The 121896-nt window shown below is 26.4% G+C and overlaps 17 protein-coding genes across 21 annotated transcripts; 12 read left to right on the top strand and 5 right to left on the bottom strand.

The window, feature by feature from the left end:
• Window positions 1–846: 846 nt before the first annotated feature.
• Window positions 847–5637, bottom strand: LOC113552075 (ubiquilin-1). Its single transcript, XM_026954746.1, has 7 exons — window positions 5536–5637; window positions 3686–3902; window positions 3382–3623; window positions 3062–3314; window positions 2517–2845; window positions 2165–2449; window positions 847–1815 (listed from the first exon to the last, which is right to left on the bottom strand). Exons 1-7 carry the CDS (start codon window positions 5635–5637, stop codon window positions 1618–1620), a joined length of 1626 nt encoding a protein of 541 aa, XP_026810547.1. The 3' UTR covers window positions 847–1617.
• Window positions 5638–5958: 321 nt separating this feature from the next.
• Window positions 5959–10275, top strand: LOC113551540 (ruvB-like helicase 1). The gene is made up of 8 exons (XM_026953832.1): window positions 5959–6276; window positions 6440–6568; window positions 6674–6848; window positions 7256–7458; window positions 8034–8202; window positions 8269–8467; window positions 8536–8730; window positions 9807–10275. Exons 1-8 carry the CDS (start codon window positions 6136–6138, stop codon window positions 9964–9966), a joined length of 1371 nt encoding a protein of 456 aa, XP_026809633.1. The 5' UTR covers window positions 5959–6135; the 3' UTR covers window positions 9967–10275.
• Window positions 10276–10821: 546 nt separating this feature from the next.
• LOC113551852 (traB domain-containing protein) lies at window positions 10822–17312 on the top strand. Of its 2 annotated transcripts, none has more exons than XM_026954386.1 (8): window positions 10822–11261; window positions 11331–11442; window positions 13493–13629; window positions 13701–13840; window positions 13915–14105; window positions 14181–14280; window positions 15551–15766; window positions 17181–17312. In XM_026954386.1, exons 1-7 carry the CDS (start codon window positions 11142–11144, stop codon window positions 15723–15725), a joined length of 975 nt encoding a protein of 324 aa, XP_026810187.1. In that variant the 5' UTR covers window positions 10822–11141; the 3' UTR covers window positions 15726–15766; window positions 17181–17312. The 2 variants fall into 2 exon arrangements, with proteins under 2 accessions (XP_026810187.1, XP_026810186.1); XM_026954385.1 differs by having other exon boundaries at window positions 17060–17198.
• On the top strand, window positions 17102–17863 carry LOC113550875 (probable histone-lysine N-methyltransferase set-23). Its single transcript, XM_026952815.1, has one exon. It carries the CDS (start codon window positions 17102–17104, stop codon window positions 17861–17863), a length of 762 nt encoding a protein of 253 aa, XP_026808616.1.
• A 798-nt stretch (window positions 17864–18661) lies between these two features.
• LOC113552156 (nucleolar GTP-binding protein 2) lies at window positions 18662–21517 on the bottom strand. Its single transcript, XM_026954878.1, has 2 exons — window positions 21352–21517; window positions 18662–20460 (listed from the first exon to the last, which is right to left on the bottom strand). Exon 2 carries the CDS (start codon window positions 20452–20454, stop codon window positions 18697–18699), a length of 1758 nt encoding a protein of 585 aa, XP_026810679.1. The 5' UTR covers window positions 20455–20460; window positions 21352–21517; the 3' UTR covers window positions 18662–18696.
• A 560-nt stretch (window positions 21518–22077) lies between these two features.
• Window positions 22078–25372, top strand: LOC113551897. The gene is made up of 2 exons (XM_026954463.1): window positions 22078–22580; window positions 24013–25372. The coding sequence occupies exons 1-2, from the start codon at window positions 22157–22159 to the stop codon at window positions 25266–25268; spliced, it is 1680 nt and encodes a 559-aa protein (XP_026810264.1). The 5' UTR covers window positions 22078–22156; the 3' UTR covers window positions 25269–25372.
• Window positions 25373–25473: 101 nt separating this feature from the next.
• Window positions 25474–26295, bottom strand: LOC113551898 (probable small nuclear ribonucleoprotein G). Its single transcript, XM_026954464.1, has 4 exons — window positions 26082–26295; window positions 25899–25921; window positions 25698–25822; window positions 25474–25625 (listed from the first exon to the last, which is right to left on the bottom strand). The coding sequence occupies exons 1-4, from the start codon at window positions 26111–26113 to the stop codon at window positions 25566–25568; spliced, it is 240 nt and encodes a 79-aa protein (XP_026810265.1). The 5' UTR covers window positions 26114–26295; the 3' UTR covers window positions 25474–25565.
• Window positions 26296–27103: 808 nt separating this feature from the next.
• Window positions 27104–30062, top strand: LOC113551791 (nucleolar GTP-binding protein 1). The gene is made up of 12 exons (XM_026954276.1): window positions 27104–27271; window positions 27369–27539; window positions 27623–27726; window positions 27791–27874; window positions 27950–28103; window positions 28169–28453; window positions 28633–28788; window positions 28851–28983; window positions 29047–29252; window positions 29328–29606; window positions 29670–29831; window positions 29907–30062. Exons 1-12 carry the CDS (start codon window positions 27224–27226, stop codon window positions 30060–30062), a joined length of 1938 nt encoding a protein of 645 aa, XP_026810077.1. The 5' UTR covers window positions 27104–27223.
• A 2044-nt stretch (window positions 30063–32106) lies between these two features.
• Window positions 32107–36735, top strand: LOC113551578 (zinc finger matrin-type protein 5-like). Its single transcript, XM_026953891.1, has 3 exons — window positions 32107–32364; window positions 32427–32564; window positions 36433–36735. The coding sequence occupies exons 1-3, from the start codon at window positions 32238–32240 to the stop codon at window positions 36654–36656; spliced, it is 489 nt and encodes a 162-aa protein (XP_026809692.1). The 5' UTR covers window positions 32107–32237; the 3' UTR covers window positions 36657–36735.
• Window positions 36511–38331, top strand: LOC113551577 (TATA box-binding protein-like protein 1). The gene is made up of 2 exons (XM_026953890.1): window positions 36511–36652; window positions 36726–38331. Exon 2 carries the CDS (start codon window positions 36738–36740, stop codon window positions 37638–37640), a length of 903 nt encoding a protein of 300 aa, XP_026809691.1. The 5' UTR covers window positions 36511–36652; window positions 36726–36737; the 3' UTR covers window positions 37641–38331.
• Window positions 38332–63822: 25491 nt separating this feature from the next.
• Window positions 63823–64345, top strand: LOC113554604. Its single transcript, XM_026958520.1, has one exon. It carries the CDS (start codon window positions 63971–63973, stop codon window positions 64298–64300), a length of 330 nt encoding a protein of 109 aa, XP_026814321.1. The 5' UTR covers window positions 63823–63970; the 3' UTR covers window positions 64301–64345.
• Window positions 64346–65177: 832 nt separating this feature from the next.
• Window positions 65178–67409, bottom strand: LOC113551277 (transcription initiation factor TFIID subunit 3-like). Its single transcript, XM_026953434.1, has one exon. The coding sequence runs from the start codon at window positions 67180–67182 to the stop codon at window positions 65425–65427; it is 1758 nt and encodes a 585-aa protein (XP_026809235.1). The 5' UTR covers window positions 67183–67409; the 3' UTR covers window positions 65178–65424.
• A 316-nt stretch (window positions 67410–67725) lies between these two features.
• LOC113551279 (28S ribosomal protein S22, mitochondrial) lies at window positions 67726–69683 on the top strand. The gene is made up of 7 exons (XM_026953436.1): window positions 67726–68114; window positions 68311–68477; window positions 68564–68728; window positions 68811–68954; window positions 69011–69240; window positions 69317–69416; window positions 69499–69683. The coding sequence occupies exons 1-7, from the start codon at window positions 68000–68002 to the stop codon at window positions 69589–69591; spliced, it is 1014 nt and encodes a 337-aa protein (XP_026809237.1). The 5' UTR covers window positions 67726–67999; the 3' UTR covers window positions 69592–69683.
• Window positions 69648–72875, bottom strand: LOC113551278 (formylglycine-generating enzyme). The gene is made up of 4 exons (XM_026953435.1): window positions 72099–72875; window positions 71840–72011; window positions 69983–70166; window positions 69648–69903 (listed from the first exon to the last, which is right to left on the bottom strand). Exons 1-4 carry the CDS (start codon window positions 72607–72609, stop codon window positions 69748–69750), a joined length of 1023 nt encoding a protein of 340 aa, XP_026809236.1. The 5' UTR covers window positions 72610–72875; the 3' UTR covers window positions 69648–69747.
• Window positions 72876–73887: 1012 nt separating this feature from the next.
• LOC113551147 (DNA replication licensing factor MCM3) lies at window positions 73888–78075 on the top strand. Its single transcript, XM_026953199.1, has 2 exons — window positions 73888–74244; window positions 75604–78075. The coding sequence occupies exon 2, from the start codon at window positions 75612–75614 to the stop codon at window positions 78000–78002; it is 2391 nt and encodes a 796-aa protein (XP_026809000.1). The 5' UTR covers window positions 73888–74244; window positions 75604–75611; the 3' UTR covers window positions 78003–78075.
• Window positions 78076–78821: 746 nt separating this feature from the next.
• LOC113551146 (glycerol-3-phosphate acyltransferase 1, mitochondrial) lies at window positions 78822–94790 on the top strand. 4 transcript variants are annotated; one of them, XM_026953197.1, is made up of 15 exons: window positions 79587–79801; window positions 79872–79954; window positions 89487–89787; window positions 90908–91069; window positions 91151–91320; window positions 91385–91618; window positions 91695–91873; window positions 91946–92181; window positions 92608–92740; window positions 93188–93372; window positions 93431–93578; window positions 93683–93897; window positions 93986–94093; window positions 94209–94401; window positions 94514–94790. In XM_026953197.1, the coding sequence occupies exons 2-15, from the start codon at window positions 79941–79943 to the stop codon at window positions 94699–94701; spliced, it is 2466 nt and encodes an 821-aa protein (XP_026808998.1). In that variant the 5' UTR covers window positions 79587–79801; window positions 79872–79940; the 3' UTR covers window positions 94702–94790. The 4 variants fall into 4 exon arrangements, with proteins under 4 accessions (XP_026808996.1, XP_026808998.1, XP_026808997.1 ...); XM_026953195.1 differs by lacking the exons at window positions 79587–79801; window positions 79872–79954 and adding an exon at window positions 78822–78929; XM_026953196.1 differs by having other exon boundaries at window positions 79587–79954.
• Window positions 94791–106313: 11523 nt separating this feature from the next.
• On the top strand, window positions 106314–112181 carry LOC113554065. The gene is made up of 2 exons (XM_026957741.1): window positions 106314–106929; window positions 111879–112181. The coding sequence occupies exons 1-2, from the start codon at window positions 106424–106426 to the stop codon at window positions 111907–111909; spliced, it is 537 nt and encodes a 178-aa protein (XP_026813542.1). The 5' UTR covers window positions 106314–106423; the 3' UTR covers window positions 111910–112181.
• The last annotated feature ends 9715 nt before the right edge of the window (window positions 112182–121896 follow it).

Here is a 121896-nt window from a genome sequence, read left to right as displayed (position 1 = left end):
TTATTCGGCATTTTCATTATTTGCCAAAATATATTTGCTAATTAAAAAATACTACTTATAATTAAATAAAAATCTTTTGCCAACATATTGAGTGTACGACTATGTATATTGTAGTGTCGTACAATATGTGACGTACTGAGCCCATACTCAAAATGTCAAAGTATTATTATTAAAAGTTATAAAGTATAAGGCCATAAAGATAAAGTGTTCATCAAAGAAAAATATTAAACTATGTCTAGATTAACTTAGTCTCGTGTAAAAACTGGCCGGTTGCAGGTAGACAGCATCCTACAGCGGCCAGTATGCTGGTAGACTGCATGCTATATGACAGCCAATACTGCCAACGTATATTTCAAGTTACAAAGGTTATTAAAAAGTGATATAAAATGTATAAATGTTTTCTTCTAACACGAATCTCTCATGTAAATTTGATAATGGGCAAGTAGTTTTATCTTTATTTTTTTAAAAAACTCCTAAATTAACTTCAAAAGTATAAAATCAGTGTCACATTTTTTATCCAGGGGTTATAAAAAGTTTTGAAGTCTTCAACCATATTATATGTGTTATTGAATGTATAAAAAACAAAACAAATCATGATGAAATTTAATACAGCAGAATCTGCTTAATTGGGACACATTGGACGGTGACCTATTTGTTCCCATTATCCTGTCCCGATTAACCGAATGACTAATAAACCGATACATTCGTTTGGGATTATGCTAATCTGTCTCCTTTATTCGGTGTCCCAAATAAGCGGATTCTACTGTATTACAAAAACCTTCTAGTTATAGAATTTTTGAATACAATTTATTCATAAAAATGTTTAAAAGAATTAATACATTTTACCATTTTATATTATGATTTATTCAAAACAAATAATACATTTGTTTAAACATAAAAAAGTTAACACAATTTCTTAAATTAATACGAAAAAACCTTTAATTAGAGTGGCTAAATGTTAAAATAATTACCTGAAAAGCTCTGAAGTTTTTAAACAATGTAATTATATTTTGTATTTCTGCTAATAAATATTATTATTTAATAATTTAACTGAGTGTTATCAGATTGAATAGTTTTACATGATAAAAAAAAATTTCATATTTAATCAACCATACCATTTGTTTTATAACCAATTGTATAATTAGTACATATATCATATTTATTTTTACATAACCAAAATTATATAATAATAATAATTTATTAAATTTTAAAACTAAAAGTTCACACCAAACAATGGATTCTATTTAATGACATCAAAGCAAACACAAGATAGCACTACTATTTTCTTCCATAAATTATAGTGAAATAGCTTCAGACTGAATAATAAAACATTTAATTACTAAATATTGTATAATACCATTCATAACAAGTAAATTGATTTTCATTAATTTAGTCAAAACATATATAAGGGTTTAGAAGGCTAAATAATTATTTATTTATTCAAGTATAACAAATCATGTGTTTTTAAAGAAATATGTCTACAAATTTGGTTATTGTGGCACCAAAACTTAAGAATTGAAATGCATAAATTCGTAGGACAGAACCAAAAACTATTTTTTTTTTTTTGGATTTACAAAAATTAAAATATGTATTATATTTATTTATTACTTTGGAATGTTAAGTAGACAATTGCCCACTAGTAAGCAGCCGTTCAACAGCGGCATTTATATCTCCAAATGTTGCAATTAATGCTTGTAAATTAGCATCTCGATTGACAAATCCCATTGCCGACAATTGTTCCAATTGTGAACTGTATCTTTCTTCCGGCGGCTGAGTATTTGCCACTGGATTACTGTTATTTGGCACTTGTGATAACTAGAAATATAAATAAAGTGAAGGAGTCATTCATTATTTTAACACAAAATAAAAAACTAATAACTAAGTATACATATTTAAATATAAAACAATAAATTATTATACAAATTGGAAAATTAACATAATATGAACTGGATAAATAAAAATATAATTGAAGTAGTCTAACATATTTTAAAAATAAATTAGGATTACTTCTACATGCTCAATTGTAATACTTTTACAAAGCTCTTTCAAGAGTCCCAATATTTACCTGCTATTATTAAAAGAAAATTTTTATCAGTAAAATTATTGCTAAACACTAATATATAATAAATACAGAAACTTAATATTTTAAAACAAATTAACTTACCATTCTTCTCATGAGTTCAGCAAAATTATTATCTTGACCTTCAGTTGATGGCATATCACTAGTTACAGTTGAATCAGCATTAGTAGTTGTATTGGCGTTTGGTGTTGGAAAAAAAGACTGGCCACCCAATGATCCACCAATATTTGGCATGTTAGTACGTAGTGCTTCAAGACCTCTTTGTATTTGATCAAGAGCAGATAACACATTTGGATTAGTGGACATATCTTGAACTGCAGGGTTTGACATCTGTTGCAGGAACGCTGGCATCATACTACGGAATTGAGACTAAAAAGAATATTTTTTTTATTAAATAATAAATATTTTTTAATAATTACTAAAATTATTTTCTTACCTGAAGTTCTGGATTATTAGCAAGTAATGGATTATTACTTAATAAGTTGTTTGCCATATTAGGATTGCTAGTCATTGCTTGCAGAGTTGATTGGAAATACGGAGTATTCATAATGCTTTGCATAACTTGTGGATTTTCAATCATTTGTTGCATCATAGAGTTCATTGTATCCCCATTAAACAAGGTACCACCAGTTCCTCCAGTTGGTATATTACCTGATGTTGGTGCTGCTCTTCCATTAGAAGGATCAGATTGGTTTGTTCCAGTAGAACCACCCCAAGGATTTGGCAAAGGATCACGATTTTCTTGTCCTTGTTGAGGATTTTGTTCTGAAATAAAACACATCATGTAAAATTAAACATAATTATTTATTATTCAAAAATAAATTTGATAATTTTTACCTACCAAGGGTAATTCACTATTTTTTTTAAACGTTATACTAATTATTATTTATCAAAAAATATTTATTATATTTTTAACTAATATAATAATAAAGTATACAAATTAATGATTAAAAGAATATTAAATAAAGTATTTATTATTACCACCACCACTTTCACTTGGAGTTGCAAATGTATTTCGGCTAAATTCTTCTGTAGCTGCATTCATAAATGGTTCTTGTACATCTCTATACATTCTTTGTAAAGCACTAAATCCACCAGGTATTGATTCCAAATTTGATAAAGCTCTATCTTGTGTACGCATCAGTTCTTGTAACATTGATGGATTCCGAGCCATCTCCATTGTTTGCCGTAACATTTCAGGATTGTTTAACATATGGTTAATTTCTGGATGTCTCTATCAAAAATATAAAATTAAATAGAAAAGTGAAATTATTGAAATTGTTTATAAATTAGATACCAACCTCAACTAGTTGTTGCATTTGTGGATTAGCCAAAATCAATTGTCTCATATGTGCAGGATCACTCATCATTTGTTGAACCATTGGACTATCGACCAAATTTCTTAACATATCAGGATTATCAAGCAATTCACGCTGCATACGCTGTTGTAACTCCATGAAATTAGCTGAAGTGAATCCCATGGATTCCATACCAGGTAAGCCACCCAGCATACCCAAATTAAACGGAGAAGCATTAATATCAGCTGAAAATTATAATTAAAGTTGTCAAAGAAAATATTTTTTAAAAAAAAGATATGAAATTTACCAGGAGGTCTTGGTGGTTGAGTCGATCCTGTATTTGTAGATGAAGAAGTAGTGGTATTGTTTTGAGGAGCATTAGTCTTGATTACTAAATGTACTGTTAGTCCATCTTTAATATTATGAGTTGCTAATGTATCTTGATCTTTCATGATTTTACCAGCAAATATCAAACATAATTGTGATGGTTGTGCATTAAACTGTTTAGCAACCACATCTTTGAACTGTAAATATATAGAATGTACAGTTAATTTACAGTAGTTTAAAAAATAAATTTTATATTTTATGTTAACATCACAAAAGTATATAAATAATTAATATACAAATTGGAATAGATTAAGTCAGGTTTAAACCAGTATACTTTTAGATTTTATTATTAATTATAAATTATAGAAAAATGAACATTTCATTATTTTTATTTGCCAAAATAGTATGTTTTAATATTGATTATTCATAATATATTCAATTCAAGTTTTAAATTTAAAACCAATAATAGTACCTTCTAGCATAGATCAGTGGCGTATATAAAGGGGATAGAGGTTTAACATGTTACACACTTTGCAAACCTGCTTTTTTTGGTTTAATTTAATTGTAATATTCTAGTTTTCATAATTTATAATATTAATTCAATATAATATATTTTTTATAATTCTCCCCCAATGGTTAGGTAAACTTGAGTATTTTTACTCAAATCTTAGAAAATAAAAATTTTAATTACATTCAGTCTGATTTATTAATAATAGTTGATGTAAGAAATAATATTATAATCACAATTAACATAAATATAGATTTTATCCACGGTTTTAGAACACTATGTAAACAGTGAACAGTAAAAATCAGACACATTAGTTAAACACTAATTGGGCAGTTAATAATTATTAACTAAAGGCTAATTTTGAGGAATTTAAAGAGAGGATAATTATATGTAGGATATAATAGTAGTAGATTAACAGCTTTTGAGGTGGAGAGGTGATATTCTTTATAGATCTGTCTATGTCTGGTAATAATCTATTGATAAACTAAATTCAAGAAATGAATAAAATAAATTTGAAATAGACCGTTTTAAATTCACAATGCAAATGAATAAAGATATGTTTAAATCTTAATATCTTCTTTTTGGTTAAAATACCTAGATTATGCTCTCATATTATATTAACAGTCAGAAAAATAGGTTTTAATGTTTTAATTTTATTTAAATCAGTTTTCATTAATCATACCTACCATTTTTTTATTAAATAATTTAATAATACTTAATATAGAATATACTAATAACTATTACTAGGAATCTTAACAATTAGAAATCATATTATACTGTATGGGTAACTATTTAATAAATCAATGTTTGTATCATTTGTGTTATTTTTTTTCAATACCAACCTATGCATAAATAGATTTTAATAAAAATTAGTTATAATATCAATAAATATTAGTTTGGTTATGTAATTCAATTATAAATTAATATCAGATTCTTTTATTTTATAATAAAATCAAAGTATTTCTTGTAAGTAGCTTAGTTGCAACTTGCAATATGTTAATTATTAATAATCATATTGGTTTTGATTATCATTAATAATAATTATTAACTATTTAGGTACCTACATTCAACCAAAAGTTTGATAGTTTAAATAATAAATATTTTAATAATTAAAAATTGTAAAATGAGTCAGCTGAAATAATTACATAACCTTAAAAACTTAAATGAATAATAATTATTTTTTGTAATACCAGAAATCAATTATAAATGACACTAATAATCATGCATATAATAATCAAATGATATTTTGGGAAATGTTTAAGCACGTACATAAAATACTAACTCTAATCACTACAATACATACGTGTATATTATATACATACTTCACTAATGGTAGCGTTTTCTTGCACTTCCACTGTTTGCTTTTCTTTGGGCGTTTTTACAGTCACTGTGATTGTCTTTGCATTTTCTTCGCTGTCTGACATTTTGCTGAACCTATAGAACCGGACGGTGCAAAAATAATTTAGCAAAAACTATTGATTAAACACACAGTCGGCGAAAATGTTTTACGAATTTTGGACGTAAGACGAACTAGAAAATAATCGTAATTCATAATGATAATGATAATGACATGTATAAAGATACTAGATCTTGGAATAAAATATTAGGAATAATGAAAAGAAAACATATGAAGCTCATGGAGAAAAAATAAAATTGAACAATGCTGTAGTTTTGTAAGCCATGAAAAACGCCGGTTCCCATGGTATTGCTGATAAACTTAACGATACGCGCTTTTTCGATAGTACGACTGCACGAGGCGAAATATTACTAAGTCTAATTGAAAATCGTAATATTATTCTTAGACCCTACTGGCTACTATAGACTATACTTTTCAGTTTCAACTTGTATTATGATATAACAATTCTTAGTTTTTCAAACTTTTTTTAAACATTTTGATATTTTGATTTTGAACATATTTCACCATGAAAATTGAAGAAGTAAAAAGTACTGTAAAAACCCAACGTATATCAAGCCACAGCCATGTAAAAGGATTGGGTCTTGATGAATGTGGTGAAGCTATTCAAATGGCTTCTGGCCTAGTTGGACAAGAAGATGCTAGACAAGTATAATTGCTATATTTTATTTTAATCTCATATGTCTCAACCACTTAGATCTATAGTTATATTGATTAATTAGTGTCCCTATTTTATTGTATATTATATTATTATATTTTTAAGCTCAAACTTTTGATTAAAAATACCTGTCTAATAATATTTTAATCTTTAGGCAGCAGGTATTGTTGTGGATATGATAAGGACAAGGAAAATGTCTGGCCGTGCTGTTTTAGTTGCTGGACCTCCAGGTACAGGCAAGACTGCAATCGCTCTTGCAATTGCTCATGAACTTGGAAACAAAGTAAATTTTGATTATCCTTATTAAATAAATTAATAAACTATATGTATTAATTATATGAAACTTTGTAACCTCTTATTTTGGAAATATTAATCATTCGATTATTAGGTTCCATTTTGTCCAATGGTGGGATCTGAAGTGTATAGTTCTGAGATTAAAAAGACAGAAGTATTAATGGAAAACTTCCGCCGTGCTATTGGTCTACGTATTAAAGAAACAAAAGAAGTATATGAAGGAGAAGTAACTGAAATGACACCAGTTGAAACCGATTCTACTGCAGGAGGTAAAATTAAAATAAATATCTTATTCAAATTCATTATTTACAGCCAGGCTTCCAAGAAAAAAAAAATATTTTTCATGTAGTCCTTCATCTATTTTTATAGACTATTAATTAAGGTTGTTTACTTTATATATTTATCTCTTTTAAAGTGTTTAGTTTATTAGAACTTTAATTTACTGTATATGTCCATGATTACATATACAGTGAACTTAATTATAACTATTATAGAAAAAATCTTCTTCATATAGCGTTAACTTCCTTGTTTATTAGTTATTTTACATTGTTTGATTTATACTTGTTATTGTATATATTTAACTGTTGTTGCAAGTCCATGTATTAATCTTATTTTATCTAAGATAGTTTTTGTGCATACAATACCAAAAGTGTGACTTGATTAATTTTACTTTCAGGTTATTCTAAGACTGTATCACATGTTATTGTTGGATTAAAGACAGCCAAAGGAACAAAACAGTTAAAATTAGATCCTACAATTTATGAATCCCTACAAAAAGAAAAAGTTGAAACTGGTGATGTTATTTATATTGAAGCTAATAGTGGAGCAGTTAAACGCCAAGGAAGAAGTGATAGTTACGCTACAGAGTATGATTTAGAGGTAATTTATAAAAAAATATTAACATGTTTGCTACCATACGGCCACAAGAATATTTATCATGGGTATGCCAAGGACATTTTTCAGTGTCATTAAAAATGTATATATATTCTATTGAAATTGAAAATAAAATGTTAAAATTATGTTTATTACATCAAAAAAATTGCAATTATTCCAGCTATGCCACAGCGCATTTTCTAGATCATTATTATAGCACCACGGAAAAGTTAATAATATAAATCTAAATTAATTTACAGCAATCTGTGGTCTAAACATTATCAATACTTAATTATTTTCATACAGACGCCGGCGACCTCATGACAATCAATGTGTTAAAAAGCTTAAAATAGTATGATTTATTTAACATAATGCTCAATTTCTCAATCAACTAAAAGACCTCAATATTATATATAAATTGTCCAAATATATTCTGGTATAAGTGGACTTTTTAGTAACAATTTTATTTATTTAGATCTAAATAAAACTAGCAATAAAATAACTTCATATTTTATCTGTGTATTAAAAAATAAATTTCCTTAATCTATACATAATAATTTTTACCTCATGTTTTTATCTAGGCAGAAGAATATGTACCTTTACCAAAAGGTGAAGTTCATAAAAAAAAAGAAGTTATTCAAGATGTAACATTACATGATTTAGATGTCGCTAACGCTCAACCAAAAGGTGGTCAAGATATTCTTTCTATGATGGGTCAATTAATGAAGTCTAAAAAGACAGAAATTACTGGTAAAGTAATATTAAAAGTATAACTAATATTCAAATTGATAACTTTTGTCTAATCTTTTATTTTAGATAAACTAAGAAAAGAAATTAATAAAGTGGTCAATAAGTATATTGATCAAGGTATTGCTGAATTGGTCCCAGGAGTATTATTTATAGATGAAGTTCACATGCTTGATTTGGAAACATTCACATACTTGCATAAGGCATTAGAAAGTACTATTGCTCCTATTGTTATTTTTGCAACCAATAGAGGCCACTGTACCGTCAGGTTTGATATTTGTTTACCTATTAATAATAAGTATTTATTTATTTATTTTTATTTATTTTTTTTTATAGAGGAACAGATGATATCATTGCTCCTCATGGAATTCCTATGGATTTACTTGATAGATTATTGATAATTAGAACTCTCCCGTATAATCGGGAAGAGATGGAAAGTATACTTAAACTTAGAGCTCAAACTGAAGGCCACTCAATTGAACCTGATGCACTGCATTATCTCGCTGAAGTTGGAACTGCTACTACTCTAAGGTAATTTTTTTTGTGCGGCCCGCACACTTTTTAATTCGTGAATATGGCTCGATAGTCCAAAATGGTTGCCAACCACTGTCTTAGTATAAGCCTTATCATGTTAAATATACATTGTATTTGAGTATATTTGTTGTTGCGTTGAAAAATTTGGGGTTTGTACGTTAGGAAAGATGTAGCTTGATACTATTTATCTTAATGATTAAGGCTAGATTAGTACATATAGTGTGTATTGCTAAAATAAAAATAAAAAAAATTCAAATATCAATGTATTTATGACATACATATAAAATAATACTTGTAGGAGACTGTTACAAGAAACTAATAGTTTAATTGTAATATTGACTAAATTGTAGTGTTTTTAATAACAAAGAAGATAACACCAATTTTTATCATTTATCAGATGCGAATAATTTTAATTGACACTGTTTGGTGTCTATAATGAATGTGTTAAAGTTTTTAGTGCAAATCAATGTTATGGCTATAATATACATATCATAGAATTGGCTATTCAGACTACATAGTTATAGAAAAAATTATATTTATGGCTTTTACACTATATTTTTATGAAAAAAAAAAAAACATGAGACAGTATCACGTTAAGATATTTATCATGTATAGTATTTTTTCAACTGAAGAATTTAACAAATGCCTAGTTGACAAGAAATCATGAGGTATGAGTCCTTTCTTGAATTGTCACAGACTTTAAATTTGCCACAGTCCTGGACCGAGTTTTTACATGTCTCCTGAGTAACGCTATATTGAATTATAATGTTTAAATATCCAGATTTAATATTTTATGGAATTATATGTAAAATATAAATTTGTTTACATTGCATGAGCTTACTACTGGTCAAAACTATTATTTTCTAAATAATTGTTACATAACAATAGGGGGTGGAGACAAAGGCTCTGGTTTAATAAAACATATTTTAATTTGTTTAAAAAGAAATTTAATATTCATTTTAGTGTTCTAGAAGCTAAAAAATTTCTTTAAATAAAAACATGAAACATTTTTGTTTTGTCTGTGAAATATTTATTAATTATTTTAAATGAAATTGGTTTTTATTTTTTATCAGATATGCCATTCAATTATTGACTCCATCGTCACAAAATGCAAAGATGAATGGTCATGGTTCAATACTAAGAAAAGATATAGAAGAAACTACATCATTATTCATGCATGCTAAAGAGTCATGTAAAATATTAAAAAAATGTGCTGATAAATTTATGAAATAACTTTTAACTTAAGTTTATATACTACTAATTATTACTTAAATTTTTTTTATAAAATAAACTGATTTTCTGTTTTTGATGAGTAATAATAAAAAATTTATATATATTGCACATATACCGCTATACTTAAATATATTTATTAATGTTTTAATATCTTATTTATTTGAGAAAGATGATGAAAAAAACAATCATGACTTCAAACATTGTATGCCCACCATGACTAGGTTTCTTTGTCTACCACTTTCAACAAACTGAATCAAAAAAATTAATCTGTTGTGTAATAACAAAAATAAAAAAATCTATTTTATTCTATTTTTTTTTTTATATTATTGTTATTTAAGGTTAATATAACAGCTATATTTTGTTTATTTAACATTTACATCAATAATTGACGAGCTGCGACATTGAAACTATGTGTCGTAATAGTATAATACTACCTAACTTTTATATATTCTATATACTTACCATGTTAACTGTTTACATGATTTAAAGTAAACTATCTTAAATTGTGGCTAATACATGTTATGATTATCAAAAATATATGTTATTTGTGTACTGTGTGCTTCATTAAGCAGCATCAATATGTAATGCAACATCAGATAATAACTACCACTGTCTACCGACTGATTATGTTATCAAATATTAAACGTTTTATTATTTAAATAATTGATATTAATATATCATATTCAAGTGGTTTACCATTATTGTCACTTACAAAATGGAATTTTTAATATTCTTAATTCCCGCCACAATTAGAAACAAGATATTTGCTTAGAAGTTCTTTGGTAATCATTGATTAGTGATTACGTGTCGTCTGATATCTGATAAGATATTAATATTCAAAAATGTAATATTTTAAAATAAAAACAATCTCTTAACTTGTATTAACGTAGACGATTAAACGATAAACATGTTTAATCTTTGTTAGTAACTACTTCAGTACTAAGTATTATTATAGTAACTTAGTAGGCTAAACTAATAAAATATCTATAAACGTCTAAACAGTGAACTCGTTATAAGAAGATTACACTAATTATAGTTAATTACCTTGTTTATACTGGAAAAAAATTCAACTGTTCTATACTTTTACAATATTATTTGTTTTTGCTATTTCATTTAAAAATTAACAATTAATTACTTAAATTGAATTTTTAATTGAGTTACTTAAAACATTTGAAATGGTAGATCAAGTTACTTTTCCAGAGACTGTTACAGTACTAAAGTCGTCAAATGGTTCTCTAGTTTATCTTGTTGGTACTGCTCATTTTAGTGAAGAAAGCCAAGAAGATGTCTCTCAAGTATATCATGATATAAAATACAAAATAAATGATATTTACTTATATGTTTTGTGTTTTTTTATGTAAAAGGTAATAAATGCAGTCAAACCAGATGTTGTTGTAATAGAATTGTGCTATAACAGGAATAGCATATTAACAATTGATGAATCTACTATTGCCAATGTTAAAGGAATTTCATTAGGTATTTATATTATTGTTTTATTTTTACTGAAATTCTGCATAACTCAGAGGTTAAGTTTAAAATACCATTCACGTTTTATAATATGAGATTATAGTATTTAATTAGTATAGTAATATATTATATTTTTACCAATTTATTAGAAACCTTGTATTAGGTTTTCAAAAATTTTTTACTCAATCATTGATTTTTTTGTCTTTTTAAAATAAAGATTAAAAAATTAAATTGTTAAAAAAAAATCAAAATATTTTGTTTTTCTCAATTATTAAATAAGTATAGGAAATTTTTTGGTTTTGACCCCTCTCCCCCCTAAGTACTGACTAGATTTAATTAAATATAAAGAGAATATTAAAAAATAACTAAGTTACTAAGTTACTTCTTTTTATAAATAATTTTAACTTAATTAAGTTATAATGTCAAAATTAATGTTATCTATAAAATGTTGCTTACATTATTTTGAATTATTAAGTGTATATTTTTGGTATTGATTCCTGGTAATTTTATTTTTATTACATAATTATAAAAAATCAATTAATATTGTGATTACAAATATCATACAAGTGTAATGACAAAAATATTATTATCGCCATAATCTCCCAAATCATCTAAACAAAATCAGTCTGTTAATTAAAAATAGAATATTAATATAAATTATAAACTAATCATTTTCCTTTCGATGAGAAAAATGTTTATAAGGATAGTTAAAGGAATTTAAAAAAAAAAGTTTTTTGATTTAGGTATATGTTATTATTTTCCTTAAAATTTATAACAGCTATTATTTTTATTTTTTTTAATATAACTTAACATGTTTAAAAAAAATTGGTTAACTTGTTTAGTTTGGCCAAAAGGTAATGTCGGACAGAATAAAACCATTATTTTAAAATCAATACATTGATCACTCTGTTCAGAAACTAAAATTGAAATTTGAATTTATTCTAAGTCATGTTTTATTAGTTTAAATTTTATTTAGTCAGTAAAAATTAATCCTTTTCTGATTCGATGATTAACTAGGTATTTTAAAGCAAGCCACTAAAAACATTAAAGTATTTGCAAATGAGTAATACCTTGACAGAAATAAAAATTATTCAATATTAAAACAATTTGTAGTCCACTTAAAATACGAAAATGAACAATTTTTTATTAACATTTTATATATAACCCCAATTATGATAATTTTAATATTTTTAAAGAACTTATAGCCATGTTTGGCGATCTCTACAGGCATTTAATTTATTTCACCCTTTTTGGGGGTTTAAAGATTAATTTTCTATTTTACATTTCCAAGAAATTTAATCTTAATATTTTAATATGAAAATCTAACTATTAATAAATTTAAATAATTAAGAGCCTTTTTATATAACAAAAAATACATATTTATATATAATAAGTACAATTTTTCTATTTTTTTAATTGATAGAAAAAACATCAATCAGATAATTTAAATTAATGATTGTGATTGGAAAATTCAATGTTTAAATAAAATTGTCACATGCTTGTTCATTTAAATTCTATTTCAAAAGAGAATTTAAATGATATGTTTTAATACTCTAAAATTTCAAATTGTAATGATTATTAATTAATAGTATCATTATTATCAACTAGTGTACATTTTTTTTTAACAAGAAGATGAAATGTTTGTTGACTGTAGAGTGCACAATATAATATATATTTTGTTTTTAACTTATGTCCTATATAATATTATTATCAGTTATTTATATTAATACTAACTAAAATTTGTCATTTGATAATGATTTTAATTGGGAAAGGGTCCAGTCTGATTCAAGATTTGTGTACTTCTTTGCTTAATTAGATATATTTAATTAATTGAACATAATCAATGTTTAGTAAATAATTATATTGTTAGTCACAAATTTAAAAAATATCTGTTTATAATAACAAGTAAATAAATAAAACTTATAATAGTTATCATTCTCTTTATTTATATAAGTATATCATACCTATCCACTTCTTGATAAATACATGATTATAACACTTATATAGTTTTAACTTGAAATAAAATAACTAATTTAAATTTATAATTTGATTTTTATAGAAGATTTGAAAGGATCAATAAAAAAATTAGGCCTTACCCAAGGTATATTTTATCAACTGATGATAAATATATCAGCAAATATATCTCGTGATCTTGGCATGATACCAGGTGGTGAATTTCGTAGAGCTGTTGTTGAAGTATTAATTTGTCACAATTTTTCTTTATATAATTTATATGTATATAAATTTATTTTTTTACTAAAATTTAGGCTAAAAAATATAACAGCCACATTTATCTTGGTGATAGACCGGTTGATATAACTATCAAAAGAGTGATTTCAATGTTGAGCTGGCCAAAAAGCATTAAATTATTGGCACACTTGTTATTTACTGCAGATTTTAAAATTACGTAAGTGTTCATACTTACTTATTAATTATTATCAAATATCATTTTTGTATATTAAATTATTTTAAAATAATTAGAAAAGAAGATGTCGAAAAATTCAAAAATAAGGACTTACTAGAAACATTAATGCATGAAATGGCTGCTGACTATCCAGAGTTAGAGAGAGTAATAGTTGACGAAAGAGATAAATTCTTAACTTACAGTTTACAAAATTGTGCTGGATTTGTAATTGATAAAACTGGAAATAAGCCAAATGTATTTAATTCAAGTTAGTAATAGAGTAAATGTAAAAATGATTTATTGTTAATTTATATATTTTTGAAATAATTATAATTTAAAATAGGACCTCAAGTTGTTGTTGGCGTAGTTGGATTAGGTCATGTTGCTGGTATTAAAAAATATTGGGAAAAAATTACTAGTGAACAAATTGCAGAACTGATTATGTAAGTTATTAATTAGTTTTACTATATACATTCAACAAAGACAAATTAATATTTATTTGTTATTGCCCCACCACCAACTAAAATTTTGAATATTCATAATTGATTTATCAGCATTTCTGAGATATCTTACAGGTAGATTAGTCTAGTATGTCATCAATTTAAGGCAGTGGTTCCCAACCTTCTTTGACTCACAGCACCCTTAGTCATTTTCTAAAAAGCCGGAGGCACCCTATGTCCTATGGCCTATAGACTAAAAATATATTTCAAATAATTTTGCGGCACCGTGGTTGGGAATCTCTAATTTAAGGAAAAAGTGAAAATACAAGAGTATTTTATATTTTTATTATATTAAATATGTTAGTATGATTTTTTAGCTTGTCACTAAAACATTGTATGTAATTCTTATTTAAAGTTAATATCTATCTTGTAAAATATATTAGCTTATTTTCAAATATTGTTAAAAATTACTTGATAACCTGCAATATTTAATACTGGCATTTAATTTTTATCACAAAAAATATTGTTGGAACAATTAATATCTGTGATATTTAAGGATTTTTAGAAAACTGTCTTATTTTTTTTTTTACATGTTACTATGCAATAATTGTTAATTCTGCAATTATTGTTAGTAAATAATTTATTATATTATCATTATTTGAAAGTTTTGTTACCCTTTATGAATCACTAATTGCAGAAAGAGGAGACATGTCCAATTTTTACAAAATTGAGTTATTATTGAATTTGTATTTCTCTACCTTAGATACATATTTTGTATAAAAATGGAACTAATCAATAACACTATAACGGAAATATTTGCCTCTGATGTTTATTTTTAATGCATAAAAGGTGTAAATATACCAGTGACCAACCCGCTAGCAGCAATTTATATAAATAAATTATGTTTCAAGTATAAGGAATTAGGTACCTATAATAGCTTAAAATAATAAAATTTTTTTTAAATTACAACCTCTGTTTATAATGCAAATAAAAAGTTAAGTGTAAAAACAGGACATGTCCACTTTTTGAATTTTGTTTTTAAAAGGCTTATAGTAACATCACTCTTTTATTTTTACTTTGACAGCTATCTTCTTCCAAGTCTTGTATAGATACTTTTTTGTGTCCTCTATAAAATTTAGTTGTATGGTCATGTCTTTTTTCTGCAATTAGTGATTTATATAAGAAATATCATAGTATATTGGACAATAACAAATAAGTATAGTCAAATTATACAAATAAAAAAAAATTAAAATGTTTACATATTTTTGTTTAGAATTCCACCTCAATCAAGAAGTAGCAAAATTATTAAAGTTGTCATCAAGGTTTCTGCATATGGTTTACTTTTATGGGGTGTTTCAAAGATCCCTGGTGTAAGACCATTATCAAAAATGGCTTATGATGCAGTTACTTCTACATATGTTCAAGGGAAATTTATAAAAGTACAATAAACTATCAACAATCATTATTCCATTATATATTATATTTTATGGTATGTATAGGTATCAATTTTAAATGTTTTTTTAACCTATATCCTTTATAAAATATGCTTGGACTCTCCAAGTTGTGTGTAATGTTAAAATGAAATAAACTATTTTATAAGTCACTATTAAGTACCTGCTCAAATAAACCATTATTAAACCACTTCAAAATGAATCTAATGGTTAGGTTCAAATTAATAGTGTGACAATCATTAATACTAAAATTTGCTCACAAATTAAAGACCAATAAATAAAATGCATTTTTTTGTGAATTTCTATTTTATACATTTCGAAAATAGCTCTACCTTGTCTGTAATCAACCTTGATGCTGCATGTCATCAAGCTTCCGAGTTCAGCAGAGCAATGAGTACGGTTAACATGTGCTACTTTACTATTCTAACAACTGGCTATCTTACATTTTATACTAAGATTAACATAGTAAAGTTATTTGTTGGCCATGGTCAATTAGCAAAAATTAAAGCTGACTAAAACTGATTTATCTATATGTATGGTCTGACTTAAATGTACAATAATTGGTTACAGCCTGCCCTGATCTAACCTAACCTAGAATTTGAAATAAAACCAAACTACACTGTTAAAAATAGTGGAGTTTAAGTATTTTCTTTTTTTTTTATATATATATAATTTGAAGTTTTTACAGAGTGATTCTTTTATCATAAAACACTCATTATTTTAAAAAGTATATATGTTTTTGAAAACATTTTTGTACATAGTTTCAAGTTGTTAAAAAAATAACGTTTTTATTATAAATTATATTTTTTGACCTTAATTTTTTTAATTTTTTTATTTTTTTGAATGACAACATAGAGTTTTAATTTCTTTTTCCAAAGCAAAATAATTTTCTGAGTATTTTGATACATGAAATTCGAATTTGGGGCCAGTAGTTTATGAGTTATAAGTACTTAAAGTTTAGACAAGCGGAGTGGAGTGGTACGGGGTTACCCCGCAAAATGTTTGTCCATTACTCCGCTAGTCTAAATTTTAAATACGTATATAACTCATAAACTACACGCCCTAAATTCAATTTTTATGTATAAAAATACTCAGAAAATTATTCTGCTTTGGAACATGTAATTAAAACTATGTTGCCATTTAAAAAAATATAATTTTTTAATAAAAACGTAGTCTTTTTAACAACTTGAAACTATGCAAAAAAATATTTTCAAAAACATGAATACTTTTTGAAATAACGAGTGTTTTATAATAAAAGAATCATCCTGTATACTAATTATTTTTTTAATTTTAATTTTTATATTTATGATATATTCTTATTATTGTTTCAGTTTTAAATAATAAATAGCAAATACAAATAAATATATTCAACAATGTTTAGTAATAATCAAAGCGAAGATAATTATGATCATATTGATAATTCACTTATATATTCTTCAACAAACATTCCAGGACCTGGCTGTAATATGAATGATTTGAATAGCTGTCCCAATCAAACGTGTAACTGTACTGATTTATGTCAAACACTAAATTGTGAATGCCTTGGTATAGCAGGCTATAATAATTATGACAATTTTGGTAAGCTAATTTCAACTAATAGGTTTATTTATGAATGTAATGATTTATGTAAGTGTACTTTGTGCCAAAATCGAATTGTTCAACTTGGTCCAAGAATTGGTTTACGCATTACTCACTGCAGCAAAGGCTATGGATTATATACCGATATTGCTATTGAAAGAGGACAATTTGTTTGTGAATATGCTGGTGAAATAATTGATTTAACTGAAGCACAGAGACGTTCAAATTCAGATAATGAAAATTATATATTTGTGATAAATGAACATTTTTCTGGTCACATAACGACAACCGTAATTGATTCCACAGTTATTGGAAATATTGGTCGATATATTAATCATAGCTGTGAACCCAATTGCATGATTGTGCCAGTGCGGGTTGATTCATTAATTCCAAGACTAGCAATTTTTGCAATGAAAGACATTCAGTGTAATGAAGAAATAACATATCATTACGGGGGTGAAGGATCTCGACCTCAAAATAATTTATCTGATGTTAAATGCTTATGTGAATCATTTAGTTGTAACAGATTTTTACCTCGTAAAACAGGGTTATTTTAATTATGTATGTATTTAATCAGTGTAAATATTATATTTTCTTAAATAATAATTAGATGTAAGAATTAAATAATGATCATTGTTATTTGAAAATTTTTGATGAAAAAAAAATAAAATTTATGTCAGATATTTTAAGTTTAAAGCATGTCAACTATTCATTGAATAATTATTTATATAGTAAAATGTATAACTTTATTATTAAATTTTGATGTTGATTTTATTATGTAAATAATATATTCTTTTAAAATTACAAAGATTTAAAAAAAAATTGATTTCTTTCCTTTTTAGTTTAAGCATGCCTAGTAAATAATAGTTTGGTTTTGAATTATTTTTAGTAACGTTAGTTTAACTGTGACAATTTTGATAGGTAATTTAAGTAGGTGGATGAATCTAGACACCTAAACTGGTAAAAACCAGGCTTTGAAATACCACATTTCAAGATATTCGAAAAGTTACTTTTAATAAGTTGTTAAAAGAGAATTAATAAACCTTTAATGGCTTGGGGTTGGTAGTAAGTAATAAGTATACTATTATATAGAAATTAATAATAGGTATTTCCGATGACGTCAGCGCTTATTTTTTTTTTAAAATTTATAAGTGCTGTAAAGTGTTCCAAATCCAAAACGTTCATACAATCCAATCAATGAGGTATAAAGTACTTACACTAATTATCTATGAATTAATTTTTAAATTTTAATGACTATTAGTTATTTTTTCCAATAGAAAAGCCCTTTGCATTAAAATGTTTATAAGGAGAACTAATTTCTATCAATATTAAATTGAAATAAAAAATACAGTACAATTAAGTATGAAAAATATATATTTTTAAGTTCATTTTATTTACTTTTTGGTATTTTACGATCTCTATTCCGATTTTTAACATTTGTAACATCATAAAAATCACTTCCAACCTTTTTCCTTTTATTTCTTAACATTAAGCTTCTTTTTTGTTTGCTAGTTAGACTACTCATATAAGCCTCATGTGCTTCTTGCAGTTTTTCTTGTTTTTCTTTCTTTCTTTCTTCTTCTTCGTCACTATCAGTTGAAGTAGCATTTTCATCTTCTTCGGCAGGTAAAGGAGTATTAACTGTTTCATCATCAGAATCATTTTCTACAGCAACATCCAAGTCAGCTCTCTTCGTTATTGGTTCTTGATCATTAGCTGAAAGAGGTTCTTCGAAACCAGGTGGTGGTTTATAATAAGGAATTTTTCCTCTTTGCCAGTCATTTAATACCATTCTAGCACATAAGGCTAAGTCCGCATCACCACCTTTTAACAATTTACCAGTTTTTATACCTAACTGTGATAGAAAATCATCACTATCCTCCCAACTTTCTATTCCATAAGTTTTAGACAGATGCTCAGCTTTTACTCGTTCCATTAAAGATGGTATATATTGTTCAGGATCTGGCACTAGCTCAACTCTTACAACACCCTTTAATACTTTTTCCGTATCTGTTTCTGTATTAGCGGCATCGTATACTACTCCTGGACAATCAATGAGAAAAATTCTTTTCATCAATGTAATGTACTGCCATACTTTAGTTTCACCAGCAATAGGAGCTACTTTACAAACTTTTTTTGATCGTAGAGCATTAATAACCGAGCTTTTACCAACATTAGGATATCCAATGAAACCAACACTAATTTGTTTACGTTCAGAATGTAATTTGGTGAACTGTCGCATTAAATTAATCACAGCACCTTTTCCAAAAGGATGAGTTAGTGAAGCATGAAATGCTACAGTTGGATATTCAGAACTAAGAATAGCAACCCATCTCTGAGTAACCCAAACAGGTACAAGATCAACTTTGTTTAATACAAATAATAAATGCTTATGAGGTTTTTCTTTTTTTAAAAAATTTTCAATATGAGGGCAACGTGTTCCAGTAGGATCCCTTACATCTAAAACCATTATAACAACATCTGATGAGTCAATCACTTTATAAAGTTCATTCCAAATTCGTCTACTTTGACCAGCAGCCATTATCCAATCGCGAGGAGCAGTTCTTTCTCCTGTATCTTCTCTTTCTAAGTCCAAATCTTTGTCATCTGAATATGATTCATTGATAGAGTTCACAGTTTCTGATAATTGTTGTTCATCCCTTACATATAAATTAGGACGCTTTCGGGTTTTTTTGGAACCAAAGACACTTTCAAAACTTTCAGTTTCAAGAATATGTACCCGTTCATGTTTTTTTTTTTCATTTAAAAGGGTAATTGGCAATCCAGTAGGTTTCATAATTATATCATATGGGTTTTTAACTGCTTTACCTAATTCTTCTTGAAATTTTTGTAAAGCATTTTGCCCAATGACTCTAGTATTATCAAACCATTTACGATTAGGTTCTACACGAGCCTGAGCACCACATGGTAACCAACCTTGAAATGGTGCTGCGTGAATGATTTTACCTTTCCTATCACGTTTAGCTTTGAAGTTTCTATACATTTGCAATCTTCGAATAGTAGCTTTTGTTCTCACCTTTGCTACACCTTTAAGATTTTCTGTTTTACGCTCAGGATTCATACTATGGGCTGACCTATTGAACCCTTGAGTTCTAGGCGCCTTAGAGGCGGAACTTGTTTTAGGCATTTTTACCTATGTAAAAAAAAACATCACACTGAATTAGAAATAATTCATAAATAATATTGACAAAAAGTATATGTAATATTATATTTTGCATGACATTTAAAAATGCATTGAGTTACCAAATATTAGTTTAGTATAATGGTCATCACTCGTCATTCATTAGTAAATTTTTGTGAAACTAACACTATTAATTATTTTATAGGTCACCTTGCTGGTCTTCACCAGCCAGTAATAGGGTAAAAGAAAATAGTAGACTCAACTTTAAAGGCAGGAATTACAAGGAGTTACACTATAAAAAAATGAAAGATATCCAAAAATCTAAAGATAAATGAATCATTAATTATTTGATTACCAATAAGTGCAATGTAACATAGGTAACTATGTTACAAACCAAAAACCGTCAGAATTAATAGGTTTAAAACACTCATAAAAAAAATACTTAGTTTAATTACAAAGGATTAGTCAAATCCTAATTCAAAAATTAGAATGAGGGAATGTTGAAGTCTTAGGATATGTTTAACTAAACCAACAAATTGTGATTTAGTTTCACCAACAAAACCATTAAATGATAAATTACAAAAGAAAAATGACGCTAAAAGACACGCTTGATTAACATACAAATTCAATAAGAAGTTAACTATAGTCTGTCAAATAGAATATTAAATTGTAAATGTAATACTATACATGTTTACATGTACACCAATGATTCTCAAGGGAAAAGAACAGTTATCTAAAATACTTTTTAGAATAGGAATAAATATAAAAAAGGTCATTATAAAATATCTTTCGACTGAGGAATGGTCAAATTTGAACGTAATATTTCATAAATCCGGTGAAGTAAATTACTTATTTATAATAATAAATTGTATTAGGTAGTGACTTTTTAAAATTATAACTTACTTTTTTTTATACTTCTTTATATTCTTGTAATCCTCTAACTAGTCAATTACTAATAAATGTTGATAACTATTAACTAATAACTACACATATATTCTACCATCGCAATTTAGTTTTTAGTAAGTAACAAGTTAATAATCATGAGCACGAGGCACGACCTGTAATCATCATAGACCTTATACTATTAGGTCTATGGTAATCATGGTACTTACAATCATTGTGTTGTGATAAGTTATCATTTATCTTTTACTTTACTTTAGTTACAGTGTTGCCTTTCTATATTTTAAATTTTTAAATTTTTTTATGAAATAAATCATTAAAGATATATTAAAAATTGAATAAAATGTGTTCATAGTCACTTAATTACTTAAATTTAAGAACTCTATAAGTTACAATTGAATAAGGAACCTTATAAGTAATACTTAAATTAGACAACCTACAAATCTGCATAGGGTAAAATATAAATAGTACATAGAAACTACGGTAAAATTTGGATTTCATTGATAATAAGAATACATAATAGATAAAATTATAAGTGGTTATAGCATTCTTATTTTTATTTTTAACTATTGTTATTGGATGACGGATGTTTGGATATTGATAAAATCTAAATCTAAATTTTAAATCCTGAAGTAATAACTAATAATTAAAAAGTACAAATTATTAATTATTTGAACAAAATTCATTAGTTAATACTTTTTATAGTTAACATGAAAGTGATATTGAAATTATAAACCAAAATTTATAATTGTTAAATTGAAATTTGCTATTATAATATACCATTAAAATTATAATATTTACATTTAAAATGTCTAAAGACAAATTTGATATAAATTATTCTTGCGTTTGTGATCACTCTTACAGCCAAAAACGTCAAGTACGCAGACATGTTAACCTTTGTGAATATGCCCAAAACCCTACCAAAAAAAATTTACAAATTTCAAAATGTGAAATTTATTCTGTAAAAGATAATTTAAACGCTAATAAGGTTCAGTCAACAGAACGATTCAAATGTGGATGTGAAAAGCGTTTTTTGTCTAAAGGTGGTTATTATAGACACATAAAAACATGTAAACTACGTCCTGCACAACAGGTTGTAACTGGCAAAACTAAATGTAACGAACCTGGATGCTTATTAACGTTCAAGTACATACGAGACTTTCGACAACATTTAAATGAGAAGCACCAAATCAAATTTGATGTTGAGGACAAACGGTTTGATAATTATGCTGGTAAATTATATGGAATAATTCAGTTTTATTTTTTTCTTGAAAACTTGATTATATTATTATTTAATAGTTAAAATATTTAATATTTTTCCATTACAAATCATAGATATAATACTATAAAAAATACAGTATCTGTTAATTAATCTTCTAATATAAAATAATATACTTAAATTAGGTATAGATATTTGATGTCATTAACTATGTTCACAGTTTTTTAGCAATACTATTAAAAATATAATTTTTTTAATTTAAATCTAATGTTTAAGTTTAGTACATTGATTAAATTGTATTCATATTACATAATATAATAATAAAAATCTAAAATCTATAATGAGCATTAATTAGAACGAGATACTGCTTAAAATATGCAAAATGCTAGGTCCCGGCACAAGCCCATTTGATAGTGCATTAAAATATACATTCAAAGTGAGTATGGTTAGATCAAGATATTGGTTACAACATGTAAAATAAAACAAAGTATAAAAACAACAGATTACTACTAGGTCGTTATCTTTTGGCCAAGATTGGCAACATGAAATATTTTTTTATATACAAACTATAAAAATGCCGACGATGAAAGGAAAGTGTAGTTTTTATTTGAAAATTTTGATCAACATATAAAAGGTATTCCGTAAAGCAAAGTTTGATTAAATATTATTTTAAGAAATTAAATTCAAGTGTAGGAGAATGTTGAATTATGTTTATTTAATTTTATGTACTATTAAATCTAATTATTAAATTAAAAATGTATAATTTTAATAATAATAAATAATACATACATTTAATTAAATACAGTATTTTTGGGTATTTATCTCAATTATAAGTTAAATAATGCTCGTTCTAATTGTATTTTCTACCGATCACAAAAAAAAAAAAACTCGTTGGCCCCTTGAGACTCATTATTAGGGCACAGATGTTATTGCATTTGCAACTTTTTTTTCTACTTTTTCAATACATTGCTAAATAATATGTTTTAAATGCGTGTCGTGTAAGTACGGATTAAAATCTTTAAGTTTTAAGTGCAATTTTTTGTAATTTTATTGAATTTACTCATTTATACAGCTATTTTAGTTATATAATTGACACTCAATCGTAATATCTATATTATTTTATAAAAATAAAACATAATTTCAAGTTGGTAGGTATTGTATTTTTTTAGTGTAATACTGCAATCAATTTTTCTAGTTTTTCTAGTTTTTTAGTATTACAACATCCGTGCTCTACTCATTATAAATGATTTCTATTGTATATATTTATAACAATTTTCTTCATTCATCTATGATCTTTTGTATTGATTTGCTTGAATTGTTACTAGTTTGTTGCATCACATTTAATTTGTTAAAATCAAATTGGAGAAAACAATATTTAGTTAAAAATTAAATAACATTTTAATATTAAATTAAAATTATTATTAATTTAATTCTGTTATTTTCAGACTTTTTAAATTGGAAAGTAAAGTATGAATCAGAAACTCGCAGTTGCTTTTATCATCGTAAAAATTTGTCACGCAGTGGACGTAGAGTAGAATATTGGTACTGCAACCGTTCAGGTAGTTACCAGAGTGCATTACAAAGTCGTAGGCGAAAGTTAAAATCTCAAGGAATTCTTAAAATAAATAATAATTGTACATCTTCAATAACATTAACTATAAATAAAATTGATGATACTGTCCAAGCTGTTATTTATCATACACATTATGGACATGAAGCTGATCTTGCACATTTACGAATTTCTAAAAGTGTTAAACTAGAAATAGCTTCCAAATTATTACAAGGTGTGAAAATTGAAGATATATTGCAATCATATAAAGAAGATGGATCATCTAAACAAACAGAACGAAAACATTTAATAAAACGAAGAGATATATTAAACATTTCTAAAAAATATAATAATATTATATTATCAAATGTGCAACCATCGAAAAAGAAAAATGAACTTGATCAAGAAACAATTAAACCTCTCCTTTTAGACTCTAAATCAAATACAATTGAGATTAACAAAAGACATTTTATTGCGTCACAACTTTCATTATCTCTTGTAAGTCAAATTCATGAAAAAGCTTGGAGGATTTCAATGGAAAATAGTTTAGTTTTAACACCTTCAAATAATCATAACCAAGATATTTATGATGTTACTAAAAATGATGTACTATTATGTTCTAGTGATGATTGTAAAACTTATTGCAATTATTGTAACATTTGTTACCATGCCTACTCTTGTAAATGCTCAGACTATATCTCAAAAAAAATTATTTGCGAACATGTTCACTTAACTGTACTTTTTCAAGCAAAGTCACAGGCTATTCAATACAAAAAACAAATAGAGAGATCTTTTTATGGGAATGAAGACCATACAAAATATACGCAACGTTACATAGAATCTTCTAATCCACAACCTATTAAAAATGTTCAATTAGGAAATCATTCAGAAATAAATAACATATTATATAAACAAAATATGAAAGCAGAAAACCTTAAAAGGGTAAAACTAAGACTGAAAAAAATGATGACAGACACATTAGTAAAAATTGATGCATGTAATAATAGTGATCTATTGGAAAAATTGGAGAAACAAATTACTAATATAACACATAATTTAGACACAGATATATTAGAAAATACTACTAAGAAAAGAAGTGAAGTACAAACAATGTTACCAGAAAAAAATATTGAAGTTTATTATGTCTTTTGAACTGTTCTTAAATTATTTATAATTACTTATTGCATCAATAAGACTTTTTCATTATGTAAATACAAAAAATTTAGTATTATCTTAAATTTTATAAAATCACAATGTATAAACCCATATTAATGTCACTTGTATATAGTGTTATTGTATAAGAAATAAAGGTTTTTTATATATATATATATATATATATATAATATGTACAAGTTAATGAACTCTTATATTTAAATCAATTTATTACATCAGAATAATTGTAAAAACATACTTCTTATTTATTAACAGAAAAATACATGAGTTTATTGTTTAATGTTGATCAATCCGATCCAATGCTTCTATAGTTAAAACACTATCTCCTCTTATAACCTGTAAATAATAAACTTATTTAAATATACATTATATTTATTTAATTTGTATTACAAGAAAATAAAAACATACCACCATTCCAATACTGTTTACAACACCATCCTTAATTTTTTCTACAGTTTCATCTAATACGAGATTCATAAATGGGTCAAAACCACGTAGTACACCTGCTACCTGTCTATTGGCATTTAATTTTACTGTAATAAAAATTAATTTTATTATTAAAAAATGTTTAATATTAATATAAATTTGATTATAATAGAATATTCATACATTGTAATTTCTTGTCCAGATATCTGAAAAAAATAAATATGTTTAATCATTTAGTAATTATGTAATACGTAAATCAATTTATGACTTAAAATAAATAAACATAATTATAAATTATGATTAAATGAATAAGACAGTACATGCTGTGAATAATATTTAAAGTAGTAGATGACTTCAGCGATTTACCTTTTCAACTCTGGAGGATGTGCTTTGCTCATGATGGAAGTTGGTGATAGTTTTCAATAAAATTAAATAATAATTGACTAGTTGGTTTTTGGGGAAGATCAGTGGGTAAAAAGTGCCTATTTGATTAATTCGTCCGGCATTCGGCGTGAAAAATGTTTATAGTTTTATACATAATAGTGTTTACACTGTTTACAGTACTTTAACGTCTTGCTTACGATTGGTCACAATATTCTTGTGCACTAATGTACCATTTGTGTTCGGTCGGTATGAACCATAAAGTGATACACAAAATTGTTTTATCTCAATCATGGAATAAAGAATAAAATCAAAATATTGATAAGACAATTTTTTATATAAGACCGTGTATGAGACGTATTTTACACTTTGAAAGTTAGGAACACGCCTTGATGGAACACGTGTAATATGATAAAGATTAAAATGTGTTTACTAAAAAAAACAAGAATGTTATTCATATTTATTTTTGTCATGTTTAAATGACGTAAACAAATTCAGTGAACGTTTAAATGTCACTTTCAATTTTAATTATTTATATCTCTATAAATTAGTTGGTCCTCGGTTAAATAGATGTTTGTATTCTACGTTCTCTGGGTTACGAAAGTGGTCATTTAGTAGCTTTCTAGCATAACCGAGTATGAAATTAATAATGAAATTATCAGGTATATTGAATTTAGGCCCAAAAGAAACTATTATGAAATAATTTAATCATAAAAAATATTTTGTTTAAAAATATAAATTAGGAATTAGAAATATTTTACCCTTTAATAAAGTTTCTTTTTAAATATTGTTTAATGTTTAATAATAAGCATTATTTTATTTTTTAAATGTTTTTTTGTCAAATTATCAAAGTGGATTGATATCCAACTTGGTTTTTTGAAAATAAGAATTGATTAAAGATAATAAATATGTTAGTGTTGGCTAAACTGTAATAAAAAACGTGTTAGGTATGTCAAATTCTCAATCACGAGTAAGGTTATGAAGTTATGATAATAAATAATTCTTTCCTTTTTTCTAAACATTGAGACGCATATGCGTATTAAGAGTAAATACCTTTTAAATTTATTCATTTACTAACTTTCATTAATATTTTATTTAGTATAATTTAAATTAATCAATCAGACAATATGGTTTTATACAACTTCAAAAAGATCACGGTTGTACCTACCGCAAAGGTAACATGAAATATTTTATATTATACAGAGATATACAATTAAAATTACAGATTTTAAATTGTTTAATTCTCTTTATTGGTTCTTTTTTTTATTTCAGGACTTTGTGAACATTATGTTATCAAAAACTCAACGTAAGACTCCAACAGTTGTGCACAAACATTACAAAATATCCAGAATACGATCATTTTATACACGTAAAGTACGATATACTCAACAGAACTTCAATGAGCGCTTGTCAATGATTATTCAAGAATTTCCAAAATTAGATGTATGAATCCATTATTTGAAATTATATGACAAAGATTTATGTATTATATTTTACATAATTAATTAATTTGGAAATTCTTACAGAATATTCATCCATTTTATGCTGATTTAATGAATATACTTTACGATAAGGACCATTACAAACTTGCTCTTGGACAACTTAATCAAGCAAGACATCTTATTGACAAGTAATTCTTACATTTTATAATTAACTATGTTGATATGAATTTTAATGTAAAATGCTGTTTGCAGTGTTGGTAAGGATTATGTTCGTCTTATGAAGTTTGGTGATTCGTTATATCGCTGTAAAATGCTAAAGAAAGCAGCTCTTGGACGGTAAATTAATTTGATCTACTTACAAAATAAAATTTAAAGTATTAATATATTTTGCATATTTTCAAAATATTAAAGGATGGCTACAATTATGAAAAGACAAGCTCCCAATTTAGTTTATTTAGAACAAGTTCGTCAGCATTTATCGCGTTTGCCATCAATTGATCCATACACTAGAACATTAATATTATGTGGTTTTCCTAATGTTGGAAAATCCAGTTTTTTAAATAAGGTAAACAATCTTATATTTATATTTAAGAGATTTATAATTTGATTTTATCCTATATATTTATAAAGATAACAAGAGCTGATGTAGAAGTTCATTCATACGCATTTACAACAAAAAGTTTGTATGTTGGACATACAGATTACAAATATTTACGTTGGCAAGTTGTAGACACTCCAGGAGTATTGGATCATCCTTTAGAAGAAAGAAATGTTATTGAAATGCAGGCTGTTACTGCTTTAGCCCATTTAAGAGCTGCTATTCTTTATTTCATAGATGTGTCTGAACAATGTGGTCACTCAATTGCAGAACAAGTTAAGCTTTATGAGTCTATAAAACCATTATTTACCAACAAGGTAAGTCACACATTTTTCTTAAAATTAATTCTAAGTTACAATTTTTTACCCTAAATAATTAAAAATTTTGATTTTGCTTTTTTATTTTAAATTAATAATTTATATTGAATAAAGGCAATAAGTTATATTTACTAAAATATTTAATATGTAGTATTACATCTTATTTGTTATTTTTATAGCCATTATTAGTTGTATGTAACAAAGTCGATGTTACACCTATGGATCAATTAAGTGAGGCTAACCGTGAAGCATTAAGTATTTTTGAAAAAAATAATGTCCCTCTATTGTCAATGTCTGCTGTAACCGATGAAGGTGTTATGGAAGTTAAACAACAGGTAATTATAATATTATTTATTTTTTTGATATTTTATGTTTATAAATTTGGTTTTATCATTAGGCATGTGATACTCTCTTGGCTTATCGCATTGAAAACAAAATCCAAGCTAAGAAGGTTGATTCAATTTTGAACCGTTTACATGTAGCAGTACCTAAAACTCGTGATGAAAAAGTGCGACCACCTTGTATACCAGGTATATTTATTTTATTTTATTACATCAATTTTTATTATTAAATAATGTATATATTTTCATTAGAAATGGTATTACAAAAACAAAGATTGGCTGAACTTCAAGATTTTAAGAAGAAGCTTGAGAAAAATTTGGAAGATGAGCTTGGTGATGATTATATTTTGGACCTTAAAAAGAACTATGATCTACCTGATGATATTAAATATGACATAATACCAGAATTTTGGAATGGCAGAAACATTGCAGATTTTATTCATGCAGAATTATTGCAGGTAAAATATATTTATAAAATTTGTATTTAAATATTTGTTGATCTAACGTTGTACATTATTATAATTAAAATTTAGAAAGTTGAAGATCTTGAGAAAGAAGAAGCACTTAGAGAAGAAGCTGGATATTATGCTGTACCTAAAATTGAAATTGATGAAACATTGCGAGAAATTAAAGAATTGGCTCAAAAGATTAGAGATCGTAAAATTATTAACCGTAATGAAAGTAGAATATCTCGACAATCTAGTAAACCTACAACACCTAGAACTGCTCCGGCTCGTGCCCGTGGTCGCAGTGCTACAGACTTCAGAAACCGCATGGAAGATCTTGGTGTGGACATGGAAGGCACTGATGAAGTAATAACTTAATTATTATAATTTTAAATGTACTCGCACTAAGTTGAATATTTTATTTTTTAGGCTCATTTTACAAAAACTCGTGGTCGTGCTCGTTCATTAACAAGATCTCAATCACGAACAAATGCCAAAAAACCACGTTTGGGATCTATGCATCGCTCAGTATCTACATCAAGAAGTCAGAGTAGATTACCAAGAAATCAATCTGGTGTCCGCGATTCTTCGGTATATATTATTTATATAATGTGCATATAAATAACTACATTTATGAGTAATCAAATTATTTATTCAATTTTTCAGATGCAATTGAAACTTAAGAAAGAGGCACACAAAGCAATTGCGAAGAAAGTTAAGAAACAAGGTCTCAAAGGTGAAGCTGATAGATTTATTGGAACCAAACGACCAAAACACTTGTATGCCGGTAAAAGAGGCATTGGTAAAACAGAAAGACGTTGATTCATTTATTTTATACTTTATTTTTTTAAATATTTTTAATTTCTTTCTAAAACTAAAAAGTATTTTGAATAGATTAAAAAAAAAAAAAAATCAAGTTAAATGATAAATATTTTGTCCGTTTTATATCAATGGAATAATACAACATATTATTGATTTGTATGTTAATTTTATGTATGTTGACTAATAAATATGGATATTGTATTTGTCTGAATTATTATTGATTATTTATTATGAATGTTATGTTTTAACTTAAACATTACATAAGTAAAAATAGTATAACTTTATCAAGTAATATAGTAATATTATAATATATTATAACCATTGATTAAATGTACATATTAAATATTGTTTAATGCATATAATACATGCACAAAATTATTTATAACTTAATTAACATTAAAAAAAAAAATACATTGAATGTACACTAAATTTCTAAAAACAGGATTTTCCTTTGTAATTAAAATATAAGTGATTATTATTTATTACAACATCAAATGTTAAAAAAAAAAATGATGACAGTATATTTTTTAGATTTATGTTCTAAGTAGTAAGTGGCTCTATGGACCATACTTACAATGAATTATGATGACGTAACTTGGAAAATTTTTATGAGAAAACTTTATTACAAGAAAAATTTATCGGAAATTTATTGTTTGTATAATGTATACCAAACTATAAACCAACAAATCATAAATGTTATTGTTAAATATATATCATTTTATACTTACCTATGTACTATAGCGCAATTGACTCAAAATATCAAATAGGTACATACGATGGGCAATTACTAATTACCACCCCTACTCACTGGTATTGAAATTAGTACTTTGTTTTATAATTTATGGCATTGTAATAATTGTAGACTAACTGGAAAAATAAAAGGTTTGAACACCCTAATAAAAAGTATACTTTTTTTATTTTTATTTTTATTTCGTCAGCGGGTACATACATATATAATATATACTATAACTACATAGGTATATAGTACAGATGTTAAACGTATAGTATTAATCCAATTAAAGTTTGAATAATTATTAATATTTTAGATAAATATTACATATCTAATAATAATTGTTTAATTGATTTATAAAAACAATTTTAACATAAATCTATGTACCTGCCTCGGACAAATTATCATTTTTTTCCCGTGTACCTACATATAAATTAAATTTTCACCACCAGACATACAGATACACTGCAGTGTATCAATCATTTTTGTTTCGTCTGTTATAAATCAAAACTAAATATTAATGCTATTGGTAGATACGATACCTACATTATACAAGAAAAAAAATCTTAATTCGTATGACATAGTTCACCCTATGCAGTATGCTTATATATACACTCAATAGGTATTAAATACTCAACATAGAAGCATAGAGGTCATTCGTCATAAAACATATTCATTAGGTATATCAGGTATGAGTGTATGAGATGTAATAAATATCTGTCTCAATATAACTTTTAACTTACAGTCTACAGTCTATACCTACTATAGCCTCAATAGTATACTTATTAAACTTTGTTATTTTTTGTACACATCTTGACGGCAAACAATCGTTTTAAAGAAGTAATACGAGCTGAGCCAAGCTCGTCAATTTATAGACATTTGATGAATTTATTTATATTTAGATTATGAGCCAATCGTTGAATGTACTGATTTTACAATGATGAATGCTTTTAATATTTATTTACTTAATTTTGTGTCTGAAGATGTTTTTTGTAGAAGAAAAAACGCTCTGATCATTAACTTCAAGGTAGAATTCTGGCAGAAAATTGGTAATAGTTTATATGTTGGTAGATCAAGAGTTACAAGTAGAAAATATGTCCCAATAACATTTGAGTAAAATAAATTACTTATTAAAAATGTAATTCATGTAAAGCATTTATTTTTTTCAAAATTTAAATTGGGTGGTGTTTTGAATATGTTCAAGGAGAATATAAATAGATATGTAATTATTTCAATGAAATTTTTAGTTGTGTCACCTGCTGACACTGTTGTTATCTCATTTGTGTCTTTTGATCCAGTGATAATGTTTTTCCTTTGAGTTTAAAATAAAAAAAAAAATCAGGACACTTCTTATTGTTACATTTTATTTGCACATTTTTTATAAAAAAAAAAATTATGATGTTTTATGAATTTGGTATACATAGGTATTTTACATACGGTTGAAAATGGTGAAGAAAATATTATGCGAATACTGTAATATAACATTTGCAGACAACTTATCAAGCCGTAATCTACATTTCAACAGCAACTCGCACAAAAAGAACAGAAGAAATTACTTTTCGTTGTATAAAGGTACATACAGCTTTAATAAGTGCATGAATATATACAATTTCAATGTTAAAGTATATTTTCAGACGCTATAACATTATTTCTCGAGGAACGTCAAAAACAACCGTGTCGACGATTTAGAACTACTGGACAGTGCCAATACGGTTCCAACTGTAATTATTCTCATTACACCTTTGAACAATTAATTAATCTAATCAATCAAGGTAATTTTTATTTTATATTTTACTTGATTCATTTATTTTATATTAGTAAAACGATAAAGCATGGTTTTCAATTAACTATTACTATGAATAAAGCCTATTTATTATATTTGCATTTAAAAAAGTGTATCTGTCTTTTATTAGGTAGTGAGTGGCATTATGAAAGTAAATATTAGCCTACTTTAACTATTAACTATTTACTACATATAAATCATAATTTAAATTTACCCATTTATTCTCTTATTATTTATTTACATTCATGTGTTTGTTTTTGTATATATTGTATGTTGTGTGTAATTATTGATGCGTGTACATTTTTATAAAACCAAATGGGTAATTTAAATATAATATGTTGGCTATTAAACACTAGGTTATTATAGAAATACCAAAAATCATGATTTCAATAATTACATATTTATTTTCATAATATTAAAATATAATTAACCAATAATTTCAACTAATGAACAATCAAGACTTTGGAGTTTATGAATCTTAATGTATGTTATCTGTTCAAAATCGAGTGCTTATGAAGTTACATGTGTGGTATACCAGCAAACGAGTCGACCCTTCTTGTACTCTGATTTTGATATGAATCAATATGCATTACATTTATTTTCTTGAAAAATCTTGACAAATTGTTAACAAATAAGTAAAGAAAAAAACTTTTATTTTGATAATTTTAATAAGCTGCTATAAAATAAAAGGTAATTAATTATTACACTTTATATTAGGAAAAAGTCTATCTTATATACAACTCTTATTTTTTTTTATTAAATAATCAATCAATCTACTTTTAATATTCATTCTACAACTACTTTTTGCATGCCTTTCCACTCATGATATATTTTTAATGAGCCTTTAAGAAATCGTGTATTCAGAGAATACAGCAGTGTTGCTTTTGACTTTAATTTTGATAACAAATTTTTACTGTGCTGTTTGTACCTAGGTTTTGGATTAATAACTGCTATTGTACTATTTAATTTTAATACTTTATAATAATTTACTGTTCTTAATATTCTATAATTACTATTTTTTTCTGTTTTGTTTATCGTAACATAATGTACATTCTTTACTCGGATGGTTGTTAATAAATAATATTAATTAAATTCTATTTGCATACAATAGCTTCACCATTTATTTCTGTTCTTAGATATATTTTGTATAATATATACTATTAAATCAAGTATATATAAGTAAATTATTTATTATATTTTATTTGGAAGTTTCTTGTATAGTTTTATAATATTAAAATATGTAGTTATTTGGTGGTATTTTGTAAATATTCTATAGTACCCGTGCAATATATTACAAATATCTTTTATGAAATTTAAGGACTAATTTGTCTAATAATCTTTGTCAAATTATATTCAATGATATTGATTTTTAGTATATAATTTTTTATACTGTAAATGGTTTTATACCAACAAATTTTATACTCACCTATATAAATTGTATTTATTTCTCTTTAAATATCTGGTACTTAACTTATAGAATATACAACAAAGTAAACCAATAGTTCTAATAAAAATTAGTATCTATAATTAATGTTTATGTCTAAATATTTATAAATGTTATATTAACTATGGAAATATAACCTCAAAAATTACTAAAAAAAATTATTATGTAGTAAAAATTGTATGTGTATATTATTTTATTAATAATATTTACTAAATTATGAATTTTTTTTTATGTATGCACCATTTATAATTAGCCCAATGGCTCATCTTATTAATTAAATCAATACATTTAATATTTTACTTGAAATTTATTTTAAAATTTCTATTGTAAAGCATGTATAAACTAAGTATATATATTTTTTTTATTTAAAAACTATTAATTTAATTTAGATTTCATTATATATTTTGTATGGAATAGGGAGGATAAACTGGTGGTCCTTAGGCCATGTTTTTAGTTGGCCTGTACTAATATTTAAAAAATATAAATACACTTAATGTCTAGATATTTTAACTAAGATTCAAACTTAATATATAAAATAAATAAATGTATATTATTAAAAATATGATATTTTTCATGAAAATAAAATATATTAATATACTTTATTTTTGTGGCTCGTAAAATTAGTTTTGAAATATCCCTTCTAGTAAAATTGAATTGCCTGTCAATATAAATAATATATTATATTATAATAATAGTTGTTGTAAATTCTAATTATTTTAATAAAATATAAATAAAATGCTATTAATTATTGGAATATGGCTAATTATTTTTTTTTATTTTATTTGCATTTCCTTGTAAATATCATTTATCAAGTATTCACATCTAATTGTACTCTTTGAAATAAAATTTACAGTATTAATAATTATCCATTCTCCAGGAATTGTAACTATGAATTATTTAAAGTCAGATAAGTCATGGACGTATGGTGGGGAATTGAGAAATCGATCCCTTTATAAATAGAAAAAATGATAATCTTATGTTATCAATTTTTTTTTTACAAAAATTAATTAGTTTTTTGGGGTATATTTATCCCTTCCCCCAATGAAATTTCTAATCTACACACACCACTGACTACTGAGATAGGTGATAGTTGGCTTATTATACCACTGAATTAGGTATTAGTATTCTAATATTGATCCGTATCTTGCAACAGATTAGTCACTCGTTTCTAAAATCCATCTATTCTAAATGTTTAAGGGATAATTTTTCCAAAGATTGACTTGGTGATGCCTTTGCCCATCATTAGTATAGGATGTTGTACAATAGAGAAATAAAAAGCTTATGCGCCTTTAATATACATTTATATTTAAAAATAATAATATTCACTATTCAATTCTATTTTAATGATTATCAATATTCAAATTATTTAAAACAAAACCCAGACGTTTTCTTATAAAATTAAATAGATTTTTCTTGTACATCACTAATTCTGTATCAATGTATTTATATTATTAAATTCACTTTGTTCCTTTTAAACTTAACTGGGTACTGGTGTTCACTGAACATAGAATAATTTATTTCTGATGTGTTATACATTATGTATATTATATAAAAATATTCTAGTAACTGTCAAATTAAAGTCTCAATATTTTTTTTATTCATTTATGTTTCATAATTATATATTTATTTTTATTATGTGTAATTGGTATTTTCTATAAGTAAATTGTAAAGTCGAAAAATACTATGTTTATAATTTTCATACAACTCAAATAGTTGAATATATTATAAATAATAATAATTATGTATTCACTCTCTAAAATTCTTAGTTGTGATTTTATGAATATTGTTTGTGAGGAACTTGTTATTAATAAAATATTTAGATTATTATTTGTTATTTGAGGAAGCAGTAATTTGTTTCCTGTAACCTTGTTTTATTTAGAGGATGTTAACAAAGATTATGTTATCTCTTTCTCACACAAAAAACATAGCAACAATTGTATGAAATTGTTTAAATCAAAAATTATAGAATAAAAATTTACATAAAGTTATATAATAATTTTTGTAGCATCTTATAGTATTTTATTTTATTATACAATAATATTTCACATAAATTAGTTTTAGATGTATACTATTATTTTATTAGTTCAAAATAATATATGTTGTTAAAAATATGTTTAAAAAAAAATTCATAATATTATGCTTTCAAAAATATTATTTTAATTTTAAATGTTTTACATTTAAAATAACATTCTAATACTTAAATTATCTTTGTAAACAATATTTGTTATGTCCTATAAATCATACATGTAACAAATAAAAAAAAAATGTCTTTATATGTCATATTCTCAAGATAAATATTGGGGTAATTCCGGAATACCAGCTGTAACAATTAATATTATTTTTTTTATTTTAATTAATATTTCAAATTTACATTAAATAAATAATAATAATTATTAAATATTTTTTTTTTCAGAAAACAAAAAAAAGATTTGTAAACAAGTGGAAAAAATTAATTCAATTCCAACAATTGATTCTTGGTTAATTAAGTACCAACAGAGTTTATTCACTAAAACTACAAGCAGTGAAACAAATACCAAAAACTTACAATTAAATTATCAATATAGAAATTTACCATCCTTAGCTCCAATTGCTGATTTCGATAAACTAAAGAGTATAACTCTGAACACTTGGTCGTGAGTGTCATTTTAACTAACAATTGGTGCAACATCATAATCAATTAATGCTCTTTATTATTTGATTACTCAGGAGTTTCCAAGGATGACCTCTATAGTTCATCAAAAAAACGGAACAGACTTAAACAACTCAATTTCTTCATCTACATTGAATTCTAATTCCGATATGATCTTCTACAAGTCTGAGTTTCATGAGCAGTCTGAGAACAATGCTCTACCAAATAAACCAGTTCAAGACTGTTTGACTGATAATCCTAATCTAAATATTTCTATTAGTAATGTAGTAACAAACTTCAGTTTAAAATCACATTTAAACCTACGATACTTAGCTCTAAATGGTAGTAATATAGAATACAGACGTGAAAATGGGATGTTAACAATGAAACTACGTAAACCAAATGCCACAGCCACCATATGGTCTAGTGGAAAAATTGCTTGTACTGGTTCTACATCTGAAACTCATGCTAAAATTGCGTCGAGACGTTTTGCTAGAATCATTCAAAAACTTGGTTATCATAATGCTAAATTTAGTAGTTATAGGATTGTCAATGTTCTTGGATCATGTTCATTACCATTTCCGATCAAAGTCATACAGTTTTCGGAAAAGTATAAAACAATTGCTCAGTATGAACCTGAGTTACATCCTGGTGTTACTTTTAAGATCAAAGAATTAAAAGCTACATTGAAAATATTTTCAACAGGCAGTATTACAGTAACTGCTCCCAGTGTAGGCAATGTTTACCAGGCAATCGAGCAAATTTATCCCATGGTATATCCATTTCGTCGCGAGAAAACTGCAGAAGATGAAAGAGTAATACGCAAATTAATGACAAAAAAACGAAATTTCACTGAAATTGATGAAAATGTATCAATTTATAACTCGGAAAACAGTGTAACAAAACGAAATTGTGATGGATTAGCCATTGGCATAGTAAAAGTTGAAAACAATTTAGAAAATATTAAACAAGAATATGAAAATGATCTCTGAAAAATATTTCAGTTACCCAAACTGAACACCACTTACAGTTTAGCACATAACAGCAGAATTTTTTTTATAATTTTTGTCAAGTCTTAAATGTTTAAAAATAAATCATAACTTAAAATGGAATTATTAATATTTTTAAAATGATCATTATGATAAATGTACAAAAATTAATTTTTTTTTAGCATTTTACTTTAGTTGTAAGCTAATACAATCTAGATAACTAGTCTTTGTGTTTTACAAAATGTACATGTATACATGTAATATTTATATTATATCTATATATATTTTTTTTGTGTGTTAATGTTCCTCGTTAGTTACAAAAATAATTTTGCTTTTAAGCTTTTTCCTCATAATATTATTATTATTTTTTTTTTGTTCCATTTGTTATATAAAAAAAAAACATTTTTATGAAGTTTCCAAATAATTTCTCATGAATTTTAGTATGAACAGCAGTAATAAAAGCAATAATAATAATTTTAATGTTAATTTTTTTTTTTTAATGAGTAAATAAGAAAAATGTGTTGCTTTTTAAATTATTGGTGCATTGGTTATTATTTTACCTAAAAAATTCATTTCTTCGGGAAATTAACAAAGTAATTTCATTATCATATTTATGTTTTTCATGCGTATGTGCGATAGTTATGATTATTTTTAGTTGATAAATAAATAATTATAGGTTTTATTTTGTTCTGCTTATTATATTAAATAAAAATAATAAAAATAAATTCTTGTGATCTATAAAAGTGTTCCAATTTTTCAATATACGACTTATATCCTACCTGATTCCTTTATCGGAAATTTAAAATTTAATTCAAGTTCAAGACTTCAAGAGCAGGATGTGAATACCAGAGCGGTTTATAAGGGATATGAAAGTGTTAAAATCCATATCAATCAATCAACTATTTTTATATCAGTAATGATATTATATTTTATTTTTTAACTAGGACTATCTTAGACACATTAATTATTAATATTTATAATATGTATTGGTACCTAGGAATAAAACCAACATGTGGTATGTTTATACATTTGTGATAATCATAGCCCAAAATTATTAATTATAATAATCGTTAATTCTGGAAACATAATCCAGGATCAGGATTAGTATACTTATCTATGATCAGGAACATGACAAAGTAAATAAGAATAGGTATGTCACAATGTCAGCAAGACAGCATCTCATGAAGTCATGAATCATGATCTTGATACGTTTGCAGCAGTGATAGTGTTACTGTTGCAGGTAAGAGGTAACATATTTTAACCTTTGGGCTATGATGAGAGAAGATATTATTCAATATTCTGTGATACTATCTTCTCTTCACGTGATTTCACCAAACCGTTATCAAAAGTTATAGTCATTAAAATAAAAGATTCAAACTATGGTAATAATCATTAAGCACCTAATATAACTGCATAAGAACAAATGTAAAATTTATAAAACTAACCAATGAGAAACGGTGAAATATCAACGTCACAGTAAATTATTGGGAGGAGGGTAAATGCGGGATTTTGTTCAAAACCGGTATATTACTGACATACCCATTTTATTTGTCATGGCCAACAAGATTTATAAGGTATATTATACATAGATTTATAGATGTATTTTTATAAATATCTACGTCTTAATCTTTTAAATACCCTAGAATTTCCATTACGATTATAATTAAATTAGTAAGTACGAATAGTTCAGTCTTTACTAGTATTCAGACTTCAATATACACTACACACCGTTATGACAAGATGTTTGACATAATATATACTTATGGTTGACATGTTTAAATCCCGATATTGCGATCATTGAAAAATTATAATTCATTGTCAAAGATGATACATTATAGTATTTAATGAAAAACTTAATGATTTAATATAATTACATTGTTTTTTAGTAAGTAATTTTTATTTATTTGTTGTCTACAGAAATAAATTCATAGACATTTACTGTTATAGTGATGTTATTACTTATTTTTTTTTAATTAACTTTAAAATAATGTAATTACCTACTTATTATAGTAGGTTCCTTAAAAATGATGAATATTTTTTTTTAGAATAAAAAGTAAAAATTTAGTTTTTTAGTTATGCACAATAGAGTACTAGAGTACCTAGTTAGGACTATTAAATACTCATAATTTAATGTAAAAAAATAAATTGGAATTAAAATTAAAATTAATTTATTAAATGGTAAAATTTAAAAGGAAATATTACCTATATAATATAATATTTTTTAATTTTAAAGTTAAAAAGCTCAATAAATTAAATTCATCGGGATTCACTGCTATAGATAAAAAATATGGTGGAACCTCGCTATATTTGAGTAAACTTATAATATATCCTTTAGTTTCAGTATAGTTTTTGAATGACATGATTTAATTATAATTTAATAACTTATTTTATACTTATTTCAAGTGTCCAATATTTGTAACTAACATAATATAGGTCATAATGGTAATATTATGGGAGAAAATCACCGCTATATCCGTCGATATGTGCAAAAATATGTAAAAACTTCAACAATTTATTACTGCTGGGGTCCTGGGGGTCATCTTTCTGCTGTCATTTTCTAAACTTAATGTATAAAACAGCATATTGCTTATTGATGTAACGAATAAAATAAAATAAATCTAATTTCTATAAGTTGCATAGTTTTTTTTTTAATAACCTTTCAAAACTGCACAGTTTGTTTTAGCGCACTCTATATAATATCATAATATCGAAAAAATACAATATATTATATATTTTATTATATTATTATTATTATATTATATTATAAGTTACTGAATAAATGAACAGATGACTGCAGTAGTGTGTATTATCAGTAGCCTAACCACAGCGCCGTCATACGTCGTACGATTATAATAATTTTACGATACCTATACAACTTTTAATACAATCGTAATAATTCCGAAATTTTGCATTTATATATTTATCATAAATTCCTTATAATAGCAATAAGCGTTTAAATTTAGAATCAATTTTCCATTAATGAAAATTTACAAGTTTTTAACTATTGTTGTAAATTCGTAACTTCGATAAAATATAGTGGGTAGGAGGTACTCATGTTAAAATTACGTAACTATTGTCTATTATCCATTTTTCTGTTTTAAGTACAAATATAATGGTCTTATACTTATTTGATTTTAACATTTTTAACACATTTTATAATGACATCAAAAGACTAAAACGAGAAAACCGGACGGCTATCGATTCGACTTCTATTACAATATTTAACATTGTTTGTCTTTTTTATCTATTGAAAATATTAGTCAATATGATCAATGCATTAAAAAAAGGAGATTTTTATCGATGAATGAAATTAGTGACAATTTATGGCGTTTATGAGATACAATATTTATGTCATCATCAAAGTATTTCTTAATTTGGTAGGTTGAACTATTTTTTTAATTGCTTATATATTTTCTTATAGTGGGTTAGGGCGATTTCTTAGTTGTGAACGATAACGTTATTATATAATTTATGATATTTCTGAGATAGTTTTGATGTGTTTGTCTGTGTAAAATGTGTGGTTGGGTACGTAGAAGAGGCTGCATCCAAATTGCATAAAAATAAATGTCCAAATTGCATGCCACCTCTTAAAGGGGTATGTCCGAATTGCATGGCGTGTACCACAAGTTTATTTATCATGCACGATGCACTTATGTGTATACTTACTTACAATTTAAACTTTATTTTTGACTTTTCTAATTTAAAAAAAAAAAAAAATCATGAATATAAACGCTTAATGATATTATTATGACTGTTACAACTGATTATAGTTTCTAGATTAAAATATTTTAATATCCAAGTGATGGCTATTTCCGCCATCTATTTGAGCTGAATTTTCTAATTCTACAATGTGTACAAACTACAAGGTACAACCAATGTTTGTGAATCATTCCATTCCAACCTGAATAGCATATTTTACTCTCCAAGTCCTAATATTTTTCAATTAGTCGACGCCTTAAAACAAGTACAATATAATGCATATATAAAAATGCATAGATAAAATTTAAATAATAGACTTCGGGAAATACTAGATAAACAAAAATGTATAAGTTCAATGACGACGGAATTTCAAAATAATGAAATAAATAGTATTCAATTTGTAGAAAAGTTACATTGCATTGCCGATAGTAAAATAAATAAAATAATACTTTTCCAAATTTCTATTATGTATTTGATGTTGAATATTTCAATATAGACAATATTATTATACGTATTTTATTATTCTTCTTATTATTATTTTATTGTAACGTAATTTTTCACCTTAATCTAACTTTTTTAGATAAATAATACTAATGTATTAAGTTGAGATACTGTTCATATAATGTAAAAGTATAGGTACCTGTAACTTAAAGAATACATTTTATCTAACCTAGGCACATGAATATTCACAAACAAATTATTTATGGGTACTTTGTTTTATAACAAATCCTTAGATAAGTAAACAAGTATGCCTAATATTTAATAATACTATCTGATTTTAAAATTTATTGATATTACATTAAAAACATTCAATTAAATTCCATCAAAGTATCAAAATTTATCATTTTTTTAAGCAGAAACTTTTATAATTTGGACGATAAAATAGGTATTAAAAATATTATTTCTTAAAGTGTTTATGATAGGTTTCCTGTTGCCTGTTGCTTATAAATAAAAATGTACATGTATTATATATAGTAGTATCTATCGAATAAATAATTAGATAAGTCTTATCACTTATTTATAATGTTAAATTCATATGGTTAAATTATAACACTAAACAATATATATACACATATATGGGTATATATATATTTATTACTAAATCAGATGCTGGATTTCAAAATGTGTAACTATTTGAATAATAATTATATTACTCACTAAGCACTTAAAGTTTCTAGATGATGTCGATTTTAGATTATATATCTACATAGTGTGTCTAAGATTTGTAGACGTTTATTAAACTGAAAATAATTATTTCGATTTTTAGTTTTTTCGTAGATTATTTATATATTTACAAATTATGTAAAATATTTAAACATACTACATAAATTATCTTCATACTTTAATCTGTTTAATCTATTTAAACTTATCGATCAATTATACGTGTTTAGACATCTTATAGATCTGAAGTTTTTACTGGGAAATAGAAAAATTATAAATCAATAATTAGGTAATATAATAAAAAAAACTAAATAATAACCAGTATACACTATACATATATAGGTTTATTAAAAAACAAATACAAGTGTATCATAATTTATTGATTACAAAATTAATATAGGTTAGCATTGAAATTATTGAAACATTTATCTTTAAAATTTAATTCTACACAACAACACAGGATATCCTGGATAAATAAATTGAAATAATGGATATTACTATGTTTATCCTTGATAGATATTTAAAATTTTTTATACCTACGTATGTCTCATTAGCTTATAAAAAAAATAATAATTAAAAGAGCCACAGGAGATATTATTTACGATCTTAATATTTTATAAATAATAGTACTTAACATATAGCTTTAGATATTATTTTGTTACTCCTTAATAATGACCTATGCATTATAAGCTGTACTCTAATATGTCTTATTCAATTTTTGTTAGAGGCTAACATAATGATTAATAATTATTTTTTATAGCACCTTACGATAGTCATGATTAAGCTTATAAGAATTGAGGACTTGGCTATATATTGATCATTGATTACGGATCAATGATCATGGTAAATAATAACATAGGAACAGCGTATGTAAATTATACTTTATAAATGATATGTTATACAGTGCAGCTCTTAAATAAAATGCCTTTCACCTAGATAATTTGTGAGATAATTTAAAAGTAAAAAATTTTTTTTTAACAGTATAGGTACATATTTTAATGTATATTTTTTTTCTTATATGAACTATTTAAAACGTAAAATGAAAATAGTGAAACATTTCATCTCTGATAATAATTGTATATGTAATAAGAATATAGGTATATACTACATTATTCATAATATTATGTTTTATATTTTTATAAATCATCATACAAAGAAAAATAGGTAATATACTAATATACACGTACTTTTTTTTTTAAATAAAAATAAAATATTATATAATAATAATATTTTGTTTAACTTATAAATATATGTATAAATGTACATAATTATAGTAGATATATAGGTAATTAAATATTATAATATGTTTATGGCATATGCCTCTTTATTATAACTTATAAGTGATAATTTATCACTGATAATTAATGATAGTTGAGACAATGGGTTTAAATGACAATTATACGAAACAGAGATTTGAATTTGAATATTTAGGTATAAATTAGATTTTAAAAATGTATAAATTCTGAGCAGACTCAAGCGGAGCAATAAATTTATTGATTTTACAATGATGAATTTTATTTTTTATTTTTTTGTATTTTATTTTTTACCTTGAGGTTGGTTTTGGATAGAAAATTGAATATAGTTTGTACTCTTGAGAAGTCAAAATTGATAATTATAATTGAAATAAAAACAAAAAAAAAAAAATAATAAATAAATTTTGTTTGTTGCAATTCTAAAACATATAACCGCCGCAGTTGGGTACTTGACATTTTCATCAAACATTAATGTTAGCATTTTTTACACATACTATAATTTTCTAAATATATTAACTTTTGAATTTATACTTTTATACATTTTAAATTGAAATTTTTTTTTACAAATGTTTGTAAAAAGTTATTTGCTGGGTTAAAATTTTTTAAATTTACTACAGGATGTCAAACATTTGTTTTTTTATGTAGGTATGTATAAACATAATAAAAATGTATAGTCACAATTTTTTTATATGACATCGTAAAAGCTACGAATATTTTTGGCAGTAAAAAATGTTTAGATGAAAATTTAATGCATGTTCTTCATAAGTAATTTATACTAGAACTTTAACATCTAATACAATATACCAATAAACGATTACAATTATTTGTTATAGATATTAGTAGTTCAAATTTGGATGAAATTACATATTTTACTGATGTATTATGTGTTAGTTTTTTTGTTATAATTCAAAAACATTAAGGCTTTGGAATTATAATTTGTACGTTTACGACGAATTTTACTATAGGAATACGTAGGTAATGACATTATCAAAATATGCAGATTAATTTTAAGATATTATATTTATTTATGCAACGAATATATTTGTAATGTTATACTGTATAATGGTATTAATACAAAAGTTAATAATAATAATATAATATGATATAAGTATAAATTACCTATTATAGTAATTAAATTTTAAGGATATAATAAATGTAATGTTTTCAGTAAAAATTAAGTCAACCTCCCGGTCCTATCGTAATATTAATAATAAAATAAAGGATTAATAGTTAAGTTATAACAAATTTAAACCATGAAATATATTTAGTGATTTAGGCTGACAAACCGTCTTGGCTTAGAAATCAGAATAGTTTTTCATTTAAAATGATAGTTTTATCATTAAATTCAAACTTAACACATGCAACACAGTGATCAATTCGATACTTAATTTACAACAGGGAAGTACACTGATACCCCACTTGTCCACATTTTGTTTTCTTTAAATGTATTGATCAAAAATGTTGTGTTTGATAAAAAATCTTGAAAATGTAATACATAGTTCTTCATACGTTTTTTTAATGGAATTGAAAAACAAAGCTTAGCGTCATTACGCTTTCATTTTTATGAGCGTTTGTCGCCGTTTGAACTTCAAATTATGACAAAATTAGAAATCCACACGTAAAATTCTACTCAAACGATTTTATTATTTTATTGTATAGTTCAATGATATTATTATTTACTTAAATTATTATTTTATATACATAATAAAATGTTTATAATACTAATACCGTAATACCAATTTTAAATAATTTATTAGCGTTTGAAATTTTTGAATTTTTTGTTTATTAATAATTTTTATAAATTATAAGAAGTTGAATAAATCTACAAGATCTTTCGTAGGTTTTTCTTATGTTTTTAGTTTAAAAGTATTAAAAATGTATAAACCCATTTTTTTAAAAAAATATTTCAAGTTACAATTTTACAAAATTGGATACGAGTATTTAAGCAAAAAATAAATATTTTAATTAGGAATTTTATTTAACTTAAAATATATTAGGTATAAACTTGCACATTTTTATAATATTTTCTTCATAAGTATATAATTATTATTAATAAAATATTAGAAATATGAAATATAGCTAACCCATATTATTTTTATTATATTATAATAGTTAATAATAAAGATATATCTATTATGAAATTGTTTTATGACAAAAATTACAATAAATTAATCAGTAAATACTATATTATATATTTAATTATTTTAATTTGTAATAATTATCAATTATTGGTAAGATTTAGCTAGTCTCTAATTGTGTATTTTATATTTTTATATTTTCAATTAATTAATTATAGAATAATCACAACACAATATATTATATAATATAGCAAATAAATAATGATCAACGTGGATTATTATTATTCTTTTACGATAAATTTCTGTTAATGAGATATTTATTTATGATGCACATACTGTATTACTGAAGTATACATATTCTTCTTTTTCTACTGAAATTAAGTATCTACTCTTTGAGGGTTTTCGCCACCATAACAATTTCCTTTTACTTAACTGTCTTGTACTATCATCTACCATTCATGCACTCTTAATTTTTTTGGCATTTTCTTCTATCTTATCCATTACTTTCTAGGTCTCCCACTAGTCCTACTCTTCCACGAGGTCTCTTCTCCATAGGAAATTCCAGCACTGATCTAAGCGTCTCTTTCTGACAAGTGACTTTTTGTCCCAATAAAATTGATCAGTCAAATTGTTTAGGGTATGAAATGTGTGACTGTGTTTTATCAAATAAAATCACGATTGTCAGACCTTAGACTGTATACCTAATAAATAAATTTGTAATAAAGTATACCTATATTGACTATTACTATATATAATTATTAATTAAACACAATTCTGGGCGATTCTTTTAAAACAGGACACTCATTATATATAAGTTAGTTTTAATACATAATATTAGTAGTTTGTATCGCAGATTGTATATACACTGGTTAGTAACAGTAGTAACACTATTATAAAGCATAATATAGTTACTATATAAAGATATAATGTAGATACCTGCAGTTAGTAGATATCCTTGAGGCTTATTCTTCCGTCTGTTTTTAACTACAGCTGTGGGTTATATAAAAAAAAAATATTGTGAATTATTAAAATTACATCTTTGTGACCGTATTATAATAATGTTGTCATGTTTCCTGTTTGTTTTAACAGTCAAATATTTTTAATGATTTATGTATATAATATATATATATATATATATATATTAAACATATAAGTGTATATATTTAAAAATGAATACTATTGTTCTCTATTGTTTATAATATGTGTATACTACATTGTGTATCAGGTACAATAATATGATTTAATATCATATTTTTAAAATATAAATATATATGGTAAATAATTTATTATTTATGATATTAAGTATTTCGAATTTAGACTTTCGAAAGTACCTACTTAAATAAATACATAGGTACATGACGGTTTACAATTAACAAATAATAAGATATCTTTAGTAAAATATGTATAGTAATAATAGGTATTTCGTATAACATTACTTACTCGAAAATCAGATTTAATAAATTTTTATAGGTATTCGTTAACAATACTACAATAGGATCATTAAAAACAATTTTCTAAATAAAAAAGTTATTATAACATCAAATATTTTTTATACCGAATTAATGTAATCTGCAAAATAAAACAAACAAAATTCAAAGAAAAATGAAAAATTTTACGTAAATTTAGTTTTTTGATAAAATTGATTTTCTTATTTTTGTGTAACTCATAGTTCCTTGAAATTTTCACCAAATGTTTGTTAGTAATTTTTATTCTTTTCAAAATATTTTTGTTATTTTCAAGCTATTAATAGGTATTTGAAAATTATTCGACAAGTAAAATTTTAATACAATATACAAAGTTCTAATACTAATTAAAAAATAATGAAAATAAATGCTCACAATATTTTTTTATAAACGATAATAAATTAGAATTTTGATAAAATTTGTAAAATCTTGAAAATTTTCAAAATATTTTTTTTTATATCTAAGATTTGAGAATTAAATACAAGATTTTTTATAAGTTTTTCAACTTTTAGTAAAAAAAAAAAAATGTTTTATCATAAGTCAAATTTTTTTTTATAAGTATTTGAAAATTTGAAGAATTCAACTAAGGAAAAAAATAGAGATGGATGAAGATTGCTTTGCGAATAATCCTGTATTTTTATATGCAAACAAAAATGTTTTTGTTTTACTTGTCTGACATTCAATACTTCCAAGTAACAGGCTATTACAACGTACAATACAATATTATATAAAGACATTCATTTTTTTAATTTTAGTGTCTACACGTGTATTTACTGTGTTTTAATGACTCACATTTGTCATGTTTTCTTTAACGTATTATTCGAAAACAACACGAATATTTAGTGGAAATAAAAAAAGAGTTAACGTTAAATGACAAAAAAGAAGTTCTATATATGTTCAACAAAAGAATCAGGTAGACCGATTTTTTTCATTTATTTACCAAGTAATTATGTTTTTTTTCAGTGTTAATTTATCTCATTAAAACTAAGTTTTGACTAAACTTCTAAAATTGTTTTTTCGGCCATTATCACATAATTTACATAGTATAAATATTCGTTATTTATACATTCCTGACTTTTTAGAAAATTAAAATGTATCAGTATGTATAATGTATATTGTTATGTTTTACTATAAGTACGTACATAAATAATTATTATAAATATAGGTAAATACTTTCTTAATAATTATGATTTTAAATTTATTTATATAGAACGTATTTTTAATGAATTGTCATTAGAAAAATATTATATGTATTTATAAATCTGTATATCAGATTGTATACTTAGGTGAGAGTGTACACCTATCTCAATCATTTGTTTTAAAATATATGATAAATAATAATAATTGAAAATTTGTGTTTTCTTCATTTTCAAATTATTGGCACCATTCCTACTGTTGGATCATACCAACTGTAGCAAATCGCATAGGTAATTTAAGTGGATGGGCGGGTGTTAATACCTTCAGCTTGAATTTGGAGAAAATCGGCAAACTTTAAACTACTATGTCTCAAGAGAGACTCGAATTTTGCTTATTACTAGTTTTAAAATGAGAGTTAATAAACCTCTGATGGATTCAGTGGCAGGTATTATACTATCTAGGTAGTAGGTACTATATAGAAATTTGACATAAGGATTTCAGATGACACCGGAGCCATTAATTTAAATAATTTAAATATTATATAATAAATTCAGCAAATATTTAGCCTATTTAATACTGCAACGTTAAGTATTTATTATTAATTATTATTATACACACACACACATACATATATATATATATAAGTAATTATCAATTTAAAATGGTTGGTTGGTATAATATGGTATAATAAGGCCTTATTTTTTATTTAAGGTCGTAAACGTAAGGAAAATAAAATAAAAATAAAACATAGCTAAAATATCGAAAAACGAAAACAAAATCGTAAAACCAAAAAGCAGTATAATAATTAAAAAAAAAAAACAATAACAAAATCATAAAACAGAGACAAAATACTTAACAATTATAATACTAATAATGTCGTACACTATAGTAAAACGGAACAATGTCAACTACCAAATTAATTTCTACTAAAAATTAAAATATTTTTTTATTTACTTCTATAATTATATTAAAATTGTCTTATTGAATATTTATGTATAGGTGTATATTTTATTATTTTATTTGGAAATGACTATTATACTGTTTTTAAATGAATTATTATGTATAAATTTATTATATCTATGTATATATTATACATATATTATTATTCAGATATTCAACAACATCATATCAATTGGTTAAAGGCAGTGACAAATAGTTTATTTTTGTGGTGTTGAGATTAAACAATGTTAATAGTAAGTAATCATGTATTTTGTGTTTTTTCAAGTGTATAAATAACAAAATCATAGATTTTATGAATGTTGTAATTTTTAATTATTGTAAAAAAAAAAATAATCACTTATAGGTAATTTAATGATGATGACAGAATATTGTGTCTATATTTGAATATAACTTGAAAACCTTCGATTACACATCAAAATTCTAGGTATTTTTTTTTTTGTCAATAAAATAATGGATAATATTATATATAATATCTATCATTGCATTATAACTCGTTATAATTATTAGAGAGCACCTAAGACTTAGGTAGATATCTAAAACTGAATTACTCACTGTATATATTTAATATATTTATTTTTATTACAATAATATGAGATTCAGTAATTTTTTCTCTATAGTCCATAAAAAATACATTAAAAAAACCTTATAGCATATATTGATAATATGTTGTTTACATATTTTTACGCATTGAATAATGATGGTAAGAAATACTTAATCTAATAGTATCGTTGTATATTATATATTATTTATATAGATGTCGTTTTAAATGGATGCAATGAACTTGGCTGATGACGTAATATAATAAAAATTATTTGTTTGTATTAAAATTATGATTTAAGACTGAATTGAGATTTAACAATGTGGCGATGTGTATATAAATAACTTTACCTACCTATATAATATACATATAAGTATATTTGTTAATATTATTAATTTATAATCTAATGAAATCGTGTGCGTGAGAAGATTTTATAAAACTATAAGTATATATGTACGGCGTATAATTGTACGCGTTTTTTATCGTTACTTATGCGTTGTATAAACTATAAAGTGATTTAAACGCATATTTGTCACACGATAAAAATACGCCAAAATATGTTTATACAGTACGTTGTACACCATACGAAATATGAATGTTTTATAATTTATAATTTATTGCACATTGACTATAGGTATACAATTATTGAATAAAGAGGCAAAAATATATTTTGGGAAAATCCGTTTTATAATACATTGAATGATGGAACCCGGAACCGCAGCTTTATGTATATTATGGTTCGTCATTGGTAAGTATCTACCTAACTTAATTACCCACTGACAGTTTGTGTTTTAAAACAAATGCAATTGATTTTTAAGGGTAGTAAAAAAATAAACAAAAAAACATTGTACAATATAATTGCCAGTAGGTAACTAAAATGTTGGTTAGAAGGAGGGCATGGCCAATAAGAAAACGTTAATTTGTAAACAAATTATTATAGTTTGTGCTTAATTTTACATTTTTATACATCTTAAATAATACGAAACATTAGTTTTTAAATTGTGTTAAAACGCAAGCCCAAAAATTTTTAATTTTCAATAATTATTTTGTCCAGTACAATAACTTAATAAATTTATATCTATACAAGAACTAGTATCATAAAAATTTTTAATTTTAAGATTTCAGACATAGATGATTATGGAATTAAGAATTATGGATTTAAGAGTTTCGCATAAACTTTAAATTTGAATGTATAGTACAGAGATTATTATTATCATAGGGCTCCATTGTTGTCGTCCCCAATGGCTATGCGTTTATGTCACTGTACTGACGTATACACTTGTCGGTCATATTTATAGAAATACCACTTTATCAGTATGGCTATAACAATATATTACAATAGTACAGTAGCGTTTACAAAATTGTTTGATAATAGGGGAGATGAAGAATTTGAAAATAAATGAAAACCTACAATATTGTAGATACAAGATAAAATTTAAAATAATTAAGTATCTAGGTGCTATCACTGCTATCCTACTCATATGATATAATATATTATAGTACAGTATTGCGTGTTATTTATAAAAGCTTAACATTGGCTGTGTTACAAATTACAATAAAATTAGTTTTTATTTATATCAATTTGTAAAAACGTCTTAAGACAAAATAAATAATAAATATAATTGTTTTCAATTATTTTGAAAAAATAATGATTAATGATTAGCTAATTGTTCTAGAATTATCTATTATTAATTTAACATTGAATTTGCAATTTAATGTATAGACACTTATACATACTGTGTTTTACTTAGAATTTATTTCAATCAAAAATTGTTATTACAAGCAAATACACAATAATATGTAATATGTATTATACTACATATTATACGTAATAATTTACCAATCACACTCATCCCCCTTTTTTTATTATGCATTTATTGATTTATATTCAAATTCTAATTTTCGACATTTTTAAGAGTACCTACCTACCACTTAAAAACCATAGTCTTAGAACATTATTTGTTAAATCTTAAAAATATGTATCTAATACCTATTAAGCCTTAATAATTAAGGTATATGTCAAATCATTATTAAGGATTATTATACTCAGTGCTCGGTAGGTATATAACGTTAAATAATTCATAAACTACGTGTTCAAACTTGAAATTTCAATTAAGATGATTCATTATTTAAAAAAAATGTAGTTCTTATTTGAATAAAGAAGTTTGTATGTTCATGGGAGTCATGGGACTTTATCTTTAAATGACATAATGAGTTTTAAAAATATAAAAATATGTGGTTTTTAAGTATACTAAAAATTTCAAAAATTGAAATTTGAATGAATGTGTAACTTAGGAAAAAATGGGTTTAAACATGCTTGGTGAATCAACCTACATATGATATGTTATATGCTATACATAAGCTACATAAACGCTTGTGTATAAATGTATAAACATTTTTTTAGGAAATTTCTATGAAAACTTTTTTTTTATTATTTTTGACGTGTAATTAGTCGGTGTATTATTAAAAGTAAATTATACTACCTTGTTTACTTATATGTATAATTACTAATTATTATAATATAGGTGTCCATTTATATTTTATAAATATATATAAATAAAATCCGAAAAGTAAGCTCGTGTACTTAGATATACTATTGTACTTAGATATACTCAAACATACACTGTTTTTGTCTCTTATCGAATAATATAATATATTAGTGTACAAAGAAAACATGTCATCATGTGCACAAAAACAAATAGATACTAGAAAAAACATCGGGTGAAATAAAATTCTGTGGTCTGCGGATATGCGATATATGTATACATGTATAATATATTATTATGCGGATTGCGAATTATTATGTACATTATTACGCGGATGTAATAATATAATATATTATCTTCAATATAGTATAGCCGCGTGAGTATAATATTTATATGTATTATAATTTATAATAATATGATATTACGAGTATATTATTTATGTATAGCATAAATACGACGTATAAAATTGACGAATTTGGCATATTACATTATTATTGTTATTATTATTATTATTATTATATAAATTTATTATTGCGCCGAATGCAAATTTTCATAAATATATATAATTATCAGTCACGTTTGATGTTTGTATTTTCTGTATCCTTATACACTTTTATACTTACTATTATTATTATTATTACAATGTTTATATATGTTTGAAAATTCGCGATGATAAGTACATAATATAACACCGTGTTATATAGCTATACTAGTGTCGGGGCGAGATCCCAAGGCCTGCGCCACCGCTACCGTCGGTCCATACTCATTATACAGACGTTGCGGCGGCGCCATAGGTTTATCTATGGGATTGGGCGGGCGGGCGGGCTACAGCGTGGTAGACTGGTAGGTACTGAAATCCGTTTATAGACGTGTCGTACTCGCGTATAAAACGCACACCGTGTCGAAGCAGACCGCAGGCACGAACAGCAACCACCGCTGCTGACGCAGATAATAATATTTTCGGTCAGTGTGAAAATCTCCAGTTTCCGTCGTACACAGCGTAGTTTTTTCTCAACCATCGTAGTCGTTTTCCTAAAATATACATTTCGCGGCCGTTAAATTGCGCGCAATGGACCGAGTTTAGTGCGCGTCGAATTCGTCACCCGAAACGTCGTGGGAATAATATTATAGGTACCGTCCGGTATCGGCCGATTGCTCAATACAGCTTCGAAAAGAAAAAAAATAAATAAATAATAATACAAAAACTCGCGTTACGTGCGTGTATGTATTCGCTGCAGTTATTATACACCGCTGTATAATACCCACAATTGTCGTAAAGTCGTGTGTTTTTTCTCTCTTCCGTTTCGATTTTTCTGCCACATACCGTGCAGTATTACCGCTATTATATTATATTATTCTCGTCGTCACCATGTCGTCGTACCGCAGTTGGTTACGAGTAGCGTTGGTGTTCACCCTGTTGGCCGTCGTCTACGGGGCGCCCATCTGGGAAGAGCTGTTCGGATTTTCGCCTCGTCGTCGCAACACACAGCCGACGGCCAGGACGCCAAGGGCCGGCGGCAAGGAGAAGTACAAAGCCACGTGCTGGGTCATCAATCCGGACAACTATGCGTTCCCTGGCCAGTCGCCCTACCCATCGGGCCCGCTGTGTCCCTACTGAAGTCGTACTGCATATATTACTATAATATATGGGTATACGTATATTGATGGGTACCTAACCGAGGTTACCGACACCGGTATAAACTTCGTGGGTACCCGGTCAAATATAGCTATGCCATTTAAGTACGCCTGCAGTGGCCGCCATTGCGTAATTTAAGTTTATAAAGTAAAATAATTTAATATGCTTAACTATTATAATGATAAACATATACAAAAATGATATATATAGTCATATTACCTACCTATATTATACCCATACCTATTATGTATTTATATGTATACCAAAGACTATACTATTGCGTTACGCGCAGTATAATTATATGTATATGTGTATGAGTATATGTAACTACTAACTATTATATTGCTTTCGTTCTAAAATTATGTTAAACCTAAGAACCTACTCTTAACTCACTTAAGTCAAAAAATAAGTATATATACATATTTATAATATATATACATATCAATATCATACTAGTCGTTATGACGCGCACGTCTACGTTATATTATATACCTATTCGTATGTGTCTGCATGCATACGTTGTGTTTTTTTACGTGTAAAATAAACGATTTGTTTTTAAAAATCATACAATTTAGTAGATTATATTATTATATCAGTGTTGTATTACTATTACTTTGTTAATATAATATATTACACTATAAAAGTTCCTATCCATAGTCATCCTATATAATGATATCATGTCTGTTGTCCATCACCTGTACATCAACGCATATAATAGCTTAGGGGAAAATGTAATTTGACGGCTAAGTCGGTGAAAAACAATATTATGTTGTCGTTACAGCGGTTTGAGACACGTGAAGTATTTACATTTTTGATTCAAACTTGTATAAATATTACAGCTACTTTTAGATTGTATAGTTAATATAGTTATATTTGTTATTTGTCGTATAATATAGCTTAGTCATTGGCGTTCATTTTATACCTGCATGTGCCTATAAGCGCATTGTATTTTTTTACATGAAAACAAACGATTCATTTTTATAAAATCGCACAGTTTAGTAGATTATATATCATTATACACTGCCCAGTGGTGTTGTATTATTACTACTTTGTTAATATAACACCGCATTATAAAACTTCTTAGCCATTTGTCTAGCATGTGACCAGTCTTATGTAATAATGTATCATCGATTATTGACTGTTATGTGTTACTTACACATAAACGTATACTACAGCCGCTTAATAGAAGTAAATGTAATTATTTTAATTTAACGGCTAAGTCGGCGAATAACAATATCACGTTGTTGCTATAATGGCGGGCTGAAAAATGTAAAGCATTTACACGTTTTATTCGAGATAATATAAATATATTGTTTAGTTATATAATTAGTGATTCAGCTATTGGTCATATGGCCACTATAGTTTTATCCAATTTACTATTAGCGTATAGTGTATAGATGTGTACATTCATATTCATATTATGGCGCGGTAAATAGACAATGAAAATTCAATACGGTTTTCTCGACGGCCGCTATCTAGTCAGGACTCTTCCAAAATTGGCCTTGGTGCGTCCGCCGGATGGTCACTAGCCGTGAAAAACACTTGGTTCGCAGAGCTGTGCTGCAAAACGACGGCCGCGACGTTTTGTTTCTTCTGACGAGGTGTGTTCGTATACCATCATACATTCGTTCATACATCTAAAATCATCTGCGATAATTGGTAAATGGTGAGCGAAGGCCGGTACCCGGGACGTATTGTAAATTTATTTTGTGTTGTTGATATTGATTTTACATGTATATTATGTATATTATTGTACCTATATATTGTATTGTCAAGTATGGTTATTTACCTAAATTCATTTATGCGTGGTTTTCCGCACGATCATTTACGAAAATTAAAACAATATGAATTTAATTATTTATAAAGTCATGTCCGAATTTATTTGTATATAGATATACCTGATACCTATGTAAAATTCAATTTCAACAATGCTCAAAAATAAATAAGTAAAACTATTTTAAAAACAGTTATAATACAATACTATTAAATAAAAGAATATTAATCAATTAAATTTACTTTTAATTTATAAATTGTAATAATTATGGTGAACCGATTTTATTATTAATATAGGTGAATAAGTATTTATCAAATCGAAGCATGCAGTTTATTTCTGATTAAGAATTTGTATTTAAACTTGGTTTAACTAATGCTTCATTATGTTCGAAACAACTATTGAAACATTTTAATATTTATAATTTATTAATTATATAACTCAACTGCTCCAGAAAAATTATTAACAAATATGAAATAGATTGCTAAACGATGTATCTCTGTTTTAGCGTATACTTCCGTTTAGGTATACTGAAAATCTGTGTAGGTATTTCACTTTGTGAACTTATTCGATTTAGTTGGGAGATCTCTTTGTTTTAGATTAGATTTATAAGTTTTCCGGTATCTTTAAAAAAAATCTCTGAAATTAGAAGAAATCGTAGAGTATAGTTTATGAGTATAGGTATAAGCTCCAAACATACTGACATTGCCTTGGACACGTTTGAGATATTCTTATTTGATTTTTCTCCAAACGCTGTCTACGATATTCGTTAATCTCATACAGTCATACTCTCATTGACTCAATAATCATGTAATTGACTTATTGCTTTACACGTACAGTGTACACCAACCGATATTACAACGCCTAACTGTTAGTATTTTTCCCAAAAAAATAAACCATGTACGACAAATGTGTTATTTTAATTCAGAATGTTACTGAAATGACTAATGACTAAGTTTTACGTTCGCATGTAATCTTTAAAAGCGATTTTATGACATAAACTCGGGTAATTCAGCTTAGTAAATCATATATTATTCTTTCTTGTAAGTTGTGTGTTACCTTGGTAACAAGAATTTTTTTATACAATCATTGTTCTGACAATTATGAATACAAAAAAAAATAATCAGGCCAAATCCATGAAACCGTTTCTTAAGCGGTGATCTTTTATATACCCGTGGTCAATTAATTTGTTTATATACATAATATATACATAAACATTTAATATTATGCGTTTCGATGAGTTAATAACGATCGTGTAAAAAAAATCCACTGAAATAATTACCGTCAAAACATTTTAGTTGATTAGGTACATATTTAATGAACTTCGTTTTTTTGGGGATCTTACGTATTTTAACGAGTTAAGAACGTTGGTGCAATTAGAATGTGTCACTTGGACTTGGTTTCAAAGTTATAACCATTTTGTATTTATATTATTTATCATGGAAATATTTTAAGTTTACTCTATATAAGTAATTCGTTGTAAATTTGGTTGATACTTCGATAGCCCAGGTTCATAGCTATGACCGAAGCCGGTAGTCGTAGGAAGCGATTACTCGTGTTACTTAACTGGCCACGTTACTAGAGGTTTGTTGGACCTCGAGTTTTACGCCCGGAGCTAATATAGGCGTAGAGAGCGACTACTTGTCGTACATAAATCGCAAGGTCTTCCCGAAGGGTAGGTATGTACTTATTAAGTTATCAGTCTAAACGAAGGATATAATAACAATAAATAGTTGTTTTACTTAAGCTAATGTAGGATCATGTAATAAAATGTCAAGAATTTTTATTTTATAAATAATGTTTATCAAAATGTTTTATGTCTACCTATATAAATAGCTCAAAAAGAATCAAAATATTTATAAAATTGTATTATGTGGGAATGCTAACATAAAAATTCCATAGTATTAACGGTTTTTCATTTTTGAATTACAACAAAATATTATAATTTGATGAAAAACCTTGAAAAAAATTTTCAAACATTAGAATTAAAAGAAAATTGTTTAGGAAATTCCGAATTTTTAACTATAAAATAATTTGTAAACTTTCGAGATTTTCACGAAATTTTTCAAAATACCAATTTTAAACACTTAAAAAATATTGTAACTAAATATTTTCAATATTTTTTTATTTGTAATTTTCAAGCATTTTTACCCCGCAATAAATTTTTTTCCGAAATTTATAGAAAAAAAATTAAAAAATTGGTAATTTCAAATCTACAGATAAGAAACTCAAAAAGAGTCAAAAAATGAAAATGTCATGATGTATAAAAAATTAAAGTATTATTAATTTGGTGAAAATTTCGAGTATCTATCGTTATTTTTTTTTAATTTTAACAATAAACAAAATTTATATTATAGAATATACTGAAGGTTTTGCATACAAATTTCATATTCATATTATAAATTTCTTAATACTTTTATGTTTTCCTTAGTTATATTGAAAAGTACTGATTAGACCTTAGGCCCTTAAGCATAAAGTACCAACTAGATTCAATTACAATAAACCAGAATACAAAAACCATTGATTAAGTTAGAAAATGTTTTACTGCCCCAAAAGGTGATCACAGACCAAAAAAATACATACATTATTCATCGCTTCATTCAAAATCTAAAATTATCGTTTAAGTTTTTTTATTCATTTTTAAATATTTAAAGTCCTTAATTATTTCTTTGGAAATTTCATTAATTCTTTAAATAACTGAATAAAAATGATAAACACTTAACTAAATTTGACTCTTCTTAGAGTTTTATTATTAGGTTCTGAAAATTGATTTTGTGTTTAAATTGTAATTCGAAATCAAATACTAAATCGTAAATACTTAAAATTTTCACCAAATGTTTAAAGTATCATTGTCAATAAATAAATTAAAATTTTTTTTTTGTTTTTTTTTTTAGATTCGTTAAAAAAATTTTCGCTGGCATTTGATAACAATAATAATAATAAAAAAAATAAATACATGTTTATTGTTATTATAATATAATTTTTCTTACACATTTTTCATTTACAAAAAAATTTCGCTTAATCTTAAAAATTTTCAAATTATTTTAATATTTTAATTTTTAAGTATATGTACGAGTATATCTAAAATTTTAAAATTTTAAAATTTAATACAAGATTCTTCATACATTTTCTACCTTAATAGGCTTTATATATATATATATTTAAAACCATTTATCAAAAATTCACAATAATTTTTTATAAGCATTTGGCGTTGAATTTGTATCCTATTAAATATATTTACCCATATAATAATAATTATTTCTTTTAAAACGATTTTTATATTTTATTGTAACTCAAAAACAAATAGTTTAAGATACTTGAAATTTTCATCAAATGTTCATATAGTTGTTTTTTATATTTCTTATAAAAAGTTTTTTTAATTCTATTTAACGAATTCCTATGTCCTTACGATTTTTTTTTTGTTCCCCATGTGACTTCATTATATGGAAGTATCACTGCATGTATTATGAATTTAACGATACACAATGATATTTTAGAAATTTGTAGATTCATTTTTAGCTATTAGTTATTACTTATACCATAAACTTATTTGTTTTTCATAAAATAATTAAATATAATATTATTATTATCATAGTTGAATTCAAATATAACACATCTATTACAGTAGCCTACTCGACACCTATTAATTGTATACAGTTGAGCGGTACCCACTTCCCCTCCTATTGCCTTTTTTATAATGCAATAATAGTTTTTCATTGAATTAAAACATATTGTAATAAATAATAACATATTATTTCGTACTGAGACAAGTGAAGCGAAGAGACTTCGGTATCTGACATCCGGGTGTTGCTGTTTCTGATTTTTTTTTTTTTTTAAATTATTTTTCCTATTTAATTTTTTTATATAATATTAAATTGAATCATTATAATACGTTTTAAGTTATATTAAATAAATCAATAGTCAATTATATTGCTATTGTGTTGTTATTTTAAATAATTATTATAGGACCTTACTAATAAATAAAATACATATTAAATATAAAATAGGTATAATTCATATCCATGTATTTAATAATTAAACAATTAAAGTCAATCCATACTTATTAATAATATATTATAATATGTATAAAAGTTTAAATAACTTGAAATATTTTATTAGGGTCTTTTTAATTGACGTGTTTATCTAGGATAAGTTCATTGATTAAGTTAAATGTTAGTGCATTTGTGTTGTTGATTGATTTATTGTAGTTTTAGCTGCAATGGAGACTGTTTTAACTTTAGGTCATTGTGTATAATGAGACATTAATGAGACATATTATGGCACAGATATTGCAAAAAAAATTGACTGGAAAGCCTAGATAGTATGAGAATGCTTGATACATCCTCATACTAGGAAGCCAATTTTATTTACTTAAAAATAAAAAATTGAATGTTATTCAGATTAAATTGAATTTTTAAAGTTTTTAAAAAAATTGTATTTATGGCACAACCAGTGGTTTTTACGTGAACTCAACAAATTTTAGTGGTTTGGTTATCTTGATTATCATAGACGTACTACGGCCCTTATTACTACGCAGTAGGCAGATACATACTACCTACTATAACCAATATAGCTTATCTTTATTAGTTGATTTATAACTTCCGCCACAAATAACACGTCACATTAAAATGCACATCATATTGTTTATGCACAATGCAGTATGCGTCATTACTTACAGCGTACCTTGTGTTCAAAATATCAAACAATCAATATGTCGGCAAAATATTGTTATTTAAATGTTTAAATATAAGTAGTGAGGAAAAACATTTGTCTTTATAACTAATAAAACTTTTTTGGCAAACATTACAATATGGGGTGTAATACACGATGATTTTCTTCATATTATGTAAAAAGCAGGGAGAAAAAGGATTTTTAGACAAAAAGGATGTAAAACAACTCTAAGCTTTGGAGGATCTTCTACATCATACAAGTTTACGGATTGTTATAGAGCAGATGAAGAAAAATATCATAAATATATTTTTAATTTAATATTTTAATAATGAATTATATTTATAAGATATAGGTATCAGGAATTAATTTGATCCAATGTTCAGCAATTGAATAATTGTAAAACTAGTCCACGGTTAATAATATTGATAAAGAAGTTCCCGTGGCTAAATACTTATAGTAAGTATACTATTATATTTTTACACTTGGAAGTTTCTGCGAGTAGAAGAAAAGTTCTAATATTGCCTATACAAAACCCCTAAAAATCGTTGTTGCAAGTTATAAGTTGATAATATTGATTTCCAGATTTTCCGATAGAAAATCTGAAGACAAAAATGATAATCATTCGACATTCAAGAATGTAGTTACAATAAATTAACCGATGCGAAAAGCTTAACTACTTTTCTATGTTTTAAAGAAAAATTAACTGTCACAATATTATACAGTTAGATACTAGGCTTTTGAATTAGTATTATTGTTCATAGCTCTTCAGAAAATAAAAGTATTTAATTAATTGCATATGTTATTTTGTTTATATATATTTTAGGAAAATAAGAATAAGTACCTTAAACAGAGAATATTTTCATAAATTATTTTTATTAATTTTCTACACTGATAAAAATTACTATTTCATTACATTTATATTTATTATATACCTATTATATCAGGGCGATACTTAGTAAAGATGTATTATAATTTATAGAACGTTTATCTAATTATATGTGTTTATGAATCGTGTTATTTTAAAAGAATATTAATGAAAATGTTCGAAATGTATGGAATGTAATTTATTACAAATCTCTATTTAGCCTTCTCTTCCACCTCCAAAAAAAACTTGGAAGTCCCCAAGTATTTGCTAACTTAACCTTGTCAGTATAAGAAATTATATAAATATATGTTGATTAATATTTCTATGGGTTCTAGCTCGCTCCCATATGGCCATATCTTTAATCATATTTATATCTATGAGGCTATCAATATAATTATAACTTAATGTAGATACATAATCCAAAAATCTGGAGTTATAGGTATTGGAATACCTATTGAAAATAAAAAATAACAAGATCTATTAAAATAAAAAATTACAAAGGAGTTGGGTATAAAACACAAAATTATGGTGTATAGAAAATTTCATATAAAGATACATACTGTTGTCTATTATCTCTAGCAGACAGTAATTAATAGGTAAGATTTTCAAAAATATTTCTAACTCTCTTCACATACCTATGCTTATTGTACTATTTTATACAGATTGTATTAATTTAATTGATTTCCTTTATTTAAAAAAAAAACTATCTCGTAAGTAACCATTTAATTTCTTTATTATATTTGCTTTTTATTTAATGATATCATTTTTGGATTTTGATATTGTTATATTGATATACATTTCCTATGGTAAAAGTAGGTTTGTGTTGTACCTATAAATTATATTGTCCTTATTTTAAATTTTATTATCAAATTATATGTTTGATTGCCGATAGGCATAATTTATTTAAATAATTAGATTGTTTTTTTTTATGGAAGTTTCTATTATATGATGACAAAAAATTATACTTGAATTAAGACGTAGGTATTAGAAAAAAAACTTTTTTTAATATATTATTATACTTGTAGAAATAATATTTCCTATGTTTTGTTGAAAATTGAACTATAATATAACTTACACTATTATAAGGTATCCTAATTGATGGTTGGAAAATCCCAACCCGTAGAGGTGGCTCTACGTGGTGCCGACGGATCACGGAATTCCGGTTCCGCCTAACGGGAGACGCACAGAAGGCAAACTGTACTAAGTCGAACATAGATGGATCAATCAACAGCGATTCAGAGAGGGTCGTCATTGCACTCCATCCGAAGATAAAACCCCGGAAGGGCTGTAGCTCATAAGCGCAAAAATAAATAACCTATAAGCGCAAATCAATTTTATAAAAAAAGTGTATTTAATTAAAACCGTAGTTATTGTTAATGTTAAATTAAACATTTACAGTGATATTAAAATGATTGATATTTAAATTAGTTCAAAAAATAAAAAATATAATTTTGAGTATTATTTTAAATTAGTTAAGCAAGTGAATAAATAAATAAATATATTAAACTAATATAATAATGAGTAGGTACCTTAAAATTAAATTTGAAATTTAAAGCCCACTGTCTTCAAATATTCCAATCTAGAATTTTTTTTTCACAAGGTCCAAGTTTTTGTATTGTCGTGGAACGGGTAAGGCCGCACATGGAAAGTATCGAGCGTCGCGCGTTAGGTCAGTAAAATATTGTAACAGGTAATACAATTTATTTTTGCACTTTTATCCCACTACCAAGGTACAAAAGCGTAAATTAATTTTGCGTTTTTGAGTTATCGAAAAAAAGGTTGATTTGCCTTTTTGGATTTCACCGCTCCGGAAGACAAGTGAAAAGTGTCATGCAACCAGTGACTCATTCGAATCTCAATCACTTCATCTGAAACTACCTCACAGAGGCCGGTTGCCCCAGGGCACGAGTAGGACATCCGCGCAACGCACTCGCATTGCCTCGACGATAACAGTTGAGCGCGAAAAGAATCAGATGGACACAGAAGGAAAACTACACAAACCAACGCCGGTACGAAGCACTTAAAATGAACTAAGCTACAAATACTGTGTCTAAAGCCATTGATATATTTTTTGTTTTTACGTAAAATGTATAAAATAATTTAAATGTCAGCCATAAGTAATTTAAGCGTAACATGTAAAATGTAATAATATGTCACATACAATTATTTAAATAAACGATGGCGATGTCGCGGAAGTCATTTGAAAAGTAGTTCCCGCGGCATCGTCGATTCAAACAGGAAAAAAAAGGTGTCCTAATCGATAATTTTTTTTTTTTTTTTTTTTTGAGTCAAGGCATTAATCGAATAAAGTATTTTACTAACATAGAAATTAATTTAAGTATAGGTAATACAGTCGAATGTAGTAATTTTTTTTTTTTTTGATACCTAACATGTTAATAAAAATAAACATCGTTTAAAAGCGGGAAATTAATTTCCTAATAATTATGAATTATGCCTCTGGCTGACATAAAATAATAATTACCTAGGTATATATTTTGACTACCTTCTGGTAAATATTAGTTAATATCGTTGTTTGTTAAATAATATACCTATAACCTATACTAGAATACAGGAATCACTGGTGCTTTAATCGCGATAATTATAATAGTTTCACTATGGCCGACTATTCGTTCGAACCGCCTTGGAGCACTGACAATCCATTGCAGTTTGGAAATATTCCAGAAAATCCAGTGATTAGTGAGATTATCTGTCAATTGGATATTTTTTTACAGCAAAGAAAAACATTCAGTTGCCCTAACGATGAAATAGACACAAGAATATTATCAGTTATTCGACGTGCTATGGATAGCGTTAAGAATTTAATGGAACAAGACTTAACATCATTAACAAACATTCAAAAACAGGTTTTAATCAATAAATGTAGATTTATCATTAAAGACGCAATCAAAGTTATTGAAAAAACCTTGAAAATACAATCAATTTAAGTAATATGTTATGTGAAAACAAATAAATACACGTACCTAAAAATAACTGTGACTTCTATAGAATATTGTATTTTTATTATTTTTTTATTTTTTTTATTTGAAAAGTTCTCGGAGTACATTTGGAAATTATTTTTTGAAATAATAAATTGCCGTATCAACAATTAACATTTGAACTTAAAAGGGTACTTTTGTATTCAATAAATATTTATACCTTAATAATATGTATTTCTTAATAGGCACTGGTTACTTAAATTGTTTAATTCATTTAATAAATAGTTAATACTATAGTGTTATAGTAAATATTCATTTATTTTTATACCTAATGCAATTCTTAATTATTTTATCTAAATTTTTAAAATAAATATTTAACACAACACTTTATTCGGTGCCAAGTCCCATATTTGATTTTGAACATTTTTTTACTTATATAAAATATTTATTATATTTAATTGATTCATTATAAATATATATATATATATATTATAATTACTTAATTGCCATGTTATAGTATTGTTAATTTATACTTGTAATAAATAAAATATTAACATATATTTTAACATATAATCTATATAATCTAATACATATTATAAATGATAGTCTAGACCTCTTTTATTCTAACATTTATACAATCTGAATACAAGGTATCTGAACTATATAAGTATATAAATTGACTTTTAACTTTCAAAACATTAAGTAAATTAATTTTATGTTTTTGAGTTTCTGTCTTAACTTATCATAATATAATATTTGATTTTATGAAAAATAAACAGTACAATTTAAATGAACATGTTTGTTTTTTATTATTGAGTATTTACTTGGAAAATAATTTTAATAATATATAATAACATAATAAGTTAATGTTTTGTTCAATTATAATACTTGAGATCAATTTATACATAAAAATAAGTGTCAAATTACTGTTAATAATATCATATGTAAATTAATGAACTTTAACTTGGAAGAGTAAATAACTTAACATTTAATTAAAATTAAATGTAAAATAAAAGTGAATAAAAATTTAAATAATTACCATACAAAATTGATTTTTAAATACAATTATACAAACATTTTAAAGCTAATACAAAAATGTAAAGTTAAATCAATTAATGTAACCATTAATACTATCATTTGTTTTTACGTGGTCTACCTCTTTTACCTTTTGGTTGTTGTGCTCGTTTAGCCAAACATCTGGGACAATACCAAACAGCGCAGTCAGGAGGACACTGAATACCAACACACACCCAATGGTACCATACATCACATCCATCACAACCAATCATTGGGCTTCCATCATCAGGTTTAGTGCACATAGGGCATATCCATACTTGATTACCGGCTTCATCAAAATAGAATGCTGGAGGAGGAGTTTCATTCACAGGAGTTATAACTACTGGCTGAATAGGTTTTGCAACAATTTTAGTTTTAATTTTTTGAATAGGAACTTTAGGAGGAGAATCAATTTCACGTAATATATCTATAGAAATGTCTGATTTTGATTCAATGTCCACTTCAACTTCCATTGGTTCAGGTTCTGAGACTAAAGCTATATTTGTTTCTGGCGGTTTCTCAACAGGCAAAACTTTTGTCGTAGTTTCTAATCGAGAACCAAATCTAAATTTTAGTTTTGGCACTTTATTGGTGGACTTTGATTTTTCTTTTTTCTTCTCTTTTTCTTTTTCTTTCTCTTTTACTTTTTCCTTTACTTTATCTTTTTGCTTTTTTTTTTCTTTTTTCTCTTTCTTTTTTTCTTTTTTCTTTTTCTTTTGTTCTTTGCGAATAATATCTTCATTTTCAATTTTTAATACTGGACTGGCTGGTTTTTCTATTATATCAGGTACATTAATTACAGGATTAATTATTTGAGGAAATGTAGTTGGTATTAATCCAGGCCCAGGAGGTAAAGGACCAAAAAATGAAAATTTAGGTAAAACTTCTTCCATTTTTACTTTATTAGCATGAGGTGTAAGAATAACCTTTTTTGGAACCTGTTCTTTTTCAGGTATGTTTACAATATCAATTATTTCGTCTATAATGGGTTCTGGAATAGGAGGTGGTGATTCTGCCACAACATTTTTTTCTTCCTTTGGTTTCTTTTTCTTTTTTAATACTTCTAATTTTTGTTCTTTTGGTTGTAAAATTACATTTTGTGTTTTAGAACCTTTAGATTTTTTCTTTGTTCCTGATTTAGTTTTCTTTTTGCTTGTTAAAATCCTTTGTGATGGTTCTTTTGTTAAATTAGGTAAAATTATAGATAGTTTAGATGTTTCGAGTGGTTTTTCGATTTTGATTTCCGGGAATGGCAATAATTTAGAGTCTGCTAATCTGCCTTCTCTAGATGGTGATAAAAACCCACCAGACGTCATGACTACACTTGAAATTTCTCTTAATCGCCTGTGTAAAATAATTTCTTCTGGTTCTTGTTTAATATTTACAATTCTGTTTTGAATTTGTTCTGTATCTGTAGTTTGCTCTTCTTCAATTTGTTCTGTATATAATGTCGGAAGATGTTCATGAATATGAATAGGTCTAGTTACAGTTTCTCTACTTCCTGGCTTCAGTGTATTTAATACATTATTTCCTGGTATATTTAATAGAGGTAAATTATGAGGAAATTTAACTGGACCTGTACTTTTTACATATCTACGTAATTCAGTCAATGATATAGATTTCTGACGAAAGGCTTTTTCTACATCTTCAACATCAGGTACATCATTATATGCATGTTCAGCGTATTTTTTTGAAGTTATAGACAAATCACTGATGTAGTGGTGAAGAATGTCAGTCAAAATTTTCATCGAAGAGTCTGTTATAGAATGCCACCCAATGTTATTGCATATTTGAGCAACAGAAATTGTTAATGTTTGTCTGATGAAGTCATCCATTATGATTGTTTTAATAGTACTAATGAAATTCAATTGATGAATCTACTTACGTGTATAATTTATTGTTTTTTGAAAGTTGAAAAACATAATGTGGCGGTTAACGCATGCAAATTTAAATATTGTATTTACAATGTTTACATATTACATAAACAATTGCTGTTATTTATTAACGTGATTTAAGATTCTTATCACTAAGTCTTGACCCGTCCTATCCAGCGTCTCTTAAGGTTTTAAATCTGAACCTTGGTTGTGGTAGATATGAATTATTTCTGAGTAGAAAATTGTACAGAAGTAATGAATATGTTGAATATACAATTGTTAAAATTGCTTACATAAATTTGTGTTTATAGTTTCACATCAAATACTTTAAAATTTAATATGACACTTTAAGTATTTGGTTACAAACAATGTATCTGTGATGAGGATTAATAAATATTAATACCATCATAGACATATTAGTTAATATTAATAATTATTATTTCATGGTTTTAATAATGTGAAATAATATTGTGCAATATTGGCGATTGGCGAGGTTGGATCACAGAATAAGACAATAGTGGTCTTTTGTCGAATGGTTTTGGAATAAGTTGATTTTGGATAATCAATTTGTGGTACAAAAGGCAGTAATCTGGTAATTCGTGGTTTCGGCATTTTCATATCTTCGTCAATATTCTGTTATCCTTATCATATGCTGTTGCTACATAACTTATCAGAATTAAGAAAAATATCATTATTTAATTTAAAGTTATGATGTTTTAACTCTAAAGTTTTTACAAGAATTGAGAAATATTAAATAAACTATATTTTGAAAATAAATATGACTTCGAGAAATTTATTTACAACATTTTATCGATTTAAAAATGGTTATAAATATAAATGTAAAAGCTTAAATAACATCACTTTTTATAGTTTCTCCAGTCAGTCACATGACCGTAAGTTATAGTTTAACAATATTTATTAATTTATTTTTCGTGTTACTATAGGATTTTGTTATAATAATTCAACAATTTAAGATCAAAAACATATTACTTATTTTATACTTATTAAGTCAAACATTTAAAAGATTTTAACATAATATATTGTAGAAGATAGTTATGACATGTGATAATATATTTATTATTATTCCAGGAGAAATTACAAAAGAATTGAGTAGCAAGTTTTTTGCTGAACCTGTACAAAATTTATTGTTTAAACTTACTCATGTTGATGTACAAAAAGCATTTAGAAAGCGTTTTACTGGACAAAATCCTGACACTCCAATTTATAAATTTATGACCACTGCAGAAGTTGAAAAAGTTTGTTCTTTTTTAATAATTAAATAATTGTTATTATATGAGTATATATTCATAGATTTTTTAAATATTAAATTTTTTCTTTACAGATGCAAGCTGAAGTTAATATAAAAGCTAAAGAAAAAGTTCAGATGCCACCAATAGTACCATTACGTACTGATTTGGGACAAGTATTGGAAGTCAACAAGGATATTATTGGTTTTGACAGCGCCAAATTTGTATTCACAGATATTACTTTTGGAATATCTGATAAGGTAACCGTTTTATTTATTTAATTATATTCTATGATTTAAAATTTTTTTTTAATTTAACCTAATTAATTTACATTGTTTGTAGAGACGAATAGTTGTGGTAAGAGAACCTGATGGAACACTAAGAAAAGCTAATGAGGATGAACGCCATGCTGTCAATCAAATATATTTCCCTCAATCGGGAAGAGAATTAAAGCATCCTGTGATGTTTGATGATGCAAATTTGAAGGTAATAGTTAGAAATGCTTTTTTATTATTATCTCTAAATTGTATTTTAAAATATAGCCCCTTCTTGAAAATGGTGATTATGAATTCATATTGGATCGTGCATGTTGTCAATTTGAACCTGATGATAAAAATTACCACCGTGTTGTATTCAGTACTTATAAACATGTTGATGAATCTAAAAATTACCATGTTTTAGAATCCACAAGACATTTAGGACCATTATTATTTTACTTGGCTTTTAATAAAAAACCAGATAACTTTTTAATGTATTGTTTACAGACTGAAAGGTATTTAATATATTTAAAAATTAATTTTGTATTATAGTTATAATCAATATTGAAACAAAATATGATAACATTTTAGGTTTGATGATGTTATATTGTTTATACAATTATACACAAAGATAAATCAAGGTTTGGAAATTGAATTGGACAGTTCAAAAGAACAATTTAAATTAATAGAGGTAATATTTTATTAAACATATTACTGTATTAATTTTTTTAACTATTATAATTTGTTAAATTTAAACCTTATTTTTGTTTAAGGATTTCATAAGTACTGAATGTATTGATAAAGTAAATCTGGAAGAAGCATTAAAAAGTTATATTACTAGAAATAGTGAAGTACTAAAAAACTAAGCATTTAATATTTAATGAAAAATATATATATTATTGATAGAAATATTTTTCTTAAAGATAATACTTGATGGTACTGTAATGTATATACAATAAATAAACATTAGTTTTCATACTTTAAAAATAAACACATTCTTTGTAATATCAATTTTCAAAGTATTATTTATCTTTTGCACATCTAAATCCAAGATTTGATGCAGAACTATCTGGTGTATTTTGACTTCTTGCGGCACATCGATAACGATAACAATACTGTTTGTGACACAAGTAAGACCCACCCTTTTTAACCCTTTCTTTTCCATTTGAAGGACCATTCTAAAATAAATAAAACACTCTTTAGTATTTTAAATATTACAAAAACTTTTAATTTATAATGCTATACAATTAAACTCACTGGATTTACTGTAAATCTTTGATCATGATGCACACTCCAAATATCATTTGTCCATTCCCATACATTCCCTACCATGTTATAGAGACCATAACCGTTTTTTGGAAATATATTTACTGGGGCTGTAGTTGCCCAACCATCTTCAGCAGTGTTTTTGAATGGAAATTCCCCCTGCCAAATATTAGTTCTAAGAAAAAAAATAACATATAATGTAATCAATCAAGCTATTTTTATAATTATTGATGTTTATTCTATTCAAAGGTTTTTGTAATTAAATGATATATATATATTACAGGCCATGTGTAGATTGCTCAGACTCTATCAATTGTCCAGTTTTGCTCGAGCAATTATTTAAACTTCAATAATTTTCTGATTTATTAAATACTTAATTGTAGTCTTATATGCAATGATTATGTATTAGATTCTGAACGGAGTAATGAATGTATTGATTTTACAATGATGTGTTATTTTTTTTTATTTGAGTACATGATAAGTTGTTGATATCAAGCTTTAATTTTGGTTGTAAAATGTAAATTGAATTTAGTTTGTACCTTAAAGAGGTCAAAATTAAAAATTCTTGGTATTTTTTTTTTTATTGAGCAAAACAAACAAAATAATCAAGGAAAATGGGAAATTTTACACTTAAAAAGAATTGATTAAATTGATTTTTTTATTTTTTACAGTTTATTAATGTATAAACATGGAAAATAAAAATGTTTACCAAGTATTTAAATTATTATTTTCTGTGTATAATTTTTAAGATATTTTAACTTTTTTTGAGCTATTTATAGATAATTTAAATTTTCAATTAGTTTTTTTTATAAATGTCAATAAATAATTAAAATATTTGAAAATGTGATAAAAGGTTTCTAATAATTGGATAATTTCCTGATTAAAAAATATATTTAATATTTAATTTTATTGATAAGTCAATATATTTTTATAAATATTTAAATTTTGAATTTTGACAACATTTGTGAAAATTAAGTTATTTTGTAATTAGAAATACATAAACAATTTTCTGTTTATACCTATGATTTTAAAATTAAATACAAGGTTCTTTATGAGTGTTCAAACCTTTATAATAATTTAGAATAATTTATAATCAACATTTATAAATAAAATCTAAAATAATTGAAATTTTCTTATGCACATAAAAAGCTAAAAAATTTAAAAAATTTTTAAAATTGGATTTTAGTTAAAATTCCAATTTTTACGTTATTATTTTATTTTTTATTTTACCAATTATAAAAAGTGCTGCATTTGACCACCAAAGTACAAAATAGTTCCAAATTCCTACCAAAAACCTCCCATATTATTGAAAATCAAAATATTTATAAAACAAAGGTTTAAGGTGATGACAGAAAAAAATTATAAAAAGACACTTATTGTAAAATCAATACATTCTTTGCTTTACTAAGAATCTAAAAGTGAACAATAGTTTTTTTTTTCAAATTGATAATTTAATTTCATTATTTTTAAGTCACAATACTGATTTGTCATGAGCAAAATATAAAACACAGTTTAATACCACGCCTGGACAAAATAGTGTTTTAATGAGTTGTCCATGAAATACTAGCCAATATAATTCACTGCCTGTTACATATTATATATCATGTTTGATTTATAATATTTATATATCACTGTATTTTGTAGAAATACTTACCAACTAATTGTATTAAAATATTTGAATTATTATTCACTAGAATTTATATTAATATATACTTAATAATATTAATTTAATTTAATATCATACTGTCATTGTGATTACCTAACATGTTTTAATCGAAATTGAACTAAAAATTATTTATTTAATGTTAACTTTAAATAAATCATAAATATTATATAATAATAAATTACCTATGCTTTTTACTTGGAAGAAGCTTATTTCCCCAAGGATAGAGTTTATCTTTTAGATTTCCTCTACAAGCAACTTCCCATTCAGCTTCAGATGGTAACCTTTTTCCAGCCCAGTTGCAAAATGTTTTAGCATCATTCCAACTAACATGTACAACAGGATGTAATTCTCTGTCTAAAACAAAAATATAATTATGCCTTATTACTTGGTTAATAACAAAGTTTAAATAATTATTGTAAATACATGTAACTGCTGTATTACCACTTATATCAGAATCTTTTCCTTCAGGATGTTTCCAATTAGCACCTTTAACAGGTACCCACCATGGAGCATCTTTGACAGCTTGTGTTATAGATTTTAATGTAGTTTTACTGAGAAATAATTGAAATACAAAAGAATCTCCAAATACCTCTGCTTCAGTTTGGTATCCACTTGCATCAACAAACTTTTTAAATTCTAAATTACTTACTTCATATTTATCAATAAAATAATCATCTAAGTACACAGTACGGGATGGCGATTCTCCATCAGCTACAATTTCTGGTTTGTCAGTACCAATTGTAAAATTCTGTCCTTTAATTAAAACCATAGATTCTAATTCTGATTCTGTTTTTATCTGACCTTTTGCTGATGTTATGCAAACATTTTCTTCTTCAGTGTTTGCTGTATTGCGATTTGTATTACATCCACAATCTGAATCGGAAGATGTTATCCCCATAATAACAGTAATAATATAAAATAATTTCATCTTAATGTTTTTATAAATTAACATATATGTTTAATTTAAAACGATTCTAATTGTGAGTTGGCCATTTTAAATGGTACACATATTTTAAACTAAAATATTTCAAATTATTCTTTATTTAAACTAAATCATGAGTATTTTGAATTAGAAATTTAGATTGATCATTATCCGATACATTTTATAAGTACTGAGTTCTAAAAACTAAAAGCAGAGAATAGATTAAATTTAATTTTGAATCATGATATAACATCTAATAGTTAAAACTAGTGGCTTTGTAATTAGTAAGTTAAAAATTAAAACTGTGTTCTTGTAAATATTGTTATCTATTATCTAAAATTATAAAAATTAAAAAAAGGGGGGCGCACATGAATAGATAATAAACAATAACAATAGATAAAAAGTAAACCTAATTTAAAATTTGTTATCTTTGCAACTTTGGTTATTCTGTATTTCTGTATATTCTGTGGTATTGGGTAATAGTATTAATATACTTTATTTTTTGTTGTATTGCATAGTATAGTGTTGTTATTTGTCACAGAATTACAATTTAAGCACAGAACGATAGGACAATATATGATTATTTTTAATAACTTATTATAGACAATGTAATACCTATCAAATAGATAAAATTTATTAGTATGAGCACAGCATTCTGTGGTATGGGTAGCTTTTTAAGTTTTTATTTTTACGTGTTATGAACCATTCTTAGAAAATTTTACTTCAACAGCACTAATCCAAAACTATCACAGGATTATGTATTTATGTGAATTATTAACTAATTTCATTTGTTCTATGAGAACATTTTTCAAATATATTGTTGGGTAATCAATAACCATACAATAGATTAGATAAATAAATTCTGTGTCCAGACCATGCTATAATTACACTATAGTACGGACTAAGATATATATCTTAATCCGTGCTCTTTAGAGTAATATTACACTATTGATAAATGCACCAAAACGTCCAAAACAATGTAATCGTACACAGAATCACACAATTGGTATTAAATTGAAATCTTTTGCATTTTGCTTTTATGCAATAACTAATGAGATATCTTACAGAATTACAGAAATATATAGAAAATAGAATAGACGTTTAGAAGATCTTCTAAGCTCTAAGACCGGTAACGGTAACGGCGATAACTTTACTGAGGCTGCATTTTATGTGTTGGGAAATTAATTGATTATCTTCCATGAAATAAAATAAATCCCGCCATCGAGTTTATGTAGTCTAACCTCCAAAGTTAATAATGCTATTTGGTTGTTAATCTTTTTGGCGGTAAAAGTATTAGTGCATTGTTATTTCATTTTTCTTTTTAGTTTACAAGTTACGACGTTTACGTCCTATAGTTTACGCCATACGGCTTACTCCGTTTACGTTTATTTTGTATTTTTGTGGATCTTTTCATAATTGAAAGTTTTACACATACACACTTAACGTAAACTGGTATGTCCGATGTCGATCTACGCTCTTATAGTTCCTATTTGTCGTTAAGTTATAATATCAATTGAACAATATTTGTCAATAAAATCAACTGAGTCTTAGTTCTGAAGTATCGGACGACTGAAGTGGACAACATTAATTGATTTTACCTTTCAAAATTTTAATTTATACGCAGTGTAAGTTTTGTGTTGACCAGCAAATAAATATTCTCCAAACGTAAGTACGCTTTATTAATTTCTTTTAAAATATTTAAAATAATATAGTAATAAAATAATAGTTTTTATTTTTTCTTAAATATTACTAATATAAACTTAATAACTTAATAACTACTAACTTACTAAAATATATTTTGATCATGATTTGATTATAGTTTTAAATGACTGGTTTTTTTGAGTTATTAAAATATCAAATTATATCCTATTATCTTCTTGAAGAATAAATAAGAATAAAATATAATCAGTATATTCTAATGAAAATTCAATAATTTATGCATTATTCAATAGACTAATTTTTATTAGTATTTTCCTACAATTGTAACTTGTAGTAAGAATTGATTTTCTATTAAATTAATTTAAATGTATTTGTTATTTAACATTAATCAGTTAACTATTTTTATGAATGATACCTTTCTTTTATATTATATATCCATGCAATGATATTTATTCTTCTTAACATTTAGGTACTTACAATTGTATTTTTTGAACATCTATAAATTTTATTGATTCATTGAATTATAGAATGGACCAATTATAAATATGTCAATTTGTATATATCTATTAGAATGTAAAAATTAAATAACTAGTTCATACCATTATATATGTATAAGAGAGGTTGATATTAAAAAGTGGGTGGAAAACTATTTAAGACTCAATTTTGGAGACTATTTAAAGAGTAAAGTTTTAACTGTTTTAACAGTTTTTTAACTGTTCTTTAAATACTTACTATTGCTATTGCTTTGTATTATTGACATACTTAATTGTTAACTAAAATGCCGCTAATCATAGTAAACGCAACCATACTTTGGCTTATGAGAGAAGTAAACTGTTATTTTCATGTAGACTGATGCTAGCGCTGATATTGACTGATGCCAATGTATGTTTGTATATCAAATGGTTAGGGTATGCAGTATGGTCGGAATATGGTTTACTTCTCCTATAAGCCAAAGTACAGACTTAGATTTCAAGGGGTGTTCAAATTTTGAATAGTAGTAGTAATTATTATTATTATCACACCATTTTAAAAGTAATCTAAAATAAAATATTTCAAAACAAATGTTAAAAACAGTATTGATTGGGAAACAAGATTTTATTTTACCTATGGATATTAATAATACATACCTATTTATGCATTTAAGTTATTAAGTAACAATATTATCCAAGAGTAAATTTATTAGTGCAGTTAGTTTACAGTTTATATAGATTTTTATATCGTAAAGTATAGTGTTGAAAACAAATTGACTTAACTTTCCTGGATCAATAAAGATACATACCTACAATAAGAAATTATGTAAGACTCCTTAAATCTATTATAAATATTAATAAGACTTATTTCCTATTCTTATATTTTTTGTTTTAGTGTCAAAAATGATGGACGATGACATTGAACAAAGACTTCGAGATATTCAAAAAGAATATCTAAGTTTTCTGGATGATGAAGAAAATCAAAATGTATATCACAAAAAGGTGAAATTAATGATTGATGAAAACAGTCAAAGACTACTAATAGACATCAATGATTTACGCAAAAAGAATCCTAATAGAACCCAAGAATTATTAACAAATACTTTTGAAGAACAATTTGCTTTGGAGCGTGCCCTTAAAGAATATGTTGCAAATATTGATTCAACTTATGCCAATAAATATGATGAATTTTTTGTTGCCTTTGAAGGTAGTTTTGGAAGTCGTCATGTTACACCTAGAACTATGAATAGTAAGTTCTTAGGTAACTTGGTGTGTTTAGAAGGCATAGTTACAAAATGTTCTCTAGTTCGTCCAAAAATTGTAAGAAGTGTACATTTTTGTCCAACTACTAAAAAAACAATAGAACGCCGCTACACAGATATGACATCGACATCTGCCTTTCCATCTAGTTCTGTATATCCAACAAAAGATGATGACGGTAATCCTTTAGAAACTGAATATGGTCTTTCTGTGTATAAAGATCATCAAACAATAACAATTCAAGAAATGCCCGAAAAAGCACCAGCTGGACAATTGCCGCGCTTTGTTGATATTGTATGTGATAATGATTTAGTTGACTGTTGTAAACCTGGAGACCGAGTGCAAGTAGTTGGTAGTTATCGTTGTCTTCCTGCTAAACAAGGAGGTTATACAACTGGAAATTTTAGAACTATTGTTATTGCTAACAATATATCGCAGTTAAGTGAAGATGCAACATATTCTGTTAGTAGAGATGATGTATTCAACTGTAGAAAATTATCAAGAAAGAAGGGTGATATATTCAATTTATTGGCTCGATCATTAGCACCTTCTATTCATGGCCATACTTTTATTAAAAAAGCAATCCTTTGTCTTTTGCTGGGTGGAATTGAAAAAATTTTACCCAATGGGACACGTCTTCGTGGAGATATAAATTTGTTATTAATTGGTGATCCAAGTGTTGCTAAATCGCAATTACTCAGATATGTGTTATGTGCTGCTCCAAGAGCTGTAGCCACTACAGGTAGAGGAAGTTCAGGAGTTGGTTTGACTGCTGCTGTCACTACAGATCAAGAAACTGGTGATCGGCGATTAGAAGCTGGAGCTATGGTACTTGCTGACAGAGGTGTTGTGTGTATTGATGAATTTGATAAAATGTCTGACATGGATCGTACAGCTATACACGAAGTTATGGAGCAAGGCAGAGTTTCTATTTCCAAAGCTGGTATACATGCAAGGCTTAATGCCAGGTGTTCTGTTCTAGCTGCTGCTAATCCTGTGTACGGTAGATACGATCAATATAAAACTCCAATGGAAAACATAGGTCTACAAGATTCATTATTGTCTCGATTTGATTTATTGTTTGTCATGTTAGATGTACCTGATAGTGAAAATGATCGTTTGATATCTGAGCATGTTGTTCGTATTCATAGATACAGAGATCCTAAAGAACAAGATGGTGAAGCGTTACCAATGGGTTCGGGTGTAGATATTTTGAGTACTAGAAATTTGGAAATTGATGAAAATGACCCATCTAAAACTCGCATGTTTGAAAAATATGAACCGTTACTTCATGGACCACAAAATAATAAATCAGAACAAACTTTAAGCAGTCAATTCATGAGAAAATATATACATATTGCCAAGTGTGTTAAACCAGTATTGACTGAAGCAGCATCTAATAAAATATCCGAAGAATATACTAGACTTCGCTCTCAAGAAGCTGTTAAATCTGATGCTGCAAGAACACAGCCTGTTACTGTCAGAACATTAGAAACGTTAATTCGTCTTTCTACTGCTCATGCTAAAGCTCGTTTGTCAAAAAATGTTGAACCACAAGATGCTCAAGCAGCAATTGAACTTGTTCAGTTTGCTTACTTTAAAAAAGTATTAGAGAAACCTAAAAGAAAACGGCAACTCAGTGATGAAGAATCTGGAGATGAACAAGATTCACAAAACAAACCTCTAAAAAGAAAATCAAAAAGAAATGATGATGATCCTTACTCGTTTGAAGATGGGGAAGAAGAAGAGCCTGATACTGCAGAACCAGAAGTTATGGAAGTAGATACAAATAGTTTACCCGCTATAGCACAAACATCAATCACTCCAGATAGGTATAAAGTATTCAAGTCAACATTGAGTAAAGTTTTTCAAAAAAACAGATTACAATCATTGGGTTTTTCACGAATGTTCACCATGATAAATGAAGAACACGTAGCTAATACTTTTACTGAAAATGAAGCTTATGCAGCTATTTACAAAATGATGGATGCTAACTTTATTATGTTTTCTGATGGAATTATATTTTTAATATAAATAAATAATCTTTATTGAATATTTTCCAATATAATTATATTTACAACTAGTATCCATTTGAAAATAAATGTGTAAAAAATGTAATAAAATAAAATAATAATAATTTTTAAGTTTAAGATTAATTTCCTAAATTAAAATTGTTTAGTTTTGTTTTATTTATAATGATTTTGAATGAAGTTTTAATGTCTTTACAATTAATTATTACAAGCAATAGTTTTTGAAGATTTTTTTAATAAATTAAAAAAAAATAACATACTTATGTTTAATTTTTGAATTTACATTTAGGGATTATTCATATTCATTAGTATAATTATATTCACTCACTATACTAGACACATAAATGTATATAGATATAAGATAATATATAATACAACAGGTAAAAGCAATGATATTGTGGACATTTTTTTTTAGTTGTTGAAATTGAATAGTGTCAAAATAATTTTTATATAACTAAAATGTCTATTATTAAAACATTCATAATATTAGTATTTAATACATGAGATAATACTATATTGTTTATTTGCAGTTGAAGAATTCTGTATTAAAATACATTTTTTAAATATCTGAATAATTTGTATTGATTTATTACCTATATACACATTGCTGATTGATATGCAATGTTTTTTTTACTTCTAATATTGGTATAATAATTTCTACTGTTTACTATAGATTATTGAATAATACATTACTTGGCTTACTATTTAATTATTTCCAATCACGTTTTAAATTACGATTTAACAATTATTTTTGTTAATTATGTAAAAATCTAATACATGAAAACTGAGAATGTTCTGTACATATAGTTCACATCATGTGTATTCGGTATGCAACTAGTTAGTACTATTATTAGTTATGTAGTTTAAGATGAAAGCCGGTCAATGAGTTAACCATGGCAGTTGTTTTTACTTGGTTTATTTCGTTATTTATGTGAGTAGTATATTTTATTTATTTTTAATGGCGCTTAAACTGTATTATACGGTACCTTGAAAAATGTTAGTCCACTATACTCCCTCTCATTAAAACTTTAAATACTTATTAAATTATAATCCATAAACTATCATACAAAATTTGATTCTTATGTATCAAAGTACTTCAAAAAATATTCTGTTTTGTAATTAGAAATAAGAAATGCATATTTTTATTTTAAAAAGTAAAAAAACGATTTAAAAATATTTTCAAATATGTTAATAATTATTGAAATTTGAAATAATGATTATTCTTCGATAAATGAATCACAGTGTACCTAATATTGAAATGTAATTCCGAAGTTATCCACTGTCCAATAGTAATAAAGTAATAAAGTTGGCGCTCCGTTGATATTTATATTTACTATTCAATGATTTGTCAGCGGAAATGGATATAGGACTATTAATATGTATATTACGTATACCTACCTATGTTTAATGTACAGGTATAATACGAAAACATATGTTCCTCATATTTATAATATTAGGAAAATGGGGTTATGTAACGATTGTAACGGATATTATAACGTCGGCCCCGATGCACTTCGCGATATTATAGAGCAAACGATGATTTATTTCGAATGCAAACTTTATGTTATGCCACAGACATATATTACGCCGTGCGCGTTTTCAATTTTATTTATTCGATTTCGGGTTTAACTCGACCGACGCGGTTTCTCTGTACTGTCGGTGTTTTATTGTTATTCCCGTCATGGTCGAAGATAGCCGCTTTCTGTCGAATACCTGAATGTATGACGGTTCTCATCGCGGTAGCGCTTTGTTGTTTTGCGCTACACCTCCGCTTTCGTTTAGTTTACAACAGCCATCTCTGCTGTAAGTTATTAAGTTTAACTGAATTATTTTTATCAGACATGATACTAATTCTCGGTCATTTGAAAAAAAGAAATAATACTTTAGTGCCGTTGCAACATATATTTTGAGAATTGTTCAAAGAACGATAGGCCTGCGTATAATGGATTTACACAAGTAAGTAGACCATATTACTCATGTCTATGCTTTTCCTGAAAAATACAATAAAATAACATAAAAGTACTAAATGAGTGCAATAAAGCCCTTAAAGATGACCTTATTTTTCGTTTTATCTTAAAAATCAATTTAATTGATATTTTAATTTTTAACAATTAAGAAAGTTAAATTTCTGAGATTAAACAATATTGATGAAAAAATTGGAAATTATGAATTATCAGCTATCGGCGAACAACATTATCTTGGGGCTTAATACTATAACATTAAATTTAAATATAAAATATAAGAACAAATTCTAAAAACATATAACTTAAGTTAAGAATTTAAGATTGAATTATGCATTAAACTATTATTTTATATTTTATACCTATTAAATTTAATTACATTGGATCTTCCACAATTTCTTGAGAAATGTTGAATATCCCTAATCATAAATTTTACACTAAAACTCGAAAAACTATAAATTGGTATATATTTAAACTAATAAACATGGGGAGGTAGGTAACCGCTGTGCTTTTACAGTGCACTGCTCAACTGCTGTTACTGTATTAAAGCTAAAGTACACTCGTACTTCATCATTAAGTAGATCACTGTAATAGATGTGTTAAATTTGACGATATATCAATGTTTACGAAAACTGATTCTGAGCTAAGGCGGTTTGTAGTATATTATCATTACGTGAGCTACGTTACCCTACAAAAACAAATTTCTTAACAAAAAATGTTATTCTTAATTCAAACATATTTTTAAAATTTTACCATATGTATAAAATAATAAAACAATTTTTATTTTTAAATTTTTTAGTATATTTAAAATTATTCATTATAAAATATTAAAAATCTATTGAGGAGAAATAATTTTTTTACGTTTGAATTGTTTATTTATGTTGGAAAACTTCACTCATTAAAAAATAATGACCGGTAAATTTTTTTCTTATAAATGGTTAGAAAAACTTTTGAAATGTTATATTTTCAAACCTTATATAAAATATATAAAAATCACAAAATAATTTACAAATTCGTCTTCCACAGGCTTGTGAAACATTAATTATTTTAGTACTCCAATTAGTCAACTATACTTAAATTTGCATCTACGTATAAAATATTATGATCGCTCTAATAGTTTCAATCTAGAATTATTTTTAAATTTAATAATTTATCGTTTTACAATTACATTTGAGTTTATTATTATTGTACAACAAATATAATACTTTAGCGGTCCATCTAGATAAATTCATGTTTCAGCTGATTTTTTCATTATTTTTGTTTTGGCACTAGAAAGCGGCTACTTATTATTATGTATTAATAAAGCTAATTTATATTATGTATAATGTATGATTAATGTTCAGGTTGAACTAGTCGATTACCTATATGTTATTATAATTTATTTGATGAATTCAATTTTTACTATATTAAAATTCAAGTCTGTACTTATACATTTATATGTACGTCGAATTTACAACTGTTTCATACTCGTTACATGTGTTATTATAATTTGCATTTTCTGTATGACATTGTAACTAAACTCTGACTGTATTGTATCCATAAACGTATTAGAATTGTTGTTCGAACAAAAACGTCATGAATATTAAATTTATTTCTTACTAAAAATAAAATGACTTGTAATTTTTAGTTATTTGGTGCTCGTTCTTCAAATTTAATATTAATTTAATTTGATCTTCCAGCGATTTTTGGATTACTGTGAGTTATGGTTATTGTAACCAAGTTTAAATTTCTTAAAAATGATATTTAAACTGATAAAATTGTTTTAAGGTAATTTCACTTGTCACTTGTGGTTTACGAAGGTTCATTTTACTATTTTTAATTTATAATTTCAAATAAACCTGTATGTAATACTTACATATACATCGTCTATTATATTTTATTTATTAGGTTATGTATTAAAATTTTCTTCTTTTATTAATTTTGAAATAATAGATAATTTAGTTAGGTATTCTTATATAGGGTACTTCTTTAAATATTTTATGACAGCATAATTTTTTATTTTATGTTTTAAATTAAAATATTTTTTGGAGTATGTCGGTACATAAAAATCGATATCCAGACGAGTAGTTTATAAGTTGAAAGTATATTTAAAACTTAGGTTTGATAAAAGAATCGCTCCATATCGTATTATTATTTATCTTATAAATTTACTAAGAAAGAATTTTTTTCCATCTCTATGACCACCTGAACCTCAATCTGAACCCTCTGATTACCTATTTGGTACATCCATCTAATCGTTTTTCAAAAAATTCACCTTGATGTTGAGCTATATTATAGTTATAGCTAATCCGTCAATAGTGGTTTTATTCACAAACGCGTCTATATAAAAAGATTCTCGTAAAATACGTAATAAATTATTCTCATTTTATAAACTTATACGTATATTTATAAAAATGTTAATTAGCTATTATTAATCTAAAAGCGTTACTTTATTTAACTTTTAAAAATATTTGTCAATTGTCTCAACCTCATGACGTTGTTTGGTATCAAAATGAAGTATTTTATATAAATATAGTATTTAATATTTAAATTATAAAGTAGGTACTAGTAATTCAATTGTGTAATAAACAATTAAAATATTAAATTATCCTAATGCTAATTGTAACTGTTATTGTTATTGCGTGGATAAATAAAAGAAAATTGGAAACTTATTAAATAATGATTTGAGTAGAAAATACATACTTTTTATTTATAATTTTAAGAACTATCATTTATTAAATGATATAAAAAATAATTGTTGTGTTTTATATTATTTTACTACTCAAAAGCTCAAAAGATGTATAAAATATATAGATGAAAAATATAAATGTACACCAGTATCAGTATCTATAGAAATATATATAATATTTAAAAATTATTATATAACATGACTATTTTTGATATTTATTTATTTAATTTAAACAAATTGTTTTATTTGATATTAATTAATAATATTTTATAAATATATAAAAATACATGTAATATTTATATTTAATATTTTTTAATCAGAAGTAAGGCAATAATATTGATTAGAACAGCTAAAAATAAACCTAAGATTTAAAATAGTGTCTTTTTAGATACACTTTCCAATCAATTAACATATATTTTTAATTAGGTATATATTTAGATGTTTAATGAGACGTAAAAAAAATTCAGTACAAACTAAAATGTAATTTTCGTCCTTATTTTGTACAATTAATATAATATATATTTCGTTTCATCAGTTATTAAAAAAATATAGTTAAATAAAAGTTATAATTTTACTATTTTGTATAATAAAATATAATAGTTTTTATAGTGTAGGTACCTAGTTAATTATTTGTTTTAGACGTTTTAGAATAATCTTTCATTAATTCGATTTTTTTATTTTTATACATTGATATTTTGAGAAAAATATTCTAATTATGAATATAGTGTCGAGTGATTTACTACAATGGATTTGTTAAATTTGAATTCAATGATATATTATAATAATTGTATTAGCATTGTGTACGAAAAACGATTCTAAACGGAAACAGTCTGTTGTTAGCCTATATATTTCATACTATCTTTTTTTAATATTGTTATTAAATTAATTTATTTTACTATCAATATTACAGATTTTGTTAAATTAGTAGAGTAGTGTGAATATGCTCATAGACCATAATATAAATTGGTAATAGCTTAAAATTAATCTGTTTATTTTTAAAACGTTATTGTGTATACCTAGTTCCAACTTGTAATGTTTTTATATTATAACATTTATTACAAAATAATCAACATCGTATTTCATCGTTAAAATATGTTCCGAATTTGAGCTCTAAATTTCTTTAAAAAATAGTTGTAATTATATTATTTATTAGATATTTTGGTTTCAATGTGAACATCTTATATGCGACCTTGTATTAATTAACTGTATAAAATACTTGTATGCTTATATATTTTCGTGATTTTGAAGAATTTTTTCAAAATAATCAAAACAAAATTATGCCTATGTATTATTAAATTTATTATACCTTTTTCTAGATTTTTTAAAACCCCCGTATCTTAAGGCTCAGCCTGACTTTTAAACTAGAACCAAAATTGAATATCACAGCGGTTGAAATTATATATTTAAAATAATTGAATAAATTTGTGTACGTGTATAATATGCGGACTAAAACTAGATTAAATTGGAAGAGGTTAGACCATGATCGTTTGGCACAAACCGGTCATTACTTTCTCTTTAGTTGACATATTGGGTATCGTGTGTCACGGTATTCAACACTAAAATGGGGTATGCTCATATTGAGATTGTTGAGGACCTACACAATTACTACTATCTAGGGCTAGGATTTATATGTAATAAAAAATTGTTAAATATACAAACAATTTTTTAGAATAGGTTAGGTTTGAATTTATTCATTTTTACATAAATTGTTAATAATTATATACATATTAATTAAAATATGCAAACAATTAATCTTAAATTTAAAATGAATCAAATTGTAGACATGCTGATGAACTTTCAGCATAAGTTATTTATAGCAAAAAGTTTTTTAAGGTAGGTAAGAAAAGTTTTGGTTTGAATAAAGTAGTTCATCTTAATGAGAAATATTAAGAAACGTTTATTATGTGGTAAAAATTAAAATTTTGTCCATCTCTGGTACCGTATATTTGTGATAGATTAATATAAAATGGGAGAGTATGAGAAAATGTTGATGTTAATAATATTAGACAAGACAATTATTATTAGTTATATCGTACCGCAATAATACAGAATAAATTCAAAATGACACACTCGTCTAGAAGAGTAAAATATAAATATTGTAATGGTGTTTCACGGAACAAAAGAATAGGAAATGACTCACTATAATCTATATTTTTGGCATGTGAAATAATAAGAGGGTAAAGGGCAAAAGCCACAAAAGCGAAATTGAGTATTTGGAATTATATTTCTGGAAGAAATATATTTTTTTAGAATGGCTATTTTGAGAATTTTGGGCGAAGAAGGGCGAAATACTAATTTTAATTTATCAGTAAAAGAAGAAAGAATATTAGGAGGTAGCCTCTTGGAGGTTTATTATGTTTGGAAACTAAAATTGTTGTTGAGAATTTTCCTGGCAGAGAAAAGTGTGACTAAGTTAGCCATTACCTAATAATAATAAACATCTATTAAATGGTTGTAGAATATCATTAAATATAATACATTGTATATAAACTAATTGCTTTTTTCGAGAGGCAATAATTTCATGCTTCTAACAGAAGAGACTTAAAGTCGAAATTATAAATGTTTTCCAGTAGAACGCTGAGGGTTTTACTATTATGTAGGTATGTGTATACGTTTTTATAAAATACATCAAATCATGCTATTATAAATTATTTATATAAATATAACAATAAGGCTTTAATTATGAATGAAGAAATATCCTATGCGCTTGATATTATGTAAATATGTTTCACTAACTGACAGTGGTTCCAAATTTTTTAGCCGGTGATGGTGCTCTTTTTTGGACTGAATTCAGTTGTTGTGGCGAATTCAATGAGGGTCGAGGAGTGTAAATAAAAAATGAATACTAGTTTAAACAGTATACAATTTAAAATTCGTTCTGAACAGTCTTCTATTTTGGTAAATGTTAATAACGGTTAAACAAAAAGTCCGGACACAATTTTTATTTTTAATAGTAAAATATTTAGTTAAATAAGTATAGAGGATACTACGGGATGTAGCTTAATATATTGGAGTGAATATGCCTATTACCAAATTTAAAAATAAGAATATTATTTAGTGAACCTCATAGGTTTTTATTTATATTTTAATTTTACAGCGAATTATGATCATCTTAAAATTATAAATGTTTGTACATTTTAAAATGCTCATATCTATTTAAAAATTTAAAATATCGAAACAGATAATGTTCTTTCTTCTAACTTTAACGATTTGTAAATTTACTCTAATATTAAAGCTAAGAACTCATAACGAGTTCTACTGAACGCAAATTTGCCTTGCTGTGTGTTTGTTAGACTTACATAACACACGCGAGGATAAAATCTTTATAAGTTTTTAATAATATATAAAATGAGAATTTATAAATAGACACAAATTATTATCGTAAAATTGAAATTGAAATTAACAAAATGAAATTACAATAAATTATAAATTATATGTTTTTTGTTCGTATATGGATCATGAAAAAAGAAAAAAATCTTGACATGAGCTCATGGTGTACAATTTAAAAACTGCTACTACCCTGCAGGTTATATCAATAAATTAATTACTAATTGATGTTTTTTTGTTTTAATTAAAATATTGTCTATAAATTTATTATTTGTGTAAATAAAAAATAGTTGTAAAAATAATTTAGGTTCATAGGTTGTGTATAATTAGTTTTATTTTTGTTGTTTTTTAATACAATGGAATAATAATATACTAGGAAAAGTGGAACCTATATAGTATAATCAACGACCAATGGAAAAATCGTATTAAAATTTAATTTTTTTCTTAGTTTAATTAGATTTAAATATTATATTTGAATTGTCATAATTATTTTTAAAGACCATACATTAGTAAAATGCTCGTTTAAATATAATGCTTGATAACATATATTATATTATGCTACTGCCGTAAAACAATCTTATTCTATTTTATGCATATATATTGTGTCATATAATAGTAATTTATTATTTTGTCCAATACTTAATAATAATCAACGGTCATTGTTATTATCATAATATAATACAATATTATATTACTTTTATTGAAAATCAATGAGATTACATTTATAACACATACGCGTTATTTTATAGTAAACATTGATAAATATAATGATTGATATGACACTAGACGTTATAAATTACGGTAGATAATCGTTTCTAAAAACTACATTACATAAAACGGAACTACTATAAAATATACGCTGCAGCTCGAGCGATGCGGTTTCGTAAGTTATACATTTATGATACAATTAACTATGTAACTGCATAAAATATCATGCATTATGCACACTGTACTTATTCATACATTATTATATTATTAATTAAATTCGTGCCGAACTCGTGTAATACGCAATACGCGCCACATCGGTGTTGAAAAGTATTCGAGTACCGGTATTTAAAAGGGCTATCTAACACTTGACCGTTTTTATACTGGCCACCTATGATTTACCTATAAATTTATCCTTATAATAAAAAAAAAATATTTATCTCGTGACGAATTCGGGTCGAACGTTGAAAAGCGATGATAGTTTTTTTTTTGCATTTGAAAGTATTCCTTAACACCAGTGTTTTTATCGACATTGCGGGTTACCAAGTGGGATTTAGCCGGACGTTAATTATTGTCATACCGTGCCGGTGTGCCGTCAATTACTCAGCATAATGGTCGGTCGGATGGTCGAATAGTTATTTTTTATTTTAATATTCGTATAGCGTTAGGTATCCAATATTCGCAGTGTTTATGTTATTTTTTATTATTTTTATTACTTTCACCGATTTCGAGTTTGTAATCGTTTCGTAGGACGGGGCAGTATCATTGGCGGCTGGAGGTATACACCGTATATATACAACGACTAAAACGCTATCTTTAAATTATATACGTCTACATCACGAAGGCTGATTGATCTAGCCTTCGCGCGCGTCGATCATTTCAGTTGCAGCGGAGCATCTAATATATTAAGTGATATACTGTGGCGTTTTTATTGACCGCCAAACCACAGCAGCTGCAGTCGCGACGTTGATATCGTTTCATGTGGACGTTATATATTTGAACGCAATAATTTACTTTTGAGAATATTGTTATATATAAAAAAAATGTACAATACATAATTTGGTCGTTTCCCGAATAATATAATTATAATTGTTTTGACTTAATTTGTGAATAATATTACACGTGTTTGTGGTTTTTTTTCAATGATATCATAGTTCCCGAAGAAGAACGCAATAATCTATTGTTTTTTTTTTTTGCTATGAGGTAACGAATGGGCTGAATGGGTATTACGTTTTGCTGATTTCTTCTTCCTGTATATTATTATACAAAACAGTACCTACGATCTTTAAAACTGAATTTGTCTAAAGATTTTAAATTAAAATTGGTCTTTGTCCATATCGAGTAAAATATGAAAGTTTCATAAATAAAATAGATTTTTTGACAAATTGTAGAACCGAAAATATCTTTGTGTCATTTATTGTATTATTTTAATTAATCTAACTTGTGCATTTATTTCATATAGCTATTGTATCACGATTATACATGTCTTAATATAAAATTACAATAAACATATTACGATTAGTAAATAAGTGATAATTATTTTATAGCAATTACTAAAATAAGTGAACATATGTATGACTGCAATATTTTATCTAATTTCGTAATTTTCAATATTTAACGTTATCACAAATATGACGACGTTTAAATTGTAATATTTTAAAATTATATACATCTATATATATATATATTTATTTAGGTACTATTAATTACCTATTAAAAAAATATTTTTCTCAGACTGTCAAAAAATTTTTGTTTCAATAAATAATATAGTTAATATAATATTAAATGATATGTATAATATATAGAAAATGTATCAGAGATATGTATACCTAAATCTATGTGCATTATAATATTGGTGTATTTTTCTTCATAATAAATCTAGATAATTGATTTGTGTAAAATATGTTTACTTGTTAACAGTAATATTTTCTATTCGTAAGTCCTTATAGCAACGTTCTTATATGATGTTTGTGAGTTGTAATTTTTAGTTGTCGTCTAATACGTGCATCAAATAAATATTTATGTTTATGTGCTTTCATCCAATATTTACCGATTGATCTACAATAAAGGGATTTTAAGTGATACGAATTTTGAAAACAAGTTTGAATTTACCATCAAGTCTATTCGAGATCGATTTTTCGGCGATTTGATTTTATTCTTCTAAAAATTTAAACAAGTCTTAAAAGTTTATAAAAAAATTGAAATTGTAGTAAGTATCTCAATTTGTAGAGACGTCGCGATCAAAAACTCGAAAAATTTCTAGCAGTCTTAATAATATATTATTCAAATCTATTTTCAGAAGTATCATCGTTTCACTAGGTCAATCGATACGTTTGAACGAAAACGCGTCTAATAATCTGCCGTGTTGCACAGTGTGACATATATTAGGTATATTATAGACAAAGAAAGATGGCAAATCACCGTTTCAAATCCCCTAAATTTATGTAACATAGTATAGACCGTGTGCCGTGGAAACATTAAATAAATTTAATATACCTTATACCAACGAATAAAAGGAAACTGTTTATAATTTCGATACCGTAAAATGAAAAAATAGTGGCAGTTTGCGCGTGCCTGTAGTTCATTGAACCATTTATACCTACTGCACTCGTAACGTATACACATAATCGCGCGGTGGCAATATTTTCAAACACTACTTTTAGAATTTCCTTACCAGTCGACGGCGGCGGCGACGGCGGTCGCATTCGTGACGGCGTGTCGTCGTCGTGTAGTCGCTACCGCGTCACTGGCAAAGGTCCAACGCTATTTTTCGTATATCCACTGCCGATTATCGCTACTTACCTTTTTTTTCTTTTTTCTCCACAAGATCTGACGAGATGGTGGAAACGCTATCAACTGGTTTTCAAAACCTTTACAACAAGTACACCAGATCAGAAAACGGACCGCAGGACAACGGCAGATGTAGTATATACATAGTGCCGGTGAACAAAAAATCCTCCAATACCACTGACGACACACAAGGTTTTCAGCGATATCGTCCAAAAGCCCGCAAATCTTTTGTGTTCAATGTAAAACAACTGTGCCAATCCAAACATTGGAAATGGGAAATTATGAGACAGAGCCGATTGCGTCCATCCACAGGACAGGGTTGTCCGATCTGCATACCCGTGAGTATGAGTATTTGATGTTTTTTTCCTTTTATTTACATGATGGTGTGGCAAACAAACCTTGAGAAACATATGTATACAAATATCCTATAATAATCTCCCTTAACTGTTGTATAATGCTCCTTCCTTCCAATGAAGATCTCACATATTTACAGCATTTGAGGTTTTGAAATTTCAGAATAACTTCACGGTAGTAATTTGTGGATTCAGACACTGTTAGCGCCTAAGATTCTTATTGCTTTTTAGTTATAAAATAACACTGTTAATATCACGAACCAAATAGTATTATAATATATAGGTACTTATATGAGACTAGTTGTGCTTAAAATAAAATTTATATTTCAGGATTAGTTGATACCAATGTTCCATGTACCATTGTTCTTCTTATAGTTTGCGGTCAGTGTATACATTTAAATTTAATAAATATTATTTTTATGTATTCTATAAGTATAAATTACCAATAGATATATTATTATTTAGCACAACTGGTCAACCGACCTTCACATATTTTGAAAACAATTGATATATGTATTATGTAAAGGTCATTTTAAGTACAGTTAGTTAACTCCTGTTTCTATTTACTTAAAAAAGTTATCAAACATACAAAAAGACTCATATTATGAAAGGTATTTAAAATTCCTATTATTATTATTTATTAACGCGGTAGGTATACGGTAATGCGCTGCTAGCATTTGCATATGTAGGTACATATGTACCTACTTCATACATTTGTATTACATAATTTATGCCAGTGGTCGGCAACCTTTTTAAACTCTGGGGACGCATTCAAAAATGTAAAAAGTTTTGTGGGCCATGTCAGAGGAAATTTAAAAATTTTAGTCTTATTTTAAAAATTATCATGTAAAAATGTTACAATTTAACAGCTATATAATTAATTAATTAAAAAATAATGAAATTAAAACTATGTTAATTCATTTTTTTCAAGGTGAGAAAATAAAAGTTTCAACTTTACTTAAAAAAACTTGAGACCATGTATCAGGAATAAGTTAATTTTTACCTTGTAGTTTTATATTATAAGTATGGAATTGTCCCACGAGCTGTCGGTTGCTGATCACTGATCTATGCCGTTTATATTATAATATTTTCTTTTGATTTCTAGAACACGTCGAGGGGTAATGAACGAGTCGTATCGAATTTAAAGAACTTATTGGACATATACAACATCGGCGCCGTTAAAAAGTCAATGTTTGGTAGTTTTGTCGACGATTTAAAGTTTTTCTATCAGCTCAAAAGCCAAGAGTACAAATACATATATGACGAAGTAGGTACACAAGACACAATACTACATTTGTTGTATGCATACATGCGCGGTAATTAATTTATTGAATTATAACTCCTAAAGGTTCTGGAAGATGAAGTTGTAGTGAAAGCAATTAGCACAGTCGCACGTAATGTGTGTGATGATTCGGCGGACGGCGATAGCCGATTTGACGAAGAGACGAGAACACAGCAAGCAAACACGAGGCGCATACTAACGGTCATAAGTGCAAATGCGAAAAACTGGGTCTACAAGTAAATTCGTTTGTTTTCCGTTCTACTGCGATGTATGTGTATAATTATTGACTGTGTTTTGTAGGGTAATCGGTTGGTTCACGTACCGGGTGATCTCGTTGTTGGCGACTAGCCTCGTGGTCCAGCCTTCTCAAATCGACAGGGTCAGGGAAGTAGAACAGAGTGGCCTACCCGTTATTTATTTACCGTTGCACAAGAGTCACATGGACTATATACTTTTGGGATTAGTGTTGACGATGAATAACATCAAACCACCTCTAGTAGCGGCTGGAGAGAACCTTAGGGTTTTCTTCATTAGGTACATAATATCCTTCTTTGATAAATAAAAAATATCATGAAGATAAAATGCTAATTTGTTTTATTTTTTTTTTTAGTAAACTGTTGAGTTTTTTGGGAGCGTTTTACATCAAGAGACATGTAGATACAAAAAAAGATCAATTGTATTGGTCAGTTTTGAGCAGTTATATTAAAAACAGTATGAAAAATGGACACCATATAGAATTCTTTTTAGAAGGTGCCAGAACTAGAAGTGGAAAGTGTGGCGTACCTAAAGGTGTGATAATTAAATATAAAAATGTATAGTTATTGCTTAAGTCGTGTATAATTATTTGATTTTCATATATAGCTGGTTTATTGAGTATCATAGTGGATGCTTACCGTGAAAAAGTTATTGAAGATGCGTGGATTATCCCTGTTTCTATGAATTACGACCGAATATTGGAAGGTAATTTTGTGAGAGAACAACTTGGCCAACCAAAAAAGAAGGAAACTTTTTTTGTTGCAATATCAACATTCATTAAAGCTATTTGCTCACACTATGGAATTATGAGAGTGGATTTTAATAAGCCTTATAGATTACGAGTATGTTTAATATATTATATCATAATATACTAAAATAGTTATAAAAGAATAAATGCAGTTTGAATTTGAGGTTAATAATTAAAAATAACTGCATTTTTAATTTAATAATACAAACTTATTTAAGAACTTTTTTAAATGACAAAAATTATTTTTTGAATACAAGTTATACTATAGGCTTTTATTTAACTAAATTTAACTATAAATAAATTTAAAAACAAACATAATATTAGTTAAATTATTAACATATATTTGATATTTTCATTCAATATTAGATATATTAAAAATATCACCCAATATCTTTTGAAACAAACTCAGTTCCTTGGATTTCATTATAAGTGATTTTGATTTGAGTATATTAAACTTATACTTATAGTTGTATATTATTGATTTAACTTTGTAACATATTGTTTTTATATCATATTTTAGGATTTATATGAATCAATTGATAAATTGACACAATTAGAAAATGAATCATTAAATAAGAATGGTATGGAAGTGATGTCTGCAACTATTTCTTATAAAAATACAGTAGACAAAATGGCAAAACATATTGTTTATGGTAATATTATTTTTTTTTAAATGATGATAAAAATTAGACTATTTAAAAACCTAATTTATATTGTATTATATTTATGGTTCTCGTAACGTTATTTTTAATTTTTTTTGTGAATGTGTTTTTTGGATTGAGCTTATGATATTTCTTTAATCTTAATTAAATTAAGTTAAATTTTAATTTAGAAAAAATAATATCAAAACCTATTGGTAATATTTTTTGTTTAAACAATTTTAATAAAAAATAATATAGTAATAAATTATTTATTATTTTAACTTTTAGGTAAAATACTTATAGAAAAATAAATCTTGTAGTTTCCAAGAATAAAAATATTCTAATAAAACAATTTTATAATTTATGACATGTTCATATTATTTATTTATAGTTTTTTTATAAAATTTAAATGACGACAAAAATCCTTTTTTCATATTAAAGAAATGTAGTATTTTATAGATTGTTGGAAATCAACTCCTATAATGTCAACACATGCAGTGTGCTTTTTACTTTTGAATAAGTATAGAAATGGTACTACTTTAGAACAATTGGCTAAGGATATATTGAATTTGCGTAGTAAATTGACTCAAGGCGATAGAGATATTGGTTTCAGTGGAAGGTCCATAGAAGTTATCAAACATGCAGTAAGTATTAGATGAAAAATATGTAATAAAATATCTTACAAGTTTATTATTGTTTCAGATTAATCTTTTAGGGCCAAAATTAGTTGTATATGAAAATACTGACGAGGGCTATTTTATTAAACCAATTCTCGATGTATCAGCCTTAATAGAACTGTCATATTACGCAAATAATCTTATTTCCCATTTTATGCATCAATCAATAGTGGGTCAGTATTAAGTATAATATATACATTAATGTAATATTTTTAGATTGGCATTTTATATTTATTTTTCATTTTTGTTGTGTATTAATCTTAATTAATTTTTACAGCTCTTTCAATATGTAAATTAGTCGGTATGGATTTTTTGAACAAAACTATAACAGAAACAAAAATCTCAAGGAATGAATTGGTTGAAGACGTATTATTTCTTATCAATTTATTACAATTTGATTTTGTTTTTATTAAACCTTGTGATAGTCTTGATGATATTGTGGAAACAGTGATTAGAAATTTCGAGGAAGAGGAAATTATTTTGATCGATATGGTATTTTGGCAATTGATTATTATTTCTATTTAGCCGATTGTAGCATATTTGTTTATTATATAATATAATAATTTATTTTATTTTATAGATGCTCGAAGAAGAGAGACATGGCCATAATTTAGCAAAATTGTTAAATTGTGATTCCGATGATGATGATTATCCACAGCCACATGTTGAAATTGATGTTAAATATCGCGTAAGTTTTTTTATTGATGATTTTGTATAACTTACATCATTTTTTTTTTCATCATAATCCTTATTATATAGTTTTTTTTTTTTTTTAATATATATAAAATTCTTCTCAATTTTAGGTTAACATTAATGAAGATAGTTTGAATAGATTACATTTTTATCGATCAGTTATGATGCCATACTTAGAATGTATGGCTGAAAGTGCTGGAAGTTTTCTTGCTTTGTCAGAAAATTCAGTGACAGAACGTGAGCATATACAAACAATTTTAAACCAAATGCATGAAAATTTAGAAGAGGGTATTTTGTCATGTGGTAATTTATTTTTTTTTTACAAATTTAGATCAAATCATATTTTTTGTATAAATATAGGCATACCTTCTTATTTTTCATTAAACAATTAATTTCTATTAAAATATGTTTGCAGGTGAAAGTATATCTGTGGATACCATAAAACATTCGTTTTTAGCGTTTGAAAGATTTAATTGTTTACAAATTACAACAAAAGACAATATTAAGACATTACATGTTGTTAATGACCAATCCAGTGAGGTAAATACTGGAATGCAGAATATGTCAGAATATATTGAAGAATTTGTAAAGCAAATAATTTAAAGTTGTATTAAGTAATGTGTGTTTAATTATGTTATCTTATTTAAAACTAAATTGTACAGTTATTAAATTACAATTGGATTAACTGGTTTCATTCTAAAATGTTATGTAATATTAACATTTTTAAGTATTTATTAAAAGACATAGATTACATAATATTTGTAAATTAAAAAAAATGTATTAATTTATAAATAATTTTCAGACATGCTCAAACTATGATATTCAAAATAAATTTTTGTTTTTTTTTTTTATCTTTAAATATTAAATTTAAAATAATATATATATTATATAAATGTAAATATTTGTTATATTTAACTTTCTAAAATTGGGATACTTTATTTTTAAGTTCTGTAATTGTATTAAATATTGTATAAAAAGCTAAATCTTTAAAATAAATCTATGTCCAAAGACAGGAACCTTGTATTATATTAATAAAAGATCGAGACTTTTTTTTCCAAGTTATTTTATTTAAGTTGTATGATTATTTAATAATGAATTCCTTTTTTTCAATGGTAATCTAGGTACCTAATATGAGTAATTTAAAATGTTTTTTGTTTGTTGCTATAACTCAAAATTTATTTCAAATAGTTTTCATTTGTACGTTTTTATGTTGTGATTGTAAAATTGTATCACTACACAGACTAGTATTGAACAGGATAAAATATATATATATATCTAAAATGAGTAAAGTTTTTATATATATTTTTATGTAGGTAAATATATTCTCTTTGGAATGAGATGAGACCTCAGTGGCCAATCTGTGCGCATTGGCGTAGCTTTATTACATAGCAGGCGTACAGATAGTGTTTGGTGATAGATAGTGCTGTGACACGGTAGTCGGTGGGATTGACAAATGGGTATAGTCTTACCTTCTGATGAAAACTGGTCGCCTTTTATTCAGAATAGAGTACACAATGAGTGTATGTACCTTTTGATCTGCAAAAAACCACACGATTGTATTTGTATATAATACAATATATTATGTATGTACCTATATTAAACTTTACTGTTAATTTTGTACTAAACAATAAGAATGTGATAGAAGTGTAATATTCATAGATACTATACTGTAGGTAAATTTTTTAAATCTTAATAATTCAAGCCAACAATATAAAATATTATTTGCATTTATGGTGTATATTTTGTAGGCTTAAAGGTAAAATGTGCATAATTGTATTGTACCTTGGTACAATAATATTCAATATAGGAAACAAATATTATTTATAGTTATTTTTTTGAAAATAGAGTTTGAAGTAAGTTATAACTTTAAAATAGATTTTTTTAAAATTTTTATCAAGTTCGGTACAATTATTAATTGTTTAATTGTTAGTTAGGTATCTATTAGATATAATTATTTATAAAATATTTGAATTTGTTATGAAGCTTACTTGAAAATTACTTCAAGTTTTTTATAATTCAACTCTTAAATCCTTTAAAATTATGAGTAGGTATCAAGAATTTTAAAATGTTAATTAAATTGAATTAAATATGTACGGAAGTTGATTTATAGTAAAATTAAACGTCGGTTTCAGGTCGACAAAAAATAGAAGTTTAGTTTTGTTACCTTCTGGAGAACATTTGCCACTTGTTGCACCAAAATTGTTATTGTTAATTTCGATGGCATGGAGACTTCCGTAGTTCCGTAGTTGATGTTGACGAATGCAGATTTCGAACGACTATACTAAAAAATAAAAGTTTTGTTTTCTTGTGGTTGAAAAGTGTGGAATTGGGCGTTTTTCTCCCTCAAAAAGTAAATTGTTTTTCTGTACGAGTTTAGATTGATCGTTTGAATTTTTAGTACATTTTAAGATGATTTGAAATTTGAATAGAAAGTTAACTGAACCAATTAAGGAAATCAAACGTTGTCTAAAGCTAACAAAATTCAATACTACACGGACAAATATAGACGGAGGTAATTAATTTTAGTATCGTTATATTTACTTCAGGAGTTCCGGTATTAATTTTGGTATTTATACCTAGGCGCAATTCGTGTGGTTTTTTTTTATTTAAAGTAAGTTCAGAATATCTATTAGTTATTACGAACAATAGCTTGGGATCAGTCAAATTTTTTGACGATACGTTGGTTTTTTTGTTGTTTTAGGATAAGTGAAGTCAGAATCATCCACTTCACTGGATGAATTGAATACGTCACTTGATACGTACTGTATGCGATTGCTGCATTTGATTTGTGATTATTTGAAGTTTTATTCATAGATTTGTCTTTTTTTTTGTACGAGTTTGGTGATATCGGTGATCATTATTTAAGCGTAAGTTAGCAAACGTCGATCAGCGATTACCGATACGTGATGTATTAATATTGACTAATTAATTTAATAGATTTTTTGTCGTATTTACGTGACCAAGAGTTTTTTTTTATGTCCTTACAACGTTCAACTTGGTAAGTTTTTTTTATAACACATTCCACAATGTAAAATATTTTTTTAAATCAAAAAGGTACTTAGGTTAGGTATTTATATAGTAGGTATTATGGCGTTTCAAAATGCGACATAACGCACAGACGACTGAATTGTTCACGACGTAGACGGGATTATTTTTTAAACTGAACTAATAATATGGTCTTCAGAGTTAGCCATTAGGACAATAATTTGGTACTAGTGTTTTTTGTCGACATTTTAACTATTGATGTTGTATGAAAAGAACTATACGCGACCATTACTTATTTCCGGCGCTAGATGACGCTGATATTATTGTATTATTTTTATTCAATTTTATTATATTTCTGACTACCAGCTTTCTTTTTCATGTTAATCAACCACAACACTATTTAGGGTAAAAGGTTTAATTCACAAATATTAAATTTATTCAAATTTATTGTACTGAATCTCGTTTTGAAAGTAGAGTGCTTAGATGAATATATGAACCATTTCTAGAAGTGTGTACTGAATGATAATAAATAGAGAAATATAGCAAGTCTAATAAAAACCCAGTATAAGCACATATCTTATGACACATTGGAATTTGGAATTAGTATATTATAATTTATATTAATATATTAAAAAATTATTTAAGGGGTAGTCGGGTCCGGGTGGTGATACTGTCATATATATAAGTGATTTTCAAATGTGTAACATAAGTATACGATCAATTGTGGTTTTAAATGTTTTAATCGACAGCATTAAATTTGAGCTTGGATTTTCATCAGTTACACCGCCACTCATTGACTTCCAACTTCAAAATATTATTACTTAGTAGCCAATATAGTCGACATTCTATTTATTTAATGGTTATAATCAATTATTTAAACGATTTTGTATAATATTTATATTTATATTTCTTTTTTATGATTGATGATTAATGATTATGACAAATATGTTAATTTTACCATTTGTGAGTGTGGTAAACACTAAACAAGAAAGAACAATTTTACAGTAAGCTTCTGCACATAGATTCATGTGTTATACGAAAGAGATAGTAGGTAGATATAATTTTTAGTGATTGCTTACACCACTGACGACTCTACGCCAAATCACTGTTTGTGTACAAGTTAATGGCTCTCTTATTCACTCACAATCGTTTTTCGTATACAATTATATTAGTATATTACATCATTGAATTCAGATTTAACACAAATTCATTACAGTGGCCCACTCGATACCCACTTATTCGCCTTTTTTTCTTGAATTAGATAAGGATAATCATTTATATAGGATTTATTTTTACAGTTTTAGTTATCTCTAATATTTTTGAATTAGTTTAATATTTTAATAAAATTCTTTTTTGCATTTAATTTTGTTGTGACTCCAAAAATTGGTAAAAATATTCTTAATCTTGTCGGGTTGATATCGATTATTTATTATCTCCTGTATTAAAATTTTTTTTTGTTCTATAAATTAATTGTATATCATAATTTTGATATTTTGATCGTATCAACATAAAAAAATCATTAGGTACCACTACCTACAGGAATATTTTTTAGAATTATAAGTGCTTTGATAGTATAGGATCGTCCATTATATTTTACGATTGGTGCATTATTTTTTAGTAATGCTAGAGATTCTACAATCTTCCAAAAGTTGTTGATAATAATATTTTTACATTGAACATTAATTTTTTTATTTTGTTGATATAAATAATAATAACTTATTATTTTACTGACATTAGTTAGTAATATTTAGTGTGATGTAACGTATAAGTATAGATATATAATAATAAATTGAAAAATGTTAAATTATCTATTTAAACATAATACAATTTCGTTGGTTCTTATTTAGTTTTTTTTTATAAATTGATTCGTTGCCTACTCCTCCACTCCTATAATTTGGCATATTGACGCCAAAAACTGGAATTGGCAGTCGACAGACATTACACATACTACGTACGCCATGTATGAGTTCGTGGTTTGAAAATTGAATTTGGAGGTAGGTTTACATTATTCGAAGGGACGGATTTGAATGTGTACTTAATGTGACACTTGCAGTACTTTATTTGTGGAAAATAATTTTTATAAAAGTGGAATTTTTGAAATTTTAACTCGCACATATTTGGCTGGACTTATGACGTGCATTGTCTGCCTCTGCCAGTGACCGATGGTACCTTTATTATAGAGTGGTTCTGTAGTTTCGCCGCTATTTACACCACTGATAATAGCAGGCCACGATTTCGTCATGTGTACGAACATTTTAATTTTAATTTTAATACGTTTATTTCGGTTTTACGTGTTCGAATAAATAATAAAATGTTGTGCAAACATTGGTAATAATCTCATGTTAATAAGTGGAATCAAAAACCTTAACAAAGTTCTGTGAGTGCTGGATTTATAAGGATTTACTTACAGTAAGCGGTAACCTTAATTACTTGATATAAGTCATTAAAATTACAAATTTTAATACGTAAAATGAATTCCCCTAAACAAAGAAAATAATATCAATATTTTATATTAATATAAAATGTCGAGTGATTTATAATAACTTAATGCCATAAGCTATTTAAATTTTAGTAATTAGATGCTAGATAATTTTAATAAGCACGCATAGTTTTTGTGTGTTATATAATATGTACAATATAGTAGGTACATGAATATTTATGATTTTCAAATTAACTGAAGAGCACTTAAATTTGGAAATATGTGTAGTGTGTACTAAATAATCTTTATTAGATTACTGGTACCTAGGTATATAATTAATACGATTTAGTAGCCGTGGAATTCGTCAATTTCTAGGAATTCATTTTTATCATCGTTTATCATTATAATAAAATAATATAAATACTTCGGGTTTATTTAGATTTACTTTTAAGACTATATACACATTATTTATTTATACTTAAGTGAACACCACATACTACTTTTATTTATCTGCATGATACAATGCACAGTATGCACGTAGTAAAAAAAAATAATTTCGCAATAAGCAATAAGCCAATAACACTAACCTGTATGATTTTTATTTAATGGTATCTAGCTGTTGAAAGTTCAATTTTGAATGGGTACTTCCTACAGTTTACACTATTAAATATAATTTTATCATTTTGAAGTATCCGTCATAGTGTGAGCACTATGTTTACATTCGATGTCTTTGTCTGTCACTTATACATCATATCAATATCACGCATTGTATTGAGAACAATTAGTGAAAATTACATTTTTGAATATTATTAGGTTCATCAATCTTGTGAATCTAACGTCAAACCAATGGAATCACTTAATATACTTTATAAATATTGCTTTTTAAAATTTTTTTGCCAATTATTAATTATTTTATTGAAGTTGTTTCGTCTAGCCTCCGCTAAGTTATTTAAAATGTGTAATGAAAATATTGGATGACTAATTAGGTTAGCACACCAATTATTTGAGTACTATTTAATTAGTTATTAAAACGTCATTTACTACGTCATATTGTACTTATACCACATACCTATATAGATATTATCGTACTTTAAATAGTATTTATTGATATAGTAAGGTTAACTACATATAGCATTATATTAATAAATAAGTAGTATCGAAGGTATTTACGTATTTGTAGAAATATTATTTTTAGAACTAATTTATTACTTATTTTCATAGTTATTACAATATAGATATAGATTATAGATATATTTATTATCCATATATTGTTAAAATAGGTACTGATATGATTGGCACATATCTTATACGAGTATTCATTTAAAACATAACATGCTTAAGTCAAAATAGTGAATACATATTTATTATTTACATCTTAAGCATTGAGTTTTTATGATTATTTTTGTTGTTACTTAGATACTCTTTTTATTGATAAAATTATTTAGGTACATCTTGTATTTTTCCAACGGTTGATCTTTTGTATTCACTGAAAGTGAAATAATTTACTATTGTCAACAATAAATTGTATTAATTTGTGAACATTTGATTGTAAGTCTAAATTAGTAGCTATAAAAACGCATGTACTACATAATTGTTAAATGCAATATTTTTGAGTATACATTTTCAAACTTCTTATTTAAAAATCACTTATTAATTTATTACCTGTCGATTCAATCCCTAATGCAAAATTTGGTGTCTTTATTATTTATTTTATTTAAAATTTAACAGCGTTAATTTTTTTAACTAACTTAAATACAAATTAATAATGCGTGAATATTATTGGCCACTCTGTATTTTAATAAGTACGAATTGAAAATCGAAATCGAAAGTGCTCTTATATTCCAATTGACTGAAACTGTTATAAGTGTTGAGAGTACCTACTTATATAATATAGTCTGTATAGATACCAATATTATACTGATTCCATTCTGGCTAGTATAGGTATTTGACAAATATTTGCCACTTATTGTAACGATATTATAGCAATATGTAATAGTATTATTAAAGACCTTATTTATCAAACAATATATTCTTTTCTTGAAGACTTTTAGTAAAGCTGACAAGGATAAAAGTGAAAATGGTTATAAAGCAATAAAGGTACGTGTGGAAGCGATGTATATTATTTCATAATATTATATTTAAATAAAAATATTTAGTTCAATAATTTCGCTTAGTGTTGAAACAAACGCCGATAAAGGCCTTTTGGCTTTTGTGGTGTTTTATATTTCATTTCCTACTAAAAAGACTTAAGGAGTACTTATCTCTACAAAATTTGTTTGTTTACAGTGTTTATATTTACCGTACTTTATATAGGTCATTACAATATTGTTCTCGTAGTATTTATCAAAATATGATTCGTACGTATTGTAGCATACTTGCATATTATACTTATTTTCCGTTGTTCCAATTCATGGATTTGAAATGATCGTTTAAGTCAATTGTAAATTGTTTGTTTTTTAATTAACGCGAGTTAGTTTTATAAAGTTTACAAAAGTGTGAGGCGTGAAGGTGCCGAGGACTCAACGGCTCTGCTACATATCAATTCGTTGTGCTGGGGATTGTCTTATATATGTGTTGTGTGACATGCCCGGTCCTTTTCTCCTAGACCCGAGGTCCATAAATTTGGTCACGTTCTCACTTTTACATCCTTCGGAAGTTGTTGTCAACTAGTGCGAATAGTCATAGCCCATGAATGGGCTGCTTTAGTTGGGGCTTATACTATTATAAAATATATTTACGAGTTCAGAAAATCGTGGGCTCGTTACACCTCCCTACAAAAAAAAAAGTTTGTGTCTGCAAAACAGAAATTTTTACAAACTTTAAAATGTGTTATAAACTTAATCCAAACACAATTTATTTAATATATTATTATTATGACCCAGTTCATGTACAATTATTATTATTATTTTTTGAAAACATTATTATTTCTTAGATAATAATACAATATTATTTTGTATAATATAAAACTGTTACTTGTTAGTATTATGACTACTATGATATAAATGAGTATGTTATATATTTTAATCTTTGTATTTCTCAATTTAAAATATTTAATCAAAGATTGTGTTAGTATTTGTGTATAATACAAATCAATACATTGTTAAGTTCCATCACCATATAATATAAATTATTACGAGTGCTTCGTAAATAATATATCAACTCTTATTATCTACATGTATTACACATTATATAATACACATATAAATATATTTCCGATTTAGGTAACTGTTAATTGAGTACATTTGCATTTTTCAAAATGTAACATAAAATTATTAATATTAATAATATATAACCTCTGCCATATGTGTTATTTGTGATGTATATTGGATACTGTTTTTTTATTATATATTTCTCCTTTTCTCTTACATCGTTACATAGCGTATACAGTTTAGTTGGTTTGAAGATCGAAAAAATATAATTAAAAACGTATTTTGTTAAAATAATATGGATTGTGACATTGAGTGATGTGGTGATTTTGATCACTGATTAACTCATGTGTTTCCAGTAAGTTCAACATTCTGCCATTATTATTTACTGTTCTGACATACCCTGAATATAATAGTTTCTTTCTCTTTAAGACTACCAGTTTTATGTTACAATTATTGTTGATCTCGTCGCTATAAGAGGTTGTGTTTAAAAATCTTAGTATTTCCTTTTATCATAGTTTTTTCATGTACTTATATATGTTGTTCCATTTCAAAAAATCATTTAAAGTTACTTATCACTTATGTGAAAATACTATTGAAGATTAGTATTATAGGCCGATATGTTGACCCTCATAAATTTTTATAACGAGGTGTTTTGCATATTTTTTTTGTAAAACAAAGTGATCAAACTAAATAATATGTACCTAAATATGCTACATAAAGTAGTATCATGATAAAATCGTATTATGCTTGCAATTAAATTAAACCTTGACCGCTATATCACTACGTCTTGTCCGTGACAGTGAATTTATTTTTTATTTCTAAAATACTTATACAATTTATGTATTTTGCACTACAGGCATAATATCACGTGGATGTGGTGCAATTGCAGGTTTATACACATAGGTGTATTAGAATATATAAAATATCATCTCCCTTTCTCAATCGAGATGACACTTTTGGTAAAGAAATGGATTTGAAAACTGATTTATCACCGTTGACATATATATTATGCCGAATCGCATGCCTATATTATACATGTATCATAACGTCGATTCATAATTCATAATATTTTTATGTATTTCGTTGTCAATTGTATTATAACTGTTTACGTAAATGCGTGATGTGCTGCAGTAAGTAGTGTGTATATTGTCAACCACACGAGTAGGCGCGTAAACCGCAACAGGTTTTCGTAACCCTGGATCGTTGACGTTGCTGCAGTGACCATCATTGTTGCAGTGATCGCGTTTGTTTCTCTCCCAAGTGTGTATAACATGTATAATATTATTATAAGAACGACGATCAGCAAATGCGTTGCAAACGGGTTGAATAACTGGCGTGTTTGATAATAATAATAATAATAATAATAGTGAAAAAAACCGAGACGGAATGCGGCGTTGGCGGCGGCGAATACTCATCTGCAGTGCACTCTGTTGCACGTCGACGATGACGTCACGACGGGTTCAAAATAATATAGTCAAACGAATCAAACCAACGTCGTCCGGTCGAGTGCTACAGCATTGTCAGCATTAATCGGCCGAGACGATTTTGTGCGTACTGCATGTGTATTATATTAATATATTATAATAATAGTGATGTACAATTGTTACTACGCGGTGATAATATTTATTGATAATCTTCTCAAAAACGGAGACCATTCGGTAGTTTGGTAATTTCTCTTTTATACTCACGTTTCGACGACTCCATATAAGTTTTCATAACATTTTTATCGTATACATTTCCTCGAAATACATGTATTTTAGACATTTTAGTGTTGTTGTGTGGGTAAAAGTAAAATGCGTTTATATAAAATAAGCAAACGACTTTTTAGGGACCATAATATTATATTAAAGTAATGATAATTATATCATTACAAATTACCTATTCTATATGATATATATAAAGAACAAAATAATGCTTACATTATCGTTAAACTTTATAGGACATAGGACAGGTGTAGGTACCTATAATATAACAAAAACGTGAATGTTGAACTTGAACGTAAGTATTGATATACTTATTAATATACACAAGTCCAAAAATTAGTTACAATAAAAAAATACGTTTATTATTTTAATTTCCAATCAAATGTACTTAATGATTGTAATGTATAACATATAAATTATTTTTAGAAAATCAGAGTACATATTTTGCTGTCGAATGGTTTCAGAAATCAAATTATTATTTCACTAGTCCTAGTGGCATAGCTAGAATTTACAAATTGTGGATTATGATGGGGAGGGTGGAGAAGATTCTCAAGTTAGTCGTCCTGTCTAGGTGGTTGGTAGTCAATATGTCATAACTCATAATGGTTATTATTATTACACAATTATTATATCACAAAACAGTGGTTCCCAAAGTATGTGCCAGTGTCGTGGAATATTATCTGGTCTAAAAATAATTTGAAATGAGAAATCATCATACTTTGACTTAGGAAAAGACGTCGTGGGAAAATTTATTGTCAAAAAGAGCGCAATGAGTCGATAAATGTTGGGAATAAAACACAAAAAAGAAAAACAATTAGACTTCCCTGACCGGGGGGGCCACCCTTGTACAACTCATTTCTGTATTATAAATTGGATGTATAAAAAATATATTTAACGGAAAAAAAAATTGTTAACATCGGTTTTGAGAATATTCTCTACGGTATTGCGGCGTGAACATAAACTCTCCGTGAGAGTTATTCTTTCGAAAACGCTCTCTGCTCGTTTATACACGAATCCCCTTTTACTTACGGTTTCTTAACTAGGATGGGAACCACAATAGAATAACTTCCAGCATGGATTCCTAGGTGTAAGGTGGTTACTATTGTAGATCCACGTAGTAATTTTGAATTTTTTTCAATTAGTTCAATAAAATTTTTTTTAAAAAACAATTTATTTTAAACCTATTCAATGAATCACTCTATATTAGTTGTAATTCAAATTTAACTTTTTAATTATTTGTAATTTTTTTTTAACTTCTTTATTAGTAATACACATTTTTGTTTTAGATTTTGTTTATTCAAGCAGAAATGTGGACAGATATGCAGATAATAAGCATTACTATCATTTTTTGGTGAACTTCAACACTATTGATGATATAATAATTGATTTAAGATAAAAAAAAAAAAAAAAATTGCACACCAAGATTATTAATCCAATTTGGTGTACATTGACATCCACCACCTGCAACCACAGTAATTAAATGCTCGATTTCAATCGCCACTATATGTAATATCCCTGCACGGGAATTTGGAATTTTTAGTTTTTATATAGTTTGCTTAAGTTATTATTTTTTTTTTGTGGTGGATGGGGGGTGGGGGGGGGTTCATCGCTAAAACTATTGGTATCAAAGGGATCCGCGTACCAGAAAAGGTTAAAAACTCATGCCCTGTATATATATATACCGTATTTAGCTTAGCGTGATTATCGAAAATCGACCTTACACCATTTACCTACGATAATTTTTTTTTATGACTATAATATTATGTACGCAGGTCGCGCCCGACCGTGACCGAGACTTAAACGTCCGCCGCCTCGCGCTCGTCTCACTGCAGTGCGGCGATAAACACAACAATAACAATAACAGCGACTATACTACAAATACAACAACAAAAACATAGTGTAACTCGTTTGGCGGCGACGGTATCGGCAACGGCAGGAACAGGAGCAGGAGCAGTGTCACCGCCGCCGCGGTCCATTGTCAGCGCACGTTCATTGTGTCGTCGACCGTCACCGCAGCGACACGCACATCATCGCCACCGCAGCCGCCGCCGCCGTCATTTGGCTCGACTATGGACCCAGCGACGGTCGCGCTGATATTGTCTTTCTCGGCGCTCGCCGTTGCTGCCACTGGCAAACCGCCGAACGGCCGCGGCGCATTCGGTTACCCGGACGACGAGCACGTGATCATCACTCAGTACGGACCGATGCGGTACGAACCGATCACCGCCGACCAGATGAACAGACCGTACGACGGCGACGGGAAATCCGCTTCGTCCGGCCGCGGCTATTACAAGGCCGAGGTGATACCGTTGGACATGAACACCTGGAAGCCCGCGGCCGGCGCCGACGGCCGTTGGGTCGGCAGATCGGCCGCCGGTGGCCGGACCGATTCGTTCGACGTGCCGCTCCGGGTCGGATATTCGGTGCGGCCCGCGGCCCGACGACGCCGACACGATTACTTGCAGTTGGCGGGTTATCGGCCGCGACCGCAGCAACCGCAGTGGTTCCATCATCAGCCGGCCGTCCCACGCCGACGCATCGACACCGATCCTCTGGAGGTACCGATCCGACCGCGGTGAGTATAATAGTATTATGTTTTACTTATATACTTATGTTTTATTGCACGTAATAACACGTAGAAGCGAAATAATTATAAGAATTCGACGGGGCGTGCAAAATATAAGAACTCGAGTTTAGTCCGACCGAGAACGCTAAGTTATAATATGGCTCATAAAAATCGTGATAATATGCCAAGTCAAAGTCGATTAATAAAATGTATTCATTTATTTGTCAATGTTCGATTTCCATTGCAAATATAACGCGAAATCGTCAAGAAAACAATCTATGTATAATCGATAGGTACAATCGAATAACGATTGATAAATATAATCTAATAATGACGATAAAATTACTCGGAAAAAGTTAAGTTATTATAACTGTTACTTAAACAAGTCTAGTAGTTAAATTAATTAGAAAGTAGACCAACAAAATAACTTGGAAAGTTAAAAAAAAAGGTTTTCAGGACCGTCAACGGTGTTTTTACTGGATCATGTCAAAAGAGTTTTAATATCGATAAAAAATTGACTAAACGCATTAATTCACATAAAAGACAATGCTGTGATACATTACATTATCACATTAAATATTGGCAGAACGCGATGCATTTTTTACGAACTCTCGAACCACACAGGAGGTCAGGACTGTTTTTTTGGATTTATCATTATAGCTTTCAAATTTACGTATGAAGACAAAGGGCCACGTATAACGTTCGTAAAACTAGCACCTGTATTTAGCTTTATTTTATACCTGAGACACGTACATACTTAACCTATGTACGCTATCACGATATACACTTCAGGGAGCCCTTCTGATTTTCTATAAATGTATATGACAATAGATACAATATATTATATTTTGAGGTTCAAATCGCGTTTTGGTCGTTCTCGTAAGACTCGGTGTGTATAAAATACATAAACGTGCAGCGAACGCGGTCAATGGGACATCATCGTATTGTTATGTACTGCCGTTTGGTTAATCGATAAAAAAAAAAAATAAATAGATAAGAAAACAAAAAAAGTAAATATCAAGATACCCCGCAGACTTGGCCGGCCCATCTGGTTCGATCCTCTTGCGTTTAATGTATTATATGTGCACATAAAAGTTCCAATAACCTTTAATGCTATTGCAAGTCGGCCTATATAATATACAGGCGCGGCGCGGTGTAGTGGTGCACGAGAGAAAACTGGGTTTGTATTATTCAACTTTATGGATATTTTAAACGACTTTATGCTACCCTCGACCTGCTCCTCCCGCGTTACCGGACCTACCGCGGCGGTGTGCGTTTGCTAATAGTTTTCCCCGGAAACGGACGAAATATATTATGACGATGGCGATGGCATGGTGAAACGATAGGAATAATTATTTCTAATGGAATAATATAATAATAATAATAACAATAATATAAACTCGTGCATACCAATAAGAAGCTTCTGAAAATATTCTTATTTTAAACTGGCATACATACGGTTAATGCATTATTCCACGGAATCTACAGCGTTGTTTAGATTAAAAACCTCTATGAGTAAGGTATTTATTACATTTAAACTTTTTTTTGCATCCATTAAAGATATAATATTTACAAGTTTCTGTGCAGATGGAATATGTTCATCCACCATAGATTTCTGTTTGTAATAGTATAATGATGTAGTCTATCATTATTATATCTTATGTAATTAATAATCGTATGTCCATCTGCAATTATTGGAAATAAAATTACGTCGAAAGGTTTTTTTGTATTTGCAATAAATCGTTTTAGTTACTTAAATAGTTTGATTTTTTCATATTGTAATATTATAATTAATAAGCAATGGTGTTTCAATAAGAAAAATTAAAATCGTCAAAACGTATTAACGACCGTTTACGCGAAAATCATTACAAATCACAGGGTTCATTGTGTACTGAAATTAATTAATCCGCTTTTGAACGAACAATTTTGAGAAAAAAAACCTTACAAAACGATTACCTATTGTCTTGTTTTTCGTTGTATCAAAGTATGGTGTCGAGGGGCGGGAATCTCAAAATTCCATTAATAATACATTTCACGACCGAAAGCTTTGTTTTGTAATACCGTACCAACCTGCGGGAATTCGCAAAAATGGGTAAAATGATTCATCTATTTAGTCAAGTTTGGGCTTTAAATGTGTTGGTAAATGTTGGTATAATGGTGCAGTACTTAAATTAAGACACAAATTATAGTGAGCGAGATTAAGGTGTAAACTACAGTTGTTGAATCAGTGATTTCCCATCAATTTAAAACCAAACGTCACGAAATATAACGGTCAGAGTATTTAAATGTGTACATAAATATAATATAATATTATGTATGTTCATAATTATGGTATCATTTATAATTTTGTTAGTTAATAATTAAACTATTCAGGAAGCAATAATTGTTTTTAACGAGTGATTTTTAGACATAATTTTACATTTTATCGAGAGTTAATACAACTGTAGAACTCATAAATGCTACAATTGTAGGTTGCGTATGTTTAAAATTAAGGTTAGGATTTATATATTATCTAAAAACTACGAAATGTGCTCAAAAATATACATTAAAAAACAAGAAAATTAAATTATGGGCTTGTGAAAAAAAATGCAGGCTATAGGCATATAATTATATAAAATATGATCGTAATAGTTGATAAACGATGAAGGAAAAATAAAAAAATTTTTTGTTTACAAAAAATAAAACTTAGAACAAATGATAGTAATAATAATAATAATAATAATAATAATAAAAAAAAAAACATAAAAAAATTGATACATTATGAGATTTTACAAAGAAACTGTATTTAATATGACCTAAACATTTTAAAAATAATAAAATATTATGCAGTAATCTTAAAATCTTCAAAATATTCAAAAATAGTTTATTTTTAATCTCCAGTAAGTGAAACGGATTTTGATACCACTTAGTCATATTTTGAACTAATAAAAAAAAAAAATATGTGTAATGCTACAACATCCTACCCTGTTAATTATATTTATTCACCCAGGAAACGAGGATGTCAAATGAATTAGAATCTAAATTATAGTTTCCCCGATTTTCTCTTTTTTTTTTTCATAATATTTTCAAACGAATCACATTAAGTGTTGTGCTTTTTAGGCTATTCAAATTACAATTTAATTTATATTTTATGCTGTACGCCTATACCTAGACACTTTGTGCTCTATTTGTCATTGTAAGTCTTACGCCTCGTGCATTATTGAAAATTTAACTAATATTTAAACGTTATAGTAATTAATTTAGTTCCTGAAATAGATAAACATGAATAAGCACTTACCGTTTAATTGTTTTTAATAAGACATTTTTAGCTTTTGATTAATGTCTTTCACTAATAATTAAAATATGCAAAAATAATATCGATTAACGTAAAATAAGTTTTTTTTATATGTTATAATGAGACCTGCAGTATTATACTATTATAAGCAAAAAATGTTTAGGTACTGTTACATATTAATTCACATTCGCAATCGCTTACATACACTCTGTACTAGAGATTTGAGTACTTAAAGCGGTGATAAAACATTTTAACAATGTTTTGAGATTGAGTCATAGATTTTCACTATTATAGTGTTGTCAATAGATATTATTACATCGATGACAATCGTTGATGTTACGCTATATTTTTAGTTACGTACACGGTACGCTACTTTTACATTGCAGTCGTAATATATAATATTTTATTCGTGTAATAATAGCTTTATAAGCGTAACGATTTACATCTAAACTGATCAAACTTAATTATTTTTATTGCAAAACGTTTATTTACCAACTATACATTTGATTTAAAATCTCTATGAAAATGCTGTTCAAAACTTTTGTAGCACTTCTTTTAATCGGAAAAGTGTTGGCATAAAAAGATAAAAATTGAAGTAAACGATTTCATAGGGTTAATCTAATTATTGTGTAAAGGTGATGGGTACCTATGTATATTATTATCTACACTTGATATAAAATATATACTGAGAATGTTTCAGGACCGATTTTACCTACTACCTCCGTAATATATTATGATCATGTTTATTAATTATTAATCAGACTTATTTTAATCTAATTCGAAACTCATCACTTCGCCGGAGGACACCAGATGCTCTAGTATATGTTTGCACACAATAATAATATAATGTCGATTGGTTTTATATTCCGTCGCATTGCGTTTGTCTACGGTATTTGAGCGTGTGCATGCATGATTATACATACGGGGTTTACCGAAATGAATATCATTTTTAAAATTATTATAATGTTATTGTTTACTCGAAAAGTCGAAATTAATATCATGTTAAATATTCAAAGTAAATCCACATAAACATTTGAAACTATGTTTTCTATACACATATTATACGCATGATTAGTAGTTAGATATTATATTATACACGAACTCGATGAGTATTGCATGCCGTGTTTTAGATTGAATTCACTAAAAATAAAACACTAAATTATAAATTATTCTATGAGCAGCGAGCTGTTTTGATTTACCGCGAAGTTCAATTTAGTATGAATTATAATGACATGCAATAATATCAAGTACCTATATGGAGTGTATAGACTATTTTTACGAACTATTAATGCTGTTAGATCAACTTTACTTTATTCCGACTATAACAAAATGGCACCTAATCCATATTTTAACCCAGGAAATAAAATCTTGACCATAATCATATTATATCATAATATTGTAGTTATTATTTATGGTAATGTGTGTTTATATTTCATTTTAAAGCATTTTGCTTAATATAGGTACTTATACAATAGTACCGTTATAGCATTTTTTTTTTTTTTAGGTTTACTTGATATTTTAAATAATTATATAATTTCTATTTACATACGGTACAATAGTTATGCATATTATAGATAGAATGTATTCATGATATTTTTCCATGTCTTTTAGGAATATGGCATTATTTATCATACCTAATAATCATTAATTTATCTTATACTAATTTGAATATTTTCATGTTTAGGTTTTTTGAAGGCAGGGCACAGTTTGCCTGAAGTCCAACATAATGAAACCAAATGAACTATGAGCACCGTTTGTGGACATAATATTTAGCGTCATGTATGTGTTAATTCTATGGAAATAAAACTCTTTACTTATTACTCGTTATATGCAGCAAATATTGTATGATACTTTATTATAATATTGCGATTTTATGTTGATGCTCTGATTTTTATATTAAAAGTGTTATTTTGCAATAAATCGTAATACTAATGGAATACCTACGTTTGACAATGCAAACAAAATAAACAATTCCTTTAAGAACATATGTTATAATAATGATAATTATTTTTCTAATTACTCCTAAAAAAATAACTCTGTTCTACGTTTAAGTATACATTTTATTGTTGAAATAGTAAAAATAATAATTATGATATGTTGATGTCAGCAGGAATGATCTATAAGCTATGTCATTGTTGTTATCAGATTACCTACTTATAGGCTGTAGAACTATGTCATAAACATCAATGTTATCGACGACTTTAATAGATAATACACAACTAATAACTATTAAATTTTTCTCGATCCAGATATCAATTACCTATCTAAAAAAATGATTTCTTTTATTTATAGTAAAAACTAGTTATGAATGTTTTGATAATTATTAATTTATTACGTATTTATGTCCGTGTGCGAATATTTTTGTACGTAATATACTTTGTACTTATAATATAATATTGTGATTATTTATTTATTATTATTATTGTTTTAATAATATAATTTATACGCGAAGTTAAAAGTAGTTGTAGTTATATTTTGGTATCTAAATCGCGCTTATTCGATTGTTGATATTATATGCATGCACTTGTTATAATATTCGAAATATAATTTAAATGGTGATTCAATTACCTATATAATAACTATAGGTATTGTATTGTATATTATGTTGTTTATCTTTAGTGCACCAGTAGGATTACATTCTTATTTAAATAAATGTATTGTTCATTAAACTATTTTATTTCATAGATGTTAAAAATAGAATTTTAGTACTAGAGTACATAAATAAATCTATTAAATTGTTCTAGTTTTATCTTATATAATACTGATGAAAAATGAAAATAATAAAATATTTAATTTAGAACGAGACATTGTTATAGCTATAATAATAGCGACCGATCAGAAAACTGCTTTAGATTTTTAACGTAATTCTAATGGTTTGTACATAAACAAGAACGATTTATCGACAAATCGATTTAATAGCGACGATACATGAAAAGATACAATACGACGTAGTCTAAAAACTTAGATTCGGATGTTATTGTCCAGTCGTTTGCGTTCTCACAATAGTTGCGGAAACACAAAAGTTTTCTAGTGCCGTACTGTCGTATGATGGAACTCTACATAAACATATCAACCATAGTAACCGTACAGTCCTAGTTTTTCGACAGAATAAAGGTAAGTGTTCATATTGATATAATAATATTATTGTTGTTATAAAATATGGATGAGCAATTGGCGGCCCACACACATTTTTTATTCGGTCCGTCCTAAATTTTTAAATTACTTTATACTATTTTAACCTTTATCTGTATTTTATTTTATTATGTGTTTTTGACTTTTAAACAAACTTTATCGAATTCAATTTTTTTTTTTGTATTTTATATTCTCTGACCCGCTAGATTTTAGTTTTAAGAATTTTCAATCCCTGCTATGTAATACAGGTAAATTGAACGTTTTCTTATTCTATTATCAATACGAAAATTATCAAAGAAACCATACCTTTGAGCTCTAATAAAACTGTAGTTATGTAGGTATTATCTAGTATATACATATATATATAATAATAATATAATTGTATTCGTGTAAAAATATATTATATTAATTTACATAACATTTTATATCAAGTTTATTTTTGCTTAAAAAATATAACATACTGTAGGAAAAATGTTTTTTTATAAATACTTACCTATATAAAAAAAAGAAAAGTTTATTCAGCTACAATTTTGATCTAAAATGGCAATGAACTATTGGCTTCATTTTGTGTTTGTTCATTTGTTGTTTTTGTTGTTGCCGTTGTCAGTTGCTGCCAAAATTCAAATCAATATAATTTATACTATTTTTGATGCACGAATAAAAACTTCCTTCACATAATAATCACAGAGTTTGCTCCTAAAGTTAAATAAATTATTTATATCTACTCAATATGTATTTTACGTTATTAATTTTATTTGTTTTAGATTATTAGAACTATAAAATAAATAAATACGAGCTAGTACATTAAATCTTATTAGTTATTAATTTTCTATACATTATATAGTATCATGTTTATTGTAATTTAAATTTAATATGAACAATAAATTATTTCGTTTAGATCCAACGTACCTATATTAAATCATAACATTATTTTCAGCACATTCAATTTAAAAAAAAAATTGGAAAAATGTATATCCAACGGTTAGGTTAGGTAAGGTTAAATTAAGTGAACTAAATATTATTTTAATTTTTTTCTGTGAATATAGTTTGATTGTTGATTGTATATAGGTACTCTATTCTTTATTTATTAATCAATTTTAATAATGTGTTTGTATAATCCACGAAGTTAGAGTACGCACTCTGATTAATACAGATTAGTACATCACTATAATATTTGTTTACAAAAATTAGAATATCTTACTGTAGGGATAACTTAGCCAAAATTAAAACTTATAATTTCGTATGAATTATTTTAATATTACCATCATATAATTTTTGTTGTAATAAAAAATGTGAACAAAAAATAATTGAATGGTTAAAAAATTGTTATTGTTGTGTTTATATTCTAAAAATCCAATAATACTGTATATAATTGTTCATTATAATTTATCATAATGTTGATAGAAGGAATGACGTTGATAGTTTGAGCTACAAAATAATTAACACAATGTGGTGACACAAACATTGAAAAAAATCATAAAAATAACAATCATGCTTAAAAAAAGACAGCTACGGGAGTCGATGACAATAGCGTGATTTTACTGATTTAGACTTTGTACGATAGAGCGGAACCGTGATTGTTGAATCGTCTCCATGCACACGGTTCGTGGCTCCGGATCGTTCGGTTTATTAGAGCATTAATTTTGCCATCTAAATCATTTAGTTGGGCCATTTCACTTCTGCTGCAGTAGACGGGTGACACTGAAGACGCATTTCCGAGGTTTTTCTTTTGAGGCATCAGATGAAAAATCAACCGCCTTAGTTCAAGTACCATGACAAACTTGCATCAGCCACCTCGAAAAAATTGGAAATTATTATTTTTTGTTTTTGCTAAGTAGACTCTAATCTGTGTGAAGTAGGTTATAGAGTACTAGTAATCATAGCACTTCAAAGTTCAACATCATAAAATAACATACAATTTTTCTTACCTATTTCAGGTATTTAGCTAAAAACAATCATACGTTTAATTTTATACACTATGGGCACCTTATATATTTGAATTTACAACTGTAATTATATAACTATAATTTAATAATATCACATTAAGAACACGTACCTCTATAATCTATTTAACTCACGTTTCAATTAATTTAAAATTGTTATGAACCTAGGACTTGAATAATCCTTAAATTATTATTATTAAATAAATTGTCCTGATAACATATTATTAGGTATTAGGTATAAAGACAATATGGGTTATTAATTTAATAACAAGGGATTTGCCTATATAAAATATGATTCGTGCAGATTTGAAACACGCTTAGTTAATTTATTGAGTAAGATTTTCAATTACAAATGATAATAATAATTAATTAGAAGACTTACTGCAGTGTTTAATTCTAAGAAGATTATATTATGAATCATTAAAATTATGTTAAATTATATTATTTGTAAAATTATGATATTAGTATTCATATATTATATTTCCAAATTTATCAAAATAAATAACGTTTAGGTATCATAAAATATATGCTTATGAAATTACTTCGGTAATTCGTACTAATAATTTTAATATAAACTTTAAATAATCACTTTATAGTATACACTATACACCATCGTACTTGTTTTAAAAAGTATTATAATTAGTAACTGCATATTTATATTGCATAAAATATTGTTTACTATAATATTTTTTAAATACACTCTGATAGGTTCAATTAAGGCCCTTGTAGTTTATACTGTAGTTAAAAGTTTATTTATAATTATAATGTAGTATATAGTTTTCTATGTTAGCTGAAACAATTATTATAATTTTTATTTATTAGTAAAGTAGTAGAGTCTTATAAGTCAAAATTAATACATAAATGTATTTATCATGTTTATTTAAACAAATTGTTTCTAAAAAAAAAATCAATGAAATTGTCTAGCTACCGTATGTATATATTATGCCTCAAGGCTCAAGTCTACTAGTAAACATATATATATATAATTAAAAGTCTACTAGAAAACATATATATTATTTATTATATAAATGTTTGTATATTTATAATAAATAATATATCTCAGACTAAGACTCTTAGTAAAATAAATATAACTTATTAATACTTGTAATTTTGTTTAAAGAGAATATTATGGCTACTCTTCTTTGAAAAATGTCAGAATGATTCATTACTAATTCTTCTAAATTAATATGTATCGATATCGTTATTGGTCTTATATTCTTAATATTTTATTTTATGTTGTGAAGTAGACTATTTTTTGTAGACATTTTAAAAAATGGACGTTTTAAATGTTGAATATATTTAGTAGATAAAAAGATCTTCGAGTTTCGTGTAATGTGTAGGTAGGTACATAAAGAGAAACATCCACACAGTTAACAATAAGATCAGGACCAAGTTTGGAGTTAACCATATTGTTTGAAAATGATTACACCGATAAGTTACATTTTAATAATGTATTTTTAAAGTTTTGAAAGTTCTCTGTGCACACATTCAATTATTCCATCATAAAATTATAATCGTAAGTTTTCGTTAGTGTTTGGTATTATGGTTTGGTGTTATTTAGTAGGTATCGCCAATTCAATTATAATTATAAACACATAAGTATAAAGTATTATTAATTTAAAATCGTTAATAATAGTTTTATATTTAATTTAAAATAGTTTTACGCATTTGGTTTCTTTGCTTAATGTTTCATGTAGTTATATATGATTAATAAGGTATAACATTTATTTATGCACATTATAATCCTTTTTAATCTAATTAGTAATTTATTATACATCGTCGATTAAATAAAGTTGTTAATTAGGTAATGAAATGTTTTACTGAGATTATTGTTTTAAGTTATTTAGCCAAATAATAATTTGAGTTGTTTTGCCGTAGCTTGTAAATGTGACTTTAAATAATTTAAGTGATTTTCAGTCTTCGTTTGCTACAAGTTTCGGAAATTGAGAGATGTCTTGTCAAATGCCAATTAAATTTTTTAAAAGATGAAAACTTTCAGGTATAGTAAGTTTGACAGTATATTATGTTTTTCAGTGATATATAATAAGTAAAATTAAACAATATTGCGTCTATTGCTTTATTAAAGTTTGCTGATTATAATTAAATTTCACTAAATAAAACCAAGTATGATATTTAAAACTTTTTTTACAAAAGTAATTCTTTGAAATTAATTATCAGACCGTAGTTCGGTAAAAAAAAAAAAAAGAAAGAAATTGTTGCTATTTTAGGCATTTATTTTATTATGTGTAACGAGGTTTAACTATATTCAGCTAAATGGGCTATAGTCTTTGATAAAACTCGGCCAAACAGTAATTACTAACCGACCATATCTTGTTATTAAGCATTAGGTTTAATTTAGTGTATACAAACTCTAAATTTATGATGTAATTTAAATAAATAAATAAAATAATATATGTATAATACAGGCGTACCTATTTATTTAAGACCTGTCATCACTTATCAGTAATTGTTTTTGAATAATGCGCTGTTTTAAAAATAAGCAATATACAATGGTGTTGGAAACGGAATATTAAATTTACAAATAATTTTAAATGTATACTACTGGACCGCGATGAAAACCCGCGCATTCATCATTATTCATTATCATAAAAAAATACTTTAACTTTCTAACGTTATAAGATATTGAACCAACGTTTTCACCATTAGATCTTTTCGGCGCTTCATTTGTGCATCGGCACGGGGTGTCTCGGGCCGTTATTCCACTTATTCCTTTAGATATTTCATAGCAATACACACCCATTGAGTTTGTTAAACGATCGAATCGTATCATCGTATCAATTTCACGACCACAGTAGTTTACAACTCGTTTTAATAGCATTTTAAAACACATTTAAACCGTTTCAAGTGTTGATATAATATATCGGTATGCCAATATTGCGCAAACCACAAGTATATACGAGGTGCCTTTATTATACTAAACAGCCTTTGACGTTCTTAAATGTACCCCTCAGTCCATCGCACTATGTAGGGTCACTGTAGGTATAGACGTATAGTCGTATAGATAGACAATAAGCCGTGTGCGGTGCGTATTTGCTTAGTGAAAAACATTCCTCGGTTTCGATTCTCATAGCATATGGGTCTATTGATTCCTCGGTATGCCACGACTGCATTGATTTATAAAATACAAATAAGTACCCATAAGGCCATACTCTTTGGAATGCTCCATTTCTTTCGAAAAATATTGTGATTGATTGCACTTAGCTTAGTTAAATAAGTACTCGAGTACTCAAATACCTAGGTTTTTAGATTCTTTGGTTGTTGTTCATTAATGACAAAAAAAAAAAAACAACAACCAAGTCATTATCTCTCCTTCTAGCATGGCAGAAAAAATTCTGTTTGAATAACTTACTTTTCAAGTATCTCTGGGGATGAAAATATTATTGGCATATTAATCATCATTATTCATTCCCGTTTTCAATTTTAAATTGAATAGGTATTTTTTGAACTTCTCAAAGTCTTGTAATAGGTAATTAAGCAAGTTAGAAATTGTTTATTAACAATTTGTTTTCCCCTGTAAAGATTTGATTTAAAATAAATGTACAGAATGATTCTTTTAAAAGTGCACTCATTATCTTAATCAATGTTTTTAAGTGTATATATGTATACAACAAAATTTGAATTAATCAAAAAAAAAAAATGATGTATTAATATTTTCAACCATGTAATTTTTAGATGCATATTTTTTACCTTGTATTCTAAAACAGAATATTTTTCTGCGAATTCCAAAGTATATGTATACAAGTCAAATTTCAAACAACTAGTAGTTAATAAATTATGAATATTTAAATTTTAGCTGAGTGGAGTAGATTAAAACCCATAGACTAATATTTTGTGGAATTCTATTATAGAAATATAATACTCCATTCAGCTCATCGCAACTTAATTGCTTTTTCAATATAATGAGTGTTAACTATTTTAAAAGAATCATCTGACAGTTTAATGTTTATACTATCAGGGAAAAATTGGCTTAGTTACTATATATTTGTGTTGTGTTTATAAATAAATATGAATAATTTTTTTATTGAAAAGAACGTAACTCAACAACTTTAAAAATGCTTTCTACTTAAAATACATATAATTTTATAGATATAAATATTTAGTAAATATACATAATAATTATAATATACATAATTTGTTATTAAATATGTATCTTAAAGATATATTTTTATGACCCCGAGTTATATTACTATGTATGCAATTATTTTTGTGATAGTGGAAAAATACAAATACTTATTTTAGGCATAAATCCGCGTAATAAATAAAAAAAAAATTAAAACTTTATTGTAGCATTCGTGTACATTGTGCAATTATAAAAACACTTTTGATAATATAATAATTTAATTAAAGTTTTTTTTAACATACTTTATCTTATTAAATTAATCCACTCATATTTATATTTCATTAAAACAAATAATTATTTACGCACATTTATGAAATTTGTTTTAAAAATTTAACAAATAATTATTTAGGCAGTAATTGAATAGTAAAATTGAATATTATACTGTTAATAAAATAACAATGATAGTTGACATAATGTCTAAAACCGATAAGGACTTTATACATATTTTGTAGTAATCATAATGTGTATGTATAGTACCTTTATACTATAATAAATTATTACTATAATCTATTACAATACAAATATCGATAAAAATGTTTTGAAATAAAAATAATAACGTTACACTTTTTTATAGTGTTGATATTTTAGGCTTTTTATACTTTAAAAGAACACCTTATCATTTGAATTCACATTATAAATTAGAATATTGTTAAAAAATAAATAAAATCGTTTAGTTTTAAATATTAAAAGTAAATATTGAAGTATCTAACTTTTTTTTATTTATCAGTATACCTATCCGGCGGGTAAAAAATAATCACCCCTTATGTTTAATTGCAGCTGTTTAATTTACGTTTTATACTAAGATAGCATATTTATAGTATACTCGACTTCATAAGTTGTTACAGAGAGTATATTTTTTTTTATTTATTTAAAATTCACACATTTATTATTTATTTATTATTATATTATATATTATTATATTCTCATCATCCTTGAAAAATAGGACTGTCTTGTAAATAATCCACAGAGCAAAAAATGAAAAAAGGATGTGCAAAAGACATTACATGAATTAAAAATTGAGATTCTCAAATTAAGTTTGTTTAATAGGACAGGTGTGTCGATTCGACTATCAATGAGTTTTGACAAAAATGATAAGTTTGTTTGAATTTGTCTGTCAACCAGCGTGGTCAGGCTCAGGTGGCAAAGTACTGGCTTATAATTATGTGGTGAATAATCAATCGATTACCTGAAAGATGTGTATACTTAAAAAAAACTTGCGTTGGACCCGTTTTAGTTGGTAGCTGTCTCTCATGGTTGTTAGGCATCAAATTATAACTTCATACTTAAGTATAAAACACACAAATAAATGAAAAAGAACTTTTAAAGAACTATAGACAGCTTGAAATCCATAGAGATCCTGAGTAATATCTCTAACAATGACACTTTTGTGTTAAAATAATCGTTCTATGTATATTATATTAAACATTAATGTGATAAATATATTTGTAACTCATATTATTTGTACTATCTATGTCTAAATGTTTGTGGCTATTTTTAAACATAATATCGTACTTAGCATTCAGTCACCTAATTTTGTTTTTAAGTAAAGGAAAGGTTATATTTTTGTTAAAAGAATGTTAATGTGTTTCAACGACCACACCAACTGTACACAAATATATTTATAATAGAAATGGTTTCTATAATTTTTTGTTTAAGTAAACTAGGTAAAGATTATTTTAAAAATTACAAAATTCAGACCGAGGTCATGATAAAATGTAGATATTTTTCTGATTAAATATAAACTGTTTAATTTAAATACTCTAAATTTACCTAGAAATATATAATTATTTTTGCATTATTACATAATTTGTCTTTTTTTGGTCTGAGATGTAGCTTACTAAGTAGGTACGTAGTTAAAGTTAACTACACTAGTCAATTCAATTCATGAGCCGGTTTATTAAAATATAGTTTCTTACACAACAAGGTTTAGTTATTGCATCTGCGAAATCTGGTTCTACTAATAGGGTGGCGTAGAAAACCCTCTATTAGTCAGATAAAATAGTAAAATACCGAACGTAAATTTAATATTCTGCCTTCCTCTGGACAGACGGTAATTGAATATACGCCTTTTATCGTTTAAGCTTCTTCCGGGGAAAGGGTATATACGATTTGTGTGTAAAGCAAATGCTTCGTCACCAATTATAACGAAGTGTGGCGGAGTATCTCCTTCATTTCCCGGCATACATTGAGGCTGTGGAAAATATATATTTTTATAATAATATTATACAGTTACTCTTCCATAATAATCCGACATCTATAATTGTGAAACAGCAGTTTACAACGCAGATGGTCACGAGGCTTAAGGAGAAAAAATGTTTGTAGTTGTAATATAAAAGTACCACTTCTGGAGGGACATTCTAGTCGAATGTATGTTTCCCGTCTACAGCTCTTACACAGTTTGGAAATAGGGTTTTACTATAAAACACCTCAGATATATGAAACTAATCTTGCATTGTTGGCACAGCCATTTCCTTTAGTTGTTGAAT

This window comes from Rhopalosiphum maidis, chromosome 2, assembly GCF_003676215.2.
Source record: "Rhopalosiphum maidis isolate BTI-1 chromosome 2, ASM367621v3, whole genome shotgun sequence".
NCBI classification, from domain to species: domain Eukaryota; kingdom Metazoa; phylum Arthropoda; class Insecta; order Hemiptera; family Aphididae; genus Rhopalosiphum; species Rhopalosiphum maidis.
This window is presented reverse-complemented; position numbering and strand designations above follow the sequence as displayed.

Bases quoted from the DNA above. Each gene is read 5' to 3' on its own strand.
- LOC113551577 (XM_026953890.1), top strand. From the start codon at position 36,738: ATGACCTCTATAGTTCATCAAAAAAACGGAACAGACTTAAACAACTCA.
- LOC113551540 (XM_026953832.1), top strand. From the start codon at position 6,136: ATGAAAATTGAAGAAGTAAAAAGTACTGTAAAAACCCAACGTATATCA. The intron at 6,849-7,255 runs GTAAAATTAAAA...TTTTACTTTCAG, and splicing joins AACCGATTCTACTGCAGGAG to GTTATTCTAAGACTGTATCA. The intron at 8,731-9,806 runs GTAATTTTTTTT...ATTTTTTATCAG, and splicing joins GGAACTGCTACTACTCTAAG to ATATGCCATTCAATTATTGA.
- LOC113551897 (XM_026954463.1), top strand. From the start codon at position 22,157: ATGTCTAAAGACAAATTTGATATAAATTATTCTTGCGTTTGTGATCAC. The intron at 22,581-24,012 runs GTAAATTATATG...TGTTATTTTCAG, and splicing joins ACGGTTTGATAATTATGCTG to ACTTTTTAAATTGGAAAGTA.
- LOC113551578 (XM_026953891.1), top strand. From the start codon at position 32,238: ATGGTGAAGAAAATATTATGCGAATACTGTAATATAACATTTGCAGAC. The intron at 32,365-32,426 runs GTACATACAGCT...GTATATTTTCAG, and splicing joins TTACTTTTCGTTGTATAAAG to ACGCTATAACATTATTTCTC. The intron at 32,565-36,432 runs GTAATTTTTATT...TTTTTTTTTCAG, and splicing joins AATTAATCTAATCAATCAAG to AAAACAAAAAAAAGATTTGT.
- LOC113551791 (XM_026954276.1), top strand. From the start codon at position 27,224: ATGGTTTTATACAACTTCAAAAAGATCACGGTTGTACCTACCGCAAAG. The intron at 27,540-27,622 runs GTATGAATCCAT...AAATTCTTACAG, and splicing joins AAGAATTTCCAAAATTAGAT to AATATTCATCCATTTTATGC. The intron at 29,607-29,669 runs GTAATAACTTAA...TTTATTTTTTAG, and splicing joins ACATGGAAGGCACTGATGAA to GCTCATTTTACAAAAACTCG.
- LOC113554604 (XM_026958520.1), top strand. From the start codon at position 63,971: ATGGCCGACTATTCGTTCGAACCGCCTTGGAGCACTGACAATCCATTG.
- LOC113550875 (XM_026952815.1), top strand. From the start codon at position 17,102: ATGTTTAGTAATAATCAAAGCGAAGATAATTATGATCATATTGATAAT.
- LOC113551146 (XM_026953195.1), top strand. From the start codon at position 78,892: ATGGCAGTTGTTTTTACTTGGTTTATTTCGTTATTTAT. The intron at 78,930-89,486 runs GTGAGTAGTATA...TTTCTCCACAAG, and splicing joins TGGTTTATTTCGTTATTTAT to ATCTGACGAGATGGTGGAAA. The intron at 93,898-93,985 runs GTATTTTGGCAA...TTTATTTTATAG, and splicing joins AAATTATTTTGATCGATATG to ATGCTCGAAGAAGAGAGACA.
- LOC113551852 (XM_026954386.1), top strand. From the start codon at position 11,142: ATGGTAGATCAAGTTACTTTTCCAGAGACTGTTACAGTACTAAAGTCG. The intron at 13,841-13,914 runs GTAAGTGTTCAT...TAAAATAATTAG, and splicing joins ACTGCAGATTTTAAAATTAC to AAAAGAAGATGTCGAAAAAT. The intron at 14,281-15,550 runs GTAAGTTATTAA...ATTTTTGTTTAG, and splicing joins CAAATTGCAGAACTGATTAT to AATTCCACCTCAATCAAGAA.
- LOC113551277 (XM_026953434.1), bottom strand. From the start codon at position 67,182: ATGGATGACTTCATCAGACAAACATTAACAATTTCTGTTGCTCAAATA.
- LOC113551147 (XM_026953199.1), top strand. From the start codon at position 75,612: ATGATGGACGATGACATTGAACAAAGACTTCGAGATATTCAAAAAGAA.
- LOC113551278 (XM_026953435.1), bottom strand. From the start codon at position 72,609: ATGTTAATTTATAAAAACATTAAGATGAAATTATTTTATATTATTACT. The intron at 72,012-72,098 runs GTAATACAGCAG...TTTTTGTTTTAG, and splicing joins AAAAGATTCTGATATAAGTG to ACAGAGAATTACATCCTGTT. The intron at 69,904-69,982 runs GTGAGTTTAATT...TATTTATTTTAG, and splicing joins AAAGATTTACAGTAAATCCA to AATGGTCCTTCAAATGGAAA.
- LOC113554065 (XM_026957741.1), top strand. From the start codon at position 106,424: ATGGACCCAGCGACGGTCGCGCTGATATTGTCTTTCTCGGCGCTCGCC. The intron at 106,930-111,878 runs GTGAGTATAATA...TTTCATGTTTAG, and splicing joins GAGGTACCGATCCGACCGCG to GTTTTTTGAAGGCAGGGCAC.
- LOC113552075 (XM_026954746.1), bottom strand. From the start codon at position 5,637: ATGTCAGACAGCGAAGAAAATGCAAAGACAATCACAGTGACTGTAAAA. The intron at 3,903-5,535 runs GTATGTATATAA...ATATATTTACAG, and splicing joins AAAACGCTACCATTAGTGAA to TTCAAAGATGTGGTTGCTAA. The intron at 3,624-3,685 runs GTAAATTTCATA...TATAATTTTCAG, and splicing joins TCAACCACCAAGACCTCCTG to CTGATATTAATGCTTCTCCG.
- LOC113551279 (XM_026953436.1), top strand. From the start codon at position 68,000: ATGACTTCGAGAAATTTATTTACAACATTTTATCGATTTAAAAATGGT. The intron at 68,115-68,310 runs GTAAGTTATAGT...TTATTATTCCAG, and splicing joins CTCCAGTCAGTCACATGACC to GAGAAATTACAAAAGAATTG. The intron at 69,241-69,316 runs GTATTTAATATA...ATAACATTTTAG, and splicing joins TATTGTTTACAGACTGAAAG to GTTTGATGATGTTATATTGT.
- LOC113551898 (XM_026954464.1), bottom strand. From the start codon at position 26,113: ATGAGCAAAGCACATCCTCCAGAGTTGAAAAG. The intron at 25,922-26,081 runs GTAAATCGCTGA...TATTTTTTTCAG, and splicing joins CATCCTCCAGAGTTGAAAAG to ATATCTGGACAAGAAATTAC. The intron at 25,626-25,697 runs GTATGTTTTTAT...TATTATTTACAG, and splicing joins TAAACAGTATTGGAATGGTG to GTTATAAGAGGAGATAGTGT.
- LOC113552156 (XM_026954878.1), bottom strand. From the start codon at position 20,454: ATGCCTAAAACAAGTTCCGCCTCTAAGGCGCCTAGAACTCAAGGGTTC.